General features: G+C 39.5%; 2 protein-coding genes, 1 non-coding gene and 3 pseudogenes across 4 annotated transcripts; 2 read left to right on the plus strand and 4 right to left on the minus strand.

The window, feature by feature from the left end:
* Positions 1 to 5,945: 5,945 nt before the first annotated feature.
* CDC14B (cell division cycle 14B) lies at positions 5,946 to 105,456 on the minus strand. 2 transcript variants are annotated; one of them, XM_090274039.1, is made up of 14 exons: positions 105,262 to 105,456; positions 66,725 to 66,815; positions 66,066 to 66,141; positions 64,406 to 64,498; positions 45,047 to 45,123; positions 38,987 to 39,053; positions 35,523 to 35,585; positions 32,722 to 32,809; positions 32,211 to 32,441; positions 24,322 to 24,460; positions 23,989 to 24,148; positions 23,216 to 23,313; positions 13,923 to 14,039; positions 5,946 to 9,230 (listed from the first exon to the last, which is right to left on the minus strand). In XM_090274039.1, exons 1-14 carry the CDS (start codon positions 105,419 to 105,421, stop codon positions 9,194 to 9,196), a joined length of 1,497 nt encoding a protein of 498 aa, XP_090130165.1. In that variant the 5' UTR covers positions 105,422 to 105,456; the 3' UTR covers positions 5,946 to 9,193. The 2 variants fall into 2 exon arrangements, with proteins under 2 accessions (XP_090130165.1, XP_090130166.1); XM_090274040.1 differs by lacking the exon at positions 105,262 to 105,456 and adding an exon at positions 68,129 to 68,521.
* Positions 85,472 to 85,814, plus strand: LOC150012804 (cytochrome c oxidase subunit FA4 pseudogene; annotated as a pseudogene).
* Positions 105,457 to 112,728: 7,272 nt separating the features above from the next.
* Positions 112,729 to 113,725, minus strand: LOC150012805 (large ribosomal subunit protein eL8 pseudogene; annotated as a pseudogene).
* A 7,212-nt stretch (positions 113,726 to 120,937) lies between these two features.
* LOC150012806 (farnesyl pyrophosphate synthase pseudogene) lies at positions 120,938 to 125,389 on the minus strand (annotated as a pseudogene).
* A 989-nt stretch (positions 125,390 to 126,378) lies between these two features.
* LOC150012807 (U6 spliceosomal RNA) lies at positions 126,379 to 126,484 on the plus strand. Its single transcript, XR_016510937.1, has one exon. It is a non-coding gene; the product is annotated as a U6 spliceosomal RNA (small nuclear RNA).
* A 5,327-nt stretch (positions 126,485 to 131,811) lies between these two features.
* Positions 131,812 to 141,016, minus strand: PRXL2C (peroxiredoxin like 2C). The gene is made up of 6 exons (XM_090274041.1): positions 140,778 to 141,016; positions 140,285 to 140,353; positions 139,469 to 139,522; positions 139,211 to 139,316; positions 135,195 to 135,326; positions 131,812 to 132,384 (listed from the first exon to the last, which is right to left on the minus strand). The coding sequence occupies exons 1-6, from the start codon at positions 140,967 to 140,969 to the stop codon at positions 132,257 to 132,259; spliced, it is 681 nt and encodes a 226-aa protein (XP_090130167.1). The 5' UTR covers positions 140,970 to 141,016; the 3' UTR covers positions 131,812 to 132,256.
* Positions 141,017 to 144,179: the final 3,163 nt, after the last annotated feature.

The raw sequence follows: 144,179 nt of genomic DNA on the forward strand, positions 1-144,179 counted from the left end.
GCTAGAAGGACAAGGAAAGGTCAGAGGACACATGTACTTCAGGGACCAGCGGAGCCACGCTGTGTGCTGCTTTGTGAGCCACGGCAACCCTGCCACACTGACCATTTGCAGTGGTAGCTGAAGTGAGTTTTTCCCAAAGCATGGTAGGATTAGCAGTGTTCTCAGAAAGCTGTTAGGTCTGCACAGGTAGAGGCAGCAAGATTTCAGAGGCCACAGATTAGGAGATTAGGCTCAAAGTCACCAGCAAAGTGGAGACAGGAACAGAAGCATGAGCCTCCTCCTGGGGCCTCATGGAGCCTATAGGCCTAACAAGTTTCTGACACCTCCCCAAGGCCCTTTCCTTGGCCACAAAATTTCCCATGACTCAAAGCAACAGTACTCACCCCAACCAAACCCAAACAGACCACAGTGGCTTTTAAACCCCTCACAGCTCTACTTCGGGCAAAGCAGGCCCCATGTGTGGGGAAAGCAGGTTGAGCCAGTGCAGCAGAGAACCAAATGCCTTCTAAGAAGTTTCTTTGCAAAAAAAGTGACGTAATTTCAGAAGGCTTACTTTGGAGCACAAAATCGTGTAAGTTGGGAAGTGCTTGTCTTGGGAGAATGGAGTGACATCAACTTACACCTAAGTCCATCAGGGTATCTGAGCTCTCAAAACACTGAGGTTGGGAAAGCTTCCCCGAACAGCCACCTGCCAGTCACAGAGGTGGGAGGACGCTTCACTAGGGATACTCTGCCCAGCCCCAGGGGACTTCATGCACAGTGATGAACCACGGGCACCCCACTGGTGGCCCTGCCCTCCCAGAAGTTACTGGCAGCATTAGAGCAACAGGGAGGAAAACTTAGTCTCTGAGGTAAGACCTAAAATGTTCAGCAATGCAAACGGTTAGAACCTGCATGTTCTGGCAGTGAAGGAAAGAGAGAGGAGGACTGAGCAGGGATGCTGGAGAGGTTTTCAGTAAGAGGAAAAGGTGGGTAGGAAGGAAGCAGAGAAATGCAGACGCTGGGGGCTTCCATCCCACCCCATGGAACTCTGACCAGGGCAGCACAGGTATTTTCACCCAGGGTCCCTAGAAGGGATGACTGGGGAATAGGCTCCTTTATGGCATACCTCCAGGGGGCGCCCTTCACACTGCATCTGTAGGAATGGTACCCATGTAGTTGGACAGTGCACAGCCAGTGAAGCCATAGAGGGCCTGTTTATGAACTCCTCAACAATTTTGCATGAACTTTTCTAGGGAGAAAAAAGGACATCAGCTTCCATCAGGTAGTCACAGGAGTGCCTAAAGTAAGAAAGTTCAAGAAACACTGTCTACTGGGGCTCGGGATTGAACTGCTACAAGAGAGGTGCCTGCCTGGTCCCTTCTCCAACCTAGTCATCCCCCCAGGTCACTTACAGGAAGGCTGAACCCTGGCCCTGGGTTGAAATCTCAATACCAAGTGAAAGAGTCTGAGGCATGGGCCTGAGGAAACAGGTTTAAATTGCACCTTGAGTGTCCGTTGGTGAATACTGTGCTGTCCAGGAGAGACCTTCCCTGGAGATCTAGTCTCTGTGGAGCCCGAGCCAGATTAAAAAACTGTCTAGAAAGCTTATAGCCCGTGACAGCCAACCGTTGCTGGAAAAGGGAGGAGGAAGACGAGAGTTGTATTTACAACACTGAACCTGTCTTAGGGAGTTACTGGGGACATCAAGGTCTAGTTTAACATGCCAGCTGCAGAAAATACCCCAAGGGCTTGCTCTAAACTCCTTGGTTAACTGCAAGGCAAATTTGGTGTTGGTCACAGTAGAATGACTGAATAAGAGCAGTCAAGGATGGCTGCCAGCCATTCCCCCTGTCCTGCCCTACCCACAGTTCTCCTGTGTATCGCCCAGCTCTGTCACTCTGCGGGGCAGAGACAATAGGCCTGGTGACCTCTGTGCCTGCTACACTGTAGGGAGTAAGCCAGGGCCTAGCAGGATGGCGGTTTGCTCACCCCACCCCAGCCTGGACTTGAAGTCTCAGCGGACCCCATTTCATGAGTCATGAGCACTGTTGTAGGGTTGAGCTTCACAGCTGCCCCCTCTGTAAGTGAAACCTCTCCTCTGACTTCCTCCTCTGCCCACTGGGGCTTAGGCCAGAGCTCAAGGCAGAAGAACAATATTCCTTCTATGGGGTCCCGTGAGCATCTGTTGCTGTTTTCATGACATTGCCCAGTAAGCTGTACTGGAAGCTCATCAGCTGTTCCCAGCATGAAGGTGGTTGAAAATGTGTAGAGGCGTTTGGATTGTCCAATGGCTGGAAACACGACTGGCATTAATGTGTGGGGCAGGGGGGAAGAGGGGCAGTGAGCGGCTACATTCTCCAGATAGCCCTATGCAAGAATTGTGCTGCCTGAAAAGTCATCTTGTTTTCCTTAGAGAAGCATATCCATGCTGAGAAGAAACCATTGTGTTTCTCTCCAAGTAAAACAAAGCACAAACCATACCACCCCCTCCAGTCTTTCTTATCCCATACAAAGCCTCTTCCTGCCCACAGATATATGTGGCCATTATAAGAATCTGAGGGGTCAAGTCCAGTGACCTGGTGGTCAGCAGCCCATGTGGGTCTGGCCCTGCTGGGCAGGAGACCTCCTTACCTGGACATTTCCGTGGGGATGGCGCCCCTGTCATCCAGAAGCATGTCAAAGCCGTGCAGACTTGCTAGCAAAGAGACAAGACACAGATGAGGCAAGGTGGCCAGGCAGGTGGTGAGGAGGACCTCCTACCACATGGGGTGGAGCAGCATCCCCAGTGAGGTGGCTGGGAAAATGGTGAGACTGTCATAGGCACATACTGTGCCAACCACTTAAAAAAGATAAAAGGTCCCAAATCTGCATAATGGGACAGCTGAAAGATAAGACTATACAGAACAGGGGGTGACACTGGGGTCAGGGTCCTGCTATTTATTAACCAGCTCAGCAATGACAGCTGCTGATGAGGGGGGAGTACAGGGGACTGTACGTTGTCTAAGTCCTTTTGGAGAGCATTAAGGCAATATTTTAATTTTTTAAATTAAACAATATATATGGCTCTTAATGTGCCAGGCACTTGCTTTAACTAATTAACAAATATTAACTCATTTAATCCTCACACTATATTTGATATTGTCATCCTGGCTCCAAGAACACAGCTATTACGAGGCAAAAGTATGGACCTCAGCAATCTCAGGCCAGAATCCATGCTCTAAACAATGATCCCAAGCTCCTTTTGGATGTGGTGAACATCATAACTTTTAAATTTTGCATATTCTTTTAAAAAAATATATTTTATTCCTTTTTAGAGAGAGGGGCGGAGGGATAAAGAGGGAGAGAAACATTGATGTGTGAGAGAAACAGTGATCGGTTGCCTTTCGCAGGCCCCCAACAGGGGACCTGGCCCGCAACCCAGGCATGTACCCTGACTGGAAATCAAACTCGCAACCCTTCAGTCTGCAGGCCAGTGCTCAATCCACTGAGCCATACCAGCCAGGGCAAAATCTTGCCTATTCTTGACCTAGAAATACCTTCTGTAAGAATTTATGCCAAGGAAATAACCAGCATCACCCAGGAATGTACAGATGAGAATGTTTGTGCCGTGTAAAGAGCTAGAAAGCACCTATATGGCCACCCATGGTGAGAATTTCAAGTCATGGCACACTACGGAGCAGGCAGAAAGTGTGTGAATCCCTCCTACCATGCTCTCTTCCAACACACCCACAACTCTACACTTAAGACACACAGGAGGAAGAAAAGCAAGCAGTCCTGGGTTGCACAGGGACCAGAGCTAAGGCGAATGTACTTTGATACCTTTTAATCCAAACACTATGCATTTACTAGTCCAATTTTACAGATGAACAGAGTGAGGGCAAGAAGGTAGATAATGGATCCCACTGTCACAGAACAGGTGGCAGAGCCAGTTTTAGGATGCACACCACTGATTGCTCCTTCCTCATCAACTTATTATCAATAAACTCCTGGGGCCTCATAAAGGGCCCTTTTTACTTAGGTTTGCCCTTGCCCTGCCTTTGAACAAACCACTCTGGAGACTTACCTTCCATGTATCAATTTCTTCCTTCACAAGTCAAACTAGTCTGACATGTATTAAAACATATATTATACTGTAGGTGCCAAAAATATCAGATACTGAGGGACCATAACCTATGAAAATCCATCTTTACCCAATTACCTAGAGAAAATGATCTTAAATGTACAAAAAAATTAATTTATTGGAGCTATGTGCCAGACACGGTTTTGAGTACATAGCATATATTATCTCACCTAATTCTCATACTTACTGTTAAGGTAGGAATTCTTTTTATTCCCATTTTACCTAAATAAGAGGGTTTAGTAGATGGGCTCTGGACGGTGTAGTCAACAACACAGGAAAGCAAGTATCTACAGGGCCAGGGGTCCCCGGCTTGTCACTCACAGCTGCTTCCAGGAGAAACAGACGCACCTGGTGATCTCATCCAAAGCCTGGCGGGCCTCAGAGCCTTGCTGCCAAACCTGCCTCTTCACAGTGCTCATGTACTTTGAGCTGCTTGGTCCACGCCAACCAAACAAGTTTCAGTCGGTCACCAGGAGGGCACACTCGGCACTGGCCTCATGGTAAACCATGGTGGGAGCAGGTGGATGCTGTGGCTTTCAACAGAAGGCAGAGCCTGAAATCCCACTCAGGTGGTATGAGTTTGGATAAGGGTGAGAAGTTCCCTTTGGTTTGTGCTTTGAAAACTCATATCTCAGCATGAATCAAATAAGTTCCTCAGGGAGCTAGTAGCACTCATTACAAACCAGAATCATGCATGATGACCTGGGCATTAGGCCTTTAGGATCCTGCCCTGCAATGGACCATCAAGAGGGAAGGCAGGTAAACAACACCACGGATGGCATCCCTGGGTAGACACATCAGGGAAGGGACTGCTAAAACACCGGTCCTGCCTTTCACCCAGCACTCTGATCTTCACTGTGGCAGGTAAAATGAAGGGACTACTGTCTTTGACCTCTGAGGGCTTGCTGGACTTGTCTTAGTTTCCCAAAAGTGAAACCTTTGCATCACTGGACCTGGTGGTGAGTGTGTGCAAATGACTTCCTAACAGGAGCCCCCTCACATGCTCACTGTCTTATCCTGGGGAAGGTGTTAGGGACTGAACTGTATCCTCAGATTCTCAAGTTTAAGCCTGTGTCCCCAATACCTCAGAATGTGACTGTACTTTGACATAAGGCCTTTAAAAGGTGATTAAGTTAAAACGAGACCGTTCGGATGGGCCCTCACCCAATCTGACTGGTGTCATAAGAAAAGGAAATGGGGACTGACAGAGGAACACCAGGGATTGAGTGCTCAGAGAAAAAGCCAAGGATAGAGGCATCAAGGACACCAACACTGCCAACAAGCTGACCTGCAACGTCCAGCCTCCAGAACTGCGAAAACAAACTTCTGTGTGTAAGCCTCCAGTAGGTAGTAATTTGCTTTCACAGCCCTGGCAAACAAACACCAAGGGTCACAACCACATTAATTGCTCCTCCCACAATTCAGAATGGTCAGTAAATGAATACAAACAAACCTAAAGATTGTTTGGTTAAAATTTTTAATTAGGCGATTATAATAATACAATTTACACTATTTAATATTTTGTATAAAACCAGTTACAATACACACAATTTTTCAAATACATGTATCAAACTACATAGATATGCAAAGTTTACAAGCCATTACGAAGCTTTATCATAAAAATACCTTCAGGAAAATAAACATTCATTCAACCAGTTCTCTCGGCTTTATAAAATAGGATTAGAAATATACATTTTAGTTAAAAAATCAAGATAATGATTGATCAAATACTGATTAATCAGTTACATTTAAAAATTTTTAATAATAAGTACATGAATGCAGGTTAAAGTATGTAAATTATTAATATAAAACTGCAGTACTATAAGATGACATATCTGCTGACATTAAATTCTACTAGGCAATTGAGGAAGTTCATTTTCTACACAGTATTGGTGAACTGTCTAGTCTTAAAAACACACCTGTAGTATTTCCACCTAGTGACATGGAAAATACTCAGACTTAGGAGAAACAGAAGAGCAGCAGCTAACCTCACAAGGACAGTTTTAGTGGGAGATAACTATTAAAGAATCAAAACAGGTTTCTGAAGTCGTTCTTGATGAGCACTGCTTTCCAAAATACAAATTACCTTTAAAAATGCATGAAAAGAAGCAGTAGAGCTACTTTGAGGACAAACATCAAAGGAATGCATTGCTCATATGTCGCTAACACAGATTCAAGCAAAGGAAAGGCTCCCAGAGCTCTGGGCACAGCACGGCCCAGCCGCAGGGATCAGGCTCCCAAAGAAACACCCTCATCTGTGTGAACACTGGGGAACTCCTCTAAAACCTGTCTGGGCACAAGAGAAGAGGTAGAAATCGCCCTGAGAGGGGGAGGAGGTCAGGGAGGAAAGAAGATGGGTGTTTGGAAGGGGATCGAGTTTGGAACAGAGCCATTCTGGAGGCTGGAAGAGCAATGCGCCGCTAGGAAGCAGCTACACTCGACAAGTAAGGCTACTTGTTTTGGTGAGGCACTGCTCAGGACGGGCCCTCTTCACCGACAGGTCACAGAGAGCCCTGGTTTCTCTTTAAAAAAACATAAAATAGAAGTCTGTCTACACTTTTAGGTACCCAGTTTTGCAGACACCCTTCCTTTGGGCTGTCCCTGACTTTTGATGATTTGTATCCTCAGAAAGCTTCAAGGGCACCTAAAAATATTTCTAATTTAATCCCAATGGAAATGGTTGTGGTGTACTTTTAAAGCTACTTAAGGCTCTTAAGGTAAAGGAATCTCTCCACCTGATATGCCCTGTTTCATATTCCATAGCAACAAGGTTTCCTGTAACAATGGCTTGAAACTAGAATCTCAGAAGATTCTGAGCGTGTGGATTGTTCAGTTGGGGGGAAAAAGAAAAAGAGTCCACTTTTATCCATAGCAAGAAGAACTTTCCAACAGTCTGTCTCCAAGACTTCCTGGATTCTAGATATGCCCCCCCGGAGTTTAACACTGTTGCTATGTCCTTCTGTGTTCCAAGAAATGACTCTTTTATCAAATCACTAAGTTCCTATGACTAACTTCAGTAATGAGCCCATTAAACATGAGGATTTTTAGGAAGAGCCACAGTGAGAGCAATTCTAGCTGGAAATGTGAGCAGTCAACACAAAAAGGCAATTAGTAAAATAAAAAGTACTGTGCTTCACACGGGAGTCCAAACTTTTCACTCTTGGCCATGACAACAAATGGCTTACTCTCTGGGAGGGGATAGCACATTTATTTGTCCTGACATAATAAGGAGGCAAACAAAGTACAGTTCAGATGGAAATTTGATTCTCACAACTACCTGAATTCGTTATGCAGGAGATGGCCTTTAAAAGTATAAAGGGAAGGTTTGCCCTGAGAATTCAATGTGTATGCCTGGGCAGTTTGAATATCTAGCATTCTCTCCTAGAACAATCCAGCAAATGGAATGTTTCTCCTTCCACCCAAAGCTTATTGAAAAGCAGTCTTCCCATCAGGCAAGTTGGTCTTCATGTCTATGAACTTCCAGGGATAGGAAAAGCACTGTTTTTCTGAGATCTAGTCCCTAAGGTGTAAAAGCTGGCATGACCTGACCCCCGCGTTGCCTAATGGGGAAGTACTGCTTGTGTGGCCAAAACAATGGCAGCTTCCATTTGCCGTCAAAGCGAGTCAACCTCACGATTCTCCCAGAAAGTAAATACCAAAATGGAGCCAGGGCTTTCCAATTAGTTTTGCATTAACAGACTTTAATCTGTTTATGCCAACTATTTCTTATTCCTCATAGTTCTGTTTAAAAGGCAGCTTTAAAAAAATGAGATTACCTACTGACCTGATTCATTCACCTTTCAATGTGAAGGCGTTTTGCCTTTCAGTACTGTATCCCTGCACTCTCCAAACTAGGAGAGGCCAACATTGCATTGGTTAACAATAACTAAAACCATTCACTTAAAAAGTATTCTTTAATTTTGGCCCCTCCCCCTTTATAGCAGCAAATAAATTGTGTTTGTGATTGCTTTACATCACAGACTACTTTGTTTCTGTAGGGAGAAGGCACTCTACAAAGAGTTGATTTCCTAACCAAAGGCAACAGTGAAGTGAGTGTCTTATGTACAAACAACTGAAATCCAGATGTGAATAACTCACTGAAATCAAAGGGTGTGTGAATGGCCTTGGGCTGATCACATTCCAAAAAACGTCCACAGTGCTACAGAGAAAAACCCTAATAAAGCAATTAAGTTTTTTTTTTTTTAAAGACACCATTATTTCGGGTTACTGTTTCCAAGGAGAAACACCAAAAGTGTGTTTTTTTTCATGCACAGAAGGAAATATGATTTTAATCTGTATGACTAGGCAACCAAGTAGTTCGGTCCCTAAATGACATATATAGGAATGACTTAAAACAATCTTCCAACTGTGAAGCCAGTTTCTCCTCCGAGTCGTCTAAAGCTACTATTGATGTTTTCTTGCATGTTTTAGGTTACCAGCACACCTACTACCACTTTGTGCCACCACATGCAACAGTCTCCTAATGTGGTTGTCAGAGTCTTGTTAATAAAGCACTCTTTGGTGGAAGACAAGCAGCTTGGGTACTTTACACAGTTAACATTACAACAGTATTACAAATATTAAAGTGAAGATGATTACACAAAATAGTATCAAATTACAGAAAGTACCATTTCAGTAATGCCTGTTTTATATTTATAAATTCTGACATATGGTGAACAGAAAATAAATAGGTAAAAAACCTCCATCAGATCCTTAATTTCTCTGAAGGCCAGCAGCTACAATGATTGCCGTCACAGGGACACATGTGCACCGCACAGAGTAGTCAACCCTCCTGAGAACAGAGGGCTTTGATATTTACACCTGAGACTCAATTTACAACAACTGTTTGGTTGTTCAACTTGAGACATGTCTACAAAAGAAGAGTTGGGCTGTTTTGAAGTCATCACTTGTACCCAAACTCATGTAGTTATTTAAACTCCAGTGGACATTTTCTTCACTGAATAAGCTTCTTAGGCGGAAAGCTGCTAAGGCTTTTGCAATTTTGTTTTGTTCCCAAAATAAATTGTGCTAAGTCCTGTTGTAGTTTTCTGTTCCTAGAGTCTTCCTTCAGTTCTGGTCACAGGTTTTTACTTAACGCAAGACTGTTTTAGTCCTTGAAATGGAGGGACTACAGGGGAAAAAAAAAAAGGATTTTACCATGTTTTCAAGTGTCCCATATGTAGTTATCAAAGACAAGGAAAGCAACAGAATAAAAAATACTAACATGCTAAAAAGTATACTCTTTGTATAATTCTTTAATGACAAATACTTCGGAAAAAACAGTACAATACCAACCATAAAGACAAAGAGGAGAGAAAGGCAGAGCAGAAAAAGGTTCAGTTCTGCAAAAATAAAAAATCAAATAAAAAAACGATACAAAACAATAAAAAAAGAAAAGAAAGGGTGGGGGGCAGAAGCAGCTGAGCAATGAGAGTACCATAATGCCATTAAGGGCATTTGCTGCAAAGCACTCCTTTTCCTTCTTTCCCTCTGAGGAACCAGGCTGCAGGAAGAGCGAAAAGACGAAAAGATAAAAAAGGGTTACTCGATTATTTCCAAAGCCAGAATTTGGTCACAGAGAAAGCTCTGGCACCTCAAGCAGTTTCCAGTTGAGCGGAGTGCGGCAGGCAGCGGACCTGCCCCCTGCCTTCCTCGGCGCTCACTGCGCGGCCGCGAGGGGACCGCCTGCCGGCTCCTAACCTGGGGGCCCCGACACGCCAGGCAGAGACGCCCGAGGAAGCCCCGTCCGTTCGTCAATAATTGCCCTTGATTGATCCTCACCTTACCTCCTTAGTTTCACTCCGCAATTTATTACGTTACACTTGCAACTGAATAGCACCTTTCAGAGAAAAACTAAAGGAAAAAAAGAAGTTAGAAAAACCAATTCCAAGCTGGATGTGACTCTCACTGGGATGATGACGACAACGCTCTATCAGAGCCGCTCATCTAAATTCATCACGGAGCTTTCGGAGACTTCAACTGAATACTGAGTATAAAAGTCCAGGTCAGTTCATAAGTGGGAAAATATCTGGAATTTCAAAGGGAGATTTAACATTTTAAAAGATCAGAGGTAACCAGCACTTTTTAAAAAGAATACTTAGATACAACATTGTGGGGCTTCTACAAGGATGTCCTTTTGGAGATAATGGCAATAACAAATATTAAAACCCAGAGGTGATGGAACAGTCACTGAGATCTGACTCTCATGGACAAAAAGCAGTGACAGGTATGATGATGGCAAGAATCAGAAATGAGAAGACTTAAAAAGAAAAAAAAAAAAGTCCTTAATGTAGGGCTGGTAAAGAGACTCATGGCTTCAAGAGGCCATGGAAAGAGCCCTCACAATACGAATAATAAGGCACAAGACCCCCCAAAGCAATGAACATTAGGCAGGTCTGGCCGGTGGAGTAGAAAGGGATGGTTCCCAATGATTTAATCTAGAATGAAAAAACGTGTATATGACAAGCAAATGGATGAAGTTATAATTTTAAAAGAAAGAAAGAATAAATGAAAGGTTGCCATAAAGCAAGAGCATAGGTCGACAGAAACACACACACAGTGGGCGAGCTATGCACAGACAGGAACTGAATGATATCAGTGAGGTGGGTTCTCAATCAGAGGCACCATGGTGACATTTTCAAGACTCACTCTTAAGAGAGCTCTCCAGAGAGTTAATGAGAGAACACTAAAAAGCAGGCCAATTCTTCAGTGGATTTATTAATTCTTAAAAGAGAAACATTAAAATGGGTTTCTAGCTGTAACAAGAATTGGGAGGTGCAGCAGTGCATTAATTTACTTCTTCCCGCTCAGGAAGGGGATGAGGAAGGTGCACACAGAACCGCCTGGCGGTGAAGATCAGCCGCCCAATGCCCACCAGCAGTCACTCCTCAGCCGGAACTGCTGAGAGCAGAGCTTTTCACACAAGACTGAAGGTGAGACAGGGCCTATATTCAATGCATACATGAGGTAATAACCATCTGCCAAGAGAAAACCAAATGCTATGACAATAGTCCTGTTTTTCAGGTATCAAATATCAAATATTTGCTCTTTTAACATATTTGTGGAAAAATTCTCCAAAGCTGAAGAGCCTCCCAGTGAACTGTCAAAAATCAAGAGCCATATAAGAGGAAAGTGAGTTTAGGTGAGGTGTTCATTCCGGAAGCCTCTAAGAACAGAACAAGGCATGGAAATGCAAGGTCAAGTTCCTACGGCACAATGAAGATGATGATGATGATGATGATGATGATGATGATGACATGTGAACAACACACACCTGCAAAAGAGAAGGCTTCACAAATGGGAGTGACAGCAGACTGGCAACCCCAGTGCCTTATTTATGAACATACACTGGAAGAGTATACTATTTGTTTTTGTGTTGTCTAAAGAAAAGAATTCTATTCAATACTTTAAAATCACTGAATAACCTTAGCTCATGGTATCTTGTCTTGAATCAGATTATGCACAAATGTGTTAACTCCTTTATCACTCTCCAACCAAAAATGAATACTATTCAGTAGGATAGATGCTTCAGGCTACAGCTTATCTGCCTTACCTCCCACGATTTCCTAGAAGTTGGGAGTGGGACCTGTACATAATGTATTTGTCTTTCTTTTGTGGTGGCTCACAGGGTGCTGTGAACACAGGCCAAAGCCCCAGAGGAGGCAAAGGAGGCCCTGCACAAACGGGGCTGGTTGAATATAGCAAGACCCAGTTAAGTCTCACGAGCTTACTTCTTTGCCCTTCCCAATCTCTGAAAGTCCATTTCAGAAAATTAAAAGAAGACTTTTCGCTTTCCAGCACTATCCCCAATGCCTGGAAACTGCTTTGGGCCATTTCAATACGTAATCAAGCATATTCAGTCTGAACTTGACTTTACACCCCTCAGAGCATCTGGTCCAGGGAACTCCAGGAGATGCTCACTGCACAGAAAGCACCTCTGCTAAGAAACACAAGTTTAGATCACTAGACAAGGCCTAGATAGAAAAACTGTCGCACGGCCACATCCCTCAGAGGAACATGGTATGACTGGGCACATCCTGTGCGGCTCCTGGACTTTATTCCTCTGAAACCTGAAGGGCACAATCCAAAAAAAAGGAGAGCAGATTAAATATGCAAGACACAATAGACTGTAATGGAAGCCTGAGAAGCTATACCTAAAAAGATTATGTCCATTCAAAACGTGTCTAACTATCACTACCTCAGGCTTCTTATTTGAATTTTTAAAAACTTAATTCACCAGAAGTGCCAAAGTTAAAATACTCCCATTTCACTCCATTTATTGTGTAAAAGTTAGGGAGGGGGTGGTTGTGATAAAAAAAGAAAAGACAAATCCCCAACTGTCCTACCAATCAGAAGAACTGTTAATATTATGGCATATTTTCCTTTATCTTATTTTAATACATAAATGGAAACATATGCATTTATAAACATAAATATTTATACATCTATACATTTCTACACTCATATAATATACACTGTACATTTACAAAATCAGAGTAATACTTCATAACAGTTATGTATAGCTCATCACTTATTGCTGCATGAGCATTTATCTAGATCATTACATTTTCTTTAAAAACATGAGTCTAGATTCACGTGGTATAATTCATCAATCTTTAGACCATTTCCTCTTTCTGACTGTTAGAAATAACTCTGGTTTTATGTTATAATGTACCTAAGTCTTTGATTTTTGCTCAGTAATAATTAGTATGAATATTTGATGTCTTTCTAATGAAAAATTTTCAATTCTAAAATCATGAGTCAGTGCCTGATTCTCAAATATTTGTACTGGAGCATAACCACATTCTCATATAAGTAAAATTGTACAAAGGAATTGGCAAAGAGGAAAAATGACAGAACTGAACAATTTCTTAATAAAGCAAAATACTTGGAGCCCTCTGCTTTGCCAGCAAGTCCTGTAGGACACAGACTGCTGGCGACCACACCAGAGGCTCACTCAGCACTGAAGATGGGCACCTCAGGCCCAAACCGCAAAGACATGGGAGCAGAAAAATCACAAAGAAACATGGAAATTTGTGCAGGATGGTTTTTTGAAGTCTGGTCTGGGTCATCTTCCGCCGCCTGTGGTCCACCAGAAGGGACTCGCTGTGCCCAGAGTTCAGCACCTCCTACGGGCCGACCACACAGGCTGCCGCCTCCAGGCCAAGACACGTGAACACAAAAAGGAGCCTGTGCCTGCCTTCCACTCCAGAGGCGACACTCTGAGCCTTACCTGCTCTTTCCTCAAGAGGGATCTGCTTTTAGGATACATTAAAAATAAAATGCCTGCCTTCAGTTCATGACAAGCATCCAAAGACAACAGTTTTGGTCACAGAATATTCCCTTTCTTCCCTTACTAATAATGAAGGAAGTGTGGACTGTGGCCAGGAGGACAGTTCCGAGGTAAAAAAAAAGGATCGCACACTCAAGTGCACGTTATTTCCACCAGCAGACTTGTCTGCAGTGAATTCCCCAACAATTATGCTGTATCAGATACACAGGAAGATTTCCTCTAAGACCTGACAGAGAGCTTTGGAAATTCTTAATTAAGAACTTATATATACAACATTCTCAACTCTCCCATATTATGACTCAGAGACCACATTGCCAGCATTGAGAATTATCTTTTAAAAACAAAACTAAACAAAAGCCTGCATTAAAATGGTCCCGATTTTCTTAAGATGACAAACAAATGAAAAACATTTGATTAATTTCCCATCACAGGGACTCTGCTTTTTCCTATCTTCATTTCTATCTCCAGAAGATTAAACTGGAAAACCAATGTTGGGAACTTTTCAGAACAGTAGGATTCTTTTCTCACCTTTTAAAACTGCTTTTTCTTGAAGCAGATCTGGTGGTTCTTTTAGTAATGCCTGCACTGCCAGAAATGTTAGGTTCAGATGTTTTACAGCTCTGAACACTGGACTGAAGAATTACTCTGAAAACAGTTGGGAAAAAAAAAAGATTATATTCACTGAAACAATTTGCAAATACTTGACAGGAAGGCATTTTTGCACTTCAGTGCAAATTATTTAACGGAGAATTGATAGGATTTTCCATAAACACATTTGCCAACAAACTGAAACACATTTTTATATCAAGGTCTTTTGAAATGAACCATCGTGTTTCCCTATGAGGGTTACACAAAGACAATTACAGCACTTTGCTTTTGGAAAATGCATGACCTGGCATTTTAAAAAATTCCCACACCAGAGAAATCAATCAATAAAACAATCTGTGTCCCAAAGTAAAAGTAGATTCTCAGAATTCCAGTCATGAAAACAAGAACTCATTTAAACCCCCTAAAATGCTGAAGAATGTGAATATAAATATGTATACAATATTCACTCCTCAGAGCTGAGAGTAAGGGCAATAAACTCTGAATCAATACCAATTTTATAAAACATTCCAAATTTGAAAAACATGTTCAACCAAATTTGAGTTTTGTCTGGATTACAACTACTTACTAGTCACCAAGTACCCAATAACAAGAAAGTAAAACTGCTAGATTTTGTGAGACTTAATTAAACTCTAAAAACCTCAAGGAAGTGATGTATATGGGAGCAAATTACCCCAAAGGCAAATTAATGAATCAGAAAGAACTCCCCAAGATTAAGCCTCCTGTATGTTAAGTGGAGGGTACTTCTGTCTGCTTTTTTCTTAAGGGAGGGAGAGGGAGGGAGAGAGAGAGAGAGAGAGAGAGAGAGAGAGAGAGAGAGAGAGAAACTGATGTGAGAAATAGCAATTGGTTGCCTCCTGTATGCCCTGACATAGGACAGAACCCCCAACGCAGGCATGTGTCCCATCTGGGAATAAACCTGAGACCCCCCACTCTGCCCAAGCAACTGAGTCACACAGATGAGGGCTAGAGGGTGTTTTTAAATTCCTTGTTCAACTGTCACAGGGAAAACAGCAGAAAACAGTAAGAGATAATGACTGAATTGGAAAAATGTATGCACACACATTTATATATTCAACTTTGACTTTTCTGTAAGAGAAAACACTGACTTGAAAAAGCTCCCTGTTTTCATATCCAAGTACCCAATAACAAGAAAGGTAAAGCTGCTGATAACAACGGACTTGAACCTAGCTCCTAAGAGTAAAAATAAACCATTACGACAAACTAGTAGCCCTACCTCCTATGCCTGCATTACCACTGTTAGTTAACCACCAAAGCCAGGCCCTTAAAATAGTATAAATAGATTAGTAAATTCCTATAATCTCAGTATTACCCAAAGCACTAAATACTCAATATTTAGTAAAATGCTAACTTCCCATCATTAAAAACCAATGGGTTCCATTGCACCGGAGCAGAAGTCTGGAGGCCAGCGGTGTCTGAGGAAGAAAGGGGAGTGGGCTGAGGCAGCGGCTGTTATCCCAGCTCCTCCGCTTTGTCCACATAGGATTTCTGAAGGCCTTAAGAAATGGACCTTCCATCTCGCTGAGAGAAACCGATCTTCGGTAAATGAGCCAATGCTCGACTCAGAGTTTCTCATAAAGTTTTATCATCCTAAATATTGAATATTCCAGCAAAACAGAAAAAGTATATTCAGACACAGTTGTGCAATTAAAGACACCAACTGCCCTGGTATAGGAATTCTACCCCTGAAAACAAGGACTTACTTTAAAATTCTTTCTAATTCTATCAAATGAAAGGGAAAATCTGATCTACTAGAGTTCTGCATAGAGAAAAACAAAACAACAACAGCAACAACCAGCCAAGGATGCTTCCACAGCCATTTCGAAGTCCAGGCCCCATGCTTGGGGCTGCCTGCTCGCAGGGCTTGTGGTTTTTATCTCCATTTTTACAAATGAAGATAATGAGACTCCTGTTGGCTTTTTTGAAATACCATTCCTGCTTTTCGAGTGAGGCCACTTGAGGCCAAAAGTATAGACAATTACCACCCTGTAAAATCATTAATAGGAGGAAAAACAAGAGCCAATACACTGCCTGCTTTGGAAATTTTAAGAACTAGTTTCTTAAATTACTGATACGGAAATGTTTAAATACTATTCAAGACATGATATTACTGCTAAATCAAATTTTAGTCTGACAGAAAACTTCTTAAAAGTATTTTAAAGTATTGTTAGCATTAGTGTAAATAATTAATGTGAAACTTTGAAAATCCGAGCATGACAGACATTTGGAATGCATTATCACACTAATAAAGACTCAGGTCACCAGATATTTGCATTAAGAACAGAGCAATTATTATATCTGTAGGTTATGCATCAATAAAGTGGGGAAAACAAACAGCAATGACACTTAGATATTACTACCTGTGATATCCTACAATTAACACCTGATAAGGTGGGATAAGCTGGCAAACTCCGCCACAGAGTAAATGGGACACTACATCCCACCTTGCAAACCAGGGCAATCACATGGCTTTTCAGAGCACTATTTAGTCCGTACATGTATTTTCTCCTTTCCATCTTTCCCTGGCAGAATCCTCAGTCCTACTTTTTATCTCTAGCCCACACTGCAGTTCACTTTGTTCTGAGCCTCAGTATTCCCAGATTATGGATACAACATGTCTGCAAGTTGAGGCTACAGAAAAGCAAAATCTGAAAAGCCAGGTCTCTTGCCTATCAAGTCACAAAATGCTGTGAGCATAAACATTCCCACTCCAAGAAAAGAATCCATCAGCATAACTACGCACTATGTGCACTGGCGTGGACCACCGATACAAAACAAGTCTCCCCGCAATGGGCCTGAGGCCCCGCCCACGAAGGACGTGACGCGGCAGCTCAGGCACCCAGGCACGCTGCCTAACAACCCACCAGGCCAACAGAGGCGAATGCCAACGATGGGGCGCCCATGAGCGATCACCTCAAAAGACAACTACAAGGGTTATACTGGTTTCTATCATTGTTACTGTTGAAAGCTTTTGTTTCTGAAAATTCCATATTAATCAATCAGGCTAACTTGAATACTCTGCTTTGGGTCTAATCCAATGGTAAATGTTAGTATTAACAGAAAAAGGTTATACCTTACAGAGAACAGCAGAAAGAAAAAAGCCTGATGGAACTCATTTAAAACTTGCCTGGGAAAATAATATAATCATAAATCACCTAGGTATTATTAGCGATGCCTCCACCCATTTAGAATCCCACCTATTCAAGACAGCTTTGCCCCTGCAAATACTTTGAGATAAATCTATTTAGTACATGATGCCCTTGAGTCAGAATATCTGGAAATCTAAGATTACTAAGAGACATAAAGGAAAAAAACAAAAAAAAAAAACAAAACAAAAAAGGGTAATCTATATCATAAATACAGCTTACCAGCCTATGTGATGTTTGTATTTAATAAGATATTTAAGAAAATGTCATAAATAGAAACACGTTAAGCAGCTTTTCCTTGATTTTGAAAAGAATGAAGTTGGCAAGGTTTCATAATCTTTTCTAGCCATCTGAATGAAACCACAAAGCACTGGAGTTGGTTGCCTTGGAATTTTATTTTGGAGGAGGTCCTAGAAGAAACTTTTGTATTTCTTTATAACTCCAGAGTCCAACTTGGAACAAGAAAAGAAGTTCTTAAAATATGAGCTGAAGAAAAAATTTCAGAGAAAAAAGAATACAGCCTGGACATGAGGGGGAGGTGGTCAACCGCAGCCTCGGGGGGCACACCTCCTGTCTGTGCGCTTCCTCTGGACTAGGATAGGACCTGGGGAAGTTTCTTGCCAAAGCCTTCAGCAGAAAAGAAGTCTCTTCACTGTTAAGGTGTTCATTTAAGATGAAAGATATCAAAAGAATACAAGGTCTGTCTATATTAATGTAGTAGTGGCATTTCGGTTACTTTCGGGAAAGAAGGAAAGCAGGAGTGAATAAGGAGCAGTGAGGGTCGTGCAGAAACCCAATCATAAACAAAGGACTCCATCCAGTCTTCTTTGCTTTCCTGGTTTTGGTTAACATCAAGTTTTGAAAATTGTACTTAACTGTAAGGTGGAGAAAGTGAAATGAGGTAGAGGAGAAAATTCTGCAAACTCTCAAGACAGAAGACTTATTAGGAGAACAGCCATCTGCCAAGAGCAGGCTATGTTCACTAGCAGAACCAGAGGGGAAACCGGACGCCACGTTCAACAGACCTTCAGGCTACAAAGCCAAATCTTCACTAACATCAGAAAACCAGTGGGAAAATTACTTTTGCTAGATTGGAAAGGGCATACTAAAGATACTTACTCTAGAAAACTAGAGGAAAGTTCTACAGACAATTGATCAAAAGAAAAGCATCCCAAATTATTTCAATCTAACTAAATATTTTTGTCAAGGGAAAAGAAGCTAGTTCAGAGTCTTTTAAAACTGGAATTTCAAAAAACCTGTTAAGAGTAAACACAACTTAAAAACAAAGTGTGTTGTTTTTAATATCCCATGTAAGAAAAGAATAGTGAAGGCCTCCCTCCCCGCCACCATCCCGTTAATTGAAGAACTTTAGAAAAAGATCCTTTGAAAAAAGGCAAATCAGCAAAGCTAGGAGAGCTGGCAGTGAGAAAAACATGCATCAGGAGACACACACTGGACACCAGATGTGAGCACTAGTAGAGAAATGGAATGGAACACTTACACAGCAGCTATTTGTCAAAGGGTCCTGATGGCTACTGTGTTCTTAAACCATCGAGACAGACTAGCACGATGGGAAGAATGTAGTCACAAACAATCCACCAGATGACAACACTACACAGTGCAGAGGTCAGCACAGCTAGGGAACATCTGGAAAGGGGTGAAGGGGAAAGAACAGATGTTCAAATCGGGAAGCCAAAGTAAATAAAATAAATAAATAAAGCCATGTGTAAATTTTAGACACCCTGTGATGATGCAAAGGGGTGGGAAACAAGGATGGAGTATTGTCATCTTATGTAGGAAAACAATGGTGTCTTCAATATTATACTGATTTGATATTTGGTAACAAAGGGGTAGACCCGATCTCTAGTTTGGTGACTGCCTCCATGTTAATTTAAATCAGAGTTGTTCTATAACAACAAATTCTTCAAAAAGCATAAGATATACACGCACAGGAAGCTAAACCAAACCAGAGAAAAAGGAGGCAAAAACCGACAAAAAAAAAAAAAAAAAAAAAAAAAAAGGCCCTTGACTGCTTACTAACAACCATTCCCTAAGAGGCACAACTATAAATGAACACAGCACAGCAGAATTGATCTTATTTTAATGGAGCCATAAACTGTACCATCCAGAAGTTTAGGCAAATTGCATATTTTGAAACAAGGGTTACAGAAATACAGACAACCCCAGATAACACAAAATGAAGAAAATTTCCCTTATGTATTAATACTGTAAATCCTCACTGACCATGGATGGTTTTGCAACTTTATTCAAAACAACATGTGACAAAACTAATTTTATCATAGACAATGAGATTGACAGAAGTTAATTTCCTCTGGCATCTCATCACTGTTATTAACAAAATGATGGGATTTGAGGACCTGCTGTACTATATAAATTTCCTTAGTTGTTTCCCTCAGGAAACCAAACATGGCTTTCAGTTTGGTGTTTCTTAATCTACTGGTCTAGCTCCTAGCAGTAAGGAAGAAACCCTCCTTACAGTGGGAAGGGCAGTCATTCCTTCCAACAACTACATTTCCAAATGGTCAACCAGATACATTTGTGACCAAATGCGTAAAGCTCTACTGAGTATTTGCTTTGTGCAAGATATTGGGCTGATCAAGTCAGAAATGAATGATTTGACCTACTATCCCATTTTTATTACTGTCCTTGTCATCTTCACCATTGAACACTATGTGCCAGGCGCAGGCGTCCTAAGTGGGCATGAATCAAATCTAACCCACACTCGCATTTAGTACTGCCATAAAAAAAAAAATTAAAAAATAAAAATAAAAACAAACCTGCTATATGTTAGGATTACAGGGGCTTAAAATTTACACAAAATGTAACAAATGACCTTGGAACACTACAGGACTCTCTACCTATCTCAATTTTCATTTGTAGTTATTGATTTAACAGTTATCTCAAAGGCAGAATGGTCTGAATATCCAGGTGTCTACATTATAGATTTTTATTTGTCCGTCTGGTAAAGCTCATGGCGTAGTAATTATTTTCCAATGATGAAAACACACCCACCTACACTGTACAGTTAAGGGAGATTTAAGGCTTTTCAATTATATCTATATTTTTACATACTCCCATGTAGGATACACTTCCATCCTTCATGGAGCATTTCATTTAACTAGAACAAACCCAGTAGAAATGATCAGTATGCAGAAATAGAGCAGCACAAATGAAGTTATAAAATATACCAAATCTACTTGAGCACAGACAATAACATACTTGCAATCACTCCTGATGAGCATTTCGAGGTCATGGTGCTACGTGATTTACTGTCTTCATGGGAGTCAGGATCAAACAGGTTTTCTGAGAAAATGACTGTCTTACAATTTCTAATGACTTTCCCCAAATATTGACTATAAAATAGAAACCAATAATTGGAATGATATTTTATGTACTGCAACTTTCTCTTAAGAATCACCAGTACTTACATAATTTTCACTAACTTTCCTTATAACAAGTATTTTTATTCAGATCCAAATACCAGTAGAGAAGAAAAATAACTTGCCTGCAGTAACAGATGAGTCAAAATCAGGAGGCAGGAATTGAATTTAGATTTCTCAATCCAAACTACTGTTGAAAACTCTCTCAGGGGACTTTTATTTCTAAAATAACAACAAAGACTTGGGAGGGAAAGAAAATCTCCAACTGACCTCCTTTCCTAGGGCCCAAAGAGCTACAAATAAGAGCAACACAGAGATGATTTTAACAGCAAAGAGAGTTTCAAAAATCAGAGGGGATAAGCAAAATGCTGTGACGGAGGAAGGGAAATGTGCTGAGACTAACCTAAAACCCACCAGGGTCTGTACACACAATTTAGAGCTTTGAGGAATGTCAGCATTCTGCCTTTTCCTTTCAAAGTGCGGCCTACAAGTTCGTTAACTGTGTGGATGGAAGGAGGACAGTTTTGGGATTATTCTATTATTTTTGGGAATTACCATTAAAGGAGATCTGGAAATGGTTCCTTTTTAATAACATTAAAAAAATTTTTACGATAATATTTTACTTGGTTTTAATTTATGCCGAGTGCTTAAGAGCAAAGGGCCAGGGTCCTTTATTCCTTTTAGGGGTAAGGAGGCGTCTAACAACTTAATGAAACAAATGAGAGCAGGACGCTGGTCTCTCCACCCCCAGCCTTTGTCAGTGACTTTCACTCAACCATCTCTGAACACGTTCAACTTTCATCCCAGGAACCTTGAACAGCAAGGTGAATCTAACAGCATCTAGCATCACCTTCTGGTTTCCAACAATATTTAGAATTTTATTCTTCCTTCGTTTTCTTTTATATTTACCACAAACCTATCAGCTAAGAGAGAGATGTTTATAGCCTCAAATCTTCTAGAAAACAGCATCAAGTGATCTGAACTCTAGAAAACATATTCATGAGGTAGCAGATTCAGTAACAAGAAAATTTTCTGTACGCCTTATTTAACAGTAACTTGTGACTAAGCAGAATTGCCATCTCCTGATCCCAACCTGACTTTGAACAGAAGGCAGTAAGCTGTTGAGAAAAAAACTTGATGGTGCAGATCCTTAAAAACAAAACAAAAAACCTGGGGACAATGAAGAAGTAACCCATAAAATTATGCACTTTCTAGGGCTTATTAAGTGTGGTGCCTGGACCAGCAACATCTGCAGCACCTGGATTCTCACTAGAAACGCAGAGTCTCAGGCTGTACCCCAGACCCATTGACCCCGATCTGCATTGTAATGAGCTCCCCGAGGAGACTCAAACATGGACTGAAATCTGAGAAGCTCTGCTTTGGGCACTGCCTTCTCCTCCATCATGTCTAAAATTGGCTTCAGAATAATTAGCTGGAGGGACTATAATGCTTCTAAATAAAAATAACCATGAAGCCTGTAAATACAGACTTGTAATGAAATTAAAAACAAAATAGCACTGGGGAGTTAATTACATAAAATGCACCAGTCTTAAAGCATTCTAGTTGACCGAAGCACCACTTCAAAGATAATTAACACCTCTAAGCAATACTGATGCCTTTCATTCACATGGCACTTTGTGTTGGAAACTTTGATTCTTTTCTTTGGATCTTTTATGAACCTCCCAAGGCAGAGGCCCACGACAACACATACCTTACATGTAATTCTACTTCAGGATTTAAGATTATGAGGAGATACTGGTAAAGAATCACTTTTAATTAAAAAAGCTTGCTCTTTTCTGCCATGAACATTTATGGCATTATTAGTTCCTTACCATATTACAAGGTGCTTCCTGAATAAATGACCTATCTCCATCACTAAGAAGGGGGAAGAGGCTGGAATTTGGTGCCCCAACAATGGTAAGGGAGGTTACTGGAAGGAAAAAAATCCAGTGTCACAGGTGGAAGCATCTACTAAAGAATACTCTAGGAAAAAAGTACGACAGCCACATTTTTGATTCTACATTTTTTAAAACCATAATGAATGAGCTTGAATCTAAACTACCACTTACCCAAGACAAGGACAAGTGGACAAACCACCCTCAGTGATTACAAAACTTCCTATCCCCATGCTAAACCTTCTTCTGGAACTTAAAAAATAATTCCTCAAACAAAAAATTCATACAAAAATACAGTTCAATCTTTTGTTGCCCTAAAGTAATATAATAACATTAAGCCACCATGTCACCACTGATTAAATTCCACCATGTTAAAAGAAATTACTTGTAATATAGTGGTGAATTCAGAGAAATTCACAATTTTAAATACTTATAGACATATCTATTGTTCTGCAGTTTACATCTGGTGTCACGCTTGTGAGAACGTCACACAGAAATTACGCCTGGAGAAAATGCACTCCTAACACTGCTTTCGTATGTACAAGCTAGTGTGCTTAGGATAGAACAGAGGTAAACAAAGGATGGCCAGGAGCTTCTTGGGCAACAGCCTTCGATTTAAAATGACTTAGTAATCATTTCTAAGTGGCATAATGGACATGCAACCATGGAGAAAAATGTACAGGACAAAACAGTCACAAAGGACCTCAAACACATACTAAATAACACCACCCACACAAAGAAACCAAACTCACGTGAGGGGAATAGCATTTGTTTTTGATTGTCTTCTGCTTTTCAGGGCCCGAAGTCTATCACCTTGTGTCACTCCACTGACTTCGTCGTCATCACTGTACTGTACAAGTAGAAGAACACTGAGCTAATGACTTAAGTTGCACTTATTAATGTAGTAAAGCATAGCATCTACATTTATCCACAGAACACACACAAATACATACTTCAACTTTCACCTGAACTCGAAAATATTTTGCTACTTTCAAAATAAAGCTACAAGTCACATTTCAAGACAACCAAACATTAACTTTCACAAACACAGAACCCAATAGCACTTTTGTTATAAAGTATACTGACAGTGAAGAGGCATAACGGGTTTTCAATATTGAAAACATTCTTGTTTAATTTAACCATCTACTTATCACCCCTTAATAGGATACAGCTACCCCCTAAACTCTCGGATCTCTAAAGTTCTCCATTTGAGAACGACTGGTTCCCTAAGTCAGCTGTCATGAAATGGGAAAAGGTGTCAGGAAGGAGGTGTCACTAGGTCCATCTAAAGAGCTTACTTCACATACCTCTTCCACCAGTGCCTAGTGAATAAAAAAGAACTCAGTTTGTTCTAACTATTTTGAGTAAAAAGTTCCAAGAGAGGGCTATAAGTATAAAAAATGTGTGACAATAATCCCTCAAAATGTGCTTTTATTACTTTTATCTCCAGTTCCTTTCATGCCCTAAATGGTTCTCAACAGCATTTAAAGTAACAACAACAGAGTGATGGGGATGGTTCAGTTACCAGTTCAGATTCCAGCTTGTCTTGATTCTCGACACCATTGATCGAAATGTCATCAACAGCCAGGAGGAGTTTTGAGACAGCCGCTTTGTGTTTTCCATTTTCCTGATCCCTTAACTTTTGACGAAAATAGTCACCTTCCAACCAGAGGCTTGACTGTTTCCTGTTACGGCATTTAAATAACATCAAAATACACCTTGCCAGAAAGATACAATCGAACAACTTTATCCTACTAGATGATATGTTGTTACTGGAGACTAAGAAAAATTCTATTTCCAATTATTTCCCAGACCCAAGTGTTCTCTGAGGAATTACAAAAGCTCTCCATCTACTTACATCACTAAAAACTGTTGCTGAGGCCCAATCACTGAGCCTGGTCTACAGATTCTGATCCAAGCGATGGTCTCAGCTGCTGTCATCCTGTAATGCTTCATGATGTAGCAGGCTATCAGAGTACCTGTTCGCCCAAGGCCAGCTAGGAAAAGAAACAAATGAATGAGACCTGGTCCCTTGTACTCCAGAATTATGTTAGACTGGTAGAATTTTTTCAAAAGGCTTGCCATGATTTGCTTACCTCAACAGCAGTTCTCAAGTTTGGATGCACATTGCAATCCCTTGTAGAGTTTTAAAAAGTACTGTCTCACCTCTAGAATTTTGATTTAATTGGTATGCAATACAGCCTGGACACAGAGAGTTCTAAAATCCCCCAGATGATTCTATTTATTGCCAAAATTGAATATCACTTTATAAGTGATGATTCTCAGTAAGTGCAGTGTTCTCTACTCTGGGTTTACTATTAATGGTAAAATCATGCTTCCAAAAACACAGGCTTAAAATCTTGCAAAACGTTCCCCCTCATCCAACAGTTTTTTCTACTCTACTTTTATATTCATTTTCACATGGATTTTTTGTTTTCACTCTATTCCTGCAATCTTCCTTCACTCTCACCTGAACTACTATCATTATTTCCTGTGATGGTAATTTTATGTGTCAACCTGGCAGGTGTATTTGAGTGGGCTTCTGAGTAAGCACATTACCATCCATGTGGGTGGGCCTCACTCAATCAGTTGAAGGTCTGAACAGAACATAAAGACTGGCCTCCCCAAGCTAGAAGGAATTCTCCAGCAGATGGCCTTCAGACTTCAATGGCACCACTAGCTCTTCTGGGCCTACATCCTGCCAGCCCACACTGCCGATTTTGTACTTGCCGGCCTTCATATTTGTGAGTCAATTCCTTATAATATTGTCCTCCTATATATAACACATCCTATTGGTTCTGTTTCTCTGGAAAACCCTCACCAATACGGATTTTGGTACTGCGACTGTAACAATACGTAAAAACGCACAAGTAGCTTTGGAACTGGAATTGTAAAGGCTACAAGAGTTTTAAGGTTCACGTAAGAAAAGAAAAACCCTAGACTGCCCTGAAGAAACTGTTGGCAGGAATATGGAGGTTAGCACAGACACAGGCGGAAATGAAGGCCATATGATTAGAAACTAGAAGAAAGCAATCCTCGTTAGAAAGTGGCAAAAAACCTGGCTGAATTGTGTTCTTGTGGTTGGTGGAAGGCATGGTTTGTGAGCAACAACCTTGGACATTTAGTAAAGGAGACCTGTGAGCAAAGTGTTGAAGGTGCAGCCCTGGGCTCTTCTCACTGACAGTGAAATATGATAGGAGAGATGAATTGAAGAAGAGCTTTTTAACCAAAAAGGAACCAGAAACTAAACATTTTGAAAATTCTAGGCCCATCCATGTTGCAAAAGGTGAGAAAGCATGTTCTGAAGACAACACCAAAGGTGTGGCTGAACCAGCAATTCTATAAAGATATTACCCGTGGATTTAATCACCAGAAGTAAAAAACAGTGATGGGATTACACCACCAGACATGGTCAGTTTGGATTAAAAAGGGACAGCGAGCCACAGGATGCAATAAAGGAGGGCTTTCAGATTCCTGGGCCATGGGACTAGACAGGAGGTATCTGGCTGCAAACATGTCGAATCCTTCAAGAAAAATGGAAGCATGACCCTGAGAGTACTACAGATATGCAGGACTGCCACCACCACCACTGCAGGCCCCAGGGGCATGGCTGTGTCTACCCCCTCCAAGTCCTAGGATGGAGCTGCCTGTCTTTCAGTGGACCTCAGGGACCAAGGAGATGGAACTGCCTCCCCTGTGGGCTTGCAGAACAGATAATGGAGCAAAGAGCATTAGTCTCAAGCCTGAGGATTTCATGGCATTTGTCTTGCTAGGTTTGGACTTGCTTGGGACTTATCACCCCTTCCTTGTTTCCAATTCCTCCCATTTGCAATGGGAATCTCTATCCTATGCCTGGCCCACCACTGGCTTTTGTAAGCACATAGCTTGTCTGCTTTCACAGGTTCAAAGCTGGAGAGGAATTCTGCCTCAGAATGGACTTTCAACTTGGAACTGATGCCGGCATGAGTTATGACTTCGGGGGACTTCCAGCCAAGATGGAGGCATAGACAGACATGCTGTATCCCCCTCCACAACTAAGAAGGAATACAACTACCTCAAAACTAGAGACAATCAGAAGTTCCAGAAAATCAAACTGCATGGAAGTCCAGCAAACAAAGATATAAAGAAGAAATACTCATCCAAACAGGCAGGAGGGTTGGAGCCGGGGCAGAGAGAACTCAGTGTGGTGGTGGTGGTGGCAGCAGCTACAATGGCAGACCAGCATAAAGTGCAGTTACATGTTTTAAAAAGTGGGGAGGGTCATCTGAGGAGCGTTCCCAGCACCAGACCAGACCAGACCTCAGAACTCACAGTCCCAGCACCAGGGAAATAAAGTCTCATTGTTTTTGACTGTGAAGACCAGTGGGAGTTGGGGCAGAGAAAGAAACTGCCGGTCTCTTAGCAGAGTCCGCTTGTTTAAAGGGCAAACGGTCCTAAAATGTCCGCACACCCACCCACCCTGGGATCGATGGCCAGGGCAACAGCTAGAGAGGCGCCAGTCGAATATGGAAGTGGTAGAAGTTCCTGGGAAAGGGGAGAGTGCTGAGCAAGTGGCATTGTTCCCTCAGACCCCTCCCCACCACACAGTGCCACAATATGGTGAAATGGGTCATCCTGTACTGATGAATACCTAAGGCTCCGCCCCTTACAACGTAACAGGTGCTACAGCTCGACCTAAGACACAGAGGCAAACAAACACAGGAGCCTGTCCAGATAAGAAGACAGAGAAGTATGGCCCAAAAGTGGGAACTGATCAAGGTTCCAGTGGGAGAACTAAGAGATGAGGAGATAGGCAAACTAAAAGATACAAAGTTCAAAACACTGGTGATAAAGATGCTCACAGGCTTGAGAGATATGCTTAAGTATGGCAAACGCATAAGGGAAGAAGTGAAGGCTATGCTAAATGAAACGAAGGAAAATCTACAGAAAACCAATGGTGAAGGGAAGGAAACTGGGGTTCAAATCAATAATTTGGAACATAAGGAAGAAAAAAAAAAGTCAACCAGTACAGAATGAGGAAAGAAGAACTGAAAAAAATGAGAGGCTTAGAAACCTCTGGGATAACTTTAAACATACCAACATCAGAATCATAGGGGTGCCAGAAGGAGAAGAGGAAGAGCAAGAAATTGAAAACTTATGTGAAAATATAATGGTGGAAAACTTCCTAAATTTGGCGAAGGAAATAGACATACAAGTCCAGGAAGCACAGAGTTCCAAACAAGCTAGACTCAAGGAGGACCACACCAAGACACATCATAATTAAAATGCCAAAGGTTCAAGATAAAGGGAGAATCTTAAAAGCGGCAAGAGAAAAGCAGAGAGTTATCTACAAAGGGATGCATATAAGACTGTCAGCTGATTTCTCAAAAGAAACTTTGCAGGAAAGAAGGGACTGGCAAGCAGTATTCAATGTGATGAAAAGCAAGGATCTACAATCAAGATTACTCTACCAGCAAAGATATCATTTAGAATGGAAGGGCAGATGAAGTGCTTACCAGACAAGGTAAAGCTAAAAGAGTTCATGACCACCAAGCCATTATTATATGAAATGTCAAAGGGACTTACTTAAGAAAAAGATCAAAATTATGAACACTAAAATGGCAACGAACTCACAGCTATCAACAATTGAATCTAAAAAATAAAAACAAAATCCAATGAAGCAAACCAGAATAGGAACAGAATCATAGGTATGGGGATCATTTGGAGGGTTATCAGCTAGGAGAGGGAAGGGGGGGAAAATGGGGAAATGGTGCAGGGATTAAGAAGCATAATTGGTTGGTACATAATAGACAGGGAAAGTTAAGAATAATATAAGAAAGAGTGAAGCTAAAAAACTTATATGCACAACCCATGGACATGAACTAAGTGGGGTGGGATTGCTGGAGGGAAGAGGGGTACTGGGCAGAGGGGAGCAAAGGGAAAATAACTGGGACTTCTGTAACAACATAATCAATAAAATATACTTAAAAAAAGAATTTGGGGGCTGTTGGGATGGGGCGAAATTACTGGGTGGGGCAAATGTAGGTTTGGAGTTGTGAGTACATAAAACAGTTTACTCTTGTATTATTATTTATTCATTATTATATTATTTTCCATATGAACAACTGTAAACTACTTTTGCCCTATCCTGTATTTTGCATGTGAGGACATGAATACTGGGTGGCCAGAGAGCAGAATGTTATGGACTGAATTATGTGCCTCCAAGATCTATACATTGAGGTCCTATCTCCCAACATGAGTCTCTGGAAAATGGACTTTATGAAGGTAATTAAAGTTCGATAAGACCACGGAGGGCACTTAACCCGATAGGATTAGTGTTCTTACAATAAGAAGAGAAGACAGGAATGAGTGTACCCAGAAGACAGAGAAGGTGGCTGTCAATAAGCCAGTAAGAGGCCTCTCCAGACACCATCCTCGTCAGCACCTTGTTCTTGGATTTCTAGCCTCCAAAGCTATGAGAAAATAAATTTCTGTGTTTGACACACACAGTCTGTGGTCTTCTGCTTTGTACCCCAAGCAAATACACTTCCTAATGAATCTCACTATTCACTTGATAATCCAATCTTCACATGGTCATCAGTTTTCTTCCTAAAACAAATATCTAATTACAGTCAAACCTTGGTTCTCAAATATCTCCCACCTCAAACAATCGGGTTTTGTAAGAGCCTTTCGGAATGAATTAAGTTGAAGAACCAAGGTTCCACTGTATATCAAAATCCTCTTCAGGTTTTTAACTGGTTGCCAGTCACTTTGAGGTTTCTCAATCTCAGCACTACTGACATTTAGGGCTAAATAATTCTTTGCTATGGGTGCTGTCCTGTGCGTTCAGGAGCATCCCTGGCCTCTACTTTCCTAATGTCAGGAGCACTTCTCCCCTAAATGGTGAATAACAAGAAATGTCTTCTGACATTGCCAAAAGTACCTAGAGGGACAACAGGCCCACCCTGAATGTACTGAGAATAACCTGAATTGCTTATTATTATTTTTTAAAAAACTAAATAACCAATGTTGGATTTTGTTTGTTTTAATTATTCATTATTTAAAATTGTGGCCTCGGCCAGATGGCTCAGTTGGTTGGAGCATCATCCCATACACCAAAAGTTTGCAGATTCAATATCCAGTCAGGGTGCATATGGGAGGCAACTAATCAATGTTTCTCTCTCACATTGATACTTCTGTCTCTTTCTCTTTCTACCTCTCTCCCTAAAAATCAATAAACATATCCTTGTATGGGGATAAAAATATTGTGGTAAAATACGTAACAAAAAATTCTGTTTTAACCATTTTTGTTCATGAATCATTTTCCGGATTTTGTTTACATCTGTATGTTTCCTTTAAGCTCATTGAACATTTCAGACAGTCGTTTTAAATTCTTTGTCAGGCAATTTAAAGATCTATGTTTCTTTTGGGGCCAGTTTCTGGAGATTGGTTAACCATCTTTAAGTGTCCAATTCAGTGGCATTAAAAACATCACATTGCTGTGCAACCACTATTACATGCCCCTGGGTACTTGGGAGACAAACGCACATTCTCTTGGTGGGCAGTGCTCCATATGTAAGTTGTAGTTGGTTTACTGTATTGTTCTTTTATTTCTTTACTTACCTTTTGTCTGTTTTTTCTATCCATTATTCAACATGGGATATTGAAATTTCCAACTATTACTGTACAACTGTTTATTTTCCCCTTCTATTCTATTAATTTTTCTTTCATATATTGTGAAGGTCTGTTACAAGGCATGTAAAATGTTTATAATCATTGTATCTTCTTGCCATACTGAACCTTTACTATATAATGCTCCTTTTAAACTCATAATCTTTAATTAAACCCTATTTTGTATTTTTTATTATTTTTTAAAATTCCTCACCCGAAGACGTTTACTGATTTTTAGAGTAAGGGCAAGGGGGAGAGAAAAACATCAATGTGAAAGAGAAACACTGATCGGTTGCCTGGCATATGCACCCCAACTGGGGATAGAACCTACAACCAAGGTATGTACCCTGACCAGGAATCGAACCTGCACCCTTTTGGTGCACGAGATGACGTTCCAACTAACTGAGCCACCTGGCCAGGACGAGTCTTTTATTTTTTAAGCCATTCTTCCAACATCATCTTTTGATTAGAGTTTAGAGCTTAAGTAACAATAATATTTGTCTTTATAATTGTCCAATGTATTTACTTTTACCAGAGATCTTTATTTTCTCAAAAAACTTCAAGTGACTAGCTACTGTCCTTTCATTCACCTTTTAGTTCTCTGGGAATGCCTTAATTTCAACCCTGTTTTTGAGGAAAAGTGAATTTTTCCTTTCAGTTACTGTACATTTCAGCTTCAGAGTTTCTTATTGGTTCCTTTTAGTTTCATATCCTTATGTTGATATTTCCATTTTGTTAATTCATTGTTTTCTTCATTTGTTCACATTTTCTTTTAGCTCTTTGAGCACCCTGAAGACAGCTGTTTGAACATCTTTGTACAGTAAATGCACCATTTGGTTTTTCTCAGGGACAGTTTCTGTTCATTCATTCCCCGCCCCCCCGCCCCCTCCCCCCCGCCCTTTGAATGAGTTATGCTTTTCTGTTTCTTTGAATATCTTCTGAGTCTTTTGGAGAAAGCTGGACATTTAAATCTTATAACCCAGAAATGTTTGACTGGTGTGCCTCATGAATTTTTAATACATGCAATACCGGACTATTTAGTCAAAGACACTGAACTCATTTCCCTTAGATTGTCATATTAAAACAATGACAACAGCCAACGCAACAATAGCTGTCTGGTGTTAATGAATCAAAATTATACCCACTTTTTGTCAGATCAGCAAAGAATATATATTTTTGATGTGCCACAGAATTTCAGTAATTAGTTTATGTAAGCCATAAGATGAAAAAGGTTGAAAAGGTTATAATGTGGTAACTCTAGAGATTAGATTTTGGCCGTTCCCTGATTTGCAGGTTTCTTTTTCAATGTTGGATTTTTCTTAACAAAAATATATTCCTTGTCTTCAGAATCAACTATTTAAGAAAAGGAGAAAAGTTAAATAAATCCTGGTACATTCTTATAATGTATTAAGTTCCAGGCATTACTCTAGTGGCTAAAAACATAGCAATTTGTTAAAATATAAACTCCATGAAGATAGGCTCTTAAAATCTTTGTTCATTGACATATTGTGGAACCTACCAAACAGTAAGCACTATATAGATATTTGATGAATAAATGAAGGCATTTCAATGCAATAAGCTTTTATAGGGTTACCGATGAACACAGTATCATTTACTATACTTTTCATATGAAATTAGGAATTTAAAAGCATTCTTTATATGTACAGCTTTTTAATATCAATCACACAATAAAGTGGTTTTAAGAAAAAAAGCAACCTACAATAGTTAAAAAAGGCATTCTGTAAAAAAAAGGCATCATGTGTCTAGGCATATAATCTAAATGAGTATGGTGTTTTGACGCATATACACATACATGTCCACCATTATTTTTTTAATACTCACCTGAGGTTATGTTTATTGATTTTACTGATTTTAGACAGAGAGAGAAAGAGGAAGAGGGCAGCGGGGGGTGGGGGGGTGGGGGGAGACACATGACATCGATCAGTTGCCTCCCTTACATGGCCCAACCGCAACTTAGCTATGTTCCCTGACCAGAAATTGAACCCACAACCTTTTGGTGTACGGGATGATGCTCCAATCAACTGAGCCACCTGGCTAGAGCTGTCCACCATTCTTCAACCAATCCTAGAAACATACCTTTACAATGTACTGCAATGGCACCCTCAGCACTTTCACAAATATTGAGAAATTCTTTGACGATCGCATCAGTAGGGGTGCTACCATCCGCAAAGAAAAGATCGTAGTGATCGAAGCCAGCATTCGTAAAGTGTTTGGCATTATACATCCTTTTATTCAGACGAATAATGGTAGTAACGTTGTGATTCTTGAAATAAGGAATGTAAGCCTCAGGAGAATGTTGGTGGTAACCTACACAAGGAAATAACCAAATGTTCTAAAATGCAGAAAGAAAATAACGGATAACAATTTCACCTGTAATTGTGTGGAGACAGTGTCTAGACTAGGGATTGAATACCAATTTGATTATAACTGTAAAAAGATAAATTAAAAAGTTTAAGTCCAGGCAGAATAATGTACTGAAATAATCATGTACACTTAAGTAATTAAGACTGTCAAGCTTAAGTTAATTCTTAGGCCTCTGTCAAAAAGAAATAAAACAAAACTATACTTGTTCCATATTTTTGCATACCACTTTCGAGTCTGGTTCTTGAATGAGGTCCACAGAAGGCAATAAATCGGCCTGGTATTATCCAATTTAAATCTCCATTTTCTGCTTTCTGTAAAGGGAAGAGCAGCACAAACCATTTTTATACTTAATCTCTCCACACCCCTTCTCAATACTGAGTGCCTGCAGAACTTCAAATCCATCTGCTTTAGCACAAAAGCTGTCTAAAAATGTCCATGAGACAGGAAACTGAAATTTAGCCTGCTATGAATATTCCCAGGGAAAAGTTAGTTGATTTCTCCTGGCCCTAATCATTTTCTTTTAAGCATTTCTTTGCTGGGATACTCAGCGTTTGGAAAACAGAACTGACTACTGCTATCCAAAATATACATAAGTACTTTGGTTATTTTATCCAAGTAAATTCTCATATAGTTGCTGCTAATTAACAAAAAAGTAAACTTTTCCATGAATGACTAAATAGCCTCCAATATGAGCAATCTTGACCCAAAGGAGAAAAAACTATCTAATGAAGTTGTGGCCTCTCAATATTTACTTTTTATTTGTAGAAAGACATCTTTCCATCATTTTGCTAGCCATTTAATAAGACAGTCACTGAAAATTTTTCAATAAACTATCAGGAAACTTGAAATTTAAAGTATACTGAGATCACAGAAGGTCTCTAGAAAAAAACCCTGAAATGTAAAACATTTTACTTCCTCTTATTAAGTCCTTTGGGTTAAACTACGATAACAATTAGTACAAGATAAATACAGTTTAAACTTAACTATAGAAATAGTTACACAAAGACTTAAGCAGGAATAGGAGACTCCTGATAGTGAAGAAGAAAACTAATGATAAAAATAAGATCAATTAGCTTTGCATATGTGGTATGCATATGCATACCTAAGAACAAGTAGGAAATAAACCAAGGGATGCTTGATCTAAGGCCAGGCAGGTAACCCAAAACCAATTTATTTAATTGTCATGGAAAAGAATTGGAGAGCTAAAAAGTCTAAATGGGTATGAAGACAAGTGTTGCCAGGTGTTCTGATTTTGAAGTGAAACCAGAAATCTTAAGTTTTTAACAAGAAACCTGAAGTTAGATTTTATTGAATCACAGGTGATTATAAAATGTACCCTGAATTCAGAGACGTTACAACAGGGGAATAAATGGACACCATGGAATCAATGAAACACTAATACAAAATTTCTAAGTATACTGTGGAGACGAAACAAAATCAGTCTGTGAGCTACCTGTATCCGTAGCTGCCTAACAGTACCTGTGTCGCAGTGCAATTTCACTGAATGTAAACAACACTTGTGGGTGACCCCGCGACTCCCTGCCAACACCGGGATTTATTTCTGCATTAGTAAGTGAGAAGCCTAGTAGTGCTGATATTACTCCTTAGTGACACAGGGTACCACTGGGCGACACTTGAAGGGACATCAAATGGTGTTTTTATGTTTTGCTTACATAAAAAAGAAAGTATGTTTTATTTTAAATATTTAATTTTATAAGGACAAGCACCCCCCTAAATGGTGTTATAATTAAGTTGCAGTCAATAGTGTAATATGGTAATTAAATAGATATAGTACTTTAGAAGTGTATTGCTATTATAGGAAAGTAAAGTAAAGATAGGGTGCACCCTAATGAATCACAGAATATGGTTTACCTTTTTGGTACATCACAGTAATGCCTGGTTTTAACTATTTGACTTACTCGTCAATAAAATAATTCAGTTATGCCTAACACTTTAAAATAGAAATTAACTGTGAAAGAACAGTTATGTAAGGATTCAAGATAATGCTGCATAAAGTGGTATGAAATCACTCCATTAGTGAGAACGTCTGCTCAAGATAACTACAGTAAGATAAAAAGGTAAGACTCCACAAGCATTCTTGGCCAACAAAGACCTTTAACATAAGCATCTTATTCATTCCCTATTTGGAGAGTAGAATAAATGGTAGAATCAAATTACTTTTCTTAAAAAACAAAACAATAAAACCAAAACAAAAAAAACACTGTGTTAAAAAGTATATAGGACATCTGTGGTTTTCCCTGCCTGGAGTCTCTTCTTTATTTTGGTTTGTGTGGTTTGTCTTCTACACCCGCTTCCCTTCCCCTCCCCCATCCCTGTTAGGAACATGCCTAACTGAGTGCCAGGCATATTATCTAAGCCAGGCCAATGAGACAACTTTGTGGATCTGCTGGAGTCATGAATGCTCTTTTCTGGTAAATTGGCCAAATGGGTGAATCAAAGCTGCTGGTGGCTATCTTCAGGCCTGGGGACACAACTAGCTTCAGTCCAGTTTCTGGTAATTGTTTGAGTACCTAATCTGGTCATGCATTATGGTACACTTGATCCTGGCCTTTTTACTTATGGAAATCAATAAATCTTCTCTTTTATTTAAGCCATAAAGGTTACTTTCTGTAATTTGCCACCAGAAGTGTCCTGACTTCATACAAATAGTTGTGATAAAAACATTTTCCAGAGGTTAGATGATTTATTCATGTCATCAGAGTCTATGCTGAGGGGTTTACAAACATTATCTCATTTAAGCACTACATGGAAGTCATCGATACTAAAAAAACATAAACAAACATTAAAGAAAAGTACCCAGGAGCACATTCATGCACTCTGGAAGGATGTGTCAAATAAATGCAGACATCTCCCCACTAAGATTGGGACCACAGTAAAAGAATAAAGATTGGACTTTTTAAAAAACTCTATCACATCTAAATTGTTCACTATTTTTTAAAACAATAATACTTCTGTAAGCAAAACATGAATAAAAAATTAAAAACAGTACCCTTGAAAACTTACTTCATAGTATTCATATTCATCAAGGTTGAATATGTTGAAATTAAAGAAGCCATACTGCATTGCCTAAAATCCAAAAGAAAGCTTTTAAGAAAAAGATGTAAGAAAACAATTTCCAATCCAATTTCCTAATATCAGGAGGCACCCCTGAAAGAGTATTATTATATTTAGATTACATTCCACGGAATAGTTTTCAAAAGAGGTGGGATATATCTTTTAAAGGCTTCCGTTATCTGGAAAATTAATTATAACAATATTTATTTTAATAAGATTTAATGTTTTATTTTCCTTCAAAATCATCCTATCTGTGCAGAGCTAAATAATCAAGCCTTCAAGTAATCCCACTAATTTATTAGCTCAACACCACTCAGGCTTCAAATATAATGCATAAATTCAATGGCCCTTCAATAAATAATAGAGAAAAGGAAGGTTAATTGATCCCAAACAAATCCCACAAACTTCATAAATATTTTCACTTACTAATTCTTCTTGGATTAAGAGATTAATAGTGTTTCCTCTACTAAAGACAGCCCAGAGATCAACACTAAAATTCAAAATTTTGAGGAAATTTATTTTATAAGAAAAAAATACCTAAGTTTTCTGTTTTCTTCTGAGTTGCAGTGGGCAGAGCATGCTAAGGGAAATAAGCAGAGGATCTATTTTCTGAGACAAAGACGAGCTGGTGGCCTGAGGACTATTCTCTGAGCCAGTCAGAATTCTTGATCAACAAGGTAATCTTATTAACCAATGTCACCACAATAAATGGAAAAACAAAACAAAAAAACCCAAGGTAATCTTGGTTCAAAAGGTTGAATTATAAACCCAGTTTTCAAAATTTGCTAAAATACAAATACGAAATATAAGGGCTACAATCCAAGCAAAAAGTCATCATTTTATGAAATGTAGTTATTTAAATTCTAATTCCAAGACCAAATTCATGATGAATTTTATTTCCTTGAATTCCAAATACTCAATACATGTCATGATATTTGGACTAGAGATATTCCTTACAATAAAGTGCAGTTTATAGGAAATTTCTATTCTCCTATAAATTTCATAAGGAAATCCTATTAGAAATAGCACTAAAATAAAGATATAATTAGATTTTTAAATGGTTCAGGTATGCAATATTCTAAATCTGTCACAAATAAATGTTTAATTGAAAATCAGAAGCTGTTGACTCTTCAATTAAATAGTGTGAAAACGGTAATCTCTGACCTATAGTTTAAAAAAAAAAAAAAAAAAAAAACTAAGCCAAGAATTAACAATAGAAACAGCTATATACTGTTATAGTAGGCCATATCCCAGACCCTGAAAGCTTTTCTGCTCTTTTCTTTTTAAGGTGGTGGGAGTTGAGAGAATAGCCCTAGGGTCAGGAACGCATGCCTGACCAATTTCATGGGGTCCATCTGACAGGGATTCTAACTGCAATCAGAAGGGGTCACTTATACCCGCTGTCTCTCATCTCCTAACGGAGCCCATTACCGGCCTGAACTGATGGTCTGATGGAGCTGCCTCATGCCTGTGGCAACCACCCCCGTCAGCTCCACACACCACGGTGTCACTGCACTTAAACCCAAAAGAATTATCGGTAAATTCCATACCTTGATGCCTGATACAGGAAAAAAGACATACTAATTAATCTCTGAATTTGTATACTAAATAGTCCTCTCATTTTAATCCACAAAATTTTTGTCAAAATTCTTAAGAGATCCATCATGTTTTAGCATACAAGAAAGTAAACCTGGGTTCCTTTTGCCTCTGAAAATAAAAGGCAAATAAAAACCTGAGATGTTGTTGAAGGCTTATTGATCCATCAGCTACTGATTTACAATTCTAGTTTCTTGTACTGCCCAGACACCCAAAATATATACCCAAGGGAGTGTTATAAACAAGGTCTGCTGTGTTACATAACTCCAGGGGACCCTGTTCATTTGGAATGTCATATAAAGGGTGTCCCCTGGATTCAAAGAAAGCAAGCAGCCCTGGTTATAAAACAGACATTAATTTAAAAGAGCCCTGGCTGGTGTGGCGCAGTTGGTTGGGCACTGTGCCGCAAACGAAAAGGTCGCCAGTTTGATTTCTGGTCAGGGCATATGCCTCGGTTGTGAACCAGGTCCACAGCTGGGAGTGTGCAAGAGACAACAGACCAATGTTTTTCTTGCAAATCGATGTTTCTCTCCTTCTCTTTCTTCCTCCATTTCCCTCTTTCTAAATATAAATCGTCGTCGTCGTCGTCGTCGTCGGCAGCCGTCCGTCTCGAGAGACGATGGTGTAGCTTCCCAAGAGTCTATCTGCACCGCCGAGAATGGCTGTGCAGTCCGACTCGGGAGTGACACGGTATCTGTCTCCTCCCGTGTTGAAGCTACAGAGCCTGGGCAGGGTGATATGGAGGGTCTGCTGTTGCCCATGCAGCAGACCCCCCCTCTCTTCGCAGCTGAAGGATCCAAGGGAAAGACGGAGTCAATACAGCTTGGCTTCAGGTGCGCCGCAGGAGTTGCCGGTGTTGACTACAACGTCAAACCGCCTTAGGGACTCCGGCTCCGGATTTTCTGTCGGGGTTTACTCCCTTAGCCTTTCCCCTGAAGAGGTATGCCGCAAGGCAGCGGAGGTTTTTTGGAGTCAGAGTTTTCCTTCTCTGATGTGCCCTGACTGGAAGATCGAACCAGCGACACTTAGCTCGCAGGCCGACGCTCAATCCACTGAGCTAAACCAGCCAGGGCCAAAATATAAATAAATAAGATCTAATAAAAAATAAAATAGATTTGAGCCCTGGCTGGGTGGCTGAGTCCCACACACCAAAAGATTATGGGTTCAAATCCCTGATCGGGGCACATATGAGAGGCAACGGATCGATGTCTTTTCTCTCTCTCTTCACCCCCTTCCTCTTTCTCTAAAAGCAATAAACAAACCCATGGGAAGGATTAAAAAATCAATCGATCAATGAATAAACAGCTTTGACTAAGCAGTAGTGACCTACTTAGTTTTATATAAAACCTACTAACTAATAGGCTGTTCAAATTCTGTTGAATTAGAAATTGACGGCTTGAAGACACAAACATGAAGTGTTTGACAGTGTGTAATAAAAACATAAACAGGACTGGTGGGAATCAGACCCATAAATACATAAATCAAAGAGAACTTGGACATCAGTAATCTAATGCCTTTCTGGTTTTCTCTGAAATCACAATACACTCAGAATTAATTCTGGATTTAGAACCTAATTATATATCTAGTTGTTTGTTCCCTATTGTTCAAGTGGCTTTCCCAACTCATGCAGAGAGGCTATCAGATTCAGAATAAACTGTTTTCCAGTGTGCTGTCATTCTAAATTAGTGGGGAGATGGGATACCTCTGACATCATGCACATCTTGGAAGGCCTCTGGGGAAGAAGGCCTAGTCGTCCTTGGACTGTACTTCGTTCAGTTCTCCAACACATCAGTGGCTACATCCTGCCAGTCACTTACCTTCTTCACAGCATGGAAACAGTCGAGAAGTGTAATGAAGAAATTGCAGCTCCCATAGGCAGCATCTCTGGAACACCGAAAGTATAGAAATACATAGCTCAGTTAATTTTCTGCAGTACACTGACCTCAAAACAAAGCTGACTATAACTTAAAATCAAACATGTACTCAGAACAAGTCTTGGAAAAAAAGAAAAAAAAATCTTGCTGTTTGGTTTTTAAATAAAAGGTAAGCATTGTTATAAAATTTACCAGTAGATAGCTTTTTATAGGTGTGGACTGATAAAAACCACTTGGAATTGTAAATGATCTCTCCGGATCATTTTTGGCTTTGATGGCTGAGCTTCAAGAGTTACTAATCAATAATATGGACCCCTGCCCCAAAAGGAAAGTCTTCAGACTGAAAAAAAAAAAACATCAAACTCTTACCAGGAAAGACTGCTTTTTGATTCTGTACATATGTATATCTGTGCGTGTGTGTAAGCATGTGTATGTGTATATCTCTATCCAAATAAGAAAAAGAAAGGTAGTATTTGAAATACTAAGTGCAAGCTAAAAAGCATTTTTCTCTTCTCATTATGCTTTTACAGTTTTTAACAATTTAACTGGATAACTTCTTTCTGATTCTTAAAAAACAATTGCACCGATAAAACCAGAGAAAATAAGGCATCAACTACTCTTAGTAGAATCACTCTACTTTTGGGAAGTGCTTTAGTTTGCAGACAACTCTGCCCAACATTGCACCAACACTTATCAATAATCTTGCTACACATCTCGTAATATTAGTGAAGGTTTTGTCCAGAAAAATAAGGCACTCTTCCACTCCTACTTGCTTCTTCTTTTTGATTACCTTGAACCATTACAAAGTGAAAATTTTTGGAATTAAGACAGATAAAAATTAATTTAATTATGCTCATTGTAGACATGCCAACAACTGCCCCTATTTGAATGGTAATTACTTGATCCCTAGGTGGAACAGGGCAGCTATTGGAGCTAACAACTTGCCTGCTCTGGTTAGGTTTTCATAGTGTAATCTTACTTATCTGAAAAATTAAATTTCACATTACAACTTTTTAATTCCTATAGGATAAAATATTCTTTTAAAAAAATGGACAGATTTAAAAAATAAAATTATACACTTGAATCCTATAGTTTTATTGACCAATGTGATCCCAATAAATGCAAAATATTTTTTTAAAGTTCCAAATAAAAAAATTTAATTCTTGCACAAATCTTAAGAATGTAGGTGATTATAGCAACATTAAACTGAAAATGAGGAAAAGTAAGGGCAACCGTCTAAGCTGTTAGTTTTAGATGTTACTCCCTGAATTGGTTAGCATTACTGAGGTATGTTGTATACTGGCCTTCATGAGGCTGGCACATGAGGTCATACATGTCATTTTTGCTCTGTAAGCTTCTGAATTTAAATGCTGCTCCCCTAAAAGCTGGAAAAGGTCTCTATATTACCATAAGCTTATTGACAATATTCAGGAAGGAGCAAAACAACATGACCTGCAGCAGTGACTCTGAGTGGGGTCCCTGGACCAGCAATATCAGTATCGACTGAGCTGTGAGAAACACCAGTTCTTGGGCTCCACCCCAGACCTGCGGAGTCAGAAGTTCTAGGGGTGGGGACAGGTAATTTTTGTTCTACCAGATGAGGGTGATGTATGTTCAGTTTAAGAACCACTGGCCTACAAAAATCAACATAAATACTTGTTTCATGAAATAAGGACCATTTTTAGAAAGAGAAACTAAGTTAAGAAAATGAAGTACTTTACTCTAAATCAAAATCAAAATTATCAGTGGAAATAAGGTGAACTCTCAAGTTATATCCCAATGTTTTTAGCCATGTCTCCTCAGTTACCTAGGATTATCTTAACCTACTGATAATTCTTTTCCAATCAAGTTAAGGCATATTGATTCAATCTTTGCAAGAACTTGATACCTGCACTCAGTGCATGTTTTTGGAGAACTTACTGTGGGCCAAACCTTGCTCTAGTCAATAATGATTGCACAAGCTTTAATCTGGGCTTGATTTACAGTTCTACCTCATACATCACACCACCTGAATAGACAACAAAAATCTTTCCTTATTCGCTCATGTTTATTTAACTAACACCTCCTTCCTCACACCCAAGCAACCAGGCAAACAGCAAAAGGGCAGCCATGAATTTGGATGTAAGCCTTTGCAGGAAGAGGGGGCTTGGCACTATGATCATTTAATAAATTCAGAAAATCGGATGAGAATCAATGAAGAAGGAGAATTGCTTAGAAACTGCAAAACGATATCAAATACTAGTTTTTAAGAATAACAGCTTTCACAAGAAATTGTATTCATAACAGTCCAAAACTGAAAATAACCTGTTACCCATCAAAATGACAATGGGCAGGTAAACTGCAACATATTCACAGAATGGAATGCTACAAAAGTAATTTAAAAAAATAAAATGAATTACTGCTACCTGCCACAACTTGGATAAATCTCACAGATGGTGTTTAAAAAACTAGATCTCAGCTCTCCAAAACGCATACCGTATGCTTCTATTTACATAATGTAGAATGGCAAGTAGACTAACTGATGGTGGTAGAAGTCAGAGCCTGAGGGGGCTTACTGACCGGAAAGGAGGTATGCGAGTCTTCAGTGCCAGCAGTGTGCTGTACCTTGAACTGGATGGCAGTTGCATATGTAAAAGTTTACTGGGTTATATCCGTAAGAGCAGTGATTTTTAAAAAATTGTATGTAAGTTATGCATCTAAAAAAGAAAAATATGAATGCAAAGCAAATGTTAACCAAGGACCAGGCCCTACGCCAAGTGTTTTATAGGTAGGATGTTACTTAATCCTTAACAACCCCACTAGGGAGATAGAACTCTCATTCCCACGGACAGCCTAGGAGACCAAGGCTCACATTTATAAAGAACCACAGAGATATTAAACAGCAGAGCTGAGTGTCACCCTCCCATCTGTTTAATGTCAGCAGCCAAGCTATTAGCAACCATGCAATACCGCCTCTAAAAGAAAAGAGAGAGAGAGAGAGAGAGAGAGAGAGAGAGAGAGAAGAGACCCCACTCCACCCCAATCAACTAAGAAGCAAGAGTATTCTAGGTGATGTCAAAGAATAGAACTATATCCCCTTCACCACAATAATCCTAAGGTATCAAAAGAAAATGTTGAACTATATTTTATACTATTTTTCCATTTAGACAGGCAAATAAACATCTAATAATTCATTAAGAAATCACACACTGTATACCAAATAATATTGTAAAAATTACGTATGGTGCCAGGTGGGTATCTGAAATATCGGGGGAACCACTTTGTAAAGTATGTGACCGTCTAACCACTCTGCAGTACACCTAAATCTAATACAAAATAATGTTTCAAGTAAACTAATTAAAAGTAATTAAGAAGAAGAAATCATACACTGATGTAAACTGAGTGGTTGAAGAATTATATGTAAGTTGAATTAAATATTGCTATGAAGCATAAAAGTTATTGACTGCAAATTAATAATTTTCTTGTACAATCTCTTGTGAACAATACTTTGTTAGCAGTTATAGTCTATGAACTTGAAGTGGCAAGGACAAGAGGCTATTATAACAAAGTTTTTTTCAAAATATTATCAGGCTTTAGTAATCAGTAAGTTCTATAGAACAATAAAATGTGGTGAAGCACTAAATTTTTAAATGTTATAGGCTGATGCTTTTGTAAAATACAATAAATACAAAATACAACAATGCTGTACTATTATGTACACACGGTAATGTAATAATCTTATTTTTGTAAATAAAAATGAATTACTAGAAAAATGGAAGTAAAAAAACATAAAATATAAGCCCAAATTCTTCTATTATTTCAGCGGTTCTCAACCTGTGGGTTGCAACCCCTTTGGGGGTCGAACGACCCTTTCACAGGGGACACCTAAGACCATAGGAAAACACATATATAATTACATATTGTTTTTGTGATTAATCACTATGCTTTAATTATGTTCAATTTGTAACAATGAAAATACATCCTGCCTATCAGATATTACATTATGATTCATAATAGTAGCAAATTACAGTTATGAAGTAGCAACGAAAATAATTTTATGGTTGGGGGTCACCACAACATGAGGAGCTGTATTAAAGGGTTGCGAATTTAGGACGGTGGAGAACCACTGTATTATTTGATTCCGAAGACATAAACACACTCTATTAAAGTAATATAAAAGTCTCTAAACTTTTACTCCTAATTCTTGTACTTATCATAGGCTACCAACAAAAAGTCCACAGTCTAAGCCTATTTCACAGGCCCCACTTTGAGAAACAATGCTTTAGATGTATCAAATGTCTGACCTGTGACTGAAGACATTCAAATTTCATAAACTGGAACTGTTATTAGCGAAGTCCTGTTTATTGGAGAATTACTGACTTCTGCTCCTGAGACCAGAAGTAACTAACTTCATTTCTCAGTGCCAAACTCCACTAATTTTAAACACAGAAATAGCAGCAAACAATATTTATTCTATTTTTGACCCCATATTTAAATGAAAATACAACTTCTTTTACATTAACATGTTTCATGGGTCCTTACTTGGATTAGGTGAAACATGTGAGCTTATTCATATTCAGAACATTGTTATAAATTTGAAGAATGGCACTATTATAAAGAATTAGCAATATAAAGAATAAAGAAGAGTTCCGTAGAACAAAATTATCACCATATATTAATGTACCCGTCACTCAGGGACCAAAACTGCAAGCATTTTCTTTCCAAGGAAAGTACATGGTTGTTGCTATATTTTAGCTTGAGAAGAAAAATGGGGCACTCTCTAGCTTGGAAAGTAACATTCATCCCATCCTACCCACCTCAAATAACAATACTTAAGATGATCCATGTGCTAGGAGGAAAGGGGGCCATACTGGGTTCAAAGCAATTCTTTCACTTTGCTAAATCACTAATATGTAGTCTTGAGTGCAAAATATAACTGTCCTAACAAATCTATTTCATGGAGGAAGTCCATGCACAGTCCCTACAAAGTTATTTAAGGAGGAGATTCTACAAAAGGTTGGGGAGACTCATCCCAAAGCTTGTCCATCATTAAGTCAGATTTAGAACCTTATGTGTTAAAGGCAAGACCATATCTTCTAAATCAGGCATTTGAGGGTACAGGCAACAATCCTAAACCTACTAATTTGTGAGTGGAAGAATAATGCAATATTTGAAATTATCCATATAGCATGCAACAAGTAAAATTATTTCACACATTTACTATATATTTAGCACCCTATAAGTATTTAGGTTATATAGCTAAGTCAAATATTTTGGTAAACAGGTGGAGAAACTTTTAGAACTTAATTTGATTTAAAGGAAAAGTTTTTTTTTTTTTTTTTAAATGTCTTCAACACAATCATGTAGTAAGTCTGAGAGGAGGACAAGGACTCATTCTTTTGTATAAAGACATTACTCATCTACCACCTCTATGACACAGCAATTTGGTTTTTCTGGTTACGGTGTTACGTCAGCAGCCTCACACGCTATCTCTGCTGGCTGTGTCCCTGGGAAAAAGGGGTTCGTTTTTACCCCAGAAGTTAACTCCTGACTAGTAGGAAAATTTATTTTATAACTCCCCAGAAACCAAACTCCTCTGTGGTAGTTTTGAGTACCATAGTCCAGGATTTTCACCCGATTATTCCACCAAGGGGAGTGGTTCTTAGTAGGAGCAATTCACTACCTTCACTACCACTACCACCACCACCACCACCACCACCACCAGAAACATCTGGCAATATCTGGAGGCATTTTTAGTTTTGATAATTGTTGTGGGGATGGAGGTGTCACTGGCATCTAGGGGGCAAAAGCCAGAGATGCTACTAAACACCCTACGATAAACAGGACAGCCACCACAACGAAATACCAATAGTGTTACTACTGAGCAACCTAGTTCTATGGTGTTATTTGCACCCACCCTAAAATAACTGTTTACTAAGTCTTCCTTTTTCAGAAACAACTACACCAGGATATTTCTGGCAAGGGCTTTATTAAATGAATCTACCATATCATTCTTATATTTACCTGAAAGGAATATAGGTTGTATCTCCAAACATTAGTATTCTATATGCTTCTTCTGGAGTTCTCCCCAGATATATAACCTACATTTGAAAAGAGAAGAAAAAGGCAATTTACTTCTAAATGAAGATACAGTGCTGCCCCTGCGAAGTCTTGTACAATTTCTAGCCAGTTGACTAAGCCTGGTTCTCCAGTGTTCCCAAGGATCCTTTGCATCACCCAGTAACCTGTTGGTGAATCCCTTTTCCTGTTTGAATCTGCCACAGCTGGTTTCTTTGCCTGCAATAAGAGCGATGACCAACAATTTTCCATAACAAACTTTTGTGGTAAGAAGTACAGCAATTTAAAAACAGATTTCCTAAATCAAGACATTAGACTGAGCACATGGTTTTTTACCTTATCCCCTTCCTAACAATCCATCAAAATGATAGTAATGAAGTGTGTGGGGCTGGGGCTGGGGCTGGCCTGGGACTGGGATGAGATGGAACGGGACACACAAGCAGAACACCGATTTTGATTAACTGTATAGATTTGCTTTCTTTTTCTTCAGAAGTACATTGTGCTTCAATTTAAGTAGATTCTTTAGCATTTAAAGTCCACAGCTGGTACTCCCTGTACTTCCAAAATTGTCTTGTTTCTTGCCCTGACATTTTTGATTATGTATGCAATTTTTGATCTGCAAGTCCTTTTCTCTCAGTAGTTTACAGATGCTGTTCCACTGTCTTCTGATTTTCTAGTGTTGTAGAGGTATTTTACCAATATCATTCTCCCCTCCTCCTCCTTCTCATAAGTAAACTGTTCTAGAAACCTGGAGCTGAGCATTTCACTGGCATCCCTCTAAATAAGTCACCTCACTCCCCATTTAAGTTTGCCTGGGCCTTTCTGACCCTCATTCCACCTGAGCGTACAAGTCTTTCCCCAATTCAATCTTTCTGCACGGCAGGGCATTTTCAATTCACATATAGAGGGTTGGGAAGCAGGCTGCAAACATTAGATTTGTCACCAATATTAGATTCAATGCTAAAGCTTACTTTGGGATGATACACTAAGTTCTGAGTAGTAAAACAAAGTCACTGAAAAAGCTATAGAAGTTTTATCTCCATTACTTATTAATATGAGCTGTTTCCTCAAGCAAATGGTGAACATTCTGAAGTGGGAATCCATATCTTATGCCATTGTAACTCTTGGTTTATACACTATAGATGGGCTCAGATTCACTGTTTAATTCATTGAACCTAGATCTATACAAAGGAAAAATTTAAATAATTGCTAAAAGCTGATACAACTATATCATTAGATTAACAGAAATTACAAAACTCCAAGATCTAGCAAGGATCTTTGAAACTTAAGTAAAGGACAGATCCAAAACCAGTTGAATTAGCCTCCAGAGGGCATTTTACCAATTTTTTGTTTCAAGACTCATAAATGGAAATTCTTCCCAATGTCTAACCTGCTCCTCAATATGATTTCATCCCATTTACTCCAAGTATTGCTTCGTTATCATGTTTCAAACAAATTTTCAAGTATACTATTACTGACTCATAAGATTATAATCTATCATGAATTAATCAAAAGATCATCTATAATCTCACTCAACATTGCACTTGTCTATATATTACTCCATACTTACATCTTTTAAGCATCAAACTATTAATTGACTTTCTATTTTATTACTATTTATTTGGAAAAAGTATAATAATTCTCTTATGAAAAAAACTATTTTTAAATCTTAAATCCAGCTCCCCTCCTCAATTTCCTCATTCTCTTCTAGTTTCCAACATGCTTACTGTCTCTTCTAAGACTTACTACATAACATCAGTCTTTTCTTCATTCTATTTTGGGATTTCCTAGCAGAACTCTTCCAAAAAACAGCACTAAAACCAAAATAACAACACAACAAAAACCAACCAACCAAACAAAACCCCCCAAAACAACAGAAAAGAACAAATAAAAGACTACCTTGAGGCCAACGGAGGTGAGAAGAGGGTTTGATTCATTTCTGTATAGGTATATGTATGTGTATAAGCAGTAGTCTCTGTATCGCGGGATTTTTAAAAATATTATATTTAATTATTTATCGTGGATTTTTCGCTATATAGTGGGATTTTGCAGTTCTGTATACGTATGTCGTTAAAGTTACGTAGGTTTAAGAGTGTAGAATAAATGTAAGGTTCCTACTTCATGGGGGGGTCTGGAACATAATACCTGCGATAAGTGAGGGAATACTGTATACATAACACAGGGGAACAATTTTTTACATAATTCCCGGTGAGTTCGATTTTTCAGCTGTTTTGGACTTAAACAGGCATGCTGATTTCAAAACTGCAGTTAGTTTTCTTTTAACACGTCAAGTTTTTCTCTATAGCTTATCTTAATGAGACCACTCTAGGCTGGATCGAGCGTGGATCAAGGGAAGCATTAGTGCTCTCCTATTGGCTGAGAGCAAACCTCCCTCGAGTGGGGAGGGGTAGGGGATGACCTAGGAGACCAGTGACAGGTTTATACTTGTCTAGGCTATTCAGTTACACATGAGACAGTGTGGTGAGAGGTTGTGTGCCGCTCTATATAGTGAACCGCATTCTGAAGTGTAGTCTGAGTTCTTGTCTGTATACAAGGGGTTAGCAAAATTTATTTTTTTATTTACATACATAGTTATTTCCTTTCCTTTAGATTATTTCTGCCTCTGCTATGTCTCATTGTAAGTGCCTAAACAACCCTGATTTGTTTTATGTATCTGTGGCAGTTTCACCATTCCCAGTCAAAGAACAGACATCAGCGCATTTGTCAGGCAAGCCTATTTTACATATTTTAAAGTAAAACTTGGTGATCAAGATAAGTCTTGGGCCCCTCACAAGGTGTGCAGTGTGTCGAGAGTTTACAGATGTGGACAAAGGGAACACATGATAAATTGCCATTTGGTATACCTATGGTTTGGTAAGAGCCAAGAGATCATTCAAATGACTTGTTACTTTTGTATAGTGAAAATGTCAGGATATAACAAGAAAAATAAATGAAAAATAGAGTATCCTAGTCTACCATCAGCTATATGCCCAGTGCCTCTTTCAGCTGAAATCCCAGTGCTAGTTTTCATTGAACTATCCTCTTTCGAAAAACAGGAGTACGGTGAAGAACTAAGTGACAGCAACAATGAAGATTCTGAAACTGAAGATGACTCAGTCTGTAAGGGATTTTATCAGCATAAGTTGAATGACTTGGCAAGGCTTCAGAACTCCTAGCATCAAGACTGCAGGAGAAAAACTTGCTTGAAAAAGGAGCGAAGATATCCTACTTTCGATCAAGAGAAAGCGCATTTCTGCAGTACTTTCAAAGTGATAGTGGCTTTGTATATTGCCATAACATACATGGTTTAATGAAAGAATTGGGAATTCCAATCTAGAATGCAACTGAATGGTGACTATTCATAGATAGCTCAAAGTGGAGCTTTAAGTGTGTCCTCCTTCACAATGGCAGTTTATTTGGTGCAGTCCTAATTGGCCATTCAGTTTGTTTTTGTGAAGAATATGAAGACATAAAGAGAGTCATTAATTTGTTGCAGTATCACAAGCACAACTGGATCATCTGCATTGACCTTAAAGTGGTCTGCTTCCTTCTTGGTCAGCAACGCGGATATACCAAGTATCCCTGCTTTCTATGTATGTGGGACAGCAGAGCTCGTGAGAAGCAATGAGTAGAGTCGAACTGGCCTCCAAGATCTGACCTCAAACATGGTGATCCAAACATTCTACATGAGCCACTTGTTGACGTAAATGACGTAAAGAACATTATATTCCCACCTCTGCACATAAAACTGAGTCTCATGAAGCAATCTGTTAAAGCTTTGCCAACTAATGAAGACTGTTTCAAGTATCTCATTTTGGCATTTCCTAGCCTGTCGTTTGAAAAGATAAAATACCTTACTATGTATGTTTGGTAGCTGAACTTTACTACTTGTACACAATTTGAGTTAGAGTAACAATATATAGCCTTATATGAATAAAATAACTCTAAACAGTATATTCAGGTAATTTTTTCTTTTATTTTCCTTTGTATTTACATTTTGTACAATTTTGGGGACAAAGGGAGGGTTATCCTGTACCTTAAAAAGTTGACATGATAGAGAAAAACTGGGGTCATTTTTGGATTCAGATGCCAAAAGTTAGTCAAAAATAAGTGTCAGATCTAACTCAATGAAAATTGTGTTCCCCAGTTAAGTATATTAGTTAAAGGAAATCCAAAGACCTCTTTCAGATTTTCTCTAAATTTCTAATAAGACCATTTCTCAAATTCTATAAAAAATTTCCTTAAGCACTATAGTAATAATAATTTCTCCCGCTCAAGATTGCCCTTCTTGACTTCCAGCCAAGATGAAGGCGTAGACAGAGATGCTGCGTCTCCCTCCACAACCAAGAAGAAATACAACTACCTCAAAACTACAAACAACCAGAAGTCCCAGAAAATCAAACTGCATGGAAGTCCAGCAAACAAAGATATAAAGAAGAAATACTCATCCAGACAGGCAGGAGGGGCAAAGCCAGGGCGTAGAGGACACGGTGTGGTGGCAGCAGCGGTTGCAGCAGCAGGCAGGGGGATAGCACAGTCACACGTTTTAAAGTCAGGAGGGACACCTGGTGAGCATTCGCAGCTTCTCACTGGACCTTGTAGCTCATGGTTTCAGCACCAGGGTAAATCAAACCTCATTGCTTCTGACTGTGCAGACTAGTGGGGCTTGGGGTGGAAGCAGAAACTGCTGGTCTCTCAGCAGAGTCTGCTTCTTTAAAGGGCCCCGACGGTCCAAAAATGTTCGCAGACCCACCCACTCTGGGAACGATGGTCAGGGCAGCAGCTAGAAGGGAGCCAGTCCAGTGCGGAAGTGGGAGAGGTGCCTGGAAAAGGGGTGAGTGCTGGGCAGGCAGCATTGTTCCCTCTCGGACCCCTCCCCCACATACAGTGCCACAACGTGGTGAAACAGGTTGCCCTGTACTGATGAATCCCTAAGGCTCCGCCCCTTAAAATGTAACAGGGGCGACAGCTCTACCTGGGATGCAGAGGCAAACAAACACAGGAGCCTGTCAGAGTGAGGAGACAGAGAACTATGGCCCAAAAGGGGGAATGGATCAAGGTTCCAGTGAGAGAACTAAGCCATGAGGAGATAGCCAACCTAACAGATGAGGTGACAGACAACCTAACAGACGCAGAATTCAAAACACTGGTGATAAAGATGCTCACAGGCTTGACAGATATGCTTTGGTACGGCAAATACATAAGAGAAGAAATGAAGGCTATGTTAAGTGAAATGAAGGAAAATCCACACAAAACCAATGGTGAAGGGTAGGAAACCGGGGTTCAAATCAATGATTTGGAACATAAGGAAGAAAAAAACAGTCAACCAGTTCAGAACGAGGAAGCAAGAATTTTTTAAAATGAGGGAAGCTTCCCGAATTTTGCAAAGGAGATGGACATATAGGTCCGGGAAGCTCGGAGGATCCCAGGCGAGCTGGACCCATAGGGGACATACCAGGACGCATCATGATTGAGACACCAAAGGTGAAAGATACAGAGTCCTGGGGGCAGCAAGAGAGAGGTGGTGAGTTGCCTACAGGGGGTTGTCTATAGGACTATCAGCTGATTTCTCAGAGGGCACTTTGCAGGCAGGAAGGGACTGAAAGCAGTATTCAATGTGATGAAAGGCAATCTGCAACCAGGATTACTCTATCCAGCAAGGCTATCATCTGGAATGGAAGGCAGATGAAGTGCTTCCCAGACAAGGTAAAGCTAAAAGAGTTCATCATCACCAAGCCATTATTATATGAAATGTCAAAGGGACTTACTTAAGAAAAAGAAAATCAAAACTATGAACACTAAAATGACAACAAACTCACAGCTATAAACAACTGAATCTAAAAAATGAAAACAAAATCCAACAAAGCAAACCAGAATAGGAACAGAATCACAGGTGTGGGGATCATTTGGAGGGTTATCAGCTGGGAGGCGGGAGGGGGAGAAATGGGGATATGGTGCAGGGACTAAGAAGCATAATCGGTTGGTACAAAATAGACAGGGGGAAGTTAAGAATAATATAGGAAGGGGTGAAGCCAAAGAACTTATATTCATGACCCATGGAATGAACTAAGGGGGGTGACATTGCCTGAGGCAGGGGGCTACTTGGTGAGGGGAGCAAATAAAAAAAATTGGAACTACTGTAACAAAATAATCAATAAAATATACTTAAAAAAAAAAAGATTGCCCTTTTTTGGTTTCATTAATTACTAAAACTGCAATGGTATTATTGTGGGTTAGCCTTGGAACATAAGTTTAATTCGAAGAACACAAAAATATAACATTTTTTACTATAGCAAAAACAAAATCTAATTCCTTGAGATGAACTTTTAGAAATGGAGTTTCTAAATCCAGCTGGGACAAATACAACCAAAAATAAATAAATAAAATGAGAAAGAAAGAAAAAGAAAAAAGTAATGAAATAAAATTCAGCCATGGAATGCCTGTATATGAATAGCTAATATTAGGTATAATTAGATAAGCTGAAGGAAATTTACAGATTCAAATAAGTCTATTTACTCCCAGATCATTGTTGAGTGGTTGGGCATCATCCCACAAAGCAAAAAGTTGCAGGTTTAATTCCTGGTCAGGACACATGCCTGTGTTGTGAGATCTGTCCCTGGTCAGGAAGCATTCTATATATTTCTCAGATCGATTTTCTCCCCCTCCATTCCCCTCTCTCTAAAAAGAACTAAAATAAAATCCTTTCTAAGAAGTCTATTTATATAATGCTATGGTCTGAATGCTTGTGTCCCCCTCACCCAAATTCGTATGTTGAAATCCTAAATTTCAAAAGGTGTTGGTATTAGTAAATGCGGGCCTTGAGAGGTTGTTAGCCAAAGGGGTTTAGCCCTCATAAATAGGATCAAGGCCTTATAAAGAGGCTCCAGAGAGAGCCCTCACCCCAAGGCCTTATAAAGAGGCTCCAGAGAGAGCCCTCACCCCTTCCATGAGGTGAGAGCTGTGGTCAGACCACGCTGGCATCCTGACCTCAGATTCCCAGCCTCCAGAACTGTGAGAAATACACTTCTGTTGCTTATAAGTCTCCCAGTCTCTGGTATTTCGTTATAGCAGCCCCAAAGGACTAAGATACAACCATCAAAGAAATGTTTGCTAACAATCTATAATTTTTAATTTTACACCCATTCACCCTCTTTCCTAGTCAAAGGCCTTCCCAAATGAAATTATTCTAAATTCAAATTTAAAAAATCCTATAAATGGCTCCATATTAACACAAATTCTCTAATCAGTAAACTCTAAATCAATGCAATTTTATGAGCCATCACGTGTTCCTGGCAATATGGAAGCTAAGCGGTTGCTCAAATTCTTTTGGTGTATTTTCATGAGAAGCTATGTGCTTAAAATGGCCATTCTAATTCCACATTGCTGTCCAAAATATAGGAAGCAACAAATGATGAACAAGAGGGATATTAAACAGCTGTGGCAGCCAGCTTCCAAGACAGTTTCAGTAATGCTCATCTCCTGGTATTCCCACCCTCATATGCCCCCTCCCACAATGAATAGGGCACCCCTTTATAAGCAATCTGTTATTGCAGTTAACAGCAAAGCGTGACTTCTGAGGATAGACCATAAAAGACACTGTGGTTTCTGCCTTGCTTTCTCTTGGGACTCTCACCCCAGGTAAATTAAGCTATCATTTTGTGAGGGAACTTGGCCAGATCACATGGCAAGGAACTGATAATCTCGTGCCAACTATCAGCAGTACCTTGCTAGGCATGTGAATTGGCCAGCTTAGCAATGGAACCTTCAGATGACTACAGCCCAGTCAGATCCAGAAGCAGACCTACCTAAGTTAGCTACTTCTGGATACCTTCCCCTAGAAACTGTTTGAAAGAATGTTATCATTTTAAATGACTAAATGACTAAGTGTTGGGATAATCTGTAATGCGACAAGAGATAACAGAGTAGCACAATAAACAGTAAAAGGGGACAAGTAAAAAAATAACATTTTATTAAACATTTCTGTTGTTTATACGTCTTCCAGTTTATTAAAAGTGGATAAATAAAAAAATACGTGACAAGTGCAGACACGTTAAGGTAAGGAAGCCCCACAGCTTAAGAATCATCAGTAAGGAGTATGCGTCGTTTGTGTATAGGTCTCTCTCAAGAAATCTCTCTGAAGGAGCAAAAAGCAATCTCATGAGAAAAATGCAATATTGGGATAGAAAATACTGAAGAAGTTAGGTTAGTAGTGAGTTTCACAGTCACAGTACAAGGTTCTTTTTTTTTTTTGCTGAAGAATACTGTAACCATTTGTAGGACTACCACCATTCCCATGTTTTAAATTATCATCTGTCTGACCCTGCATTACATATCTATCTACGTTTCAAAACCCAGGAGGGACTCAATTAGCAAAACAGTGGACTGAAACAAAAGGATCACAACTTGATTATTTAATAGTTTCAATCCTGACAGTCTCAAATAATAGAACATGATTAAATAATTAAACACAATTACTCAGACATGTGCTCCTTATTTCTAATACAAAACATTTTGAAGTTTAATCTATGTACTTAGAGAGCTCTTTCTACAGTTTTAAAAACCAAAACATTATAAATCATATCTGACTCAAGAATAACAGAGTATTTAAATTGCACAACAAATGTGGCAGCCTGATAAACGGTAAACTATTTTCAAATATTCTTCAAGCGGTAAACTATTTTCAAATATTCTTCATGCAGAAATGTCACAATGTTTCCAGATTTAACTAATTTCACGTGAGCCAGATAACATAGTCTTTCCTACTTTGAGAAGTTGACTGATCTTTTCTAAAAAAACTACTCTCCAGATTAACATAGAATGTTCATGAATCAGTACAACTTGGAAATAAGCTTAAAGATTCAACTCCTGAATAAAGTAAGTGAGCAGGGAAAGACTATATATAATAAACAAATTTTCATGATAAAATAAATAAGATAAAATCACTTTCAGTTTCTGCACAAATACTAATAAGAAAAACAACTCCTAGATCATTTTAAAACATTTCATATGGCCTTATATTTCAACAGTTTTTTTCAAATTGCTATTATTTATACATAGGTGGTAGGTTGGTATAATGATCTCCAATGTAGATAAAGAGAGACTGAACATCTGAAATGGAAAGCATACCTCCCAAGGTCAGGCAGCTAATAAATGTGAGGGAATTGCCCAGAGTAGAAGTACACATGGATATACTATCTTAGTGGTAGGGACATTTTTTAAAGACAAAGCAAAAATCTTAACTTTTAAAAAATAAAATCTCCTAATTTTTAAATATTGACAAAAACAAACAAACTACTGTTTACAAACACTCTGAATTCCATAAAGCTGGCAGGCTACTACTATCCAGCCTGTGGTGTTAATTGCTCACTCATGATCACACCGCTTGCTTATTTGTTTTTATATTCTCATCCGAGGACATGCTTATTGGTTTTAGAGAGGGGAAAAGTGGGAGAGAGAGAGGGAGAGAAACACTGACATGAAGGAGAAACACTGATTGGTTGCCTCTCGTAGGCAACCCGACAGGGGATCAAAATTGCGACCTTTCAGTTCATGGGACAATGCTCTAAAATAAACGAGGCACACTAGCTAGGGTCATACTGCTTGTTACTGACGGAAGAAGACTTAATTGTACAGGTCTTATTTATAGACAAAAATTCTACTATCTAAAACAGGTACTGAGACGAGAATGGGATCCAAGCTGAGACTTCTAGTCAAAGTGGCAACATAGGTAAATACGGCTCACTTCCTTGCACAACCACATCAAAATTACAACTAAACTACAGAACAACCATCATTCAGAACTGTTAGAAACTGAGCTGAAAGGAAGTCCTACAACTATGGAATCAAAGAGGAAACCACACAGAGACTGGTAGGAGTGGCGAAGATGCAGAACACGCTGGTCTCACACCATGTGTTGCAGGTAAAAATCAGGAGAGATATCTCAGGAGTGAGGGTTCCCAACCCCACACCAGGCCACCCAGCCCAGAGTTCCAGTGCCATGAAGAGAAGTTAACATAACTTCTGGCTGTAAAAATGAGTGGGGATGGAGTCTGTGGAAGACAAACTTGTGGAGTCCCAAGTAGTTCCTCTTAAAGTGACCTCACACAGACTTACTCAGATGCACTCCCTGAGCTTCAGTGCTGCAGCAGCAGATTGAAAGCCCTCAGACACATACAGGGAGGAACTGATAGTCTGGCATCAGGGCAAGAGCTTGGGGGCAACTTTCTCCCAGAGAGAAATGCTGGCAGAGGTCACTATTTCTTTTCTGAGCCCCACCCTTACCCCCACAGGCAGGTGTGATATCTGAGATTCTAGGAACCTGGCTCACATAGTTTGTCCCACCCTGGTGATTACCTGAGGCTGGCTCCACCCAACTTTCAAACACACCCAAGCTGTTACCAGTGGCTTTTCCATATGAATGTCTTGTCTTGGTTCATGCTTCAGATTTTCCTAAACTCTCTCACACAAGCAGCAGCATCTGGCGTCAGCAAGCCCCGTACCTCATCCTAAGTTGTCCCAGCTCTGGCACTAGCAGCAGCTGACCTTGGTTCATAGCTTGGCCTCCCCTGGGCACCTCTAAGCCCAAATAAAATAGCAGCCACCTACAGATCACTTTGTGGTTTATGCTGTGTGACACCAGAGAGAGCACAGGCAATGGCTGACCCTGGACATGCCAAGAGCAATCACGACTCAACTATAAGAGGAGGGTGTACACAGCCCACATGGTGGGTACACCTCGAGTTCCCAGCTTGGGTGATAGGGGAGGATGTGCCACTGGACCCTACAGGACACCTACTACATTAGGCCACACTACCACACCTGGGAGATGTAGCAGCTCTACCTAACACATAGAAACAAACACAGGGAAGCTGCCAAAATGAGGAGACAAAGAAACATGGCCTAAATGAAAGAACAGATTAAAACTCCAGGGGAAAAAAAAAAAACTAACAAAATGGAGACAAGGAAGCTACTTGATGCAGAGTTGAAAAGACTGGTTGTAAGGATGTTCAATGAACTTAGTGAGAACATCAACAGCATAAAAGAAATAAATCAGAAATAAAGGATATGCTACTTGAAATAAAGAATAATTTACAGAGAATCAACAGTAGAGTGGGTGAAGCCTAGAATCAAATCAGTAATTTGGAATATAAAGAAGCAAAAAACAACCAATCAGAACAGTAAGAAAAAAAAAAAAAGAGTCCAAAAAAGTGAGGATAGTGTAAGGAGCCACTGGAACAACTTGAAGCATACCAACATTCACATCATGGGGGTGTTGGAAGGGAAAGAGAGCAAACAAGAAATTGGAAATCTATTTGAAAAAATAACAACAGAAGACTTCCCTATCTTGGTGAAGGAAACAGACACAGAAGTCCAAGAAGTGCAGAGAGTCCCAAACAAGATGAACCCAAAGAGGCCCACACCAAGACACATCATAATTAAAATGCTAAAGGTTAGAAAGAATCTTAAAAGCAGCAAAAGAAAAGCAGTTAGCTACAAGGGAGCCCCCATAAGACCTCCGCTTCCTCAAAAGAAACTTTGCAGGCTAAAAGGAATTGGCAAGAAATATACAAAGTGATTAAAAGCAAGTACCTACAACCAAGATTACTCTCCCCAGCAAAGCTATCATTTAGAATCAAAAGACAGATAAAGAGCTTCCCAGACCAAAAAAAAAAAAAAAAAAAAAAAAAAGCTAAATGAGTTCATCATTACCAAACCAGTGTTATATGAAATGTTAAAAGGTCTTCTTTAAGAAGATAAAAAATATGAATAAAATGACAATAAATACATATCTATCAACAATTGAATATAAAAAACGAAATAACTGAGCAAGCAGAACAGAAACAGAATTATAGATACCGAGAACATTGTGATGGTTGCTAGATGGGAGGGGGGCACAGACAGATGGGTCAAAAAAGTACAGGGATTAGGAACTACTAATTGGTAGTTACAGAACAGTCATGGGGATGTAAAGTACAGCATACAGAATAGAGTAGCCAAAGAGCTTATATGCATGACCTATGGACATGGGCAACAGTGTAGGGATTGCCTGAGGGAGTGGGGGATGCTGGGTAAAGAGGAGCAAAGGGGGGGAGGGGAGGTTGGAACAACTGTTTAGCATAATCAATAAAATATAAAAACATAATTTTTAAAAAACCACAAAATTCCAGAGCTTAAAAGATCTGCAATCAAATATCATAAATGGTCAAAGGGCCACTTCTCTTTACTCTCTCAAAGGTAATATCACCTAGCAAGTATCACAAACAGCTGAAATATCAGTCAGGCTCACTAGGGTGAAAAGCGAAATAAAGTTGTGATGAACTGTAACAACTACAGCCAGCTGCCACTACCACAGAGCAGAGCCTGAGGGATGCTGACCCCTTTCTGTGGCTCCAGCACACTTCACTCTACCTGGTGCCTGGTTCTATTTACAGCTGCCTGGTTGCCGTTTGCTCTTTCACAGACACTAAAGAAGAATTTTGCCCAATCTAGATTGCTGTTTGCTAAACTGGATTTGTACCCACTGCTTCTAGATCCTCTGCCCTCTGCCCTCTGCTCCCCTTGTCATAACTTTCCAAGTGAGTCCTATAACCGCCAGCCACCTTAATCCAGCATTGACTCTCCTGGGTCCAAAATAATTAAATCATTAAGAAAAAATAAACCATAGGGGCTCTTATAACTGTTGAAGCAATCTCAAACTCAATGCAATTTAAGATTTTACTGACAGATTGATGAATTAATATATTCCTAGAATTTAATTAACATCATACTTTTCAATATAATGTTTACAAGGCAATAGATTCTTAAGGCTATAAAAACAGAGTGAAACACCTTGAACAGGGAATTTCCACATTACCATAATTAGCTCTACCAAAGTAATCCAGGAAACATCAGAGGAAAGCAAACTTGCAAATAACAGTTTGCTTGTCTTTTAAACTCAGAATGCTTTAGCCACAGAAAAATGTTAGAAATGATGGTTAAGTTCCCAGGCTAGCCCTTAAAAGTACATTTAACCTATGGAAAAGCTGAATACTGTATTATCTGCAGAAAAATACAAATGTTGGGGCAGTTAGATGGAACTAAAATTGATAACCAGGAAGATACAATGGTAACTTCCTTGTTTTTTATATAGAAATCAGATTTAAGGTATAATAATTGTAGCCAGAACCAGGAAAAGAGAAAACGGTATTTAGTGAAATAAATTAAAAGCCAGCTCAGTCTGAACTTAAACCCCCTAAGCTTCATCCAGTATACAATGGCCTCTTACAAATAATTGGTGTGCAATTGGAAATTAACGTTTGCACCTACTAGTAAAACAGCCCACTATCTCCATTTAAAGTATACACAAAAAATTTAAAAGAAAAAGGTAGTGACAATTATTTCTAAAATGAATTACTGCATATTGTAATTGTCCTAAAAAGCTTTCCCTGAATATTAATGTATCAGTTAATGTGATTGATATGCTTTATTTTTTAATATTTTTTTAAATTTAAAAGCCTAGTCGTAAGTTCAGCTAATTCTTGATTTTAATGTATGCTGTAACTAAAAAAAGATACTTGACTATGATATGTAATGCAAATGCAGGAATGATTACACTCATTTGTATAATTCCATCTACCAATGATGTACATTTGGTTAGTAAATTTCCAACTTCCCAACTGCTAATCAGATGTTGTTAAAAAGCTAATGGGTAAGCCAGCTGGTGTGGCTCAGCTGGTTGGGCATCCTCCAGCACATCAAAATGTGGCCGGTTTGATTCCCAGTAAGGGCACATGCCTGGGTTACAGGCTCATTTCCTGGTTGGGGTACTTACAGAAAGCAGCCAATCTATGTTTCTCTCCCTCTCTTTCACCCTTCCCTCCCCTCTCTCTAAAATCTAAAACAAAATTAAATTAAAAAAAAAAAAAAACTAACCATAAGTGCTGCACATTTTTAAAATGTTTAGCAAATGAGTTCAAAACCCACTGATACTTTGCTCACATGATTTTAAAGCATGTTATAAAATTTGGTTTGGTGGCTGTTAATGTAACACTACTTCGAAAATTGGTAATTAAAGGAAAATGATAATTCATTCTGTCTTTTCAGTAAAAAAATTAAGTTTCAGGGTTACCAAGAGCCCCAACTGGATGAGGGAAAGCTCAATTCCCATAAAAGAGAGCCAGCTAATAAATGAAGGATGAATGAAATAATTTAAAAAACACTAAACTGAAACTCTAATAAAATTACTGATTCAGGCACGTATTGTCAATTGTTTAAAACACTAAATGTTGATGGGGAGCCAAGCACATGACACCACACAGAATACTTTTAAGCCATAACGAGAAAACCATACACTGAAGGGATTCAGTGGTTAGCACCTGGCCATTTTTAGTATCACTAATGGCAACTGAGGTGCTTACTATATGTTTTCTGATGTGATCCAACATACACTATCTAATGCACAAACCTAGAGATTTAACGTCTGGTTCACAAGAAATACAGAGAATGAAGAAACAAGTTTTAAAATATCACAAGGAAAAGAAACAGAGAATTTCGAAAGGTGGAATAATTCTACAAGATAATAGGACTGGCCTCTTAAATAAATCAGTGTTAGCAAAAGAGACCATGTATGAGAGAGATTAAGAGCACATACAACCACATGCAACCTAGATCAGACATTGGCTTAAACACTTTTGATTAACTGGGGAAATAGAAATATAATCTGGGTATAAAGATGATAAAAAGTGTAGTAAAATAGAAAAACAAATCACTCACTGAAAAAGCATGTGATAAAAACTGTACTAGTGGACATAAAGCATAGTATATATATTGAATATATATACTATGTCCTGCTTCTATAAATATAAACAAGTTTTGTTGTTGCTGTTGTTTATCTTTTTAAAGAAAATTTCCCCAAATTTCTCCAGGGTATACATATAGGTTTTGTACATAGTGTCAATTTTTTACAACAAAATGGCAAAGTTTCAAACTTTTATTTTTGAAATACTCTTAATCATTAATTTGTTGTGAAAAGAACTTACTTTTCCACTCAAAATTTCATATTTGAATTGACAGGTTAAGTACCACCACCCCAAAATCTAGCTAGGTTAACAGTCACTGACTTATCACCAGCCACTCACTTAACCACAACAGGGCAGCAAACTTACTATTTTGTAAAATGATATGGTTCACTCATCTTTTAAAAGAAAATTTCAGTTACTGTTTATGGTCTTCGACTTTTTTAGAGTGTGGTCCAAAAGATTTTTAGTTTCATGCTAATTTGTTACCAAAGACTCACCACTTGATAGTCGGCAAATCCATTTGCCAGGCCACATAAAGTGCAAACAATGAAGACAAATGAACAGTCAAGCTGCTCCTCTCACTTCTGACTCTACTGACTCTCAGATGACACCTGATCATGCGACAAAAGCATTAGCTGAGCATGGAAATATCAACCCTATTTTAAGGATCTGTAAAGCCTAATCTCTTCTGTTTCAGGATAAAAATACAAATAGAAATACTAGTGCTTCATTCTCACACCCCCTCCATACCCCACATTGGTCCTTTCGAGTAAAGGAGGATGAAGGGAACATCGACTCCTTTGGGAGGCCCAGGTCCAAAGGGGCAGAGGTGAATCGAGTCAGTGCCTCTGGAATGGACTTCTCAAGTTTTCCTCCAGGTTTTTTGTTTTAACATTACCGCCCCTCCCCCTAAGCCAATCACTAAAAAGCCTTACTAACTCCAAAATTCCTCAACAATTCCAGAACAGGTTATCAAGGTGGAAGATCAGTTCTTACTCCTCTCTCTACAATCTCTAATCAGAGGATTCCACAGAACTTCAACCAGCTCCAACCTTCACCTATTACTTTGATATTTAATGTTTTTCAGGTATCCATATTATAATATCCTGTCACTCCTTTGCCACTATTAATAAATTTCCTTTTCTTAGATGTTATTCTCCTGTTTCCCCACCTAGCGTCATTACAGCCCTTCATGGCTGCAAACACTTTTGCTACAGCCAAGAGTTGTAATCCTCCTGCCAAATTGGCTTCTAGCTGAGCTGAGGAATGAACTCAAGTGTTCATATCCAAACTGCTTACCTGACACTTTCCTAACCAATCAAATCAGTGCTAACCTGAGAGCACAAAATCCTGAAATGATCTGTATTCTAAAATATATTAAATACCCCCCAAATTAACTTCGGCCTGCTATTAAAAAGAAACAAGCCCCAAATGGAGTCATTGTTGTTGAACCCCACCAACACTTAATCCTTAACCTAACTGCAGGTTCAGCCATTCCAGGAATGAAATTCTAAACTAATCACTCTGGAATTTCCAGGTCAGCATTAAAGTAATCTACCTCAAAAGACCCCCTGCCTTCCCTTACCTAAGACAAGGTGACCTTGCCTGAAATAATCTGGTCTTATAACTTCCTGTCTGACCCTCTACTTATAAAAACTTTTCTTTTTTCTCTTCTGTCTTCTCCCCTCCCCTCTCCTCTTCTCTTTCTTTACAGCTGGATGGGATGCTGCCCAATGCATGAATTATTAATAAAACTAATTATTTATATCTTTAAATTTTCTGAGCTGAATGTATATTCTTTAACAATGCCAAAATACAACCATAAACAAAGTCAAAAGGCCAACACCAAATTGGGAAAAATGTCAACAAGTTTTCAATAAATATGCCAAGGGGCTACTGTTTTTAATTGGCAATAAAAAAGACAGCAACAAAATTTAAAGAGAGATTTCTTATTTATAAAATTATCAAGTGTTCAGTTTTCTGACAACTCTTGTTTGGTTCCCACCATGTCCACAGCTACCCTCTCAGGGGTTCTTCACACTGAAGTCGCCAGTTCCGATTCCTCAGGTCCCACCACCTTGGGGACAACTCATCTTACTCAAGACAAACTGCAGACCTAAAATTGCCCAGGCAGAGCATTGTGTTTTCTCTTGCACAGTGTAAGGACTTTTACTGTCATACCAAGGACCTTTTCTTTAGGGTTCCCTTTAATATCTTATAAATCCCAAGAATTCTGGCAGTGTCCCTTTCTCTGTAAAGCTGTCCTGATTTACTCTTATCATGGGGTTCCTCTCCCCAAGCAATGGAGGATATGCCCTAGTTAAAACAGCCGCCTCTGTATACTTTTTCTTGGGAACTTGCTTAGGCTCTTTCCCTCCAAACGGTTTTTCCTGCTAAGCACAACAAACAGCAGAAAAGATGGAAAAAAAACAAACACTATGACCACATCTGGGTAAGCTTAAGAAATCAAATTTTAATAAACAGAACATACAACCTGTGTTTCATAAATTCAGAGATGATAATAAAACAAGTTATCTCAGAAGCATTTCTCAACTACTTTTGTGAGCACAAACAGGAAAACAAAACCAAAAAGGCCTTAATCTTTGTTGTTAATTATATACCTTACACACAGAAGAAAAGCAATTAAATTTGGGGGCAAAATTTTAACTAGTACCACCAACTTTTGGTCTAATCAATGTAAATTGCAGATTATCAAACTATGTATCAGAAAAGATACATATATTAAAAGGGATGTTACAGAAACAGGGGTGTCCAAAAACCCCCAGAGCTTGCCGCTGGGGGATGGGGAGAAGGAAGCAGCTTTCAGGATGCCTTCACATGCCTGAGGCTGGGGGCTAGTGTCTTTGTTATGCAAAATGGCTCTAATGCATCCAACGCCTCAGGTAGATGGGAGGGGTCTTAGACTGTGGGATGGTATGGAAAAAGCACGCAGAGCCTGCGTGAGGTTCTGTGAATGGTCAGGACTGAGTGCCATGCCCACTGCATCACAGGACGCAGTCAGGGATTTAAAAATGGGGAGCAGACATTTTAACTGTGTGCTCCATGTGGATTACAAGGAGGGGGAACACCATGCAGTTTTAAGAGGGTACACCATGCTGCTTTGAGAAGGGAAAACTCCATGCAGCTCACAAGGAGGCTGGGAATTCACACGGTCCTGGATTAAAAAATGGCGAGCACCTTAACACAGACCTCCCCTATCAGAATTGAATGATTGGCAGCTACTGGTAAAGTTGAACTGTGTTTAGAAAGTAGGGAAACAGTATCTCTAACTTTGCTAAAACAAGCCTGGTCTGGTAGGAGGGAGGCAAGGATATGTGTTTATGGGTATTTTAAAGAATATAAGACTTAACGGCAGAAATCCTCAAATAATTAGATCTATACAACTATTAAGTAAACAATTCTTTTTCTTTTCACCAAACTCTGGTATTGAGAGTTATAATTTTGGCGGCGGGCAATCGGGCCCCTAACTAAACAGCCCGTGGGTTCTGTTTCAATCGGAGCAGCCCAGGGGTTCTGTAACAGGGAGGGATCAGGACAGAAAAAAGTAACAAGCTGAGGGAAGGAAGAACTTATCACAGGAACAAAAACAATCTTTTTTTTTTTTTTTTTAATCTAGGAGAGTAACTATCACAACCATAGTGGCCTGGAGTGGAAGAAACAGCCACTTACTTATCCTTCTCACTGAATGGGGTAGCTTGCCTCCATACCACCAAAAAGATGAGGGACATTGTCTGGAGGAGCAGACTCAGGAAAAACTATTGCTTAGGTATGCCTGCAAATGCATGCACTAAGCGCTAGAGAAAACTGACTAAAAAATAAAAAAATAATAAAAAACTCATCCGTGATATTTACAAATAAATGAAGTTGGTAATTCCTGGGTAAATAATGGCTAGTATTCCAAACATACTTACTTCCAGTGGCCCAAAGAGACCAACCGCTCAATGCCATATGTAAGCTACATAGTATGTTACCCATCTTCCTACAACAGACACATCATGCCATCCTGCTAGATATTCTGATGAGAATGAAGATGATCTTGGAATCATACCTTAGTTAGGAAAAACTGGTATTCAAATTATAAAGCACTCTTACCTCATGTGGTGTACTTTTGACTTTTTTAAGTCAATTAGTGGGCCTGACTCTACTTTCACGATGTCACTAAATGGATCATGAGTTAATAACAACGCAGCATTGAGGGCGTTATTTTCTAACCTTAAGTACCATAACACAACAGTTTTCATACTAGCTGGTCAATTCTTTAGAAATAGACTTTTTTTAAAGAAGATTTAGGTTCAGAGCAAAGTGAGCAGAAGGTTCAGAGATCTACCATATACCCCTCCCCCCAATATGCACAGCCTTCCCCAGTTGGTCAATTTTTAAAAAGCAAAACATGTTTCTCTGGAAAAAATCAAGATATTATCTTAGAAAAAATAATTTCAAATTTCCAACAGCAAAGTACCACTTTTGTCTGCATTTTCACTAATACATCAGGAAGGTAAAGACTTACCATGTAGCATCCAATGAGGAAAGCCGCATTTGCTTGTTTTCTCTGATCAGAGCCAGTAAAATGAACAATTTTCTTCCTTATCATTGCAAGGGACTGCATAAAGACACACAACTGTTAGTACTTTCTTTTTAATTTCAAGTTTCCTAAAACTTTATTTTGTGATGAAGATAAATTCCAAATCTCAGTATTCATATTAGCAAGACATTTTTAAAAAGTTAACTTTGATTCCCCAAGTATCATGTACTTTCCCATAAAAGACATATTCTTGGGTTAGAAGGAAGTACAATTAAAGAGATGGGAAGGAAATATGAACATATATATAAAATATAGACTACCTCTAAAAGAATACATACGAAGCTGGAAGGGGGAGTTTTCTTTCACTTTCCTAGTGTTAAAAAAAAAAAAAAAAAAAGACCAATACATTCTTAGTTGACCCAAAAGATAAAAAGTCCATAGATGGTTGAGGATGTGAAAAAAAATTCTTCCAAAATTAAAGCAAAGAAACACAAGTGGGGGGAGAGGAAATTATTTTTGGCTTCACAGCCCTGTATGAAACAAGACCTGCCACTAAAAATTATAAAAAGGAGTTGGGGGGGTGGGGGGTGGGAATGACATAAATACATAAAACTGTAAATGCTTATATTCCTATCCAAGAGAGACAAAAGTCCAGAAAGAAGAGTCTCCACCTCTATGTAAGTCCATAGTGAATATACACATACATACAATATACAAAGAAAAGACAATGCTACTACTTCCACTTTGCAGATTAATATCTGACAGATGAGCTTCTAACATTTATGATGTGAAACTTTAGGTTTGATATTCAAGTGAAAAAAATTTGCCTTACCCATAAATTTTCAATATAATTTAATTTTTAATTGAAAAGAAATTTTATTTCTTCTGTGTAGTAGCCTGGTAACTTAATTCTCTGAATCAAGTTGATTTTAAAAAGGCCCTGCCTCCAAGTCCAGTATTGTTCACTTGAGATCTTATAGTGGCTAACTAGGAATTGGTAGCAGTATATACACTTCCTATTGTGCATGACTGATAATTCAAAATTTTTAAAACAAATGAATGGGGCCTAAGTTCAAACTAATAGAAATACACTTTCACAACTCTCGCTGACAGCCTTGAAGATATGCTGTCTGCCCTTGCTTCCCCTGCTCCTTAATCATATGAGTACTGGTCAAGGTGAAGAGCCACAAGTAATATGACAGCAGGGGAGATTCAAGATAGAATGAGACAAAGATGAACAGATTTTTATTTGTTTGCTAGCACTCTTTCTCTATCAAAGTAAAGACAGAAAGAACAACGACCACAGCAATAGAAGTTTCTCTTGTTAGATTTCAGTTCCATTAGGTCAGGTTATAAGAGGTTTACTTTATTAACCAATTTCCACTTTGACTTTTCAAGTATTTAAGCATCACCAATCCCAGCCTGAACCAAATGACCCAAATTTAGACTGTTGAATCAAAACTCTGGAAAACTAACATATACATTATGGCTTTATAAAACAAAAACCATGACTATGCCACAAACACCACTGCAGTAAAAAACATGACAATACCTTTTTCAAACAGAGATGTGCTCTCCTTACTTTCCCCTCCCCAAGATCCAGACAACAATGATTAAGTCAAATTTTAAGTAAAAAAGACTTTACCTTTAATTTCTTATTTATCTTGCAACAATATCTGTAAACCATTGCCAGATTGAGTGGTCCAAAATCTGCGTAGAAGCTTTAAAAGTGAGAAACAAAAAAGTGTGTGTGTGTGTGTTACACACACACACACACACACACACACACACACACACACGATACACTGAACACGCCTTTTTGGAGCTCCAAGGTCAGATTAAGATGAGGAAGCATACACCAAATTGTTATCAGTCACACAACTTAAAGGTACTGCCTTAACTACTAGAAGAGATATTCCAGTAAATAATGCCTATTAAAAAAATATGAAAAGTGGTTTAACGACTAAATCTTACCTCAATAACATATGAGAATACCTTCTGAATAAAAAGGCTATTTTTCCACATGTATTTCTCCACTGGTAAAAACACATCTCAGTATATTAGTTTATATCTCATTGTACTGTAAATTATGGCTATTTCAAATTGTTAAATTTAGGAAGATTCTTTCATTTTTATTTTTCCCCAAGGATCTAATTTATTACTAAGGGTTAAACAAAACATCCTGCAATCATCAGTCAACAGGTTTGTAATTTTCCAAGATTACACTATTTAAAAACATACCTTTAGATTCTTCAAAACAAACAAAAAAAAGATACTAACAATCTTTTAAAAAGCAATACTTACTTCTCATATTCAAGTTCATTATCTATGCTGAAATAATGTACACTTGATGAACTCTTTGGTCTGCTGTAGAGAATGGCAAAACAAAGGCGATCTGAAATGGAAAAATTGCAATGTTCCTTTCTTCACATTTTTAAAAATTTCATATGTTATGATACAACTCTTTTCAGATGAAGTCCAATTTTTATTTTTTCCATGCAGGTTTCTGATGGTAAGGGTGCCAAGACTTTCAAAATGTTCTATTTTGATGAATGATAATAAATAAGCCAATTTTTTAAAAGAGAAATTGCCTTTAATCAATGTGTTTCAATAATGACGAGTGACTTTTCATGGAGCAATATGGCTTGATTTCTGAAGGAACCTCTCATCACAAAAGCTTAGTTCCCCTGGACTTAAGATATCTGAGCAAATGGCAGCATGCACTTGATGGCTAGTCCATCAACCTAGATGACTTTGGCTATGTACCAGAGTGCTTTCAAAACATCCTAAACAGTCATTCAATAAGAAAATATTTTATATTGATAAAGAATGCATTCCAAACTGCTTCAAAATTAACATTTAAGGCCACAGAACACAAACAACAAAATGAATCATGTTTACACAACTGTTCTTAGGAACTACTATTTTTTCAGGTTACAATTAGGCAAATTACCATCACAACAGAAGCAATGAGGTTTCTGCATGATGAGTGTGAGATGAACTTGTGTTGTATAAATCCAGTTCGACTGCTGTGGGGTTTAGCAAGAAAGATAACCAGTACTAATAATATTCAGAGGCTCCAACTTCCTCCCCCACCCTCTGAAAAAGTTGCCTAAAAATCCTCTGCGAAGCAAAATCACTTGCAATACCTAGCAGCAGGAATACTAGTAATGCTAGTAGAAGACTTACACTCCAAAATTGTGGCAGAATCAAGTCCAGCCCTCAAAATAGTAAGAAACAAAGTATGCCAGCCGTCATCCTTGCCCAAATGGTAATTTAAACAACTGTCAGCAATTCAACTCATGCAACTGCTGTATTTATTTCCTTGTAAACTCCTCAAATAAAATGTCTCGCAACCACAAACACTAAAAAGGATGACGGGCTTACTCTTTCTTCAATCGCAAATGACCCTTGATCCCCGTGCACAGTGACCACAGATTTAGCTCCCTTGGGTGGAGAGACGTAACTCACCTACCAGGCAGGGGATCCCCAATGCACAGGTCTGTTCACATTCGCCGCAAAGCAAGAGCACACATGGGGACTAGGAGCCTCGGAGGCCACCCACGCCCATGAGACAGCACTGCCTCTGGCCCCAAAGGTTAAAGGCACCTCCTGGCCAGAGATCGGGGCCTCCTGGAACTCTGGGCACCGCCCAAGGCCATCTAAATACAGGTGTCCCTGGGAGCGTCCAGAACCCACCGCACTCACCTTTGACCACCTCGGCCACAAGACGGATCCCTGTGCCCTCCCTGTTCATGACTCCAAAGCATCTGGAAGGCGGGGCGGAGGGAACAACCAGATGGGTAGGGAACAACCAGCCGCTGAAGAGAGGAGCCTCGACCACACCCCCGAAGTTTAAAAAACAGAAAGTTTAAAGGGCCGCGCCCAGGCAGTGGAAACAGCCTCGCCCCTCCAACACCCACTCCGTCACATACCCCGGCAAGTAAACCCCGGAAGTTCAAAACTTCTCAGACGGCCCCAAAAGGAGCGGCGAGGGATTGGGGTGCGAAAGCCACCGCCCCCCTGGCACCGGGGCCCTAGCTGAGCTTCGCCCCGCCTCGGGGACATGGGGACGGCGCCGGGACGCCAGGCAATCCTCTGCGGCGCCACGCCCTGCAGCAGCGCCCAAACTCTGCGCTGCTCACAGTTGGGCTACGCAGCAGAGCGCGGGAGCTGGCTACTGAAAGCAGCTCCAAGAGCCAGTAAAGCGCTTCTCGGGAAAGAAGGGCTAGCTAAGCGGAGAACCTGACCGCGCCACACCGAACTCCGGGCACCTCCCTCCGTCGCCCTGGCCGCCGCCACAAGGGGGCGCTGCAGTCGAGTCAGGCGGGGAGGCGCAGTCCCTGAAAAGCACCGCCCCCTCCTTGCTCCTCCCCGGCACCCAGCTGGGAGACCCCCGATGCATGTGAGTTGCGCGTCCGCTCTTCGGTCCAGACTTCCCGAGTGTCAGGTTCCTTGGGAGTGCTGGCGTCTTATTTACAATGGACGTCTTCAAAATAGTTCAAAATTTAATAAGCCAACTACTGTGGTCATTCACTCCTTTAAAGGCCTTAATTATGGTTAAAAACAAAAATTATGACACCGTGCTAAGGAACAATTTAAACTATTTTCTAAACCCATGTTCCTGTTCAGTCTCAAATGAAAAAAAAATACAGTATGAGTTTAGTCCCAATTTTGTTATAAATAATACGGTGCTGGGATCGGGGTGGTTTTCATTTCGTCTTTACTTTTCCAAGTTTCCTACAGAAAAATGTTACTTCAGTAATTCGTGAAAAATTTTGCAATGACCCTACCTTAAAACTGACAAGCAACAACTTTCCCGAGAATCACACTGTATTTGTAATCCTAGTACCATGTATAGATTATACATTACATACACGTTTTTACCTCAAAAGTAAACCGCCCTAACTTTATTCTAAAATTCCAGACAAATAAAAGGCCTTTAATGTATAAAACAAAACCAGGAATTCCTTTTTGTGCCCAGCTGGAGAAGGCCTTTCTAAACGAAAATATAAAAGTCATAAGATAATCGACCACTAAATTGACACCTATTTTTAAAAGTCTGTGGCAATAGACATATAAACAATGAGATAAACTGAAAAATATTTGAAATTCATCTCACAAAGATGCCCACCTCCAATTTTATGTTCTTAAAGAAATAACAAAATGCCAATTTAAACTACAAGGTCCTAGTTTTCCTTCAGACTGGTAAAAACCAAAGGAGTTTGAAAAGGCGTTGTGTTGCTGAGGTTGTGGGGGAACTAACATTGCCTGTGGGTAGGAATATGGGGGGGGGTAAAAAAATTCCCAGAATTATCTTCTGGAGGGTGGGCCCCTTGTAGCACAGGCTTCTCCTGCAGGTGAGTGTTCTAGGAACCCATCGGTATGAGTGTACTAGCTGGCTTGTTGTGAGAAGCTGCATTTGGCTTCAGTGAATTTTTTTTGAAGACTCTGAATGTGTTTGCCCTTTTCATGATGGGTGATTTACGAGCACACCTACCCCTGTTCAGCAGTTTTTGACCCAAAACAGCATTACCCCTATGCCTCTGCGCCCCACCCCCACCCCGCAATTCACCTGATCTTGCCCAAAGTGACTTTTTGTTGCTCGTTTCCCCAGATGAAAAAAGTCCTCAAAGGGAAACGTTTTGCTGATGTGGAAGAGGTGAAACAGAAAATGTCAGAAGCACTAGAAGGCATCAAAATCGACGAGTTCAAAAACTTTTGAGTAGTGAGAAGAAATGGAGAGTACTTTGAAAGTGACTGAAGTTTAAACAGGTAAGAATACACAATTTTTATACTTTTTATAAATAAATTCTGGGTCATTTTGGGGTCCCTCCTCGTATAGGCTGCGACAACCTCCATTCATGGCAATTCAAAGCAACACACTTTGACACCTCAGAACAAACCTTTTGTTATATTGATTTTTAAGCTCGTTGTTAAGAAACAAGACTTAGAAAAAAGCCTTTTACACACACCCCCTTTAAGAAATTCAGAGAGAAAAATCTGCTTAAAGAAAGGGAGCATGACCTTAGCATCATAATAAATTAAATGTGGCAGAAAGCTGGCAAAAGCCTGTTTGTCGGCCTTCCCTCAGAGTACCATTGTTTCTGGGTGCACCACGAGGAATTTGTTTCTCACACGTTTGCTCTACCTGAAAACTGCCTGTTTCCCCTTTGAAATCCCAGACCCTTGCCTCTCTCTCCTCTGTCCAGAACGGCATGTAAACTTCAACTGTCTAATGCCTCCTTGGGTCTCATATTCTTATGGCAGCCCCGCAAGTGCATCTGAAATAAGTTCTAGACATTTTTCTCCTGTTAATTTGTCTCATGTTACTTTGCTTACCAGACCAGACAGAACTTAGAAAGGTGGTTAGAAAATTATTTTTTGCGCCCCTGCAGAACGTTTCATAAAAGGAATGGTTAGAATGCTTAAAACTGAAGAAGCTAAGCTTATAGGACAGATTATTATATTTTGTGCCTGCTCACTAAGAATATTTAATAAATGACTGTTGTATGGAAAAATGTTTTATCTGAGGCTACCTTTCATTATATATAACCTGGTAGCAAGGTTGTGGAGGAAAGGATAGACCCCATCTACCTGGAGTTTTCCTGCAGCTACTGTTATCTATCAAGAAGTCCTAAGAGCCATGCAAGATCAAACTGGCTGAGGGCAGTTTCTGTCACTGTGACAGAGTCAAGATCTGGCATCATTAACGTGTCCTAAAACATTTGGATCATTGTCATGGCAGTCAGACACTTGAGCCAGAAAGAGAAGTCACACAGTAGTAAAGCAGTCAACTTCTGCAGACAGGTATTTTCCTAGGATCCAAAGCCAAGAACTTTAATAAATTCTAATTTATCTACCAAAATAAGCATTTCAAAGGGAAGGAAGGATAAATAAACGATCTGTCTCATTTCAAATATCTTGGCAGTGAATTAAGACAACTTAATGAGTATGTTTAATATATATAACTGCCTTATCAGAAGCAAATTTTTATTCACAACACTCATTCTGTAAGTATAACTTACTGATTATGTTGTTACAGTAGTTCCAATTTTTTTCCCCTTTGCTCCCCTTTGCCCAGTACCCCGCTTCCCTCCAGCAATCCCACCCCCCTTAGTTCATGTCCATGGGTCATGCATGTAAGTTCTTTGGCTTCACCCTTTCCTATACTGTTCTTAACTTCCCCCATTTTGTACCAACCAGTTATGCTTCTTAGTCCCTGCATCAATCATTTCCCCATATCTCCCCCCTCCCCCTCCCAGCTGATAACCCTCCAAATGATCCCCATACCTATGATTCTGTTCCTATTCTGGTTTGCTTAGTTGGATTTTGTTTCTATTTTTCAAATTCAGTTGATGATAGTTGTGAGTTTGTTGTCATTTTAGTGTTCATAGTTTTGATTTTCTTTTTCTTAAGTAAGGCCCTTTGACATTTCGTATAATAATGGCTTGGTGACAATGAACTCCTTTAGCTTTACCTTGTTGTCTGGAAAGCACTTCATCTGCCTTCCATTCCAAATGATAGCCTTGCTGGATAGAGTAATCCTGGTTGCAGGTTGCCTTTCATCACATTGAATACTGCTTGCCAGTCCCTTTCTGCCAGCAAAGTGCCCTCTGAGAAATCAGCTGATAGTCCTATAGGCACCCCCCTGTAGGCAACTCTCCGCCTCTCTCTTACTGCCCCCAGGCCTCTCTATCTTTCACCTTTGGCATCTCAATCATGATGCGTCCTTGTGTGGTCCCCTCTGGGTCCAGCTCGCCCGGGACCCTCCGTGCTTCCCAGACCTGTATGTCCATCTCCTTAGCAAAATTTGGGAAGTTTTCCTCATTTTTTTCAATTCTCGCTTCCTCATTCTGCACTGGATGACTGTTTTTTTCTTCCTTATGTTCCAAATCATTGATTTGAACCCTGGTTTCCTTCCCTTCACCATTGGTTTTGTGTGGATTTTCCATCATTTTACTTAGCATAGCCTTCACTTCTATTATGAGCAATACTCAAGCATATCTGTCAAGCCTGTGAGCATCTTCATCACCAGTGTTTGGAATTCTGCATCTGTTAGGTTGGCTATCTCCTCATCGCTTAGTCCTCCCACTGGAACCTTGATCCATTTCCCCTTTTGGGCCATACTTCTCTGTCTCCTCATTCTGACAGGCTCCGTGTCATTTGTTTGCCTCTGCGTCCCAGGTAGAGCTGTCGCTCCTGTCTGGATGAGTATTTCTTCTTTATATCTTTGTTTGCTGGACTTCCATGCAGTTTGATTTTCTGGAACTTCTGGTTGTTTCTAGTTTTGAGGTAGTTGTATTCCTTCTTAGTTGTGGAAGGGGGATGCAGCGTGCCTGTCTACGCCTCTGTCTTGGCCGTAAGTCCCACAAAACTCATTCTTTACCTCCAATGGTATTTCACAGCCCTCCTAAAAATGTTTAGGACTTATCACTATTCTAGGCCACTAGTCATGTCAGTAAGTATTTTTTTTCTATAGCGGAACCTGTTAGGGAGCCTTTTTAAAATTGTCATGCCAGTTTGGCTGCAGTTTTTAAGAAAATGGTATAGAGAAGAGAGGATTACTGAAGAAAGAAACTGAAGAAGATACAAATCAGTAGAAGCACATACTGCATTCATAAATAGGAAGAATTAACATCATTAAAAATGTTCAGACTGCCCTGCCTGGTGTGACTCAGTGGATCGAGTGCTGGTATGGGAACTGAAAGGTTGTGGTTCAATTCCCAGTCAGGGCATATGCTTGGTTTGCGAGCCTGGTCCCCAGATGGGGGTGTGTGAGAGGCAACTGATCCATGCATTTCTCATACATTGATGTTTCTCTCCGTCTCTTACTCCCTCCCTTCCCCTTTCTCTAAAAATAAACAAAATCTTTAAAAAATGTTCATACTACCCAAAGTAATCTATAGATTCAACGCAATTCCTATCAAGATACCAATGACGTATTTCACAGAACTAGAACAAATATTTCAAAAACTTATATGGAACCACAAAAGGCCCCAAACAACAACAGCGATCTTGAGAAAGAACGAAGTTGGAAGAATCACGCTACCTAATATCAAACTATACTGTAATGCCATGGTAATCAAAACAGCATAGTGCTGGCATAAAAACAAGCACATACAATGTCTGTCCAGAAACTATCCAGCCATGGACTATGAAAGATTTATTGAAGAAGATACAAGAAACATTATACATGGGACAATGATGCCTCAGTCCCCTTCAAAGTTATGACCTTGAGGAAATCTGGTTCATTGGTAGCAGTTTAAATCAGTCATAAGCAACTACAGCACCATGTTCCTTCTGCTCTGGTGCCAGAAACTGTGCAACAAATTTTGCCATGACACATTTCATGCCAAGATCCTGCATTAAAATCTCAAACAAAGTTTTTGGAATCCCCAGATCAACTTCTAGTTCTCTCAATGTCAGTCCCCGATCTTTGTTGACTGCAGCCTGTATATGTTCAACATTCTGAGGTGTTCGGCTTGTTGCAGGCCTTCCAGAATGTGAATCACTTTCAAAAGATCCTGGACCATCTTTGAAGCATTTGTGCCATATTTTTATTTGCGCTGCACTCATTGCATCATCCCCAAAAGCTTTCTGAATCATCTGAATAGTTTCCGTGGAGGAATATTCAAGCTTAATGCAAAATTTGATGCAGATTCATTGTTCTACTTGCTCATTTTGAATGCGACAGCCACAGAGTACATATACTCACACTCACAGCATCTACCACCCCCACTGACTAGTACAATGAAGTCATCATTGTTCATGAATACGCATTCCAGTCCACTCTCCTTGGCTGCCAGGTTACATCAATGTGGTGTAAACCATTCTCATTATATTAACAATGGCTGGACTTTTTAGTATATCAATGAAACAGAATAGAGAGCCCAGAAACAAGTCAAGGCCTTTATAGTCAATTAATATTTGACAGAAAAAGCAACACATACAATGGGCTAAGAGTTTATTCAATAAATGGTGTTGGGAAAATTAGACAGATGCAGAAAAATGAAACTAGACCATCTTCCCATGCCACACACAAGAATAAATTCAAAATGGATTAAAGACTTAAATGTTAAGACTCGAAACCATAAAAATCCTAGAAGAAAACATAAGCAGTAAAATCTCAAACATTGCTAGTAACAATATTTTATCAGATAATTTCTTCAAGCAAGGGAAACAAAAGAAAATATAAACAAATGGGCTACATCAAACTAAAAAGGTTTTGTAAAGGAAATCATCAGCAAAATAAAGACAACTCACAGAATGGGAGAACATATTTGTTGATATATCTGAAAAGGGGTTAATATCCAAAATTTATAAAGAACTTATAAAGCTCAACACCAAAATAACAAACAATTCAATTAAAAAATGGGCGGAGGACCTGAATAGACACTTCTCCAAAGAGGACATACAGATGGCCTCAATGTCACTAATCATCAGAGAGATGCAAATTAAAACCACAACGAGATGTATCACCTCATACCTGTGAGAATGGCTATCATAAATAAATCAACAAAGAGTATGTGCTGGTGAGAATGTGGAGAAAGGAGAACCCTTTTGCACTGTTAGTGGGAATTCAGACTGGTGAAGCCACAGCGGAAAGCAATATGGAGTTATGTCAAAAAATTAAAAATGAAACTGCCTTATGACCAACCTATTGATTCCACTTCTGGGAATTTATCCGAAGAATCCTGAAACACTAACTCAGAAGAATATAAGGACCCCTATGTTCATTGCAGCGTTATTTACAATAGTCAAGATTGGAAACAGCCCAAGTGTCCATCAATGGATGAGTGAATGAAATAACTATGGGACATTTACACAATGGAATACTACTCAATCATAAAAAGGAAAATTTTACCCTTTGCGACGGCATGGACAGGCCTGGAGAACATTATGTTGAGTGAAATAAGCCAGCCAGAGAAAGACAGATACCATATGATTTCACTCATAATATGGAATCTAATGAACAAACTGAACCAACAAGGAAAACAGAGACAGATGCATAGATAGAGAGCAGGCTGACAGCTCTGGGTGGGAGGGTTAGGGGTGCAGGGATCAGAAAAAAAAAAAAGAGTTCATGGACATGGACATCAGTATGGTGATTGTGGGGGTGAACAGGCAAGTGGGTGAAGGTAGAAGAAGGTATAAGGGGGATAAAAGGTTATGGAAAAAATAGAATAAAACGTTTTTAAAAGAGAGGACTAAGGGTACATATTAAGTTTTTTAATGTTAACCAGGGCAAAAGATTTGAAGACACTTTATGAAGAAATTACAGGAATGGCCTATAAACCCATGAAAAAGGGATTTAAATCAGGAAAATGCGAATTAAAACCAGAATGAAATACCACCTGACAACCACTAGATGGCAAAATAAGAATAACACCAATTGTTGGAGAAGAAGTAAAGCAATTAGAACTTTCCAACATTGCTAATGGGAATGTAAAATGGTATTAAGACTTTGGAAAAGTTTAGCAGTTTCTTACAAAGTTACATACACCTCTTCCTATGACCCGGCCATCCAACTTCTAGTAATGTATGTATATCCAAGAGAAAGTAAAACCCATGTTTACAAAAGGACTGGTATATGAGTATTTGTAGCAGCTTTGCAATGCCAGAAACTGGAAATAACACAAATTTCCATCAACAGCAAAATGGATAAACAGGTTGTACGACATTCATATATACAATGCAACACTCCTCAGCAAAAACAAAACAATAAGGTGTTGATACACAAAACAAAATGGATGCATTTCTAAAACACTATGCTGAGCAAGACAGACACAAAAGAGTTCATACCATGTGATTCTCAATACAGAGTTCAAAAACAGGCAAAATGAATGTATACTGATAGAAATAACTGATTGTTTAGGGTAAGAGGGAAAGGGGCCCAGAGAGAACAGTATACACTTGTAAAAATTCAAATTGTACACATAAACTTGTGCATTTTACTGTATACAATCTATACTTTACTTTTTTAAAGGGATGAGGGAGGAAGGTTTGAGGTGGCCCCCCCAAATTTTAGATCCATGAAAATACTACAGAATATAAAATATTTTGTATAGATCTGTAGAGAGACGACAGAATTAACAAATATTTTTGTATAGAATATAATTAAGAATTATCTTGACCTAATTAAGTGCAGTATTAGATTGTGAATAGTAAATTACTGCAACTTTAAAAAATGAAAGAGCTCCAGAAAAGATAGTGTAGCAAATAAAGATTCTTTCAGATTACTAGAATAATATTTTTACCCTTTCTCAGCCTATAAAACACTAAAAAAATAAAAGACAGTTCCCTAACGCCCTAAAATTTTCACAAAGGAAATTTCACAAAAATAGGATTTATCATTGAATGGAAATTTCATCTGCCATTCTTTATAGTCTATCAAACACGTTATTTAAAAAGTACTCTGGATTGAGAACAAGGAGAAAACTGACTGTTAATAATACCATGTCATATACCTCCAACTAAGAATTGCTTCAACTCCCATAAATGTAGCAGAATAATCTGGAGCTCTTCTCACACCTCTCCTCATTATCTTAAAAAATAGTAATCTACTAATGATCCAACTCTCACACTAGCTAGAACACCACTGCGCAGAACTTTCTGTGATGATGGAAATGTTCATTATCTGCTAACATGGTTAGTGGTTACTATAATGAACAGCAGAGAGGAAGTCAGTCCATCGGTTTCTAATTTAGAACCTCTGACAAGAAACAAAAGGCCTGCAACTGTCAGAAAAACAAAAGCAAGGGAGCTGTGGCTTTCCTTCTGCTTTTAGAGTCTTTGGTTCCAAGAGTCTTGATCCTAACATCCAACTCTGATTTTTTCAGCTTCTTGAAGAGAATGAGAACACCTGTAGTCAGAAACACACCTTGCCTAGTACAGTGCCTAGGACCCAACAGGCGCTCGGTAGTTGTCTGCTTAATAAGCAAATGAACAAATAAATGGAGGAAGGGCAAACGAGGCTAGAGGAAAAGGAAATTTTCATTTCCCGAGTACATCCTAGTCTAGTCACTTTACACATATTATCTCAGTTATTTTTCACTTATTCTTATGGTACAGGTTTCATTGCCCTCATTTTACAGATGAGAGAGCCAGTGCCAAGGAAGATTACGTACCTTGCGCAGGGTCACTCAGCTGTGACAACCGGGTAAAACAAAGCTTTGAACTAATAAAATCAATGTATCCTGAATCAATTCACATATAGGAGCGTATATACCAGTAATTGCCCTACAGCATTAAAACAAAAAAAGCCCCAAATTCTCATTATTATATCACAGTGTGGCTTCAAGGAAAGCCTATGAAAAAATAATTAAATGAGCCCTGGCTGGTAGGGCTCATGTACTGAGCGCTGGTCTGCAGACCAAAAGGTTGCCAGTTCAATCCCAAACATGCCTGGGTTACAAGCCAGGTCCCTCTGGGTGAGGGCGTGAGAGAGGCCACTGGTTGGTTCTCTTATACACTCATGTTTCTCTCCCTCTCTTTCTCCTTCCTCCTCTCTCTAAAAACATATAAAATAAAATATTTTTTAAAAAGAAAAAAAATAATTAAATGGCTCAGATAAGTAACTTCCAAAACTGCTTGTTTTATATGATATAGCCTTCAAGATTCAATATTTCATTTTTCAAAAGGAAAGATGGGGGGCGGGGGAAACACTACAACCCGTATGGTGTAACGATTTGCTTTATTTGAGCATTTCCAGGATCAATTCCCTCCAAAGCTTTGCTTCCTTGGGGGGCTGGGGGGTTTGGGGGCCGAGATACCCAAGAAGAAACACTCTGGGTGATCCAGAAGAAAGCAGGAAGTAGCACAACTTTGTTGGGATGTTCACTGAGAGCCCTCTATCACCAGAGCCAGAAAGCCTTAGTCAGCAGTGGCACACACTATCTTTACTTACAGGTCATTTTTTTAACAAGACAGATTTTCACAGCAGTAATATTTAGCTCCCTGCAGCAGCCCTACATGAAACTGTAAGTCCAAGGATTTTAAGAAAAATTTGCTTATACAGTACTTTGAGGAGAAAAAGGCTCTTGGCTAGGTTTAACGTAATTTTAAGTTAGTCGTCTTTTAAATTTGAAATTTGATTTTTTTATAACAAAGCAATACTTAGCTTGTGACTATGGAGCAGCTTTATATTTTACAGTTATCTGAATAGTTACAATTGAAAAACACGCCTGAAAGCAGAAAGTATAATCTTTCTATTGAAAAAAAAAAGTCACAAAGTACTAAAAATTCTGTTAAAAATTACTCCTGGTGAAGTTTATTTTATTTTATTTTATTTTTGTTTAAGTTAAATCAATATGTGCAAGCACTCTGTGCTTAACTACACATCCTAAATAACTCCAATTTCAAATAATCTGTTCCACTCCTGGAAGTAACCTTTACAACATTTGTCAGATGCACTTATTTGCTTAGGATACAGCAAAACATTCTCTGAAATCTGGATTCTTGATCTCCAGGAGCCTAATATATTCCAGGAAGGAACACCTACACAGATAGCAATATTAAGATTAGTATGCAAATAGAAATAGATGTGAAACTGAGTTTTCTAAAACTATAAGGTATTTTTTGTGATCAAAGACAGCGTAACAATTTACCATCATAACCATTTTTAAGTGTACACTACCTGTGTTAACTACACGCTCATGTTATGCAACGCCTCTCTCAAACTTTTTCATCTTGAAAAACTGAAACTCTATACCCAGTGAACAGCAACCCCCTTGTCCTCCTCGCTCCAGAATGGCAACCACCACTTACATTCTGGTTCGAAGAGTTTGACTACTTTAGATACCTTACAGGTGGAATCATACAGTATTTGTCTTTTTATGATTGAGTTATTTCACTAAGCATAATGTCCTCAAGGTTCATTCATGTTGTAGAATGTGAGAGAATTACCATTTTTCTTTAAGGCTGAAGTAACAGTCCTGTGTATGTTTATACCACATGTTCCTTATACAATCATCTCTTAATGGACATTCAGGTTGCTTCCAGCTCTTGGCTACTGTGGAAAATGCTGCGGTGAGCATGGGTTTGCAATGCTCTCTTTGAGATTCTGTTTTCAATTTTTTGGACATATATACCCAGAAGTGGGATTGCTGGATCATATGGTAGCTCTAGTTTTAATTTTTAAAGAAATCTCCATGCTGTTTTCCATAGTAGCAGCACCATTTTATATTCCCTTCAGCAGGGCACAAGGGTTCCAATTTTTCCACATTCTTGCCAACACTTGTTATATGGGCTTTGTAAGAGGGGTAGTGGTCATCCTGCCAGGTGTGAGGTGATATCTTATCATGGTTGTGATCTGCACTTCCCTAGTAATTATTGATGCCGAATATTTTTCATATGCTTATGTGGAATAATAAAAAAATACATATATTGGTCTCTGCCCCAGAGCTCCTAAAACCCTAAGTGATAAGAACAGTTGGAGTAACTTTTGTTCTAATTTTAGGTCTTTGACCCCAGCTCCTGACACAGGATACTAAATTCCTTGGACTTTCCTGGGTAATAGGAGCATCTTTTGTTCTAATGAGGTGACTGGGTAGGCTCCTGGGTAGGAACTGTCACCAGAAAGACCAAGCCATACTACAAGCTGGAATTTTCAGCCCCACCCAAATTCTCTAGAGGAGAGAGAATGGAAATGGAGCTGAAATTGACTGTGCCTCTGTGAGGAAGGCTCCATAAATCCTGATAATATGGGAGCTTCCAAATTGGTGAACACATGGAGGTGCTGGGAAAGCGGGGTGCATGAAAAAAGAGTGCATGAAAGCTCCATGGCCCATCCCATATACTTTGACCTTCTCATCCCTTCCATCTGAATAACCATCTGTATCCTATTCATATACTTTTAATAAACTGGTAAATGTAAGTAAACAGTTTTCCTAAGTTCTGTGAGCCATTCTAGCAAATAAATTAAACCAGAAAGAGGAGTTATGGGGACCTCTGACTTACAGCTAACAGGTCCGAAGCACAGGAGGGGATGGTGGTCTTATGGGACAGAGCCATTAACCTGTGGGATCTGATGCTACCTCCAGGCAGTGTCAAATCAAGTCAAGCAATAACTGTGTATTGTAACAGTTGAGTACTGGAAATAGTGAGAGAAATACTATGTAAAGTATATGACTGTCTAACCATTAAACTGTACAACTAAAACCAATACAAAATAAAATTAAAAAAAGAAGTTAGACTTCCGGTCAAGATGGAGGCGTAAGGAAACACGCCTTGCCTTCTTGCACAACTAGACTACAAAACAGATATCACACAGAAACATCAGAAAATCAAGCTGTATGGAAGTCCAAGAACCAAGGATTAGAAGAAGCCACATTATCCAGGTGAGTTGCAGGAGTGGAGACACGGAGACACGCAGAGAGGCGGAATGAGCAGTCCCACATCCACATGTGGTGGATAAAAATTGGGAAAAATACCTTGGGAGCGAGGGAACCCAGCCCCAGTTCAGGTTCCAGTGCCAGGAAAATAAGTCCCCATAACTTCTGGCAGCAAAAACCAGTGAGGATTTGGGTGGCAGAAAAAACTGCAGGATTTTCAGGAGACTCCTCTAATAGGGCCTGCAATGCAAAAGACTTGGGAATTGCACAGACACACTCCCTCTGGGATTCAGCATTGGGTAACAGCTGGAAGAGCACCAATGGCATACAGGGAGAGATTAAGGTGGCTGGCATTGGGAAGAGTGCTGGGAGGTGGCTTCCTCCCAGGTAGAACTCCAGAGGTCAGGCAGTGGCATTGTACCCTCTCCCAGCCCTCCGCTACACAGAAGCCTTGGAGCAGTGACACACGCTGCCTGTTCTAGCAATTACCTAAGGCTCCATCCATACAACTTACAGGTGCACTTTTCTACAATAGGCCACACTACTAAGGCAGGAAGTTGAAGCAGCTCTACCTAATGCAGAAACAAAGAGAGGGAGGCTGCCAAAATGAGGAAACAGAGAAATATGGCCCAGACTTCCAGCCAAGATGGAGGCGAAGGTTGACCTGCTTTGCCTCCCTCTACAACCATAAGAAGGAATAGAGCTACCTCAAAACTAAAAACAACCAGAACTACCAGAAAGTCGAATGTATGGAAGTCCAACAAATAAAGATATAAAGAAATAATACTCATCCAGACAGGTAGGAGGGCCGGAGCTGGGGTGGAGACGATGCACTGTGATAGTGGCAAGGCAGTGGCTGTGGCTGAATGGCAGAAAGCACGGTCACATGTTATAAAAGTTGAGAGGGACACCTGAGGAGCGATCCCAGCCCCAGACCAGACTGTGCACCTCACGGTTCCAGTGCTGGAGAAAATAAAGCCTCATTACTTCTGACTGTGAAAATAAGTGGGGGCTGGGGAGGCAAAAGAAACTGCCAGTCTCTCAGCAGAATCCATTTGTTTAGAGGACCCCCATGGCCCTAGAAGGTCTGCAGACCCACCTGCCCTGGGAAGCACAACCAGGGCAACAGTTAGAAGGGCGCCAGTCCCATACAGGAAGTGGGAGAAGTGCCTGGAAAAGGGGCGAGTGCCGAGCAAGAGGCATTGTTCCCTCTCAGACCCCTCCCCTACATATAGCGCCACAATGTGGTGAAATAGGTTGCCCTGCACTGCACACCTAATGCTCCTCCCCTTACAGCATGACAGGTGTGACAGCTCTAAGACACCAAGGCAAACACAGGAAGCTGTCAAGTTGAGACATAGAAGTATGGCCCAAAAGAGGGAGAAGATAAAGGTTCCAGTGGGGGAATTAAGCAAAGAGGAAACAGCCAACCTAACTTATGAAGAGTTCAAAACACTGGTGATAATGATGCTCACAGACTCGACAGACATGCTTGAGTATGGCAAATACATAAGGGAAGAAGTGAAAGCTATACTAAGTGAAACGAAGGAAAACCCACATGAAACCAATAGTGAAGGGAAGGAAGCCAGGGTTCAAATCAATGATATGGAACATTAGGAAGAAATAAACAGTGAACCAGTACAGAATGAAAAAACAAGAACTCAAAAAAATGAGGACAGGCTTAGGAAACTCTGGGACAACTTTAAACGTGCCAACATCCAAACCATAGGGGTGCCAGAAGAAGAAGAGCAAGAAAGTGAAAACTAATATGAAAAGATAATGAGGAAAACTTCCCTAATTTGGTGAAGGAAATAGACACACAAGTCCAGGAAGCACAGAGAGTCCCAAACAAGCTAGACCCAAAGAGGATCACACCAAGACACATCATCATTAAAATGCCAAAGGTTCAAGATAAAGGGAGAATCTTAAAAGCAGCAAGAGAAAAGCAGAGAGTTACCTACAAAGAAAGGGGTGCCTATAAAACTATCAGCTGATTTCTCAAAAGAAACTTTGCAGGTAAGAAAGGACTGGCAAGAAGTATTCAATGTGATGAAAAGCAAGGATCTACAACCAAGACTACTCTATCCAGCAAAGCTATCATTCAGAATGGAAGGGCAGATAAAGTGCTTCCCAGACAAGGTAAAGCTAAAGGAATTCATCATCACCAAGCCATTATTATATGAAATGTTAAAGGGACTTTAGAAGGAGAAGATCAAAACTATGAACATTAAAATGACAACAAACTCACAACTATTAACAGAATCTAAAAAATAAAAACAAAAACAAACTATAAACAAATAACCAGAACAGGAACAGAATCATAGGTATGGAGATCATTTGAGGGTTATCAATTGGGAGGGGAAAGGTGAAGAATGGGGGAAAAGGTGCAGGGATTAAGAAGTAAAAAATGGTAGCTTCAGAATAGACAGCGGGAAGTTAAGAACAGTATGGGAAGTGGAGTAGCCAAAGTACTCATATGCATGACCCATGGACATGAACTAAGGGGGGGATTGCTGGAGGTAACCCCGTTACTGGGTGGAGGGAGCAAAGGGAGGTAAACTGGGACAACTCTAATAGCAAAATCAATAAAATATATATTTTTAAAATGAGTTAAATTGTAGGACCGCAGAGGAGAGACTGTTCCATGATGTGACTGCTGACTGACACTGCCTGCCCGCTGCAGGTCACTCATGCCGGACCCAGCTAGATCTGGGCCAAAAGAGAGACTGTTACCCACACCCCTCAGAGGCTGTCTACCCTTGCCCTGTGCCCCAGGTGTGCTGGTTCCTAGAACAGGTCCTTGTCCTCCTCTGAGCATCTGTAAGGTGTTTTCCCCTCATCTGGGGCATGACATGACCCAAAACCCCTAATCCATGCTGCCCTGTCCCAGACAACCCCTTGGTGCCTGGTGTGATATCACCTGGTATGTAAGTCCCCTTAATAACCTCTCGACGTAATGCTGGAGTTGTCAGCCTCTCTCTTTAGTCTGTCAACCCTGGAAGTATTCCCCAAAGACACTCAGCTGGTGTCACATAATTTCTTGGTGTGGGAAAACACTCACACATTTGGTGACCAGAAGTGTCAAAAATGAGGTATTCTGTGTGACAATAAAGTAGACACACAGGAGGGAAGACGGGGCGTGGGGGGCTTTTTCTAATACAGATTGTTGCGCATTTGTATATCATCTTTGGAGAAATGTGCTTTGCCCATGTTTTAATTGGATTGTTTTTGTTGTTGAATTGTAGTTCTCTATACAGTATCCTCTCACTTATAGGAGGTATTACATTCTAGACCACCCCCCCACTCCCCACGGTAGGTGAAAATCTGTGAAGTAGGAACCCTACATTTATTTTAGTATTTATATCTATTTTAAGGCTTTATAAACGCTTCCCACACACTTATAAACCTTTCCCACTCCCTTATTAACCTTTTCCACACTTTTATAAACACTACTCATGTTCTTAAACATATTCTACACTCTTAAACCTACATAACTTTAACAACATATGTATACAGTACCACAAAATCCTGCGATATAGCGAAAAATCTGCGATAATTAAATATAATATTTTTTAAAATCCCGCGATACAGTGAGGCCGTGATAAGTGAACCGCAATATAGAGAGGGACTACTGCATTTGGATATTTAACCCTTATATTAATTCATGTAACATATCATTCACAAATACTTTCCCCATTCTGTAGTTTGCCTTTTCACTCTGAATTGTGTACTTTGATGCACAGATATCTTTAAGTCTGATATATTCCCATTTGTCTATTTTTGCTTTTTTTGCCTGTGCTTTGGGTGCCAAATCCAATAAATCATTGCCAAACCCAATGTCATGAAGCTTTTTTTTTTTTCCCTAGGAGTTTTGTAGTTTCAAGTCTTACATTTAGGTCTTTAATCTACTTCAAGTTAATTTTGTGTATGATGTAAGATAGGAGTCCAACTTCATTCTCCTGCATGTGGATACACAGTTTTCCCAACAGCATGAGTTGAAGAGACTCTCTCTATTGTGTAACCCTCAGCACCTCTGTCAAAGATCATTTGACTATATACATACGGGCTTACTTTGGGGCTCTATTATGTTCCATCCATCTATGTCTGTCTTTATGCCCATACCATACTGTTTTGATTACTACAGTGCTGTATTTTTTAAAAATTTATTTTAGAGAGAGAGGAAGGGAGGAAGAAAGAGGGAGAGAAATATCGATATGAGTGGGAAATATCAATCGGCTACCCCTTGAATGCACTTGGACCAAGGACCAGGCCCGCAACCAAGCCATGTGCCCTGACCAGGAATCAAACTGGCGGCCTCTGGCTTTGCAGAATGACGACACTCGACCAACTGAGCCATACCGGTCAGGGCCAACTTTTTTTTTTTTAAGGTCTAAATGGCTCTCTCTCTGCTCTACACCTGAAACTAAACAACACAAAATACTAAATTTAAAAATAAATAAGTAAATAAACTTCCTCTGCCAGCACCCTAACTTGACCTGTTGTGGGTCCCTTGAGGTTCGTGTCCCTCCTCCAGGACCTGTAAGTGATAAACTTATCTATTTCTAAAAAAGGAAGTCTAAAAAAGGAGTTAGCACTACCAGATATTAAACTGTATTAAAAGACCTCTATTACAGGACGTCCGTTAATCCTCGGCGCACTACCTGCTGCGGGCAGTGCAGTTTTATTTTTCTCCGCTTCTGGAGTCTCTGCTGTGACCATGTTGTGTCAGGTCCTCAGTCAGGCCAAGAAGCATCCCAGCTTGATCCCCCTCTTTGTATTTATTGGAGCCGGAGGTACTGGGGCATGCTGTATGTCACGCGCCTGGCATTGTTCAATCCAGATGTCTGTTGGGACGGAAAGAATAACCCAGAACCCTACAACAAGCTGGGTCCCAATGAGCAATACAAGTTCTACCCAGTGAATGTAGATTACAGCAAACTGAAGAAAGAAGGTCCAGACTTCTAAATGAAATGTTTCACTATAAAGCTGCTTAGAATGAAGGTCTTCCAGAAGCCATGCGCACAATTTTCCACATAACCAGGAAATATTTCCCCTTCTAATGCATGAAATCATGTTTGTCTATTTGTTAGGGTTTACACTGATTAATAAATGCTTGAAACTTGGGGGGGAAAAAAAGACCTCTATTACAAATCAGAATGTTCCTGGCACCTAATAGACATATATACAATAGAACAGGAGTTATGAAATAGACCCAGACACATACAAGAATGTAATACACAATAAAGATGATAAAGATGTTGAGTAAATAAATGGTATTAGGTAGCCATCTGAAAAAACAAATAAAAGTGGCTCCATGATCTTACAACAGAATAAATTTCAAATAAAGAAAATATTTAAATGTAAGAAAATAGAACTATAAAAGACACAAGAAAACACAGATAACCAAGATAGAGAGTATCAGGGACCAGATAACCTAGCAGACTCTGAGTTGAAGAGCTGGAACTGAGTCCAGGGAAACCAAGGCAGCAAGAGTTCATAGGACATGGCAGGAAGCTGCAAAGAGAGAACCCCAGATTTGCAAAAAGTCCCAAATATTTAACAGAGTACAGAACATGCATGTGAGGAAATTAATAGAAGCCCAGGAAAGACTCATCTGAAAGGATTAGAGCAAACAGCGTTAGGCATTCACACAAGGCTTTGGGAAAGTAAGTATCCTCCTGGGCCATTATATAAAAACTCAAGTCCCAGGGCTCTGGATTACTCTTGCCTCAATAATAGACTGAGCACTGACCCAGGCCCACCTAACAAACCATAAAAGCAAGACTGGAAAGTTTGAAACTGTTCCCAAGTAAGTTAACTGCATTCCTGAACAAAGCTCAAGAAGATTTATAAAAATACAAAAATATCCAGCATCCACTAAGGTAAAATTCAGCGTCCAATTAGATTGCCAGACATTCAAGGAAGCAGAAAAGCAGGACCCATAATTAAGAGAATAACCAACCAATCAAAATAGACCTAGAACCTATGCACAAGTTAGAATTAGCAGAGAAAGACATGAAAAGTTATTATAACTGTATTCAAATTTCAGTAAGTAGATGAAAATATATATCCACACAAAAACTTGTGTATATGTGTCCATAGCAGCACTATTCATAATAGCCTAAAAGTGGAAACAACCCAAATGTCCATCAACTAATGAACATAAACAAAATGTAATACAGTCATACAATGGTGTTTTATTCAGTCATAAAAAGGAATGAAGTACTGATACATGCTACAACATGAGCCTCACAAACATGCTGAGTGAAATAAACCAGTTGCAAAAGATCATTAATACATAATCCAACTTTGATGAAATGTCCAAAATAGGAAATACATAGTGACAGAAGATTAGTGCTTTCCTAGAGCTGGGATGGAGGAGAAGTTAAAGGGAATGGGAGGGACTGCTATTAGGTACAAGGCTTCTTTCTGGGATAATAAAAATGTTCTAAAATTAGATTATGGTGATAGTTATACAACCCTGTAAATAGACTATGTACCCCCCCATACTATTTTTAAAATATTTAAAATTTAAATATTTAATATAAAGTATACTATTACTCCAAAAAACCAACAATGAAATGTACACTTTAAATAGGTAGGTCCTATGGTATATAAATTATATCTCAATAGGGTCATTACTTTTAAAATTGAGTTTCAAAAGTAGAAATACAAATTTTAAAAGGCCCAAATCAAGCTTTTCTGAAGATGAAACTACAATCTATGAGATGAAAAGTACATTGATGGGATTAATGACAGATAAGAAAATAAAATAAAAGATTAGTGAACTTGAAGGTATAGCAGTGAACCTCTCCAAATGAAACAGAGCAAGAGAAAGAAAAAAAAATCTAAAAATTGAAAAGAGCATCTGTGAACTGTGGGATAGCATAAAATGGCCTAATACAAAGAAGTAATTATATATTACAGAAGGGGGCAGACAGAATAATTGTTGAAAATTTCTAAACTGATGAACACTATAAGCCCACAGATCCAAGTTCAATGAATCCTAAGCACAAGAAACATGAGGAAAACTGCATCATAATCAAATTGCTGAAAACCAGTGATAAAAAGGAAATCTGAAAATCAGCCAGAGGAAAAAGTCCATACTACATACAGAAGCGGAGATAAGCATATCAGATTTCTTACTGGAACCAATGAAAATGATAAGACATTATTAACAATATCTTGAAATAAAAAAGAAAAGTGCCAAACTCGAATTCTATACTAAGCAAAAATCTTTCAAAAACAAAGGCATAATGAAGACATTTTTGGACATTCAAAGGTGAAAAGAATTCATCACTAGCAGACCTGCACTGTATGAAAAGTGAAAAGAAAAATCATTTAGGAAGAAGGAAATGATACCAGTTAGAAATTTGGATCTATACAAAGGTATTAAGGACACTAAAAATAGTATCTACATGGAAAGATTATTGTTAACAACAGTGTATTGTGGGGTTTAAAATATACATATAAGTAAAATGCCCAAGAACAACAGTATAAAGGCCAGGACAAGGAGAAATGGAAGAAAACACTTGAGAATTCCTTAATAACTTCTGTTGAGTCCAACTATGACCTAAAATCCAGATGCCAAAAGTGCAAAAATTAGCAGGCTCAGGTATAAACTTTGCATGAAAAATACACATAACCACCACGACTGTAAGAAAATCAAGGCAATGACAAATAGAAAACATTTGTAAATCCTAACAGATAATAATTTCCCTAACATTTAAAGAACCTAATGCATATAAATTGGAAGCACCCAGTAGCCAAATAGAAAAATGGTCAAAAGACTTGTATAAAAGGTTTTCGGAAACTCAATCTTTGCTCTTAAGAGAAATATAAATGAAAATGACATTGAGACTATAATCTTCCACTGGCCAGACTGGCAAAAACCCAAAAGTTTGGTAACCCCCCTGTGTTGGTGAAGTTATAGTCCTCTCATACATTGCTAGTGAGATTGTAAATGGGTATAACATCTATCAAAATTATAAATATATATACCTCTAACTCAGCAATTCACTTTTGAAAGCCATGCCTGTTACATATCTGGACATATGAAATGGCATATGTAACAGGTATTCGATACAGCATTATTTTTTATAGCTAAAGACTGAAAACAATCCAAATGAGTATCAATAAGGGCTTGATTAAAGCTGCCATGTACATTATGAAGTGAAATTCTATGCAGTGACCAAAGAATGAAAAACTCTTGTAAAATAAAATGGAAAGATCTTCAAGATATATTATATTCCATCAATTTAACATGTGAAGTTTTCATATTTGAATGTCTCTGAAGTTATGCTGTATCTTAAAATTTCTGACTTACAGTTATAATTGGCAGCATGTTTCCCTTCTTTGTAGTTACTATACAGGGAGAGGCAAAAGTAGGTTTACAGTTTGAGTTCGCAAAACACAAGGCTTATTCTTGCACTATTATTTATTAATTATTGTATTATTTTCCATATGAACAACTGTAAACCTACTTTTGCCTCAGCCTGTATTCTATCATATTTTAGAATCAATGAAATATGGTATCATCTGAGAACAGCAAGGTGCAGAACCATGTGTAGAATACACTATCTTTTAGTTCAAAAAGAATCTATTAAATGTAATGAAGTATCCTGGTACGTGAAAAAAAAGGTATTCATGGAGAAATCCAAATAAAGTCTGGAATTTAGTTAATAGTTCACATCGAAGTTGGCTTCTTAGTTTTAACAAATGTACTACAGTAATGTAAGTAAGAGAACATCAGGGAAAATGGCTAAGGGGTATACAGGAGTGCTCTGTATGATCTTTGTACCTTTTCTGTAAATCTTAAATTATTCCAAAATAAAAGTTGGTTAAAATAATAACTTAAAAGAATGTTTTATGCAAATGAATTTTTAAATACTCGAGGCAAACACAAAAAACTAAAACCTGTGAGTAATAGCAGGGTGGGAAGAACTAGATAGTTACGGGCATGGAAGGGCCGGCAGAAGACTGTTTACCTTACACTCGTCTCAGGACCATGTGAATATATTTACTTATCCAAAGTATCAAGTTAAAAAATTATAAAAAGGTACAATGGAATAATATGCATCCACTGAGATATAAAGGGTGGGGCAAAAGTAGCTTTACAGTTGTGAGTATGTGAAACGCAATAGTTTATTCTTTTACTATTATTTAGTAATTATTGTATTATTTTCCATACAACTATTAACCTACTTTTGCCCATTGCTGTGTATTTGAACACATACTTATGACAAGGAAAGATTCCACTGTAGCATGAGGTGGAAAAAAGCAATGATAATTGTATTTATAGTATTTATCTTGTGAATGTAAAAACAGCATAGAGGTATCTATGTACGTATATAAATATGCAGTGAGCAATCCAGAAGTCTACCATAGTCATTAAAGCTGCTCACCAGCCCTGGCTGGTGTGGCTCAATGGATTGAGTACCAGCCTACGAAACAAAGGGTTCCAGGTTCGATTCCCTGTCAGGGCACATGCGTGGGTTGTGGGCATGCGAGAGGCAACCACACATCGGTGTTTCTCTCCCTCTCTTTCTCCTTCCTTCCCCCTCTCTAAAAATAAATAAATAAAATATTTTTTTTAAAAAAGCTGTTTACCCAAATATTTCTGACTCCCTAACAAACAAGCACATTTCAGTCCTTCTGTGGTTGGGCAGGACCCTGTGATTAATTCTGGCCAATGTGCTATGAGTGTAAATGACTATTTAATTGTTGATAGAAGACATTCCACAGGACCCTTTTTCCTCTGGCACAGGGTGCTATCAGCCTAGGTCCCCAAGCAATAGACAGAACCCCCTGCTGCCCACAGTGGATGTGAAACAGAAACAAGAATTAAGTCTTTGTTTTTAAGTTGCTGAGACAGAAGAGGGGGTGAGGAGGAGTTGGGGCTGTTATAAACAAGTCTAAACAGACTGATAGAGAAAACATCCTTGGTAGTAGAATAACTGATCTTTTTTCTTTTTACGTATATGTGTGTGTTTAAATAATGAGCACCTGTATCTGAGAAGCTTCATTTGGGGGTGAAGGTGAAACACAGGTCTCAGCATGAGCCTTAGCATCCAACAGATATTGACTACCCAAAAAGCTATTATCATCATATCTCAATGTAAAGCAGCTACAAAGCCTCATCCATTAGGATCCTCCAGCTCCCTTTGTTCCAATTCTGTGTCACGCAAACAATGTAAGAACAGTGAAAAAAAAGCAAGGTACCAAAACAGTGGGAATAATGCGTTGTAATTTGCTTGAGGATACAAACATACATATGTCTCATCTGTACACACATACAGAGTGTTGTTTGGTGGGGCATATTTCAATAACATAGAAAGCCTGATAAAGGGGCTTGCGTGGACCAACAATGAAAGTATGGGGATCCCAGAACCATGAATGCACCTCAGAAACATGGAACGTGATTAAAAGATTGGAAAGATCACCAGCACTATTTTTCAATTAAGTTCTAAAAGCTGCCCACTGATATTTAGGAAAATGAAGAAAAAATATTTCTAATGCTTTCAAAGTCAAGGCTTTTATTACTGCATCTTGATCCCATGTGAAAGCTTCAGCACTGTTAAATTCCAACTCTTACAAGAGCAGCAGTATGACATTTTCCCCCTCCACTAAGAATAGTAGACTAAATTATTCCCAAAGAAAAATGAAAAGGAACTGCAAGGCTTTGGTAAGATGAGGAAAGCATCCAAAAAGTAAGAAAACAAAACTTACACCACATACTGTGAACTGTGATTTCCTAACTTTGTATCTGTGACACTTCATACACACATATGGCACACAGATTATAAACTCTTGAGCCATTTAGTAAATATATTTATCTTGAAATGTCCCCCAGAGTACCTAATACTTGTTATATGGCCTTATTAGAAATAAATGACATAAGGTGGCTAACTTCACACGCAGACACAAACTCCATTTAGCTGGGGATGAGGAGTTCCTGGAAATGGAACTTGCACAGAATCAGCAAAGTCTCCATGGCAATCCAGTCCTGGCATTCTACACTGGCTATGGCTCAGCTGTTCCAGTCACTTCACATTCACTGAAGTCAGGATTGTCTCTGCCCCTACTTCTTCTAGATGCTAATCACTCAATTGTTTAATCAAATCTCCAAGCTACAGTGATGCTTATAAAGCTTTTCATAAAAATCAAAGAATTTCCAAACATCCTTAATTGCACAATGATCTTTACCTAGTTTCCTTACACAATTCCTTGCAAGGGCCTGACTGGTTCTAGCAAACTTACCCTGTCACCTGCATTCCTTTTCTCCCTTTTCTCAACATTTGCTATCAAGTGTCCCACCAGGACATGACAGAGAGACAATGACACACTCAACTTGGGATAATGTTGAGGGCTAACTAGATGAAAACTTACAATAAGAGCACTAAGAGCACACAGGAACAAATCAATACTGTAATTGACTGCAGAAGGCACTGTAAGAGCTCCCGGCCTAGCCCTCCTCTTTTTGGCACACTTTCCAATCGCACCAACATATCTTTCACGGCTTTCTCTGGCCTACAAAATCCATTTTGGCCACCCCCCCAGCACTTCAGAATAATCATTCACCCTTTACTGGTATGTAAATACCCCAGTCCCCTCGATCCTCATTTGTTCTCTGCTGGCTCCCTGATGTACCCTGTGGGGTTAACTCCAGTTACCACAGCAGTAACTTGCTTCAATGAGCCATCTTTAGCCTGCTTTTCCTGACCCTCTCATTTCCCAGCTCCTCTTTGAGAGCTTCCTAGTATCATCTCCCAAAGAAAGTACAGTTGACCCTTAAACAGCATGGGTTTGCACTGCGTGGGCACATTTACAAGAGTTTTTTTTTTTTTTTTTCAATAACTAGCTATAGTTTTTTCAATCTGTGGCTGGGAGTTCCTGGATGCAGGGCCCACCAGATGTACTGACCTATGGCATCTTATACAGGGGAATTGAGCATCCATGGAGATTGGTATCCAAGGGGGTTCTAAACCAATTCCCACAGATACCAGGGAGCAATTAAGCTTTGTGGAGTCAGGTTATACGTGATTTCTGACTGCATGGGATTGGGTACTGCAAGAGCCAACTGTGCTTGCATTGGAGCCCTTGACCTCAGTATGTTCTGGGAGAACCCCAAAAAAGACATTGACTGTAATTTTATATGTGCATACTTATTAGTAAATATTTTAAGACAATATAATAACAACAAAGCATAACTGCATGGGATTGTTATGTGGGGTGTGTAACAGGTACACACAAAATAGGCATTAAAAATTGCTCTTGGATAAAGGTGAGACTTGCCACCAAGATGGAGGCCTAGACTGACACGCTCTGTCTCCTTCCACAGCTAAGGACTACAACTACCGCAAAATCAGAAATAACCAGAAGTTCCAGAAAATAAAGCTACATGGAAGTTCAACATATGAAGTTATAAACAAGTGGTGCTCATCCAGACGGGTAGGAAGGGCAAAGCCGGGCGGAGAGGTCAAGCTCTGCTGGCAGCAGCAGCTGCGTGATGGGCAGCGGGACTGCAGTAGCACAGACGCCTGTATTTAAGGGGAGGCGAGGAGCACCTGGGGAGCATCCCCTGGCTGCAGACCAAACCTGTCAACTCGCAATTCCAATGCTGGAGAAGGCAGACCCCCATTGCCTTGACTGTGAGGGCTGGAGGTGGTGGGGACAGAGGAGGAGAGTGAACAGCAGAGAGTGAACAGCAGGAATCGATCTTGGACCCGTGCCCCCACACAAAACGCCACAGCGTGGTGAGAAGGGTGGTGACAAGGTTCACCTGGTAGTGGTGAGTGTGCGGGGCTCCGCCCCCTATAGCGTAGGAGGTGTGACAGCCCCATCCCATAAGCAAAGGTAAACACAAAATGGTCAGGATGGCACAGATCATGATAGAGATCCCGGTGACGCAGCTGACCAGACAGCAAATATCTAATCTAACGAAGAAGCAGATAGGAAATGTTTCTGAGGCACAGTTCAGAGCTTTGGTTATATGAATGCTTACAGACCTAACAACAAATCTTATACAAGACAGGGAAGGAATGAAGACTAGTCCTGCTGAAATGAACAAAAACACATACGAAACTAGTGGTGAGGGAAGGAAAACCAGGGATCAAATGAACAAATGGGAACATAAGGAAGGAACAAATAGTCAACCAGTGCAGAAAGAGGAAACGAAAATTGAGGAAAATGAGGAGAGGCTCAGAAACCTATGGGACAGCTTTAAGCGGGCCCACATCCAAATCATAGGGTTGCCAGAAGGTGAAGAAGAAGAACGAGAAATTGAAAAATTATGTGAAAAAATAATGAAGCAGAACTTCCCTAACTTGGGGAAGGAAATGGACTTACAGGTCCAGGAAGCACAGAGAGTTCCAAAAAAACTGGATCCAGGGAGAACCACACCAAGACACATTATAATCAAAATGTCAAAAATTAAGGATAAAGAGAGAATCTTAAAAGCAGCAAGGGAGAAGAGAATTACATACAAAGGCGTCCCAATAAGACTATCAGCTGATTTCTCAAAAGAAACTCTGCAGGCAAGGAGGGATTGGCAAGAAATATTTAAAGTAATGAAAAGCAAAAACCTACAGCCACGATTACCCTATCCAGCGGAGCTGTCATTCAGAATAGAAGGGCAGAGAAAGTGCTTCCAGGACAAAGTAAAACTGAAGGAGTTCATCATATCCAAACCACTGTTAGGAGAAAGAGGATCAAAGCTATGAACATTAAAATGAAAACTGTATCACAACAACCAATGACAGAAGCTAGGGAATCGAAACAAAGGCAAACTAAGTAGGCAACGAGAGTGGGGAAATAATTATAGGTATGGGGAACATTTTGGGGGGAGATCAGCTGGGAGGCTGAAGGAGGGAAAGGGAGAAAGATGGTACAGGAATTAAGAAGCACAGTAGGAGGGAGTGGAGTAGACAGGAAGAGGTTGAGAAAAACTATATGCACAACCAATGAGCATGGACTAAGGGGGGGGGGGAACAACTGGAAAGAGGGGGGTCAATGGGTGGAGGAAAACAAAGGGAAAAGAATTGGGATAACTGTAACAGCATAATCAATAAAGCATATTTTTTTAAAAAAGCATAGTAGGAGAGAGTGGAGTAGATAGGAAGATGTTGAGAGGAACTATATGCACAACCTATGGTCATGGACTAAGGGGGGGACAACTGGAGGGAGGTGGTCACTGGGTGGAGGGGAACAAAGGGAAAAGAAATTGGGACAACTGTAACAGCATAATCAATAAAGCATATAAAAATTTTTAAAAAATAAAATGGAAAAAAATGCTCATGAGGCATAAACAACAAAACTTAGCAATCTAATTCATAAAGCTCTGTATTAGAATATTTGTTTTCTGAAATCATTTTAAAACAGAGTGTTTAATCCAAAGCTTTGATTTTATTTTTTTTAATGTCCAACTTGATTGCTTAGCCTTCAGAATATCCCCCTATATTATTATTTTGAAAATTTCCCGAAGTGTCACATTAAGGGAAAAAAAATTCCTTTAACATTGTGCCTGGAAATGACTGCCTTCTGAATCCCCAGATTTAACCTCTAAAAATTTATTTGATCAAAACAATCTGAATAAGTCCAAAAAGATAAAGGATGCTTTAAAGTTTATCCTTCCCCAGCTCTTCTGAATAAAAGAGATGTCATTAAAGTATTTTTTCATTTTAGAGCAAAGTTATTGTTTAATTCAAGTTAACTGCTATGTCTTGATGCTTATTATTGACAGAATGTAAGAAGAGCACTATGAGACAGGTCTAGGGGCACGAAAAAGATATAAGGATATTTCCCCCATGCTGGGGTATTAAGTCTATTCCCAATCCCAGCAATCACCCCCCCCACCCCCACCCCCCACACTGACACCACAAGTTAGGGGAAAAGGTGCCCTCAGGAGGAAGAAGAAAGCCAAGACTTGTGTGTTACAGTTCCTGCTGGTTCTGGAGAAAAGTGAAAGAACCTTTTCAAACGGTAGCTCAAGCCTCCCTTCCAAAGATCCCCTTCACTCAGAGGCATCCATTACGGAGTGTCCATGACATTCACAGATAAGATCCTCTGTGCGATCTAGATGTGGGTATGGACATGGGCAAGGATATAGATGTAGCCATAAAAACCCAGTGTCTGTGCTAGTGTCACTGCCCAGAGATCATGGCAAACCTGAGATCTCTAGTGCGTTCTTGCAGCAGCCATTGTAAGGGTGATACACACATCCTGGGTGAATCTGTGCTTCATGCCCTTTCAGCATAATATTAATAGTGGAGTTAAATCTTATCTCGGTTGTGTTTGCTAGCTAAATTCTAAGCTTTTTTGACAGAAACTGTCAAAAAATAAAGAAATGCATGTTAAAATGCTTCAATGTCAGGTATCAGGTGCTTCCAACAAGCTCTCTAATGACAGGATTACAATAAAAAAATTCCAAGAGCAGAATGAGAACAGAACCCCAAAATGTAAAACCATAATATTAATTGTTATACATTCATGTCAAAGCAATTCTTCCTCAGCACCTATTAAAAATGTGAAAATCAGAATGCTTTTCAGTTCAAGTCATGCACATCAAATCTAGTTCTTAAAATATTTAGCAATCTTCATCTTTAGTATCTTCAGTTTAAGAAGCAATTCTTGGCTTAAAAGTTGCTCTATAATTACTTCTTAACAATAAAATAATGTATTCTTAAAAATAAATAGGCATCTTATTTTAAATTATATCCTCTGGGATAATTTGAGATTCAAATTAGAGATATGGATTTATAGGAATGTAGACCTTTCCCTTTGGCTCTGTTTTAGTAGAGATAGGGTTTTCAGTATATGTATTAACTATATGCATATATATATGGTTATATACCAAAAGGAAGCTTTTCACCTTGGTTTCTTTTAAAGTTTAACACACACATGCACACAAGCACAAGAAAGAGACTATGAGACAAATCATTTTCACCACACACTGGAAAAAATAAATTCACTTTGTGTAGGAACTATCAAGTGACATTTCCATCTCAAAGTTCTCTCAAACTGGCACTGTTTCAATGAAGAGAACAAAACTACATAATGACTGATTCCTTTATTACCTGTCTTCACTGAGATGATGACTTAAGAGTCTATTCCTTCTCAATCTTTCAGGGATAAGGAACAGGTCATTTAAATCTTCACAGTCCCTCTTCCTTCCTCAAAAATACTTGGCCCAATCCCTTTCTCAAAGTAGTTGCTCAATAAATATTTGTTGAATGAATATACTAATTAACTCCATAGCACAATTCATACAAATAAAAATGAGTATAAATGAGCAAAATGCAGACAATGATTCAGCTATGATGGTCCTAAAATAGAGGACCTGGAAGAATTTAGAATCTGTAACGATATTATAGTATTATGGACTGGGTATAAAAAGATCAATGTCATAAATTACACAGCAGTGCCAAGAAAGTAATCTTACTTTCAAATCAGAATTGAAGGAACAACAAACATCACTGACATCAGGAACAGGATGTTTTTCTTTTGTGGAGAGTTACAGTGCCAACTAAATTTTAATGGTATAAAAGTGACCTACCAGAAAAATAAACTCAATATGTGATATAACACAATTAGAATAAATCTACCCAGCCAAGCTTCCTCGGCTTTTCAGACTCAAAGGCAATGAGACTCAATTTTGAACTGAATGGTGAATAAAACATTCTAAGATAACTACTCTTCTAGAATATAAATTACACTAAGAATTAAAAGAGCTGAATAAAAGACCAAGAGAATAAAGTCAGAAGTCTTCTTAAAATTAGGAGGAAAAACATATGTATATATAGGGCCTTTCAGATTTGTTTTGGCCTTATTTGAGGAACTTGAAAATCACAGGGAATCAGAATATTTTTTAAGTTCAAGTTGGCATTCATGACATTTCCCTCTTGCCAAACACAATGAACAAGACATAAACCTGTCCATTAAGCAAAGAAATGCCTAGCAATAACTAAGTAATCTGGGGTGGATCAAGAATAGCTATTATAAGTATCCTTTCTTGAAAAGCTTAGAAAAATGAGATTCAATTAAAACACAAACATTTAGTATTACCAAAAATATCCACCATCCAAAACATAGCATTCATAACTGACCCAATAAAATATCACAGAAACTACTTTCAGCATTACCTAGATAGACATAGAAACCAACAAAACTTTTCATAGAAAGACAAATTTCAACTTGAGTCATAAAAGTACAAAAATACTCCACAGTTATAAAAAACTGAATCTGCTACCTAAGACTAAATGTAAGACAAGCAAACAGGAAGGGAAGGAACCAAGAATCACAACAGATTAAATCTACAGTTTTAAAATCATCAGAAAGAACTGCAAAGTAGAGTCAATGATCTGAATACCTTTGTTGGTGCAGTATCCATGAAAAGCTATAGAAAAAAAAAAAGAGAAAGAGAAGGGCGTAAAACTTTCATATAAACTCTAGAATCCAGATGAGACGTACACATTCCAGTTAAATATCCTTCAATTTAGGATGATAAAAACAATTTTATCTTGGAAAATGTTTTCAAAGGTAATCCCTGGCTAATACAGTTGTCAGCACTTCTAAAAATTAAGTGACTAACCCCAGAAGCTAAAAACCAAATAATGTAAATAAACAGTATTGGAAAATTGGTTAGCTCCTGCTGAACCAATATTCAATACAATCTCTAATACAATCTCTCCAATTTCTGTCCACAACAAACCCCTGCACCTACTTACCTCGATCATAAAGGTGCCTGTCCTAAGTGAGAAATGGCTTTGAAATATTCAGATACACCACTCTAATCATACTTTCATTTCAAATTACAGATAATTATAAAAGTTATTTTAATGTAAAGGACTGTAAAGGATTTGTTAAGATTAAAAATATTCGTTAGCTGGGAAGGGAAACAAAATACTGGCTACTCAAATTATTTTTTCCCAGTATACTAATAAAATAGATTTAAAGATTTAATTTCTTCCTTATGTGCAACACCACATATTTCAAATAAACTGAGTCTCTGTGCTAAATATTAAGCATGGAAAGACCTTTAAAAAGGCAATTTATTTTAAACCCCCCACCAAAAAATGCCGTCTGCCAGTAATATGCACCACCAGTATCAAATCTTTGGATCTGTGTAATACTCTCTTTAAATTAACCACTCCGAAAAACTGATATTCTCTCAGTAAATAATCTATTTTTTATAACCTTCTACCTGAAGCTCTTCCATGAGGCCTTTGCATCTTTGCAAAGATCCCACAATATGTTTAGCTGCAATTTAATATTAGGCAATGTACAAACTCTTCAGTATAATAAAAATCTGTAACAACAGCCTCAAAAACAAGAAATGGCCTGGGTTTAATTCTTCCTCTTACAAAGAATCTTTGAACAGAAACCTTCATACTTTTCCCAAGGCAGAAAAATTAACAAGGTGACAAACCTCCTCTGCTGCTGACACACACTGAGCCAGCCTTGGGTTTGTGCATGAAGTTCACACTTAGAAGCAGAGAGAGGAACACTGCATTTTCACTGTGCTGATTCACCGAACCTTTTGTGCAAGTACACGTATGTGGAAATGTCTGCTTCCGAGCTAAAAACCCTTCCAGCAGTGATGACTGTCTCTGCCCGCATGCCCCTGACCTGGCCCACTGCTGGCACATTTGTAATGCTGAAGACATGGATGGAGCCCTGGCTGTCAACGAGGCACCAGGCCAGGCGCTTCACATGCAGCCCCTTCATTTCATCCTCCCAACAACTCCGAGCACTTTTTATTTCTAAACAGATGGGAAAACTGCAACTCCAAAGGTTATTAATAATCCTCCTGTGTTCAATCCCCGTGGTGTGGGCAGACACTAGCTTACCCTGGTTTCCTCATGTCTAACCACGAGAATAAGCTCTGCAAAAACTCTACCTACCAGTTTTTCTTCCCCAAAGATTTCAAACATGATATGGTTCCTCTATACACTGGTTCTCCCTTAGATTCTCTGAGATTTTTTCCCTCACTTCACACACAAAACAAACTCCATGAGAGCAGGGACTATCTCCAACACGACCTATTTTTAGCACTTGAGAGAAAAAAAAAAAAAAAGCCTGGCAGAGTACTCATTACACATTTGTTGAATGAATGAAATATTGGGAAAATCTGGCCTGTGATGACGGCCAATTTGGAAAACTGCAGGAGCTCTGGAAGACTTGTACTTAGTCTGCTCATTTTTCCCAATTAATGAGGTAAATTACTCATCTCTCTAAACTTAACTTTACAAGATATACATTTGGAGCATCTACTATGACATTATCTACTAGCCTAACTAGCACAGGACTAATCTAGTATATATTCAACAAACCACTTAGGTTGACTCTGTGAAACAGCGTTATCTGTCAGAATAAAAGTCAGGTAGTCATGGCTTTCGCAAAAAGAAATCACCAATCTGACCAAAGTTACTGATTTCTGCTCTTGGCGTCTTGAGAGGAAAAAAGTAGATGGTTGTGATATTTCTGGATGATCACCTGAAATTCTTTCAAAAAACAACACATCTGTCCTATCAATTCAGAGACCCCCAGAGACTATCTCAGAAACTTGCAAATGTCATTCAATCCTAAAAATCTGCAATGTGATTTCACTCTAGCCTTCCCTAACCCCAGCAGGAACTGGGGAAATTCACTCATTCTAAGGCACAGAGAAGTAAAAGTTTGCACCGACTGGCAACTGCCACAATTCCCTTCTTTATGTTCAACCACTCTTTATGTCCCTTGAAGCAGTAACATTAAAACTGTTACATTTTCTGTGTGTGGTGTTGTAATGCCTAAGGAATTATACTTAAAGCAGATATTATGACACCATTAGAAGAACTAAGTAAGCACATAAATCAAGAAAATTAATTCATATTATGCGCAAATTTAAAAGTATAGAAATCATAAGCAAGAATAAAAATGAATAGTACATACTTTGGGAGCTTCAATTATTGAAATGCAATAATCCACTACATGACACTCTTGAAGAAAAATGAATTTATTTCCTCCTTGAATCAGTGCCCTAGTTAACGGCATTCCTTTTCTATCCAAAAAAAAAAAAAAAAATACGCTTCTATCATCACTGCAAACAGTGAACATGCATGACTGTTTTAAATAGTAAGCATACAATAAATACTTCTTAAATTAAGGAATAAAATTTCTCTGTATAATGATGTCTAGTAATTTTTTTTATCCAAAAAGGAAGGGACGCGGGGTAGTGTTGTATCTGTTTAATTTTATTTGATGAGTATCCAAGACACCATTAATCCAGTGCTTTCACATGACAATCTTGACCACCTAGAGCTTCTCCAATAAAATGATTTACTATCATAATATAGACACTCTTTAAAAGGTAGAATATCATGGTGGACACTGAAAAAAATTTTTTAAGACAAACCACCAAGAATCTTTTTTAACCAATAGTAATTATTAGTTATCTTTATTAGTCAGAAATTAAAAAAAACAAATAAATGGAAATTCATTCTGTACCAACAATCAATCCTATAGATTATCAAACAGATTATGTAGTGTTATAATCTATAAAAAATTTTTTCTATATTAATAAAGAAGAAAGGAGAACACGCGCTGCCATTTAGGGTGGGTCCTATTCAAAGAATAAGAATATAGAGATGGAACAGATTCAGAGATTCAGTCTTCTGGTTCTTAAGAAAATAAAAAACCCGACTGTGCCAAACATTTTTTCCTTTGGTATTTCTCCCATCTTGAGAGCTACATAGTTCCAAATGCAACTGAAAATCCTCCTCACTTCCCTTCTCCCCCCAGGTCCCTTGACTGGTAACGACTAATTCTGATCATATCTTTATTCAGCATGTTTAGCATTAATTAACTTTATACTGTATTTATGACCTTTATTTCGCACAGTGCACTGGAACTGCACCAGGAATGCAACTCAGGTAAAAATCCATGTCACTGAACATGGCAAGAGCTTAGTAAGTGGTCAATAACAGCTTGATGGGATCATGATAGGAATAAAACTCCCATCAGTCTGCTCCCTGTAAGAGTAAATGCCAGTGTAGCCAGGTGGCTGGCTAGACACTAAACAACAGTGACCACATAACAAAGGACTAAAGGAATGAAATAGATATTAAGCATTCTGTGTTAAATGTACATACATGAAATATCCTAGGACCTAAGGGAATTCAATTTACAGATAAAATGTCAAGGGAACAAAGTAAAAATTTTAATGTGTTTAAGGTCACAGTTAGCATAAATGATAACATGCATTAATTTTTTACAAACCAACCCCAATCGGAAAGAATTGTCACAATCCTATAACAAGTGTTGCTGAAAATGCGGAATTAGTCTATTGGTGGTGGAAATGTTGGTGGAGCAGACGCTTTGGAAAAAGGTCTGGCAGTTGCTCAAAAAGATTAAACATGGAACCCATGAATTCCCCTCCTAGGTATATACCCAAAGGAACTGAAAACGTATATCTACACAAATGTTCATAGCAGCATTATTCATAATTGCCAAAAAAGTCCACTGATGAATGGATAAACCTACATATACTTTGGCCAGCCTCTTCACTTTATTTTACTCTACAGATACAGTCTAACATGTTGGAAAACATACACAGTGATGCCAATGTAGCCATTTGCAGTAGAGACTGGAAAACCCCCAACCATTTATTACCATTGAATGAATCACACTTCAGCCACACAGGGTAATACCATTCAGACATTAAAAAGAGGATCGGTCCTGCCCTAACTGGTGTGGTGCAGTGAGTTGGGTGTCAGCCCTGCAAACGAAGGGATGACACCCAATTCAGTCAGGACACATACCTAGGTTATGGGCGAGGTCTCCAGTTGGGAGCATGCCTCTAAATAAATAAAAGGGTTTTTAAAATAAAAAAAAGGACCTCTTGCTTGTATGGCACAATTTGTAGCAACTCAGATATGCACAGAAAACTGAAGGGAAAGAAAATATTAGGGGGGAGGGAGACTAACTATATATCTCCTTTGCTAATGCTTGACTCAAAAAATGTGCATGCATTGCTTTTTAAGCTATGAAAAAACAATGAGAAGAAAAACAAGTTGGCAAGAATGGGACCAGGTTGCCATTTGCCGAGAATGAAGCCTCAAGTCTTCTCTTACACGCACAATAAAAAGCAAAACACACACTGCACTCAGTCACTTTATTTTGTCTTGAATATAACACCAAAACAGACTGATTTAGTATCATTTTCCCCCCAGGAAGCCAAGACTATCACTAAGGGACACCTGAAGAAATCTCAGGGAAAGCTGACTCCCTTACTTGCCTCGAGTCATCTCACACTGAGACTGCACCCTTCCATTTATCTGGGCTTGTAAGCCAAATAAAAGCATTTGAATATAATACACCAACTTTCTCCTCAATAGTCTACTTGTGATATTTTCTGAAGTTAATTCATCGATCACCGCCTCAGGAAAGCCGGCCACATTGATTTTTCTCAATGAAGGAGAAGGAATATTTACTGCAATGACTTTGTTGTCAAAAAGTTCCTTTTTGATTGGAGCCAACCTAAATGTTCATCAGTCAATAGGGTGCTGTCTAAACAAGCTCTAAAACATTTATACATTTAAAACAACATATACTCTTTCATGGTTTTAGGTTTTAAAACCATGTTTATTTGGCCAAAGTGAGGCCCTGACCCGTGTGGCCCAACTGGGGATTGGCTGGCAGAGCAAAGGGGCACAAGTTTGATTCCCCATCAGGGTACAAGCCTGGGTTGCAGGTCAGACCTCATACAGGGCATGTACAAGAGACAACTGATTAATGTTTCTTTCTCACACCAATGTTTCTCTCTTTCTTTCTCCCTCTTCTTCCCCCTTCTCTAAAAATAAATAAATAAAATCTCTTTTTCTTTTAAAGGCAAATGAGGCAATTGGTCTGCTAAGAAATAATGTGAAGACAAAACAATGTGCAAAACAAGATGTTGCATGCTGCCATGCCTGGGTATGGTAGAGCACCTCTGTGTATGCACTCAGTCCATTTTTGGAAGGAGTCACAAGAAACTAGGAACATACATTGCCTCTGGGGAAGGATGCCGGTGGCTGAGACCAACTTTTCACTATATACTGCTGTGTAGCTTTAGAATTAAGCATTCTGTACCACGTAAGTGCATTATTTGCCCCAAAATTAAATGCTATTAAACAAAGTTTCTTTGAAGAGGTATAAATAACAAAAGCATAATAAGGAATGTGTGGGTCCTCCACCCCCAGCCCTCCTCGGTGGGGTCATTTCCACGGAGTACACACCCCAGTGGGACCTGGTCACATCCTCAGCCAACTGGCTTCACCTCCTACAGCAACACACTCAAGTTACCATGGAGCCAGCAGGTGCTAGGAGGGGACAGGGACTTAAGGTAACAGCTTCTTCCTTCTCCCTCAATTTCCAAGAGTCACCCATCAACGCTGAGAAACCTTCTCTACTCAGGACTTAAACAAAATGGATCATAAACAGTCCATCATCCTAGAAAATAATTTCTACATTTCTGTATTTGTCTAAACACGTTTGAAATTAATGCTCTGACCACTCCAGCTCACCTGGTGCATCAATGGTGGCTAAGGGCTGGAAACAGTTTATAAAAACCTCAGACATGCCAAGGTTTACACATAACGCACCACAGAAAACAGACTGCAAATTCCCATAAAACTGTAGACGTCTGTGCTGTTTACATAGCATTTCCACATACATCATCGCATTTGATGCCTCCACAAGCTTCACTGTCAATCCTGGCAGGCCCAACGGCTGCCAAATTCGATTTATTAGCCTTCGAGAATTGTAGAACCAGCCCTAACAATAAAACATCTATCAATGGGCTGCTTTTCTACCTGCTGTGTCCGGCTGAGATTTCTCAAAAGTGACAACTCCGGGCATTCAGCATGCTGACTAGGTTCAAATACCATCCACGTGACATGTTGTGTCTTGAAGCCAGGGAGGGGAAGGACCGCGTGCGCAACCGGGGAACGGGGCGGTGCACAGAGCGCCAGGGCGGAGAGATGACTATCTCGCCCTGCCGGGACATGCCGCCCCAAGCGGGACTCCATTTCCTACCCAGCAGCGGAGGTTTGATCAACGCACACGCACAGCTCCTGTGCGGGCGCGCTCCGCACGCTCGGGGAATCCTCTGGGGTAACTCCCAGGTTCAGGCTCCTGGGAGGGCCAACCCAGCACGCAAGCCTGGAAAGTGGTTATTAACCCGAACTTAGGAAAATCCCGAAGTGCCGAGCTGACGCCAGCCACTTAGAAAGGTGACCCTCGGCCCACCTTCCTGGGACGGGAGGAAGCCGAAAGGATAAAGTTACAGCTCGCCACAAACGCAGACGGCAACTAGGGGTCGGGGGGCGTTCCCCGGGCTCCGGGCTTCCGAAGGGGAATGTGGCGGGCTCGGGCTTTTATGGGGGTGGGGGGAAGGTGCCTCGACTGCAGGGGGCAAAGGAGGTGCCGGGACCCCCGCTCAGGGTGCGGCATGTCCCGGGCGTCCCGCCACGCGTTAGTCCGCCGGCTCACCGGTAATGTCCAGGTACAGGTCGTCCTGCGGGTCCCGGCGATGCAGTTCCTGCGACGTGGAGCTTCGGCTCTTCTTCACTCCCAGCGAGGACGACGAGCCGCGCCGCGAGCAGGGGGGCGCGGCGGCCCAGCTCGCCCGCCACTCGCTTTTCCGCTTCATGGAGGCAGCCGCGGCACGTCAGGGAGCCACAACCATGGCCCCCCGCGCGATCGCGCGCCCGCCGAGGCCCCCGCCAGCCACACGCGCGGGCGCTCGGGGCAGCGGGCGCGGAGAGGCGCTGCGGAGACAACGGGCACCGGCCGAGTCCGGCGGGAGGCGGCCACGCAGGAGCCGGAGGAGGGGCAGGGCCCTTGGCGCCCGTCCCGCTCCCTCCTGCAGCCGCCGCGGGACCCACGCCGCAGCCCCGGCTACAGCGCCTCCTGCCGCTGCCGGCGACCCCCAGCCCGCCCTCAGGTGTCCGCAGCCCGCGGCCGCGAAGGAGGCGACGGTGCAGCGGCGGGCGGCCGGAGCTGCCTCAGGTAACCGCGCGCGCCCACCGCGGACGCCGCTGCGGTGGCACCGGAGCAGAGCTGGCTGCGGCGTCTGGGACCCCAGGAGGGTTGTTCGTTGGAGCTTCATTCACAAAAAAGGGCCCACAACCCTCCTCGGGGCCCACAGACTGAGGCCTTTCATTGGTCAGTGAGGCGTGACGTCACGGATACGGGGCCTTTCTACAGGCAGGTACCCGGTGACGCCATAAAGAAAAGTCTGAGTGGTTCCGCCAATCAAAGATAGAAGTGTGCGGGCGACACTCTGCTAGCGCCCCAACTTCACTGTTTCTTCTGTGTTCCTCGAGTGCAAAGACCCTCGTTCCCAACTTCTTACTCTCCAAAGCTTTACAGCGCCGTCCTAGTAACTTATGTTCTTTGGCATGTATATTATTTAAAGGAGTTCTTGGTTTTCCTTGTAATCGCGCCAACCGGAGGAGGACTTTTGCCATGGCTTCTGGCTTGGACTGATTAAATCGTCCGCCGCTCTATAGCCTTAAGATAGATTTGTTTTCAAAACTTAACGAGCTGTTTAAGTCAGCTAAGCTCTTTCTAATGACTTATGCGTAGCATTCAAAAAGAACAAGCAAGGGCTCCTTAAGGAGTGGATAAAACCACAGTGGAGAGAGGATATACAGCAATGGTTTGCATCTCGAAGTTCCTCATCTCGGAATCCAGTACCGGCACTGCCTCAGTAATTTATAAGCCAGTTGTTCACGTTTTTCGTACCTAAGGTGTCTATAGGTCAAGTTATTGAAGTAGTAAAGCAGGTGGTGAATTTAATTCTTGAACTTTTTAACTTGCAAACTGTAGTCATCTCCCTTTGTTTTCTTACTGGGTTCAAATAACGCCTGAACTTTCTGGAACTTAACCAAAACTGTCATTTGGCAGGGCCTTTAAGCAAATTTCCATGGTAATCTCTAAAGGGGTGAGAAGGTTGAAGGACAGTCTTTACATTTCTTAGCCCGAAATTCTACATCTTGCAAACTATTCCTATTTTTTCTCCAGCATTTTCATGTTTTATCCTGCGGTTCCGCAATTACTGCCAGCTTCTAGAAGATTAAGTTGAATTGAGTCAGTTCCCCAGGAAGCCTCTCAGAAATGCAAATTTTGATGGATTGTCTCCCGGAAGGGCTGTTTGACTTATACCGTTGAAGGCCTTCATCTAAAGCTCTGCTAATTAAGGAGGAAAGGGGGTTGGGGGTAGAGGGTTCAGCATGACAGTCTCAATGGAACCAGTCTGGAAGTAGAGATCAGCCTCTTAGACCTGAAGCTTAGTAATGATGTCCATTCTTCCCTTATTTCCCATAAGGAAATCAATGAAGGCCTGAAATGAAAAATGGTCTATAGTTTTGTCTGTAGGGGCAGCAAAGAAGCTAGAGATTTGAAGGCTGTGAAGTGCAGTGCAAATGACTTCAGTAAGCAGAAACCTGCGGGTCCCAGGTCCATCTTCTGTTTTAATTGGGAAGAGAACTTTCACCCTGGCCTAGGAACTCAGCAATAGAAAGGCCACTCTTTCCCAAACTATCAGGGATTTAACAAGATAGGTCTTGGTTTTTTTTTTTGTTGTTGTTGTTTGTTTTGGTTATTGAGGTGTAATTGGCTATAATGTTATATTTGTTTTAGGTGTACAACATAATGATTTGACATTTATAAATATTTTGAAATTATCACCACAGTAAGTCTAGTTAACCTCTCAGTAGATCTTGTTTTGAATAAATATTACATGGGAGTTGTCCATTTGGCTCCCTAGAATGAAATTCAAGTGCTGCGTGACATTCTATTTATTTGAGAATGACTTTCCTAAATGGCAAATGAAAGCTCAAGTGCCAAGAAGTTCACTTATATCAATTTTCTTTTCTCTCACCTTCAAATACAGTGTTTGGGCTAGAAATTCTAACAAAATGCATGTTTTCAATAAAAGAAAAATGTCATACATACAGATAATTATACTGTTGAAGCATTTTTACATTTTACAAATATATACTTTTATTAAAGGTTTTGTTAGTATAACATCATTAAGAGAAAAATATGATTACACTTTACAATTATGCAGAAATATCTTCCATTCTTGGCAAAAAGAAGTCTACGTGCTAAGTATACATATTTAAGTTTTAAACTCTATTCATATTTTGTTCTTAGGTCATGTTTAGATAGTGGCTAAAAGTGCTATTTCTTACAGATACATACTTGTTTTGTTGTGGCACTTCCCTTGAACAATCTGAGTCTTCCCACACTTCAAAAAAGGTGACCTCTGGGCTGAGAATTTGGTCACAGGAGACGGAGTTTGCTTAGTTGATTGGTGAGCTTGTTGTTCATTGTTTGACCATTAATCATAGAATTTTAGAGCTTGGAAGAGCCTTGACAATATTTGGTCCAAGGCTGTGCTTTCACAGTTGAGGACCTGGGACCCACATCAGTGGTAGACAGGGCTGGGTGAGGACCTAAACACTGGAGGACTCTAAGTTGTTCTTCTCTGACCTGTCTGAATTCAGAGAACAAATGCATCTGGTTGTGATCCTCAACATTGTGGGCAGCACAGTGAAAACCAACAAAAGGAAGGGAGGCGTTCTAGGTAAAATTTACCCTGAAAGGAAAACAATTACAGAGCATTTTCTTAAATGTATATTTCAGATAAGTCATATTCTGAAAATTTAAAATCTTACCCTGATATTTGTAGAAATGGTTGATCGGTATGTGATGTTAAAATTTTAAATGATAATATAAGTTTTAGGATTAGTGGATTACAGCTTTAATTATGTGAAGATAACTTGTTTAAGGTCAAAACTGAATAAAAACTAGAGGGCTTAGGTGGCAGGCATACGTGAAAATGGACACACACTAAAATCTTCACTAGCATATTTAAGAAAAATTGGTTGTGTTTCATTGGATATTCTGGTAATCTCAGCATTAATCTGAAATTCCCCGTGTTCCTGACCCTGAGACTGAAAATCTCTCAGAATTGTGAAAAGGGGAAAAAATGGATATGTATTGAGTTTCCCATCACACGCTGGACTCAGTGCTGGGGGCTTCACATAAATGTTGTTAGCTGTTACTGTTGTCATTATAAGAGTGGCATCCCTCATTTAACAGGTCAGGTTCATATTCTAGGTCCTGCAGGGAGTCTGGTTTGGAAACACATGGCTGTTTCTTGGGGCCAGCACCACTCTTCACAGGTTGAGAACAGAATTTTAAGGGATCTTTTATTGCAGGTGAGTTTTTGAAATTGAATAACCTCTATAGTTATGTAAATGTTATAAGTTTTTATTAATTTTTTTGGACCTCAGGCCAAACCATATAATTGTGGATTTTTAAAACAATATTACTGATGTTAATTTGTGGGGTTTTTTGGTTATGTACACTTCCTCTCACACAAAATATAAAATAATAATAATGGAATGTGGGGGAAGGGAGTGAACATTTTGGTTGTTTTGAGTCTTGTGATCAGAGTACCACTGAGAATGCTTTCACCTCAAGGTCAAAGAGACCTGTGCCTAGGTGTTACAGAATGGGGGTCTCCAAAATTCCCCAGAGCCTGCAGGTTGGGGGATGGGGAAAAGGAAACAGCTTTTAAGATGCCTTCACATGCCTGTGGCCAGTGACTAGTGGCTAGTGTCTTTGTTACACAAATGGCTTTGATATTTCCAAGGCCCCAAGAAGATGGGAGGGGTTTTGGACCATAGAATTGTACAGAAAGATCAGCACACAGAGCCTGCCTAAGGTTCTGTGAATGGTCAGAACTGGTTACCACACCCACTGCGTCAGAGGGTTTAAAAATAGGCGGCAGGCATTTTAGCTGGGTTCTCCATGAGGTTCTGAGAAGGAGGTTCTCCATGCGGTTTTGAGAAGGGAGAACATCATATGCCTTTGAAAGGACAAAGGGAGAACCATGTGTGATCCAGTGCAACATGGCACATGTTTTCCTGGACTGTTTATAAGGAGGCTGATGACATTGTACCCCAGATCCTGAAGGAGACAGCTGACAGATAAGGGATGGGGAACTTCTGGGCATGTTTTTGGCTTCTAGCTTTTTGGGAAGCAAGGGAAGTGCTGGGTCCCATGGGAGAACAGGGCTCTGAGCTGAAGTGCTCACTGTCCTCCCTAGGTTGGAATATTGTAAATAAAGACCTGTTTGCCTCAACACTAGTTGTTGGGTTTTACACCAAGGCGCCATGTGAAAGTACCCCCTTTCACTCTGTAACATAGGGAACTGAATATGTAATATAGAACTCTTTCTTTCATTTACTTTTTGAAAAATGCTGGCATGCATTTGATATACTGTCAGATATTCAGTATGCCAATGGGGTAGAATTTAATAATCTGGAAGAAATGGAAAAAGATATATGAAGATCAGCATATTCATGCTCTCCCTGGCTAAATGCTTCTACTAGGACTGAATGAATGCTTGCACTCATCCTCGTTAGCTTCAGAAATCTAGATTTTATTTTGTGACAGTGGCTTTTTACCTCAAAGATTCTTGTCTTTTGTTGTTGTTGTTGTTTTCAAGATCTTTGGTGAGGATTTTTCTTTCTCTTTGGTTTTATCCCAAATGACTAAATGTCTCAACATATGATCATTGTTTTTTTTTTTAATTTGCTGATTTTAGAAAGAGGAAGAGAGGGAGGGAATAAGAGAGAAAAAATCCATTTGTTGTTCCACTCATTTATGCATTCATTTTTTACTTGTATGTGCCCTGATCAGAGATGGAACCGCAGCCTAGGAATATTGGGATGATAATCTAACCAACTGTGTTACCTGGCTAGGGCTGTGACTGTATTTTTAAAATTTAAATTAAAAAACAGAGGTGCCCTGACTGGCGTGGCTCAGTTGGTAGGGCATCATCCCACAAAGCAAAAGTTCGCTGGTTTGATTGTTGGTCAGGGCACATACCTGGCTGCAGACCCAGGCCCGGTTGGCCTGTGTGAGAGAGGCAACAGATGGATGTTTCTCTCACACTTCAATGTTTCTCTTCCTCTCTTTCTCCCTCCTTTTCCTTCTCCCTAAAAATAAAAAAAATAAAATCTTAACAATTTTCTTTGAAAACAGATTGTAACAGGGTGCAGAGCAGAGGGGTCCCCTGAAATATTTCCCACATTCCTTGGTTGGGGGAAGTGGATGAGATGGCATTTAAAGATGCTTTGCATAACAATGGCAAGTTAATAGCTGTGCCTTTCTGGAATGGAGAGGACTACTACCCAGGGTGCTGGCTTGTGACATAGCCAGGGGAGACAGATGCCCCTGTGTCACAGGGAGCTCTTGCCCTGACTAAAGATAGCAGCTGAAAAAAGGTAAAAGATACTGGGGAACTGGCAAAAGTAGTACATCATAAAAGGGGCCAGATATGAGGTCACATAGGAAGTTCTAGCCTGAGCCTTCCCTTATGAAGCTGTGCAGGGACTTGCCTGGCCACCTGGATTTGTGGGAGATGCTTGGAGCAGAACTGTGACCGGAAATGCTGAACTGCAGACTTCTGCTTCTCTGAAGGATGTACGGAGAATCTACTCTCTTGGGACATGTGCCTCTCTGGACTCCACCATGATCCAGTGTAACACGGCACATGTTTCCCTGAACCACTACGTGGAGGCTGAGAACAACATACCCCAGATCCTGAAGGAGAGAGCTGCTTCAAGAGAATGGTGACTTTGAAACCCACAAGTGCACTTTCCAGAGAGAATGGAGATCTGTTTGTGCAGCCAGTTTAAGAAAAGATAAGGATATGGGGAACTTCTGGGTATGGTTTTGGCTTATAGCCTTTTGGGGAGCAAGGGAGGTGCTGGATCTCATTGGAGAGAATGGCTCTCAGCGCCAGTCCCCCCCTCTCCTGAAGTAGGAAACCTGTTAATAAAAACCTGTTTCCTTCAACACTAATTTTTGGGTCATGTGTCAAGGTGCCATATGGCCGAGCCCCAGTTTGCTCAGTACAAGATGTATATATACACATGAAACTTCATCCTCACACCCCACTCCTACCCTCCTAGATAACCACCTTTAACAGTCTGTATTTAGATAAAAAGATGGATTTAAAAAAATTAATTGGTTCAAAGTGTGTATATTGAATCCTTTTTTTTTTTACTTAATACTCCATCTTAAATTTCCCTTGTCAGCCCTTATGGCCAACTTCATTCACACTAATGGCTGCAAAAGTCTACCTTGTATTTTTCCACAATTGATTTTTCTACAGATAGACACTGAGGTTGTGTGTGTATGGGGGGCTGCTATTATAAACAAGTCTCCAATGAATACCCTGACAAGTTTATTTCCACAGGAGATGGAATTGCTGGATCAAAGGGTATTCATTTTTCAAATTTTGATAAAACTAACACTATTTGTTGGTACCTGCTTCCCCACACTCTTAAAATCATTGATATATAATCAGTACTTTTAATTTTGAGAACAAAAATGATACCTCACTATTTTCATTGCATTTCCCTGATCACTAGTGGAGCTGAGCATATTGTAAAGTGATCATTAGATGTTTGCTGTATATTTTCTAAGAATTTCTTATTCATGTTCTTTGCTCATTTTTTTTTTCATTTTCTCTTAGGTAGGTGGTAGCAGTTTATATATTATGGATACCACCCCTTCAACTTTTGCTGATATTACCTATCTACATATTCTTTGTCATATTACTCCATTCACACTGCTACAAAAGTTTTAGTGTCAAATCAATTTGACCAATCTTTTTTTAAGGATTCTAAGTGTTGTATCTTATTTTTCCCATTCCAATATTTTTTAAAACTATATTTGCTTCAATTTCTTTTAGAGATGTTATTATATTTAGCTCTTTAATTCATCTGAAATTCTTTTGGAGGACATAAGATAAATTTAGGATCTATTTTTTCCCAACACTTTTTAATTACACAGTCCATCTTTTTCCTATTACTTTGAAATGCTATTCTTTATTTATATATACAGTATTCACATATACTGTGGCCTGATTCTAGTCTGTTTCTTTATTGATCTTTTTGTTTGTGTCTATGCACACTATTTAGATGATAGTAGCTTTATAGTAGTATGGTTTGCTATCCAGTGAGATAAGTTCCTCCTTACTATTTTTCTTTTCCAAAGATACTTTTGTTTGAAGGAGAATTTTTGTTACATTTATGTACAGAAAACTGTGTATACACTTAGCCCAGCTTGGTGGCCAGTTCCTTAGCCTTGACCTCTTCCAGCTTGGCAATGAGAGCCACTGACTTTGGACCTAAGACGTTACCTCCCCAGTGATGGCAGATCTCATCATATCTGTCATTGTAATTGGTTCAGATAGCTTCCACCAGCTTAGCTAGAGCTCCTTTGTCTTCTGAGTTAACCTATGTGAAGGCAACAGTGGCTCAGGTCTTCCTGTGGACTAGACACGCAGCTTGGCCTTCACCTTGATAATGCAGTAGAGAACCCCATCTTATGGCACAGGACAGGCAGGAAAATGACCAGCTTGATGGGTCCACATCTTGTGCAATCACTACCAGCTGGGCCTTCTTGTTCTCCACCAGGTGGTTGACAGTGTTAACCCCTGCTCAAAGGACAGGTGGCCTCTTGGAGAGCAGCTTTTTTCTCAGCCTGGGCCAACAACCTTTGCTTCTTCTCTTGCTTTGTCTTTGGGCTGTTCTTGTGGGCCAGCTTAAGCAGCTGTGTGGCTGTTTGGCAGTCCAAGGTCTAATCAATTGGTTAATGGCAGGAGGCACTTACAGATGCTTATAGAGAATAGCTCTTTGCCACTGCAGTCGAATGTAGTGGGATCATTTGTCACAGAAAGTGAGGTCTCTTTCGGGCTGGATGTCCTGCCCAATGTCAAAATTCTTGGGCCTTTTCTCAAACAGGATTTACCACCTTTTTGGCCTCCTGCTTCTCCGGGACAGCAGGGGCTGGCACCATCTTCTTCCCCTAGCCTTCTTTCTTTTGGCATCTTGGGCAGCGGGAGCAGAGAAAAATTCGAAGTTATTTATTTATTTATTTATTTTTTAATCCTCACCCGAGGATATGTTCATTGATTTTTTTTAGAGAGAGAGAGAAACCTTAATCAGCAGCACCTCCCAGCCCCCAGCATGTGCCCAAACCAAGGATCAAGCTCGAAACCCAAGCATGTGCCCTGACTGGGGATTGAACTCACAATTCCCTGGTGCATGGAACAATGCTCCAAATAACTGATCCGCCTGGGCAGCACCAAAGATATTTTTATAATATGGCTATCAGCACCTTAATCTAGACATCAAAAATTGCCTCACTGAAGAGTGAGTCAAAAAGAGATTACATGCCTCTTGATGAACACAGCATCACCAATAAAATGTTACAGGTAAAAATGTTTACCCTACAATCTAATCAAGTCTTGAAATCTGACACTTTAGTTTACAGGTAATATACCAGGTAGAGGTAAATGAATAATAAGAAAACAATCTAAAAAGTCCTGAATGTGGGGCTTTCTACAAATTCTATCTCTTCAACAAGTAAATGTCATAGGAAAAAACTAGTCAAGTGGATGGATGACTTGTGGTAAATGAAGAGTCTTCAAAGGCATAACAATCAAATGCAATGCGCAGTCTCTGGTCTGAACAAACCAGCTATAAGTGACACATTAAGTAGAGACATTTTTGTATGGACTGGGCATCAGGACATATTAGGGGAATATGATAATAATCATAATAATAATAATGTGATTATGTAGAATGGCCTTATTCTGGTGCTATGGATCGAATTGTGTTTCCCCAAAATTTATATGTTGAAGCCTTAACCCCCAATGTGGTGGTGTTTGGAGATGGGGCCTTTTGGAGGTAATTTAGGTTTAAATGAGGCAATGAGAGTTCAGCCCTCATGTTGTGATTAGCAACTTTATGAGAAGAGGATGAGAGAGAGAGAGAGAGCTCTCTGCCATGTAAGAACACAGCTACAAGGCTGCTGTCTGAAAGCTAGGAAGAGTCCTTATTAGAAACCAAGTTAGCCAGGACCTTGATCTTGGACTTCCCAGCCTTCAGAACTGTGAGAAATAAATGTCTGTTACTTAAACCACCCATTCCATGATATTTTGTTACAGCAACGCAAGCCAAGTAATATATCTAGGAAGATACATACTGAAGAATTTATTAACAAAGTGTTAGAGTGTAATACTTTAAAATGGTTCAGTAAATATATACTCTATATTCCATTCTATCTATCATTCTGCTTATATATCTATAAAGCAACTATAGCAAAGTATTTAATATTAAGAATTATTGAATCCAATAGAGACAGCACTGGGGCAAGTGCGAGCCAGATGTGCACTGGGCAACTCTGTGCTCACTGAGGAAAAGTAATTAAACATGGGCAAAGGAGATCCTAAGAAATTGAGAGGCAAAATGTCATCATATGCTTTTCTTGTGCAAACTTGCCAGAAGGAACACAAGGAGCACTGAGATGCTTCAGTCATCTTCTCAGAGTTTTCTAAGAAGTGCTCAGAGAGGTAGAAGGCCACGTCTACTAAAGAGAAAGGGAAATTTGAAGACATGGCAAAGGCAGAAAAGGCCCTTTATGAAAGAGAAATGAAAACTTATATTCCTCCTAAAAGGGAAACAAAAAAGAAGTTCAAGGATCCCAATGCACCTAAGAGGCTTCCTTCGGCCTTTGATTGCTTTATTCTGAGTATCGCCCAAAAATCAAAGGAGAGCATCCTGGCCTATTCATTGGTGATGTTGCAAAGAAACTGGGATAGATGTGGAGTCACATGGCTGCAGAGGACAAGCAGTCTGATGAAAGGAAGGCTGCTAAGCTGAAGGAGAAATATGAACAGGTTATTGCTGCCTACCTCCAAGCTAAAGGAAAGCCTGATGTGACAAAAAGAGGCAGTTGTCAAGTCTGAAAAAAGCAAGAAAAAAAAGGAAGATGAGGAAGATGAAGATGATGATGAATAAGTTGTTCCTGGCACTTTTTTTTTCTTGTTGTCTATAAAGCATTGAACCCCTGTACACAACTCACTCCTTTTAAAGAAAAAAATTTAAATGTAAGGCTGTGTAAGATTTGTTTTTAAATTGGGCAGTGTCTTTTTTTTTTTTTTTTTTATAATTAAAACACTACTGAATGTGTCTTTAGATAGCTCTGTCTTGGTAGTATTTTCAATAGCCACTAACCTTGCCTGATATGGTTATGGAGATTGGAAACTGGCATGGAAATTTAAAGCAGGTTCTTGTTGGTGCACAGGACAAATAAGCTGTAAATGAGGATGGTAGTTTTTTTCATCTTCAGTTGTCTCTGATGCAGCTTATATTAAATAGTTGTTGTTCTGTTAACTTTGTAATTACAAAAAAAGTTGCAGCTATTCAGTTGACATTCTGAATGCTTCTAATTAAATGTAATTTATTTATTAGTTAAAAAAAGAATTATTGAATTTAGGTGATGGTTTCTTGTTTTTTCATTGTCCTTTTTTTGTGTGTTAGAAAATTTTCATATATCAGAATCAATCTTTCTCTATATTCTCACATATTTTTAAGTTCTTACTATGATTTTGTTTGGTATACCATTTGATTTCTAGATTAACTTGAGGAAAATAGATATATTTACAATATTGAATTCTCTAATACGAATTTCTTAAAATATTAAATTTGTTTATTTATTTATTTATTTATTGAGAAAGGGAGGAAGAGAAATATCTAAGTGTGGTTGCCTCTCGTGTGCCCTCAACTGGGGACCTGGCTCACAACCCAGGCACATGCCCTCCCTGGGAATCTTGCCCTCACCAGAATCGGGCCCTCACCAGGAACCAAACTGGTGACCCTTTAGTTCACTGGCTACCACTCAATCCACTGAGCCACACCAGCCAGGATTCTTGAATTTGTTTATTAAAGGAAAAGGTTTATGTTTCCATTTATGTAAGTCCTCTCTTATGTCCTTCAGTAAGTAAACCACCCTACGTTTATTATGAGGTATTGCATAATTTTACTGCAATTGTGAATGGGTGTTTTTTTTTTCTCCAATATAGTTTTGAATTGGACATTCCTGGTAGACAGAGAAGCTATTTATTTTGTACATTGTTCTTATATCCCACCATTGTTACTAGAAGGTACAGCCTATATCCATACTAAGGAATGCAAACTTTTTTTTTTCATTAAACATAGACTTCTCAGCTTCTTTTTTTCACAAGGGAGATAGTATTTTAATTATTGTCCAGACTAATATCAGTTTCTCCTCCCGGCTTCTCACAATGCCCAGAGGCCTACTGGTGCAAAAGAAATGAGACCTATTATGGTCTAACCAGAAAGCAGAATCTACTACCTCTGGGGCACTTTTATATACACCAAGACCCAACTGAAATTTGAAATAAACTCTCCTCTTTATTTCAGTCCAGATTTTTGGCATGCAGTCTCTTATCACTTGATTTTTACAAGTGTAAAGGAGGCCTCATTAAGATTTACTAACTGTGTTCAAACTAAGCTCTGGGGGTACAATAAAATTGTAATTTAAGCTACAGAAATTTCCTGCTGTATCTCCTTCTAATAGGCTTTTTAAAAACCAAGGTATGATTAACTTACAATAAAAACTATGTTCTTAGATATTAGTTCAAAATTATAAGTGAGTTTTAAAATTCTATACACATGTGCAACAACCACCCAAAACAAGATATAGAATCAATGGGCCTTTTATTTATTTATTTTTAAATTAATTTTCAGAAGCAGGTTTCATTCGATGTAATTCTGTCAGTGGGCCTTTTAAAAACACCATTCATGCAAACATAAGCACGGTCACCTGTGTCAGGCCCTTATACAGATTCCTCCTTGCTACCCGAATCTATCCCCATTTCCCTTGCCCCTGCTTGCCCCTCTCATTGTCACTGACACTCCTTTCACAGCACACCTCAGCTTCTGAAATTTCCCTCTGCCTCTCTCACCTTGACCGAGTTGGATGAACTCTGCTGGCTGGCATCTTGTTCCTCTTCTTCAGACAGAACTTGGCTGTTCTTTCTTGGGTTCTGCAAAATTTTCTATAGCCCCAACTTTTCCCTTTCTTTTTGGCCAGGCCAAATCTAGCTACTGGGCCAACCCCACTCCCCAACACCCGCAGCGCTTCTCCCACTGGGGTGTTGGTAGTGGTAGGATAGACTGGGTCAGGTAGTAATCAATAGAGATAATCAGGTCATCTGAAGTAGCTAATAGCCTCCTTCACCTTCACAACACACATTTTCCTTTCCAATTTTTTGCAGACAAGAAAGACATCCTTGTCTGACTCTGTCCTTATCCACATTGTTAGAAGTAAATTAAAGGAATCAATTTCAAGTCACTTCTGTAGTTGTAGAAGTATAAAAGCATATCTTTTATCTCCTGTTGTGGTTGGGAAGAAAATTTCCTGCAAAGACTTTTCTGGCTTTGGAAGAGAACTGGCTACCAATTTCAATATATTGGGTGATTCTTTTTTTTTCTTTTTGTTATGAGTTTTCCCATCAATGAGGATGTCCTAGCCCAGTCTTGGTTCTCCACTCTCACCCACCATTTTCCATAGGAGTAGGGAGGACAGAAAAAGTAATATGCACAGATCTACAGCTTTAAATTTTTAATGGTGGGAAGTTTTTACTGTTTATGATTTTTTTCCCTCTTCAGTGACATGAGAGCACAAAATGGGCAGATTAAATTGGTTCTTCATTAATTTCTTCTTTCTGTTTTTAAATGCAGATCCAAGTCAGTAGTGATTTATTTTATCCCAAATTAGGGGCTATGCAAAAGACAAAAGCACAGGGCTGAAATGATGCATACTATAGGCAATTTACTTCTAGAAATTACCTGTAACAGTGGATTGTCATTAAACAATATATTAAGAAAATCAGTTATGTTTTTACATTTGCAGTATTGACTTATTTTAGTTTATTATATATAAAGAAAACCTGTGTTTCTAAGTGAGATCTGGCTGCCAAAATAACATTTAAAACATATTTTGAAAGTCCAAGTAAAGAGCTTGGGAATTACACTTGTCTTCTGGCCAGCATGTACCATCAGCGATCCTGCTTCCTAGTAAACTGTCAAAATGGCAAATCTCATCAAATCATTTTATCAATTAAAATGTTCTAACAGGGCTCCAGCTGGCTAGCTCAGTTGGTTGGAGCATCATCCTGATCCCGTCCTGGTTTGATCCAGTCAGGGCACATACGAGAATCAACCAATGAACACACAAAGAAGGGAATAATAAAGCAATGTCTGTATGTCTATCTGTCTGTCTCTCTCTCAAAAAATAAAAATTTAAAAACAGATATTCTAACAGCTTCCACCTCTCTCATAGCAATGTTTCTCACCCTCATTCTCCCTCCCTCGCCCTCTCTAAAAAATAAAATAAAAACCCATCTCATTGGTGTCCCCAAATCACCCACTTGCCCTCCTATAACCAATGTTTTCTATATTTTATGTATCCAGATATAGTATACAAGCATATATGTTATTATTTACCCTGTGTGTGGCTCACTTTTCTATCTTAAATGACCTAAAAAAAACTTACAACAGAATGATTTTTAAAGTTTTTAACAGACATATGTGTGATTACACTGTAGCCCATAGATTCTAAGTCAATATTAGAATAATTTCTCAAGATTGGGTACATATCCTTTCCTTAAAAAAATGACAGAAAGATGCTCAAATTGTTTATTTGTAGTCACAGTTCTCTCAACCACAATGTATCTGGTACTTTTTCTTTTCCCCCAATTTCACAATATACATGGATCATTGTTTCCAATACATTTTTGAAAATGTTTGCTTTTGCTCCATTTTCCTTATGTGGCAAACAGAATTAATTCCCAAGAGGCCCTCATGCTTGCCATTACAGATATGAGCAACAAAATATCAAAATTGGAGCTTTTAGCCTAGAAAAAAGGAGAAGAAAACTACTGGTTTAAGCAGAAAGATGAATGTCATGCTTATGAGAAATGTATGCATGTTGCTTGGAAATATGAGGCTCTTCTTTATTTACATCAAGCCAGTAAATACACTCACATATGGCTTTTTAAGGCCTAGAAGTCAAAATCTAAAAATGTCAGTGATTACAGGCTGTTTTCAGATTGAAGTTAAATAAGAGGGTTGGAATTATTTCTAGTGAAACCTTAAAAATATTCTGAGGGCTTCCCTATCTTTTTTAACGGCATTGTTAGAAGACTGGAATAATATCTAAAATGATTTTCTAGAAACAATTTTTACTTCCATAAGAGCTTTGATTAAATATGTCATTATGGTGAATAATTATGGTGAATAAGGCTATTTACACTTGTGAGCCACTTTTAATAATTTATGTGCAGCCTTGGCAGGGTAGTTCAGTTGGTTAGAGTGTGGTCCAGATATGCCAAGGTTGTGGGCTCAATCCCCAGTCAGGGAACATACAAGAATCAGCCAATAAATGCATAAATAAGTGGAACAACAAATTGATCTCTCTCTCTTTCTCTCTACCTTCCTCTCTCTAAAATCAATAAATAATTTAAAAAAATTTTTAAAACATAAGCAAACTTTTGAGCATTTCAATCTGTTGCATTTCCCTCCAAGACCTTCAAGGTATACTATAACTTACAGAGGGTTATTGATTATTTACTACCTTATTTTGTTAGTTACTTTGATGTTCTTTCTGCCTTACTCAAATACATTCTGAATGGTTAAAGGCAGAAATTCTCCTTTACCTGTCCTTTCAAGATTTATTATTTATTTTTAGAGAGAGGGTAAGGGAGGGAGAAAGAGAGAGAGAAACGTTAATGTGTGAAAGACACATCAGATGAGTTGCACCTCGCATGCCCCCAACTGGCATGTGCCCTGACTGAGAATGGAATCAGAGACCTTTGAGTTCCCAGGCCAGCACTCAGTCCACTGAGCCACTACACCAGGACTATTTGTCCTTTAACTCTACCAAGATATATAATAGACACTGGAAAGGTTCTTTCCCTTGATTATCAGGCCATATCAGTTATCTCGGCGGTGCAGATAGACTCTTAAGAAGTTACACCATCGTCTCTCGAGACGGACAGCTGCCAACGACGACGATCAGTTATAAGGCAGTAGTACTCCAGTACAGATCCCAAAGAGGAACGATGCCCTCTGTTATCATTCTAGGTGGGAATTGAAACTAGAGCTTAGTAAACCTGCATGTCCTAAAGTTGTAGCGATTACTTTTGCATGTTTAATTTACATGTATATATGTAAAATTGAAACAGGCTGTTTTATATCTCTCTAGTCTGTCCAGAAGGTATCCAGCCATGTAATATGAAAAACAGACATTTATTGAAGAAGATACTAGGTACAAGAAACACTGTACATAGGACAATGATGCCTCAGTCCCCTCCAAAGTAGGCACCTTGGGACTTCACACAGTTCTCCCAGTCGCCATCAGCTGCCCCATCATATTTTCCTGAATCTCATTCACAGTCTGAAATCTCTTCCCTTTCAAGTGTGATTTTAGTTTTTTGGAAAAGTCAGAAATTGCAGGGCACCAAATCTGGGCTGTAGGGGGCTGAGTCACCTGGGTGATTGGATGTTTTGACAAAAAAAACTGCAGATGTGATGCACGAGCGGGCATATTGTCATGATGAAGCTGCCAATCACCATAGCTGCAGCCTTCTGAATCATCTTAATAGTTTTTGTGGAGGAATGTTCAAGCTTAAGACAAAATTTGATGCAGATTCTACTTGCTCAGTCATTTTGAAAGGGACAGCCACACAGTACACATGCTCACTCAATGGCATCTACCGCCCCCACTGACTAGTACAGTGAAGTCATGATTGTTCATGTACGTGCATTCCAATCCACTCTCCTTGGCTGCCGGGTTATATCAATGTCATTCAAACCATTCTTGTTTTATTAACAATGGCTGGACTTTTTCCAGACAGACCTCATATGTAGGTACCTTAAGCAATATATACTTTAAAAAACTTGATATCACAATTAATTCATCCATTCTCCTGGTGTTGGGCATTTAAGATTTCTCCAATTTATAGCTAATGACAAACAATGTTGCTATAGGCATTTATTCGCATTTCATCTGGTTTATATAAAATTGACTCCAGAGCTATACATATTTTCAATGTTACTAGGTATTGCTGAATTATTCTCCAAATTCTCCAATTTGTTCACTCTACATAAAACTAAGAAGCTTCTGCACAGCAAAGGAAGCCATTAACAAAATAAAAAGGCAACCTAAGGAGTTGGAGAAAACATTTGCAAATCATCTATCTGAAAAGGGGTTAATGTCCAAGATATAAAGAACTCATACAACTCAACATAAAATAATATGGTTTAAAAATGGGCAGAGGGTCTGAATAGACATTTTTCCAAAAAAGACCTGGAGATGAAAAGGTGCTCAACTTCACTAATCATCAGGGAAAATGCAAATCAAAACCACAAAGAGCAATTGCCTATTAGAGTACCAGCTATTGTCAAAAAGTTGTCTAAGGAGTGAAGAAAAGGGACCATCGTGCACTCTGGGTGGGAATGTAAATTAGTGCAGGCACTATCACAAACAATATGGGAATTCCTCAAAAAATTAAAAATAGAACTACCATATGATCCAGCAATTCTATTCTGAGTATTTAGCCAAAGGAAACCAAAATGCTAACTCGAAGGTATCTGCACCCCCATGTTCATTGCAGCATTATTTACAATAGCTAAATACATGGAGACAACCTAAGTGTCCAGTGATGGGTGAGCGGATAAAGAAGATGTGCTATATACAATTGAATATTATTTAGCCATAAAGTAGAAATATGGCCACTTAAGACAGCATGGGTGGACCTTGAGGGCATTATGCTGAGTGAAATAAATGAGACAGAGAAAGATAAATACACTATGACTTCACTTAGATGTGAAATAGAAAAAAATAGAACTCATAGATTTAAAGAACAGATTGGTTATTGCTAGAGGTGAAGTGGGAGTTGGGGCAAATGACTGAATGTGGTTAAAAGGTACAAGCTTCCAGTTACAAAATAAAGAAGTCAGCCCAGCTGGGTGGTTCAGTTGGTTGGAGTATTGTCCCAATGTGCCCAGGTTTTGGGTTCCATCCCCCGCCAGGGCACATGCAAGGGTCCACCAATGAGTGTATGGATGGGTGGAGCAGTGGGTCAGTGTTTCTCTCTCTCTCACTCTCTTCCTCTCTCAGTCTAGAATCAATCAATGAAGAAAAAGAAAAAATCATGGTGATGTAATTACAATATGGTGATATGGGGAAGACGCTTTCCTCTACCCTCAAAATTCTTAGGCTGGTCTACTGATCAAATAAACACAAAACAGACTAGCAAGTGAAACTTACCAAATTTAAAACATACATATGTATGAGGACCCCAAATACAAAAGAGAGTCAGAGACTCCACATGCACAATAGGTTCGGAACAGAAAGGGGACGTGGGGTATGTAAGACATCCTGAGCTAGGATAAGGTAAGGTGCCTTGGGGGCTTCAAAGGGTCATTGCAGGATGATAAGAAGAGCAGATAGTTAGTAAATAGTAGTTTTCTTGCCCTCCATATAGGTCAAAAGAGGTTATCTCTGTTAACCTCTTATTATGGATAAGGGCCCTAATTCAAATTTCTTCTAGGTAGTTAAGGAAGGAGCCTAACTTTCTCTTTAGCTCTTGGCTGAAGTTGCCTTTAGCTCAAAGCAATCCACATACCACATATGTACATCTTGGGGTGACTCATACTGAACCCCCACAGTAACTATGGTTAATAATACTGTATTGTGTATTTGAAAATTGCTGAAAGAGTAAACCTTTTTTTTTTTCTTAATAACATCATTTTATTCACCCTTATTTCCTTATAGGTTTAGGAAAAAAAATTGATTCCACCCGGGTGCACTCTGTGGTGCTTGCATATTTTTCCCTTGTCTGGGTTTTCTCCTAGGACCCAGGTTTCTTCCCATACCCCAAAGATATGCAGGCGAGAATTCATGTCTAAATTGCCTGAGTGGGTGTGGGTATGAGTGGGCCCTGTGATAGAAGGGCCTCCTGTCCAGGGTTGGCTCCCACATTGAGCTACTCAGATAGGCTCCTGTCACCCACAACCCTTAACTGGAATAAGTGGGTTGGAAAATAATCTTACCTGCTTTGATTTATTCCTTAAATGTGTGTATAGCTCACATTTATTTCAGTGTTTAATATTAGAAGTGTTAGGTGATGTTTTTGTGACCAGAAATAAGCCACAGGAACTTAACTCTTGTCTATATAAATTAGCTTATGGCAAAATGTTGTCTCAGTATCCAAGAATCTATAGATGATATTACGTGAGGATTTACTGTAATTTATTGAGAACCTCCCCTACCTGCCCTGGTAGTCTCTAAGTCACCTTTTCCTGTTTGCAGATCTTGTGTGCTAGCCTCAGGAACATGGCTGGGGGCAGGGGTGATGAGTACTGCTCAATGAGACTCATAAGGTGGCTGTGATTATCTTCCTCATACTCTATAAACATAGCCTGCAGATTCAACTCCTCATAGAGCGCCTTTACCCACGCCCCTTCTCAGCCTCTTTCTGCCCATAATTCTCCTGTAAGATCTGGCGCTGTTCCAGAGAAGCTGGTCGCAGACACTGAACCACCGACCAGCTGCATTTGTTGTCTTAGATGTCAGTGCTGATCTTGCCTAGGATCTTCTTGGCACTGGCATGTTCCTTCTGCCCATCAATGCCCACCATATATATATATGGCAGCAGCTACAGGAAGGTAGAAAGAGTAGAAAGCTGTCTTATACTTGACAATAGATTTGTACTTATTTTCAGTGAATCTGCCAAGTTCCACATTGCATTGTGATGAGGTCTAGGCTTTGTCCAATCTGTCTGATAGTCACTCCACAGGAAGAGCTCAATCATGTTCAAGTAAGAGGGTTGCTCCTGGCAATAGAGCTTCAGCAGCTGATAGATAAATGCTTCCAGAAGCATAGCATCATTGATGGCATCCAAACCTATACCTGGCTTCTGGTACCAGCAGATCTGCCCCCATTGGGTGAGGGATGAATCCATAATGTCATCTGACACCAAGAAGAAAGCTTGGAGTAGTTCCACACACCTACCCACATTCATGGGCCACTGGAGACTATCAGCATCCAGCTTTCTTGGTTCCACCAGACCTTGGAATGTTATCAGGATTGTCTTACCCCACTGCTACTTGCCTCCAATGACATTGTCCTCCAGGACCTCCTTGAGCCAGGCAATAGCATCTCCTATTTCTGGGTGCCCCGTGTCATACTCAGTCAGGACCTTGACAATCTGGGAGAAGTGTTGGATGAAATTCTGCTTTTTTTTGGTTATAAACCTCCTATTTCTGGTCTCCATTCATTCTGAAGGAGTGAAACTGGAAAAGCCAGTGTTCATGCAGCCTTTCACCTGCCAGACCAATAAGCAGAGACAGGGATTGAATCTTTATGGGCAGTTTACTCAGATGTGCAGCGATCTGAGAACATGGCGGGTTTGTACCCTAAAAGACCATCTTAAGTTCCATTATAAATGGTCCCTTTTTATAAGGAGAAGAAAAATGTAGGTAAGGGGTTTGGAATTCAGGGAAAAAGTTAATCAGATAAAAGCTGCAGCATTTCTTCATCTGTGTCCTGGGCGGTGGTCCTTTTGCCCTGGGCCGTGGTCTTTGTGTCCTGAGCAGTCATCTCACCCTGGAGTACAATGGCTCAGATACCGTCTGGATTGCTTGCAGTCTTCCTGAGGAACAAAGGTGGAACTGCTTATGGTCTCCTGGAGTCAAGGTGGGTCATACCCCCAGTTCCTAAAACAATGGCTTTTTACATACACTGATTACTAAGCTTATTAGCTGTTACCTGAAACTAAAATTTTCCGTTTAAGTCCCCCATCAGGAGGAGTAAGGTACTCTGTTGCTGGGTGTGGGTTCTTGGCAGAGAGTAAATCTTTAAAGTTCTCATCACAAGAAAAACAAATTGTGACTATATGTGGTGATGGATGTTTAATTATATTTATTGTGGTGATCATTTTGCAATATGTACATTTACAAAATCATTATATTGTCCATCTGAAACTAATAAAGTGTTAGATGTCAGTTATATCTGTTGACATAACAAATGTTCAGCCCTGGCTGGTGTGGCTCAGTGGATTGAGTGCTGGCCTGCAAACCAGAAGATCTCTGGTTTGATCCCCAGTTAGGGCTCATGCCTGGCTTGTAGGCCAGGTCCCTGGTCGGGGGTGTATAAAAGGCAACCAGTTGATGTATCTCTTGCACATTAATGTTTCCCTCCCTCTCCTTCTCACTCTCTTCCCCCTCTCTATAAAAATAAATAAAATCCTTAAAAAGAAAAAAAAGAAATGTCCAAACTTATAGAGAAATTTTCTAAGAGTTTATTTGATCTAAACTGATGACAAATGCCAGGGTGCAAGATCTCAAGTGCTCTGGAGAATAACAATTTTAGAGCAGCAGGACTTGAATTACAGGGTAGTTAAGATTATCTGCTTTCTTAAGAGTGGTCACACTTATTTCAAAGGTGTGTTAACATAGATACACAAAGCAATGAAGAGAACTTGCTTAAGGCAAAGATAAACTTTTTACTGAAGTTATAGGCCTGAAGCATGACTACCATCCAGGACCTACCCAGTTACGAATTTATGATCAGATCACCCTGTGGGGTTACTTTCCATAGACTCCTTTTTTCATCTACATATCTCAGTTTTAAGAATTAGTATCACTTCAGCAGCACATACACTAAAATTAGAACAATACAGAGAACAGTAACATGGAAACTGTGCAAAGGTGACACACATATTCGTGAAGTGAAAATAATATTATGCTTTCACCATCAGTGTAGGAGAATACCCATGACTCTATATTAGTGATTTTCAACCTTTTTCAGCTCATGGCACACACAAGCTAATTAATAAAATTTGGCAGACTTCCAGTCAAGATGGAGTAGTATAGGGGACCACCCTGTGTGGTTTTGGGAATTGTAGCCTGGCCTCAAGCTAGGTCCCCCTGGGAGCCTATAAGTCTTGACGGGAAGACCAGAAAGGCTGGAGACAGGAATGACACGAAAGCCCATTCGGGGTTTCCCATGGGAATTGAATTTAAAGACTGCATATTCAGTTTTGAAGCTTGCTCTTTTTTCTCATCTCTTAAGTTAGCTATAGACCCTGTGTAACATCAAATACCTGAAAGGTATATATAAAGCTTTGTACCTGATGTCCACATAGTGCCAGATTGTTTAACAGACCGTGACCCAGAATGCTCACTGTGTTCCTTACATTGTTATCAGTTATCAGTGATTGTTAACAGTAATCCAAGCATTTGAAATTGATTGATTACTTGTGTATCCTGATTCTGTATTCCCCAGATACCCTTCTCAATAAAAGGAGCTTGGAAGGCATGATCAGGGCTCTTCTCTTCCAGAGAGATCAGCCACCTTTCCTCCTCCCAGAAAAAATACAATGTTTGGCTTACTTATTGTCTCTCATCCATGATCCTGAGACCATTACAAGACAGTGAGTTTCCACTGAGCCGAGGGCGTTAGGGGTGACCCGCCTCAGTGGAGTAGGTAAACATGGCTTGCTTCTTCACACAACCACATCGAAATTACAATTGAAATATAGAACCATCACTCAGAACCATCAGAAATTGAGTTGAATGAAAGTCTGACAACTATGGAATTAAAGAAACCACATGCATCCATCCAGACTGGTAGGAGAGGCGCAGATGCAGAACAGGCTGGTCCTACACCCACGTGTGGTGGATACAAACTTGGGAGGGATATCTTGGAAGCGAGGAGTCTCAGCCCTACACAGGCTCCCCAGCCCAGGGTTCCAGTGCCAGGAAGATAAGTCACCACAACTTCTGGCTGCAAAAAGCAGTGGGGATTGAGTCAGTGGAAGAAACTGCTGGAGCCCCAAGGAGTTCCTCTTAAAGAACTCATGTATACACTCACTCAGACTCACTCCCTCTGAGCTCCAGCACCAGGGAAGCAGCTTGAAAGGCACCAGTTGTACACAGGTAGAAACTGAAGTGGCTGGCATCAAGGTAAAAGGCCATTGTCTCTTTTCTAAACCCTCCCCCCACAGAGCTGGCAGTCTGCTGACATATCTGAGACTCCATCAACCTGGCTAACACTGTCTGACTCACCTTGGAGATCCCCAGAGACTCCAACCCATCCAACCTATGGGCCCACCCAAGCTGCTTTTCCATATGAGTAGTTCTGGCTCATCCTTCACACCTTCCTAAATTGTCTCAAACAAGCAATAGCTGGCTTCAGTGAGTCCCAGGCGTGGCACTAGCAGCAGCCGTCCTAGATTCATAGTTTGGCTTTGCCTGGGAATCCGCAAGGCCAGCACAAGGAGCAGCAGTCTCACATAACTTTATAGCTCAGGCAGAGTGGCCCCAGGCAAAACACAAGTGGGGGCTGATCTTGCTCTGCACTACTCAGGAAACCCCAGAGCCTGGTCTCCCAGTGGGCAGCTACAACCCATGTCAGAGCAGCACCACCCTGCCCCTGCACAACTGATTCTTCACAGAGGGTGGAGATTGGTGGTCAGTGGTCACAGCCAGTCCTTGCAGCTGGCTGGCCTGGGTAAATCCTTCCCATTGACCTGCTAACAGCAATCAAGGTTCAATTATAAAAGGAGGGTGCACCTTGAGTACCCCGCCTGAGTGACAGGGGAGGCTGTGCCACTGGACCCTACAGGACATCTACTACATTAGGGCACATTACCAAGACACAAAGTCATAGCATCTCTACCCAATACACAGAAAGAAACCCAGGGGAGCTGCCAAATTGAGGAGGCAAAGAAATATAGCCCAAATGAAAGAATAGATCAAAACTCCAGAAAAACAGCTAAAGTAATGTATCAGATGCAGAGTTCCATACACTGGTTATAAAGCTGCTCAAGGAACTTAGTGAAGACCTCAGCAGCATAAAGATGACCCAGTCAGAAATGTAGAATACACTAATTGAAATAAAGAACAATTTACAGGGGAACAAGAGTAGAGTGAATGAAGCTGATAATCAAATCAGTGATATGGAACATAAGGAAGCAAAAGCAACCAATCAGAACAAGAAGAAGAAAAAGAATTTCAAAAAAAATGAGGATAGTATGAGCAGCCTCTGGGACAACTTCAAGAGGTCCAAAATTTGCATCATAGGGATGCCAGAAGGAAAAGAGAAAGAGGAAGAAATTGGAAATCTATTTGAAAAAATAATGAAAGGTAGCTTCCCTAATTTGGGGAGGGAAATACACATGCAAGTCCAGGAAGCACAGAGAGTCCCAAGCAAGCTAGACCCAAAGAGGGCCACTCCAAGACACATCATAATTAAAATGCCAAAGATTAAAGAGAGAGAGAGAATCTTAAAAGCAGCAAGACAAAAGAAGTTAGTTACCTACAGGGAGTTCCCATAAGACTGTCAACTGATTTCTGAAAAGAAACTTTGCAGGCTAGAAGGGACTGGCAAGAAATATTCGGTCATGAAAAGCAGGAACCTACAGCCAAGATTGCTCTACTCAGCAAAACTATCATTTACAACCAAAGGGCAGGTAAAGAGCTTCCCAGACAAGAAAAAACTTACAGTTCACCATCATTGAATCATTGTTATATAAAACGTTAAAGGGCCTTATTTAAGAAAAAGAATACCAAAACTTGAACAATAGAATGGCAAAACTATATATCAACAATTGAATCTAAAAAACAAACTAAGCAAACAAGAACAGAGACAGAATCAAGGATATGGAAAGCATTTTGATGGTTGCCAGATGGGAGCGGGTATGGGGTTGGGTGAAGAAGTGAGGGGATTAAGAAGTACAATAGCTAGTTACAAAATAGCCATGGGGATGTATAGTACAGTATAGGAAATGGAGTAGCCAAAGAACTTACAGGCATTACCCATGGACATGAACAATGGTGTGGGGATTGTCTGAGAGATTGGGTGGTGCTGGGTGGGTCAGAACAAAGAGGGAGAAACCAGGACAACTGTAATAGCATAATCAATAATATATAATTAAAGAAAAGATTTTATTTCCTTTTAGAGAGGGAAAGGATGGGAGAGAAGCATTGATGGTTGCCTGTCGCAGTCCCCTGACTGTGGACCTGGCCCACAACCTAGGCATGTGCTGTGACTGGGAATTGAACTGGCAACATTTTGGTCTGCAGACTCTCAACCCACTGAGGCACACCAGCCATGGCTATCGTCAATCTTCCTGAGAAACAGAAGTATTTGATGTTTAAAAATTAAACTTAAACTTTCATTTTATTGTAATTCTTGTTGCCCCCATGATTCATTTCAGAAGGCTTACAACATGTCCTCACTGGGCTCCTTGGTCTGTGGATGGATGTGATTGTAGCTTTTTTGCATGGGTCTCAGGTTGTCCTTTATGTAGTGGCCTTTGTTTTACCTCTCCACTGTGCAAGTCCTTGGAGTTGGCCAAGAAACAGCCTTCTCTAATACCTGGGATGGCTACAACCCTCAGGACAGCCTATGGCTTCAATGCATGCTCATCAGTCTGGTGGAGTTTCTTCACTTTCTTATATATTCAGCTTTAAAAATCATGTCTCTTCTCCATAAAATAGTGATCATGATGATGATGGTATCAATTCTATAGAACTAATATACGTAAAGCATTTGAAATAGTACCTGGCAAATAATTAGCACGATAAAAGCATTAGATTTTATTCTTTTATCTAGTATTTTTATTTACTTGTTGCAGAAAAGCTTTAAGAAATTTTGAGTCCAATACATTTGGATACGGAGCATATTTATATATTTCATAACAACTATTGTAAGTAATTTTTATATTTAATGTATGTCTGGGTATTCAATTTACCACTGTATTGTATTTATGTAACTGTACCTTCCTGAAGTCACATAAAGGATGTTTATATATTTTAGAAAAATATGTGTTCCATAAAATTTTATGGAAGCTATGATTCAGCAGTTTTAAGTCTAAAATCAGCAAAGGCATCTGGGTTACTACCAGTCTTTCCTTATTATAAAATAGCACAAAATTGCTTAATTCCAATTTTATGAGAAATTTCATTTTTATTGATTAAAAATATGATTGTGCATGTATATGTACATGAAAACACATTCAAATATTTGGCTATGTTAAATATTTTTTGTATGACTTCATATTGCTTGATATAAAAGAATTGTAAATTCAAAGCAGTTAGTATACTTGCTAAAAATTACCATTACAGGGTGGGGCAAATGTATGTTTACAGTTGTATGAGAAAGAGTTTATTCTTGTATTATTTATTAATTATTGTATTATTTTCCAAACGAACAACTGTAAACCCCTACTTTTACCCCACCCTGTATTTTGCTTTTGCTGTACTTCTCAGAATTTCTGGACACTTCATATTAAGATTCTAGAAAAATAAAAGATGACAACACTCCACTAAATAAAAGCAATTGGGGAGTGAGAAATGGAAGCTGTCTAGAATGTACAACCAAACCACAGTGTACGTTTAAGTTCTAAAGTATCTTTAGTTTAAACAATTCTTAAAATTCCTTTTCAAAAAGCATGCCCACCATATTTTAACTATACCTTAAACATCTGAAATAAGTTTTTCTCATTTTACCAAAAAAAAAAAAATTCCTAGTGAAATGGGTAGTGTGTGTGTGGTGATAAGGTGTTTCCAATAGACTATGAAAGGTGTGGTTTGCCTTATTTCCTCCAGATAAAACTGCAAGGATAGAAAAACGTGGACTGCAGCCTATATAACTGCACCTTTGTGGAACTTGTTGTGTAGGAATATATTCTTCATAAATATTTATTTTTATTTTTAAAAAGATTTTATTTATTTACTTTTAGAGTGGGGAAAGGAGGGAGAAAGAGAGGGAGACAGCAATATGGAAGATACATCTATCGGTTGTCTCTTGCATGTGCCCTGACTGGGAATTGAACCAGCGACCCCTCAGTTAGCAGGCTGGTGCCCAATCCATTGAACCACACCAGTCAGGGCTGTTTGTAAATTTTTAAAGACCTTTTCCTGGCCAAAAAAATGAATCATACTCACTATATAGTAGTTGGGAAATACAGAAAAGTGTGAAAAAGAAGAATCTTATAGGCAATATTCTGGTGTGGTTATTTTTAGTCTTTTTTTCTAAGGATACAAAAATATAAACAAATACATATAAAATGTGACTATATTATTTAATATGTGATAATAAATCAGAATTTAATATCCTTTTCTACTTTTTCCATTGGATAAAATGGTGTTGAGTTGCTTAACCTTCCCCTTACATGTTCTTCCTAAGGATTTATGATTTTCATGGCCCAAACAAACAAACCTCTTCATTGAATGGATACAACATAATATAGGTAAAGAATGGTATATATAATTTTATAGCTTTTAAAGTTTTGTTTTGTAAAAATAAAATTGTATTTAAAATTTTAAAAGCTATAAAATTATAAATATACATCACATTTTCAAAATCAATTCCTCTCAGAATGCAAATCAACTGGTATATGTCTCTTTGTGTTTTCATAACTCCTCAACAGCTGTGAAGAGCTAACAATTTAGATACTACACAAGGCCATATCTCAAGGGTCCATCTGAAAGTGACAGAGACTGTGCTGTCACACATGGATAACTGAAGGTCTGCTTGTAAAGTCCACACGCTGAACTCCTACAAGTTGTAAAACAGAGTTGATGGGTTTGTGATCCAATCTATTCCTATCACGATGTATAAAATGGATGTAGTGACCTAGAAGACAATAAGAATAAAAGGCAGAGGTTGGCATGTATTATTATCTATTAGATTTATTGCTTACTGGAATCAAGAAAGCTTTTCAACTTTTAATTAGTCCAAAGGGAAAAATTAATTACCTGGAGTGCATTATGTTCCATATATGCCATAATAATTTTTAATTAAGGTAATAAAGTATGACAAGGATATGGTTAAATAAGAGTGATACTTAATGTTTTATGAGATCCAAGGGGAAATATTCTTAAATTATAACTTTCTATTAGGTTTTATTCAATGTAATTAAATAAAATGTCCTGTTCAACAGACAGGCAAAATATGGAACATAGCTATCAAACTGGAAAACCACACCTGTTTTTTCTTTTAAAACTTTTTTTATTTATTGATCTTTAGAAAAGAAGAGGGAGGGGGAGGGGATGGGGGAGAGTGCGAGAGAGAGACATTGATTTGTTGTTTCACTTATTTATGCATTCATTGGTTGCTTCTTGTATGTGCCCTGACTGGAGATGGAGCCTGCAACCTTGGTGTATAGGGATGACGCTTTAACCAACTGAGCTACCTGGCCAGGACTGGTTTGCTTCTCTTTTTAAATTTATTTTAAAAAGATTTTTAAATGTGTTTATTCATTTTAGAGAGGAAGGGAGAAAGAAAGATACATGGATGTAAGATAGCAACATCAATTTGTTGCCTCTTATATGTTCCTTGACCAGGGATCAAACCCACAACAGAGGTATGTGCCCTGACCGGGAATCAAACCCCCAGCCTTTTGGTGCACAGGATGACGTGCCAACCAACTGAGCACACTGGCCAGGACCAGGGCTGTTTCTTAAATGTAATAATGGAATAAATCACTCACTTAAAAAGATTCACTCCCAAATACTGCTTTAATAGGCTGTCTGTTATAACTACAGACCAAAGATGCTAAAAATACGGACATTAAGACAATCAGGTCCTTAGATGTCCACAATCCTTTTATCTGCTAAAACACAAAAAGTCATAATTTATACTGTAGTTCTGTTTACTTTGATTCTTGGACTCAAGATTAGAATTTTAACTTAAAACAGTAGATTAAGGAAACATTTTTAGAGGCATGTTTTCTGCATTACACTTATCTGCTGATATAGTCATCACTATAGATTTACTATAATAAACTGGCTTATTATCAAATACTGCAAATAAGGCAAAATGAAATACTGGATTAACCATGATATAGATTTGTATAAATAAGTACATCTAGCTCTTTCCTTAGAGAAGCAGCATTTTTCCCAGTAGGCAGATTAAAATCTCCTTATTAAGTATGTTCCCAACTTGGGACACAAATGACACTCTCCCTGCACTCTTCATTCTTACACAGCTCAAAGTGTGGTCAAATGATGCCAAGACATGGAGATGAGGGACTTAGAAAAACACCTTCCAGATCTGAGAATGGAAATGAGTCATTCAGAAATACAGCTTACTGTTGTTCTGGGATAATTTATAGGACTCATTCTCATATAACACGGCTTCTTTTTTGGTTAGTCTAACTGATGTAAATTCATGAGAGGGAAAGGGAGATTAAATAACAGATTTTAGCTAGCTGTAGTGTTCCAGATGCAAAAAAAAAAAAAAAAAAAGTCATAACACTTGGTCAAATCCTCTTTCTAAAGACTTCTGTTTAGCTATCTGGAATTTATTAAAGTAAATGTAAATTTTATAACTTTCAGAAGCTACACTCACTAACATGGATAATATTTTTTTATCCTCACCCGAGGATAGGCTTATTGATTTTAGAGAGAGAGGAAGGGAGAGACAGAGAAACATCAATGGGTTGCTTTTTGTACAAACCCTGAACAAGAATTGAACCCACAATCTAGGCAGGTACCCTGACTGGGAATCGAACTCGCAAACTACTGATGTACGGGACAAGCTCCAACTGACTGAGCCACCTGGCTAGGGCAAACGTGGAAAATTTTATTTTATTTATTAAAAAAAAATTAAATTTATTTTTAGAGATAGGGGAAGGGAGGGAGAGAGAGGGAGAGAAACATCAATTGCCCCAAATGGGGACTGAACCAGCAACCCAGGCATGTGCCCTGACAGGGAATCGAACTGGTGACCTTTCACTCTGTGGGACAACACCCAACCACCTGAGCCACACCTGTCAGGACAAACGTGGACAATTTTAAAGAGGAAGAACTAAGAAAAAGTAGTTTACGACATAGTGATATGTATTTTGGCACTGTCACATATGGGTGTTTGTCCCTGACTGCAATACTTGAACATGGTAAAGATTCAACACTCAACCATTTAGCACAGTGGGGCCAAAGGAATTTCAGGTGGTCCAAACTAATCAATAAAACTATTTAGAGCACGTGGCTTATAGTAATTGTTACTGAGTAAGCTGTCCCTGGGGCTGACTAGCTGCTGTCTGACACTGAGCAAGTTTCCTAGTTGTGTTAGATATAATTAACTAGATCAATTCATCTATTGACAAAAAAAAAAAAAAAAAAAAAAGTGCTTGATGACTTTCTCCTATTTGGAAATGTTCACTTCCAATGAGCTTTTACACGAGTGTTACAGCCATATACAGTTCACCAAACCAATAGTGAAAACACTCGGGCATGGAATGATGGACACATTACACTGACGGACATCAAAATACATATCTTTGAAAACAAAAGGTCCCCCCCTATGAAAACACAGCATCCTGACTGGTACAATGTCAAGTCACCCATTTTTATGTGGTTGTTATTTTATGAAGAAAGCTGGTGGCCTCTGGACTTCTAAAGGGTACGAGAAGCATCCTGCTGGGTCTGGGCTTTGATGCTTACCTGGACCTAAAATGAGGGTTCCACCCTGCTGAAATGGATCTCCTTGAAAATCAAAAAGTGGGCCAGTCACTGCCTGCCACAGGCTCCAAATGCTTCCTGAGAGTATATTTGACTTTATATGGGGGCTCTGTCCTGAAATGTTAGAAAGTGTCTTTAGATGTTACCATTTTATATTCGATTAGATATTTTAAAAGATAATGTTAGGGGGACTCCTACGGGCCCACAAGGAGAATTGGGAGTCTGCATTCCCCTTGCTCCCATGGGCCCTTGAGTTGGTCTGGGAGCTGCCTCTCCCCTACCCCCTTTTTCCCTCAATAAACCCATCGCGTAATCCGCCCCCCAAAAAAGATAGTTAGTACTTCTATAAAAAACTCTTTTTTGAATGTCCTTTGAACTTTTGACTTGTCTTTTTTTTTCCTTCAAAGAAGTTTCTCAGCCTTTTACTACTGATGTTTTAGACCAGATAATTCTTTGTCCTGTGCAATGTAGAGTGTTTAGCAGCACCCTTGATCTCTGCACCAACTAGATGTCATAGCACCCACCATCCATCAAGTTGTGACAACTAAAAATATCTCTAGACAATGTTGTATGTCCCCTGGGGAGGAAAACTGTCGACAGTTGAGGACTTTTGCTTGAAAGGAAAAAGTGATGACAGACCCAAATCATTATCTGCCACAGAAACAGTGTACTACAGACTTCTCAAACTGGTGGTGCTTTCCTTTTAAAGTCCCCATTTATACATTGTTTAATCTAGCCTATACATAGATGGCTACACTCCTTTTCAAGAGACACTGTAGCACACTATGATATGCTGGTCAAAACCCATTTCTTCTTTCTGGGCCCACAGTTAAACTACATCTCCCAGTCTTCATGGCAGTTTGATATGGCATGTAGCTATGTTCTAACCAATGAGTAAAATGATGTGTTCCAGCTCCCCAAAACTGCCACAAGTAATTCTCCATGTTTCTTCTACATTCTTGGAAGCCTTGGGCTGAAAATGGCAGAGCTACAAGATGGAAGGGGCCTGGGTCCTTCCATATTGTGTCCCTGAATTGCTACTTGGAGGCAAGACACCTGAACAGATGCACCCTTCTTGAAATGAAAAAGAAAAAGAAATAACCTTTGACCACATTATGCTACTGAGACTTTGGAGTTTAGCTGTAACTATAGCAGCTACCTCTCCATCTTTCCTTGGCTGTCAGTTTCTCTATTACCTTTCACACTGACTGATACTTCATTTCTACTCTCTGTGTGAAGAAATTCAGTCACTTTATCCTTTGTGCAACTTATTTTTCTCCTATCTCTGTCTTTTATGACTTCCTTTTAACTTATGTTGATGATTATGCTGTCTTTGACCTGACTGATTTCTTAGTATTCCCAGACACCTATTATATTCCTTCCTCTCTTGAACTCTTCTAGTTCCTTCATGTTTATGATAGAATTGACATTCATCTTACCAAGAAACAACTACAGGCTCATTAGTTTGAAGACATGGGGAAAAGATAATTTTACTGTTTTATAGGATTCTATACCTACAATAAACGTTCAGAAATCCAAAATATCTCCTTATGTCCAAAGAAAGGGTCATTGGATATTTTTGAAATGTCAGAAATTCAGTTGAAGGAGATTTCACAACCTAGAATTTAACAATCTTTGCTGTGAAGCAGACTCTATAGTTTTGCCAGTTTGAATTTAGTACTCATGCATAAAACTCCTATTTTTCAGTTTTTTCCTGTTTACTTTGATACCTGGACTCAAGATCAGAATTTTACCTTAAAACACTAGGCTAAGTAAATATTGTAAGAGGCATGTTTTCTGCATTGTACTTATCTTGCACCTACAGGCATCACTGTAGATTTAATATCATAAATTAGCTTCTTATCAAATAAGACAGAATGAAATAATACTGGGGAAACTCATTACACCCTTGCATTTAACGGCTTTATTTTCTTATTTTTTTAAATAAAATGTCCTGTTAATTTAACATTATAATTGTATTGTATTTTTTACTGTGTTAATTTCATGTAGGACTATTCTGAGACTGATTCTGAGATTTATACTGTTTCAGGGAGAAACTTAAAAAAAAAACTATTTTCTAAGAACCTAGTATTTTTTGTTTGGAAATACAGTACTTGAACATAGGTCAAAGAGGTTCCAAAGATTTGACTATACTCTTATAATGACAAGGATATATTTTGTGTTTAGAACCCATCTGTTTTCTTTGTTATTCTATATCTTTGTTGTGGCAATGCATGGTGAGTGTCACTAAAGTGAAAATCAGTTTATAGCTAAAGTGCTAAATGTTGCAGGGACCTTACACACGCTGAACTAACAGGATATCAGTCTACCAAAAGGTACAGTCCACAATTGGTACTACTGAAATTTCCTACATTAAAGAGAGAAAAGGGGCAAACTCTGTGTGTATGCTAGCTTATCAATTATTTCAATAAAGTTTAAGTGGTTTCCTTTAAAAACATCAGTAAATGGATCATGTCAGCTCTATCTCATAAACAGCTCCCCTCTCCATCCCTTCCTGTTCATCCACCTCTATTTCAGGCCCTGTCATTTCTTTCTAGCCTATTTACTACAACTTTGTCACAAACTGCCTCTGGTTGGTGAGTTCCAATTCCTTTTCTACCCTGGATACATTTCTGTACCCCATGTCCATATCAAATAGTTGCATGACGCCCCTACTGCCTCCAGAACAAATCCAAATGCTTTGGCTTGTCACCCCATACTCGACATAAATGGCTACAACCTGTCCCTTATCCAACTCTTGTTCCATTCTAATTACCAAACTGGCTCTTTGACTCCGGCCAGATGCAGGGACCTGCACTTCATCTCAGAAGTCAAGTTTTTTCAGGCCTGTGTGCTTTTTTGCATGTCCTCTCTGTCAGCAGCACCCTTCCCCAGCCTCATTCCACCCAGCTAACTCCTTTAAGAGTGAGCTTAATGACACCTCCTCTGAGAAGCCTTCCCAGGTACTCTCTCCCCTCACATTTCTGGCACAGGTATTCCCAGAACATGCTCTCCTCTTTTACAGGCCCTTAAACTAGAATGTAATTAGCTGTTTGCTTCTGTCATCCAGAGTAGATTATAAGCTTCGGGATGGCAGGGGCTGTGTCTTTTATCACTATCTTTCGGAGCATCCAACAGAGTGGTTGTCACAGACAAGAGCTCAATAATATTTATTGAGAATTAATGATGTGAGTTTGAGCTGAGTTCTCTTACTTGGCATTTCAGAAGCCAAGTTTTTCCTACCTAAAACACAAATTAACAGTTCACCTAAAGCTTATTAAGCTTTATTAATTATAAAAGAATTGTGCTAAGGGCAGGGAATGTGGACCACATAAAGGTGAATAAAAAACATCAAACTCTTCAACTAACTACACTCCCAGCCACTTTACATGCAATAAGTAAGTATAAAATGAAATACAAGGTGCTATTAAAATACAATGAGGGAAGCAATTAGCTCTGCCTGAAGAGCTATTAAGAGCTCCTTTGAGTTGGGCTTCAAATGAAAACTAAAATTTCATCAATTAAAGAACACAGAGTATTCAAAGTCATGATGATGAGGTATAAAAATATATTAGCTTAAGCAATTTTCTTTTAATTACAAAAGTAAAATGTACTCATTGTAAAAACACATAAAAGCCACTTTTCTCACTTCCATTCCTTGGGGTAAGCACTGCTATATCTTTTAAAACCTTTTTCATTATATTCACACATACATACTGCAGACCTGTTTATGAAATTGTTCTTGTTTTCACTAAACTGGACTCATATTGAAAACACTGCCTTGCAACCTGCTTTTTAACTTCATTTAGTACTTTACAAACAGCTTTCCATGTCCTTACACCCAGGAAATGACTCTTTTAGAGCATAGTGTACCTGGATCACTTAGTAGTCATAAAAAGTAGTCTAACTTATGAATTTACCATTTGTTTACCTATGCATAGATTCAAATGTAAAAATACATCATCAGTGTTTTCTTCTTGAGACATGTCATGTGTTACCTGAGGAGGTAATTTCTTCACCTCTTTTCATTCCCAATCTTTTATAAATTTCTCTCTCGGGATCAACATAGATTTCATGACAATACCCAGTCAGTTTGCAGAAAGGCTACAGAAAGAAAATATTTGGGATTTTTATAAGAAATAAATGAGAGAAAAGTAATTGTAATCTAACTTAATTTTAGTAAATTTAAATCATACTTAGTGGTTCAAACCATACAATTTTTTGTTCGTTCGTTTTTCAATTTGTTATACATTTACCTCAATATGATGGTAGGATGACTGTCCAATCACTATAAGGCTGACATTTGCCTCCTTTAGGAGAAAAAACACAGGTACATACCATTAGAAGTTATGTTTTCTACAACTTCCCCTAATCCAACTCTTTTGTTCTATTTTAATACCTTCTATAGGCTTTCAGAAGAATGGAATAAACAGCAAAATTGTACAAGTCAAAGCAAAGAAATATATGCTAAAATTTTTAATTAATTCAGATGTTCTTTTGCTAAGAGATTTAAAATAATGTAGTCAATAATTCTCTGCACTCCTCCCCAAACGTGTACTTAAAAAAATAAAAACTATCAAAATCTCACCTGGGGACAAACCTATGCGTGACTGAAGAACCTGTCACAGGGATGTGGAATGTGTACAAATACAATTTTTCACCTTTAAGATACATTAATATTTTCCTATAATGAACAACTATTTGGTGTTTTTATTACAAAAGTAAAGGAAGGAAACATCAGTAATTGCCAGCATTTGTATTTTTGGTCATTATTCAATAATTGTGCATAGGCAGGTTACTAGATAACATCAAAATTACTAGTATAGTTAGTACGTTTATAAACAGGCAGAAAGCAATACATTAAGACTGAAATAGATCTCTCAAGGGTCTCTCCCCTTCTGGGGGGTGCTGGAGAGATATGTGGGAAGGTGATAATCTGGGTCTGTCAGCGTCTGGGCTGGAAGGGCAGTGCACTGCACACCTGACCCATTGCACTTCTTATAAATGACAGGTGACCTTCGCAAGGTCGCCCTGAAGCAGGGCACGCTGCTGCTCGTGCTCGGGAAACTTACTTGTAAGAAACTCTTGGGGATTTTGGCTAAATCTTCTACGTATTCCTTGCAGGTGTAACACAGGAAATGCTGAAATCCCAACATGGCAAAAAGAACAAGTTAGCAACTAATACTCTGAGGGTCTAGAAAGGACCGAGTACTTCGTTTCGCGTGACAAACTCAACACCCACGTTGAGTAGAAGAAGGTGTCAAGGGGCACCCAATGCGCATTAAAATTGGGCCGCACCCAGTCCCTGCTAGGCCTCCTCGCCTGCTGAGAAAACGCCGTGGCTCGGCAGGCTATCTGTCCCCTCCCGTTACCGGAAGGAAGCGAGAGGACGCTTCGCATTCGGGACGCCTCTAGTGGACGACAGTAGGAAGGACCGAGCGGACACCGCTCTCGACCCCGGACCTTCCGAGGGTCCCCATGTGCCCCCCGCCGAGGCTGTGCAAGCCTCCATCCCAGCCGGCTGGCGACGTCCGGGTTCCGCGCCGCCCAGCCGCCCGCGCTCACCCGCACGAAGACCACGACGGCCCGGCGCTCCCGAAACAGAGCGCCGAACAGCACTCGCCTCCCGGACGCGTCCAGCACGGGAAGCTCGGTCACAGCTGCCGCCAGTGGTTGCCCGCACTCGGGGCCGCTGGGGACCAGGGCAGCGGCGGTGCGGACGCCGACCTGCTGCGTGATCGGGGCCGGGGCAGCCATCACGCCCGGCTTCCGCGGGCCGGGATGCACGCCGGCCTGGAGCGGGCGGGGCACGGACGCAGTGGGCGCCAGGGACCCGGCGCAATCCCGGCCGAGCTCAGGGGAGGCGGGGCTGCGCGGAGTCCCTGTCGGCACCGGCGCAGGGTTGGGTACCCGCAGCGTTGGCCTGCGTTCGCCTGGCGGCTCTTAGGTGAGGCCTTGCGGGTCTAGGCTGCTACGCGGCTCCGCACGTCTGGATGCTGCGGGAAAGTGCAGATCGCTTGAGCGGTTCTGACACAGGCACTCCTGGTAGGAAGAGTGAGATAGATGGGTTCGCGGCGGGAAAGTGTTCTTTAGGAAGAAAGCAGTCCCTGCCCTTATAGCAGCGTGGGCTGTTAGTTCCTATCTACTGAGGAGAACCAGTTGCCGAGGATATTTTTACCGAGGACAACCATATTTAGGATTGAAAAGAATTATTGTTTTAACCTATATTCCGTTTTGAACCCCCCCCTCAGTTTTGCCCCAGTTTCTTTTTTGAGTTATCATTAACAGTGTAATGTACAGCTCTTAAGTGTACAGTTAAATTTTATTTTTAAATTAAATTTAAAATTTCCAACATTTTAGCATGGCATTTTAAAAATATATATTTTATTGATTATGTTGTTACAGTAGTTACAATCCCCCCCCCTTTGCTCCCCTCTGCCCAGTACCCCACTTCCCTCCAGGAATCCCACCCCCCTTAGTTCATGCGCATGGGTCGTGCATATAAGTTCTTTAGCTTCACCCTTTCCTATATTATTAGAAACTTCCCCCTGTCTATTTTGTACCAACCGATTATACTTCTTAATCCCTGAACCATTTCCCCATTTCTCCTCCTTCCCCCTCCCAGCTGATAACCCTCCAAATGATCCCCATACCTATGATTCTGTCCCTATTCTGGTTTACTTAGTTGGATTTTGTTTTTATTTTTCAAATTCAGTTGATGATAGTTGTGAGTTTGTTGTCATTTTAGTGTTAATAGTTTTGATCTTCTTTTTCCTAAGTAAGTCCCTTTGACATTTCATATAAAAATGGCTTGGTGACGATGAACTCTTAGCTTTACCTTGTCTGGGAAGCACTTCATCTGTCCTTCCATTCTAAATGATAGCTTTGCTGGATAGAGTAATCTTGGTTGTAGGTCCTTGCTTTTCATCACATTGAATACTTCTTGCCAGTCCCTTCTTGCCCACAAAGTGTCTTTTGAGAAATCAGCTGATAGTCTTATATGCACCACTTTGTAGGCAACTCTCTGCTTCTCTCTTGTTGCTTTTAGGATTCTCTCTTTATCTTTCACCTTTGGCGTTTTAATTAATGATGTGTCTTGGTGTGGTCCCCTGTGGATCCAGCTCGCCTGAGACTCCCTGTGCTTCCTGGATTTGTATGTCTGTTTTCTTTGCCAAATTTGGGAAGTTTTCCTTCATTATTTTCTCACATAAGTTTTCAATTTCTTGCTCTTCCTCTTCTCCTTCTGGCACCCCCCATGATTCAGATGTTGGCACGTTTAAAGTTGTCCCAGAGGTTCCCAAGCCTCTCCTCATTTTCTTCAATTCTTGTTTCCTCATTCTGTACTCGTTGACTGTTTTTTTTTTCCCTTATGTTCGAAATCATTGATTTGAACCCCAGTTTTCTTCTCTTCACCATTGGTTTTGTGTAGTTTTTCCTTCGTTTCACTTAGCGTTCACTTCTCTTATGCGTTTGCTGTACTCAAGCATATCTGTCAAGCCTGTGAGCATCTTTATCACCAGTGTTTGGAATTCTTAGCATGGCATTTTAAACGTTCAAAAAGTTGAAAGAATTTCACAGTGAACACTTGTATATCTACCACCTAGGTTCTTAACATTTTATGCTCCTCTATCACTTATCTACTACCATCTGTCCAGTTAGGTGAGTTTTGCCTGATTATCTACCCCTGTTATCCACACCCTTATGAAAATATGGAACATTTTCATCACAAGATAAAATTCCCCCGTACTACTTTTTAAGGGCTGGTATAATAAACCTATTTTAGAAATGTACCTTCTGTACTTATGGGGTGATCACTTTATAACATATAAATGTCTAACCCCTGAAATGAATATAATTTTGACTGTCAACTGTCAATAAAAAAATATTCAATAAAAGTAAACAGGATATTTTAAATATCTGAGGGAAACAGAGATGATAGGACTGACATCTTGCATGTGACTGGAGACAGTGTATGATTTCACTTTATACTACATTTCTTTTCTTGTACATTTCTTTGAATGATGTCATATCCTTTGTAAAGTTGTGATAAAAAGCCATAACCACACAAAAAACATTGTGGAACAGGAAATGAGGATGGTGGGATCCAATCTGATTTTAAGGTCTGAGAAGTTGCATAGTGCCCAATGGGCACTCACGTCCTGGAATGAAACAAAATATTAATTTTTCTTGAAATTATGGGTATATCTTCAAATAGCTACTAAGTTGTTTAGACATAAATACTTCCTAAGTTGTTTGGACTTAACTTTTAAACAAAGGGAATGATAGGAATTTCATTTGGCCTAAGGGTGCTATGAATGAACTACTGAGAAGTTGAGGGTGCTGTAAACCAAGCAAGAGAGATTGGGAATAACTGAATTAGATGATAAACTCCTTGTCTTCTGTAGTACTCACTGACTGGCATGAGGCCTGGCATATAGCAGGTCTTTGCTGTAATTGGTGAATGCATGGAATGGGCCGGAAGTGGTGATGCTAGGAGAGCTTTTACTGGCCCTGGGGGATCCAGTGTAAATGAGAGGAGAGGAGTTATAGTGCTCAATAGGATTGGTGTTTTCTACTAGCAGGACTCAGAGGATACATCCACTGCAGGCTGGCCAGTCCACAGAAACTCATCAACCTAACACCCAGCCAGTTCTAATTACATTTAGATTATTTTAGAGCTGAGCCTCACCTGAATGTAGATGCCCAGATTTCCTTGGCTTAGTTGCCAACCACTGACTCTAACCATAGTTTTTCACACTGGTTCCCAACAATTCCCCCAAACTCCCTGGTTGAGCTGGGGAATATGTTAATTCATCAACTATTGCAGCCCAATTCGAAAACCTTTACCTTCTAACTTCTGGTTATTTGATGCACTGCACACTTTATTTTTCTAAAGCATTTGTTACAATTTTGATTAATTATAGCCATACCTCAGAGATACTATGGGTTTGGTTCCAAACCACCATA

Source organism: Furipterus horrens, unplaced genomic scaffold (genome assembly GCF_987537825.1).
Source record: "Furipterus horrens unplaced genomic scaffold, mFurHor1.1.pri manual_scaffold_4, whole genome shotgun sequence".
Lineage (NCBI taxonomy): Eukaryota > Metazoa > Chordata > Mammalia > Chiroptera > Furipteridae > Furipterus > Furipterus horrens.

Excerpts from the sequence above, each read along its gene's own strand:
- PRXL2C (XM_090274041.1), bottom strand. The coding sequence starts at position 140,969 with ATGGCTGCCCCGGCCCCGATCACGCAGCAGGTCGGCGTCCGCACCGCC. Across the intron at positions 140,354-140,777 it reads CCGTCGTGGTCTTCGTGCGG|CATTTCCTGTGTTACACCTG; the intron begins GTGAGCGCGGGC and ends TTGGGATTTCAG. Across the intron at positions 139,317-139,468 it reads CATCCTACCATCATATTGAG|CCTTTCTGCAAACTGACTGG; the intron begins GTAAATGTATAA and ends TTCTTTCTGTAG.
- CDC14B (XM_090274039.1), bottom strand. The coding sequence starts at position 105,421 with ATGAAGCGGAAAAGCGAGTGGCGGGCGAGCTGGGCCGCCGCGCCCCCC. Across the intron at positions 32,442-32,721 it reads AAGAACCAGACTCGAAAGTG|GTTACCACCAACATTCTCCT; the intron begins GTATGCAAAAAT and ends TTCCTTGTGTAG. Across the intron at positions 24,461-32,210 it reads CATTGCAGTACATTGTAAAG|CTGGCCTTGGGCGAACAGGT; the intron begins GTATGTTTCTAG and ends TTCTTTTCCTAG.